We start from the raw sequence: 110,951 nt of genomic DNA on the forward strand, positions 1-110,951 counted from the left end.
ACAAGAGAAAGAAAGAGAAAGTTGAACGAGAAAGAGAGGGAGAATCGAACGAGGAAGAAAGAAGAACAAAGCTTTGGGAATTTGCTTGCTGGATCACTAGTCTTCGGTGGAGGTAGGTTATGGTTTTATGCTTTCATAGTAAACTCTTAATAGAGAATGATATGAATTGGGTAGTATTGTAAACCCTTCTATGTGCTTAATTGTATGCATGCATGAATGTGATTATATGAATGTGATTATATGAATGTGATTATATGATTGTGATGAAATAAGCATGATGAAGCTATTGAATCTTAAATCTTGATAAAAACCTAATCTCTTGTTAATGATGATGCCTTGGTATGAAAGAAGGCTTGATGAACTAAAGTAATGAGATTGATGATGCCTTGGTATAAGAGAAGGCTTGATAAATTGATAGAATGAGATTAGGGGATCGGGTGTCATGAACCGACACGTAGATTTAGGGGATCGGGTGTCACGAACCGACACGTAGATTTAGGGGATCGGGTGTCACAAACCGACACGTAGATTTAGGGGATCGGGTGTCACGAACCGACACGTAGATTTAGGGGATCGGGTGTCACGAACCGACACGTAGATTTAGGGGATCGGGTGTCACGAACTGACACGTAGATTTAGGGATCGGGTGTCACGAACCGACACGTAGATTTAGGGGATCGGGTGTCACGAACCGACACGTAGATTTAGGGGATCGGAGTGTCACGTACCGACACAAGAGGATTAATGAATATGAGGGAGCGGAGTGTCACGTACCGACACAAGAGAAATAAAGATAATGAATCTTGAAAGATGTTAATACACTCAATCTAATGAACATGATTCCCAATATGAGTATGGTATTGAGGCTTGAGTCCTCATGTGTGAACTTGACGGTAATTGTTAATGATATAGTGCTTGTTGTTGCTACATGTTGAGTATTATAGTTGATTTTATGATATTACTTGGTATATATTGTTTTCTATTTTGAGTTGGCCGATGATATCTACTCAGTACCCGTGTTTTGTACTGACCCCTACTTTTTATTGTTTTCTTATTTGTTATTCGTGGAGTGCAGCAAACGTGCCGTCGTCTTCGACTCAACAGTAATTCAAGTCAGTCTTACTACATCGGAAATTCAGGGTGAGCTAATGCTTCTAGCTTGGACTGGATCTTCTTCTTCAAGTCTTGATGCCTTGAACTTCCGGCATGGACTAGCTTCTTATGTATTTTTAGCTTTTAGAATACTCTTAGTTTAGTCATTTGATCGTAGATGTTCTTGTGGTGATGACTTCCAGATTTTGGGGAATAATAGTTATTGATTTGGTTTTTATTAATGAGTTAAGTCTTCCGCATTACTTTCTGTTGATATTATATTGAAATGTTAAGGTTTAGATTGGTTGGTTCGCTCACATAGGAGGGTAAATGTGGGTGCCAATCGCGATCGATTTTGGGTCGTGACAAACTTGGTATCAGAGCATTAGGTTCGTTGGTCTCATCACACAAGAACGAGTCTAGTAGAGTCTTAAGGAACGGTAGGGGGACGCCTTTACTTTTCTTTGAGAGGCTATAAGACTTTAGGAAAATTCCATTCTTTCATTCTTTCTTTCGTGCTACTACTTGAATCCAATTGGTATCTAGGTGATACAAATTGGTATCTGACCATCTTCACTCTCTTTCGCAGATGGTTAGAACTAGAGCAACGACTACGCCAACACCAACACCAGCACCGGCGGAACAGGGTGCGTCTGAGCCAGCCACTGGGGCTGTAGCTCGAGGAAGAACAACGGCAAGAGGCCGTGGTAGAGGTCGTGGGAGGACGTCCTCTAGAGGAAGGGGACGAGCACCTAGCCCATCGGATACTAGGGCAGTGACTCCTCCACCGACTGAGGAAGTAGTAAGAGAGGGTGAGGAAGGGGAGACTGAACAAGTACAGAATGAGGAATTGCCTCCCCAACCTACCCCAGACATGATCAATCAGGTTCTTGCTTATCTTAGTGGGTTATCAGATCAAGGTCAAGCACCTCCAGTGTTTTCTGCACCAGCACCTCAGGGTACGGAGGTACAACGTGCAGCTACTATGGCTCCCCGCATGGATGTTCCATTGGAAATAGGCACATTTCCTCGTCTGACTACAGGGCCTATAATGACAAGTGATCAGCATGAACTTTTCAGTAAGTTCTTGAAATTGAAACCTCCAGTCTTCAAGGGTGCTGAATCTGAGGATGCTTACGATTTTCTGGTTGACTGTCATGAGCTACTACACAAGATGGGTATAGTAAAACGGTTTGGTGTTGAGTTCGTGAGTTATCAGTTTCAAGGGAACGCCAAAATGTGGTGGCGGTCACATGTTGAGTGTCAACCGACAGAGGCAACACCTATGACTTGGGCCTCATTCTCTAACTTGTTTATGGAGAAGTATATCCCCCGGACTTTGAGGGATAGGAAAAGGGATGAGTTCTTGAGCTTAGAGCAAGGTAGGATGTCGGTCAATGCATATGAGGCTAAGTTTCGTGCACTATCCAGATATGCCACCCAACTTTGTTTCAGTCCACAAGAGCGGATTCGTCGTTTTGTGAAGGGGTTGAGGTCAGAGTTGCGGATTTCAGCCTTACAGGTAGCGGCTACGGCAAAATCCTTTCAAGAAGTGGTAGATTTCGTGGTAGAGGTGGAAGGAGTGAAGCCAGATGAATTCACCATGGCATCGACATCAAAGAGGTTTCGAAAAGGAGGTGAGTTTAATGGTTCTTACTCTAGAGGACAGGGTTCCGGAGGTTACTCAGTTCGACCCATTCAGTCTTCACTACAGACTGTAGTTGGGGGTCCACCTCAGACCGGTCAACACTCCTCTGAGAGACCAATGCTTGAATCTAGAGAGTGTTATGGATGTGGAGAGACCGGACATATTAGGAGGAATTGTCCAAAACAGAGCTATAGACCCCTAATAGCTAGAGGTAGAGGTGGTCATGGTAGAGGCCGTTATTCTGGAGGACGCGGTGGTCGAGGTAATGGTGGTCACCAAAATGGTCGGGGTGATGGGCAAACTGGAGCCACTACATCACAACATGGTAGGGGAAACGGACAAACAAACGAAAGGGCCCATTGTTATGCTTTTCCTGGGAGATCTGAAGCGGAGACATCAGATGCTGTCATCACAGGTAATCTTTTGATTTGTGATTGCATGGCTTCTGTATTGTTTGATCCTGGATCCACATTTTCTTATGTATCTTCCTCATTTGCAAATGGTCTAAATTTACATTGTGAATTACTTGATATGCCTATTCGTGTTTCTACTCCGGTGGGTGAGTCGGTGGTAGTTGAAAAAGTATATAGGTCTTGTTTGGTGAACTTTGTGGGGAACAACACTTATGTAGATTTGGTTATCTTAGAAATGGTTGATTTTGATGTAATTCTGGGTATGACTTGGATTTCTCCGCAATTTGCGATCTTGGATTGTAATGCTAAAACGGTGACGTTAGCCAAGCCTGGGACAGATCCGTTAGTGTGGGAGGGTGACTACACTTCCAATCCGGTGCGTATCATCTCCTTTCTTCGTGCTAAGAAAATGGTTAGTAAAGGGTGTTTAGCTTTCTTGGCACATCTCAAGGATGACACTACCCAAGTGCCTTCGATTGAGTCGGTTTCGGTGGTCCGTGAGTTTCTGGATGTGTTCCCTGCAGATCTTCCTGGTATGCCACCAGATAGGGATATTGACTTCTGCATTGATCTTGAACCGGGCACTCGCCCCATCTCTATACCCCCTTATAGAATGGCTCCCGCGGAGTTAAGAGAGTTAAAAGCCCAACTTCAAGAATTGTTGAGCAAAGGCTTCATTAGACCAAGTGCATCTCCTTGGGGTGCTCCGGTTTTGTTTGTGAAGAAGAAGGATGGGAGTTTTCGGATGTGCATAGACTACCGACAGTTGAACAAGGTAACTATAAAGAACAAGTATCCTCTTCCTCGCATTGATGACTTGTTCGATCAGTTACAAGGTGCTTGTGTCTTCTCTAAGATTGACTTGAGATCCGGTTATCATCAATTGAAAATACGGGCAACGGATGTGCCAAAGACTGCTTTTCGAACGAGGTATGGGCATTACGAATTTGTAGTGATGTCTTTTGGTCTTACGAATGCCCCTGCTGCGTTCATGAGCTTGATGAACGGGATTTTTAAGCCATATTTGGACCTCTTCGTGATCGTATTTATTGATGATATATTGATATACTCAAAGAGCAAGAAAGAACATGAGGAGCATTTGAGAATGGTATTGGAAATGTTGAGGGAGAAAAAGCTTTATGCCAAGTTCTCTAAGTGTGAGTTTTGGCTAGATGCAGTGTCCTTCTTGGGGCACGTGGTTTCTAAGGATGGAGTGATGGTGGATCCTTCTAAGATCGAGACAGTAAAGAATTGGGTAAGACCTACTAATGTGTCAGAAATAAAGAGCTTTGTTGGGTTAGCTAGCTATTACCGTCGATTTGTCAAGAGAAGAATGTGATTGCTTATGCTTCAAGACAATTAAAAGTGTATGAACGTAACTACCCAACTCATGATTTGGAATTGGCCGCGGTAGTGTTTGCACTCAAGCAATGGAGACACTATTTATATGGGGTTAAGTGTGAGGTCTACACGGATCATCGTAGCCTTCAGTATGTCTTTACTCAGAAAGATTTGAACTTGAGACAGAGGAGATGGATGGAACTACTGAAGGACTACGACATCACTATTTTGTATCATCCGGGGAAGGCGAATGTTGTAGCGGATGCTTTAAGTAGAAAGGCGGGAAGCATGGGAAGTCTAGCTCACTTGCAAGCTTCTAGACGCCCATTGGCTAGAGAAGTTCAGACTCTGGCTAACGACTTGATGAGGTTAGAAGTAAATGAGAAGGGAGGATTGTTGGCCAGTGTGGAGGCGAGATCTTCTTTTCTTGACAAGATCAAGGGGAAACAGTTTAATGATGAGAAATTGATTCGGATCCGAGATAAAGTGTTGCAAGGAGAGACTAAAGAAGCAACAATCGATGAGGAAGGTGTTCTGAGGATTAAGGGAAGGGTATGTGTACCCCGCGTCGATGATTTGATCAACACTATTCTGACAGAGGCTCATAGTTCAAGATATTCGATACATCCGGGTGCAACCAAGATGTATCGTGACCTAAAGCAACACTTTTGGTGGAGTAGAATGAAGCGGGATATTGTGGATTTTATTGCCAAATGTCCAAACTGTCAGCAAGTAAAGTATGAACACCAGAGGCCGGGAGGAACACTTCAGAGAATGCCCATTCCTGAATGGAAGTGGGAAAGGATTGCAATGGATTTCGTGGTTGGTCTTCCAAAGACATTGGGAAAGTTTGATTCTATTTGGGTAATTGCTGATAGGTTAACAAAGTCTGCTCACTTCATTCCGGTCAAGGTGACTTACAATGCAGAGAAGTTAGCGAAACTTTACATCTCGGAAGTGGTGCGATTGCATGGGGTTCCACTCTCCATTATATCGGATAGAGGTACTCAGTTTACTTCTAAGTTTTGGAAAACATTGCATGCGGAATTGGGTACTAGGTTGGACCTTAGTACTGTGTTCCATCCTCAGACCGATGGTCAGTCTGAGTGGACGATTCAAGTGTTGGAGGATATGCTTCGTGCATGTGTGATAGAATTTGATGGTCATTGGGATAGCTTCTTACCCTTAGCGGAGTTCTCCTACAACAATAGCTATCACTCAAGCATTGATATGGCCCCATTTGAAGCATTGTATGGGAGGAGATGTAGGTCTCCCATTGGTTGGTTTGATGCATTCGAGGTTAGACCTTGGGGTACTGACCTTTTGAGGGATTCGATAGAGAAAGTGAAGTCTATTCAAGAAAAGCTTCTAGCGGCGCAAAGTAGACAAAAGGAATATGCAGATCGAAAGGTTAGAGACTTAGAGTTCATGGAGGGTGAACAAGTCTTGTTGAAAGTTTCACCAATGAAAGGGGTGATGCGGTTTGGTAAAAGAGATAAACTAAGCCCAAGGTATATTGGTCCCTTCGAAGTACTTAAACGAGTAGGGGAGGTGGCTTATGAGTTAGCCTTGCCTCCAGGGCTGTCCGGAGTGCATCCGGTATTCCATGTGTCGGTGTTGAAAAGATACCATGGGGATGGAAACTATATTATTCGTTAGGATTCAGTTTTGCTTGATGAGAATTTGTCTTATGAGGAGGAACCTGTTGCCATTCTAGATAGGGAAATTCGCAAGTTGAGATCAAGGGAGATTGCATCCATCAAGGTGCAATGGAAGAATCGGCCGGTTGAAGAAGCAACTTGGGAGAAGGAGGTCGATATGCGAGAAAGATACCCACACCTGTTTACAGATTCAGGTACTCCTTTTCGCCCTTGTTTTCCTTCTTGTGATCGTTCGGGGACGAACGATGGGTAAATTGGTATCTATTGTAACGACCTGTTTAGTCGTTTTGAGCAGCAGATTTTATTTCTGGAAAAATAGGCTGAGGCGACGGACCCCACGACGGACCGTCATGGGCACGACGGACCGTCGCAGGGTCTCGTTTCAAAACACTTAGAAAATCTGAAATTGGGTACTGAAAATCGACTCTCAGAACTTCGTGACGGAGTGGCAGGACGGACCGTCGCAGGCTCGACGGCCCGTCACAGGCCATTCACTTAAAATCGAGTTTCTGTAGCATGTGACGGACAGCAGGACGGACCGTCGCAGGCACGACGGCCCGTCACGGGCTACGCAATCCCAGGCTGGGTCGAATTTCTTTATACGTTTTAAGGGACGTTTTTGACTATTCCTGCTTTAATTATAAAAAGTCTAATTACTTGGGGGATTAAAAGAGGTAACCTTAAGTTAATTAGTGGGTTATTATTATCATCTTTTATTCTTAATTATATACTAATTAGGGTAAAAGAAAGAGGGTTTGAATAAAGAAAATAGAAAGAACAAGAGAAAGAAAGAGAAAGTTGAATGAGAGAGAGAGGGAGAATCGAACGAGGAAGAAAGAAGAACAAAGCTTTGGGAATTTGCTTGCTGGATCACTAGTCTTCGGTGGAGGTAGTTTATGGTTTTATGCTTTCATAGTAAACTCTTAATAGAGAATGATATGAATTGGGTAGTATTGTAAACCCTTCTATGTGCTTAATTGTATGCATGCATGAATGTGATTATATGAATGTGATTATATGAATGTGATTATATGATTGTGATGAAATAAGCATGATGAAGCTATTGAATCTCAAATCTTGATAAAAACCTAATCTCTTGTTAATGATGATGCCTTGGTATGAAAGAAGGCTTGATGAACTAAAGTAATGAGATTGATGATGCCTTGGTATAAGAGAAGGCTTGATAAATTGATAAAATGAGATTAGGGGATCGGGTGTCATGAACCGACACGTAGATTTAGGGGATCGGGTGTCACGAATCGACACGTAGATTTAGGGGATCGGGTGTCACAAACCGACACGTAGATTTAGGGGATCGGGTGTCACGAACCGACACGTAGATTTAGGGGATCGGGTGTCACGAACCGACACGTAGATTTAGGGGATCGGGTGTCACGAACTGACACGTAGATTTAGGGATCGGGTGTCACGAACCGACACGTAGATTTAGGGGATCGGGTGTCACGAACCGACACGTAGATTTAGGGGATCGGAGTGTCACGTACCGACACAAGAGGATTAATGAATATGAGGGAGCGGAGTGTCACGTACCGACACAAGAGAAATAAAGATAATGAATCTTGAAAGATGTTAATACACTCAATCTAATGAACATGATTCCCAAATGAGTATGGTATTGAGGCTTGAGTCCTCATGTGTGAACTTGACGGTAATTGTTAATGATATAGTGCTTGTTGTTGCTACATGTTGAGTATTATAGTTGATTTTATGATATTACTTGGTATATATTGTTTTCTATTTTGAGTTGGCCGATGATATCTACTCAGTACCCGTGTTTTGTACTGACCCCTACTTTTTATTGTTTTCTTCTTTGTTATTCGTGGAGTGCAGCAAACGTGCTGTCGTCTTCGACTCAACAGTAATTCAAGCCAGTCTTACTACATCGGAAATTCAGGGTGAGCTAATGCTTCTAGCTTGGACTGGATCTTCTTCTTCAAGTCTTGATGCCTTGAACTTCCGGCATGGACTAGCTTCTTATGTATTTTTAGCTTTTAGAATACTCTTAGTTTAGTCATTTGATCGTAGATGTTCTTGTGGTGATGACTTCCAGATTTTGGGGAATAATAGTTATTGATTTGGTTTTTATTAATGAGTTAAGTCTTCCGCATTACTTTCTGTTGATATTATATTGAAATGTTAAGGTTTAGATTGGTTGGTTCGCTCACATAGGAGGGTAAATGTGGGTGCCAGTCGCGATCGGTTTTGGGTCGTGACACTCATGTCCTATATTGTTATTTATAAAAGATTTATACACAAGATATTACATATTTAGGGATTAAATGTTTATATATCAACTTGATTTTCTGAGCCTTAGTCACTCGTCCAGTCTTTCTTTTAGGTTGTTAGACGGAGAAAATGATTTTTTACCTTTAATATATTTTATTTTATTAAAATAATTTTTAATATATAAAAAATGTATTTATTTTAATCCGTTATATATTCATTTAATGGAAATGATATGTTTATATTTAACAAAAAAATATTTATTTCGATCTTTTATCTTAAACTTGACAAATTAATAAGAAAAACGAAAAAGGACCTAAAATACCCTTAAAGTATTGAAAATGGTACAAAATTACCCTTCATCCACTTATTGGCTCCAAAATGCCCTTTTCATCCACCTATTGGCTCCAAAATACCCTTGTCATCCACCTTTGGGTTCAAAATTGACCACTTATTTAACAGTTTTATATTTAAACTATTTAAATATATTTTTTAAATACGTGACGCTCAACTATTTGTTATAATTTAACTTATTAGTATAATTTATAAATCAATCCACTACTCACCCATTACTAACTAAACCCACCCAATTAATTATCTAATTATAACATCAAATCGTCATAAACACTACTAAAACACAATGAAATTATAGATTTTTGAAAATTACATCCAAAATTATTCGAGTCCGAATCGAAGCCCCAGTTAAATTTAGGTTGAGTCGCTTATTTAGGAGGGCACTTTCAATAAGATTCTCTTTCAATATTGAATTATAAATTTATGATTAAAGGTAAAGAAGTAATACATCCCGAATTAATTCATGCATTTTTTTAAAATATAATTATAAATATTTATGATTTGTTTTAAAACCTTTAATATATTATTCTGAAAAAAAGTTACCTATGAAGTAACATGACATAATTGAGACGTAAGAATAATTAAGATGAACATAGTCAGACTTTTAAGTTTATCGGTAATTTTTATTTAGACACTTGAATGTATGATAATTTACTTCTATAGATATTTTCGCCTCAAATTTTTAAAAACACTGAATTGGCAGTAGCTTTTATGTTGTTGCATTAATTATGTGACGGGTTTATTAATTTGGAGGGTTTTATTAGTAAATGGGTGGGTAGTGATTTGATTTATAAATTATACTAATAAGTTAAATTATAACAAATAGTTGGGCGCCACATATTTAAAAAATATTTAAATAGTTTAAATATAAAACCATTAAATAAGTGGTTAATTTTGAACCAAAAGGTGGATGACAAAGGTATTTTGGACCCAATAGGTGGGTGGGAAGGGTATTTTCGAGCCAGTAGGTGGATGGAGGGTAATTTTGTACCATTTCCAATTCTTTGAGGGTATTTTAGACCCTTTTCCGTAAGAAAAATTGTTAAATTTAACTTTGAACCCTACAGGCTAACAAAATTTATCAGGCTAACTATTTTCTCCTACAAAATTAATTATTTCTCTCACTCCTGAAATATTATCCCACCGATCTTATACCTATTTCTATTTATAAGAAAATTATATATATTTTAAAATTTTATTATATCACCCTTATGTCTTTAAACGAACAGTCAGTTTGCCTAACTTAGACCTCATTTGTTTGCACTTAATGAGGTTTGAATCTTAATCATTTTCATTCAGCTTATTAAGTACGTTTGATTTTTAGGTCTGAATTTGAATCATTCAGATTCAGCCCATTAAGTTCATTTGTTTTATTTTTAAAAAGATTCTTAATGCTTCTGAAGAGGTCTGAATGAATCATCTCTGTAGGAAAATCTTAACAACATTCAGACTCATTTAATAAGTTATCAAATAATAAATCATTGCTTTTCTACTTTAAGCGTGCCTTTTTATGTTATAACTAAAAACTTTCTTTCTCACTTTTCAGAATCAAACACCTTTTTTTCGAACTGGTAAGTTTTCATAAATCCTTACAAAAAAATTTTATATTAATAATTTTCTTGTATTTACTGTGTCAAAAACATTGTTGGTGTATTGTCGTTTATCAAGATTTTCGAATGAAAAATATTGTACTTCCAAATCATGATTATTAAAACTTTTAAAACTTTTTTTTATCAAAAGCTATATGTTTTGTTGAATTGAAATTTTTATGATATTTTATTAATTTAATGTTAATTTCACATGCACATTCAGATTTTGAAAAACAAACAATATTAATTATTTAGTGTTCAGATTTAGAGACCACATCTTAATATTTAGATGTGTATTTAGATCAAAACACCTGAATCTTAATATAAATTTTAATATTCAGATGCGTATTCAAATTTAAACATTTTAATCTTAATGAAAACAAATGAGTCCTTAGAGGTCGGTGGGGGCTGTGGGGGGATTCCTGATTTCATATAAAGCTTTAAATGAAACATTAAATTTACAACTAACAGATGATTTTATTGGATGGTAAAATTAGTCATATAATATATGAGATGGTTAATCAATTATGAGTTTTTTCTTATAAAATTATTAAATTTTGATTTTTAATTTAAAAGTTACTTTACATAAGTTTTTTTTCTTGGTAGATCACTCAAGTATGTCTTTTTTTTTTATATAGAAAATTACTAAATTTTGATTTTAACTCAAAAGTCATTCAATTAAAAGTGTTTTACTTATAAAATCAATCAATTAAAAAATGATTTAGGGCCCGTTTGGATGGGCTTAATAAAAACAGCTTTAAAAAAGTACTTTTGAAAGTGCTGAAACTTATTTTTAAAATAAGCAGTTATGCGTTTGGATAAAAGTGCTAAAGTTGCTATGCCAAACGTGAAAAGGGAAAAATGAAAGAAAGAGATGTTAGGGTTATGTGGATAATTTGGAGATTGTACAAAAAATTAAGGGCAAAAAGATAAAAATGTGGTCAACTTAAAACAGCTTATAAGCTAAAAAAGAAAAAACACTCTTACCCCAGCTTTTAACTTTTGGCTTAAAATAACTTTTTTTTTAACTTAAAATAAGTTATTTTAAGTATTGTCAAACAGCTAAATAAGTTAAAAACCAGCTTTTAAGTCAGTTTGACCAGCTTTTAAGCTGAGCCAAACAGGCTCTTATTTACAAAGTCATTCAATCTATTTAATTTATTTTTTCATTAAGATTTACTAACAAAAATTTATTTTAACCAAAATTTTAAGAAATAAATAGATATTCATCTAAATAATTTAGTAAGAGATGATAAAAAATAACTACTCGATTTGTATCTAATAATTTTGTTTTTCGATTAGTAATGCAATGGGTTCTATAGTTGAGTAATTTTTAAATTAATAATTAGTGATTTTCTGAGCAAATAATCTATAGTTGAGCATCTGAAGGATGGAAACCAAATGAGTAAATTATTTTCCACTAAAGAATTGGCTTCAACTAATTTGAATATTGTTGACAAGATTATGGAAAATACTGCCGTTGAAGTTCATATTAATACTTGACTTGTATATTTTTGCATTATATATCTAAGCATTTTTGGCTGTGCAAAAATAAAATTGATTGATATCGAATCGAAAAAGTGTTATTAGGTTATTGGATTACGACCAGGTTTGATAAAAAGAATTACTAAGTTATCGATTCGATATTGATTTTTTTTAATAAAATCATTTCTATACCAAAAGAAAAATATAACAAGGAAAAGATAGAGATTTATTGTATTTCACACCTGTAATCACACAACAAGAAGAGGGGTAAATAGCAAGAAGCAGAACAAAAATTGACATTAAAACAAAATAACAACTTAATCAAATCCATCAATTAAAATTCATCAAGTAAGTTTCCTTCCATGTCAAGCAATTGAATTAGTCGTCTCCTTTGCATCCTCTCTACAAATATTCAACTTTATATATATTAATCTTCGAAATTTTTGAAATGAAATTTATATATATATATATATATATATATAGACTACGTAAAAAGTAATACAAGTTATAATAATTTACAGTTTAAAATATTTAAAAGATATATGAAAAATTATTGATAAAAAAACTTATTTGATTTCAAAATCTGAAATATGTCACATAAATTGAAACAGAGAGAGTATTATTTTCTTTTAAACCAATAATTTTAATTTTGTGTTACCTCTCTCAGTTCTTCTTCTATTTCTTCTCTTAAGGTAAAGGCAAGATCCTGTCAATACAACGGCCAGCAGTGCTATAATACCTATGACGATACAGATAACCTTGGTATTCCAAGTAATTTCCCCTGAAAACACAAAATAGCATGTCAAAGATTAATATTTTTAAAGTTTTTCTTTCTTTATAAAAAATGAGAGAAGTGATAAAAATATATCGTGTTAATTTAGCTTAAATTATTAGTTTCATTCTCGAAGTATTTATAGCCTTAAAAACATCATTTTACTTGACTAACTAAATTTAATACACCAATCTTGCAACATGAATAAAATAATATCTTTAAATTTTCACGAGGAATATTTTCACCACATAAGTGGGTAAAGGAAGAATACCTGAGCTTCAAGCAAAGAAGACGGAGACCTCAGGCCTTCGCAAAATCAAAGGTCTCACCGGAAACTAGACAAACACCTTTTTTTTTACTTTTTATTAAGAATTAAATGTTCTACAAGTGGTTCAAACCACTTGCAAAATCATGTGCCAGATCAGAAATATATGGGGTGTATTTAGTTACCCCAAGTTCATAAATAATTTCAATAATTCTCTCTTTAAAAATTGATCTTTTTGAAGTAATTAGTTTACTGTGGAAGACGCGGGAATATTTAAGGCCTCCATATCTAGAAGTAAAATCACTACAGGCAACTTAACAAGTAACCTTTGTTTCAATTTGTTTGTGCCATTAACTCTAGCATGTGACTGCACTAATAAAAAAAACTGAACCCTAGGTAATATTTATACCAAATTTTAAAAATATTTACATAAAATATTTAATTAACTGAGATCACATATTTACCGAGGTTTTAACCAAACTAAGCCATTATATAAAGTCATTCACCAAAATAATATGTTTTTCTAAAATTTTACAAAAACTAGTATAAACGTATTTCATAGTAACGTTTTAGGATATATTTTATTTTTTAAAAGTTGATTGCGTCAGATTGATATACGTTACTCATAGTAACGTTTTAGGAGTAAAACGTTACTGAAAATAACGTTTTAAAAGTAAAACGTTACTTACAGTGACGTATATCAACCTAATGCTGTTAGTTTTTTAAAAATAAAATACACCTTAAAACGTTACCATGAAATACGTTTATACTAGTTTTGTAAAATTTTAGAAAAATATATTACTTTGATAAATTGTTTTATATAATGACTTAGTTTTAAAAAAAATTCTATATTTACCTAACTTATTTTTAGCACCTGATTTCACCACATATATTATATGTGAAGTATAATATACTAAAATGCCCTTTAATTTTATGTTAAATTTTCCACACGAAGGCTTGAAGCTCAAGCTTCGCCAATGGAACAGTAGAGAATTGGGAAAACATCTTTTCCTTTTTCAATTGAACAGTGGATTATCTCTAATCATTTCATTAAGCGGCTAACTAATCTCGATCTTAACTCAGAACTAATGTCCTACCTTTTTCCAAACGGACTAAAAAAGAAAAGTAATCAAGACAAATAAATTAAAACAGAAGTAGTAAACGAGAAGATGTTGTTATTACCTTGGTCTTTGTCCCACGGTGTTGGTGATGGCGGTGGTGGTGCTCCCGCGCTCCCTTTCTCAGCATTTTTGAATTGATAGCTTAAATGGCAGCTCTCATGTACAACTCTACACTCACGAGGTACAGATTTAGGTATTACAGACCGCGCACCCTTGAGGCAAGCGCGACAATCTTCAGCTGACAAATCTGGTATACACTGCACCATTCCATACAACTTCTGAGACAATAACAACGGTGTGATTTCATCTAAACTCTCCGCATATTTCAAATCATTTGTAACTCTAGGAGTAAGGTTATCAAACATTGCATCTGAAATCCCTTTCACTTGCGTCGTCCATGAAAAGCTCTCCGAGTTGTAATCGATCCAATAATAAGACGAGACATTAAACGTGGATGCGAAGTCAGGTATATCAGAATAGCGAACCAAACACTGATCATACCATATAACTGCCTGTTTTTTGTGCGGACATTCGCGTTGGATCCTCTCAGTAGCCATGTCGATACAGTTTTGGCAGTCTTTGGGCGCAACGTCTCCTCTACAGAGATACAATCCATGAACTTCATCTACGCTAGGATTTGCGTAGATGTAATTGCTAGCATTATTGTACAATAATCTGTACAACAAGCGGTTAAGATTGAACTGAAATTTGCTTCCTTCTGCATAACCACTAGTTGTATTTGGACAATAGCTTGCCATGTAAGTCATCTTTTCAGCTTTGATGCACACAAGGATACTTAAGAGAACAAACAAGTAAATTTGAATCGAATTCATTTTGTGTATTTTGTTGATTTTATGATTTATATTTCTACTAGTAAGTTTATTTAAATAAATTAGCTTACAAATTATTTAGAGAGAGTTGTTGGTTACTAATAAATTCAATACAAAGTTTGAAAAAACGTGAGTTGTATATTTGTATATGAAGTTTGTGATCTAAATTGAATGTGTGTGTGTTTGTTTGTGTATATATATATATATATTTGCTTGGTTTACTAATTATTTGTATTTAATCAATTTTAAAAATTTACATAAATATTAAAACTAAAACTTGCAATTGTACATGTAGATGGTTTATTAAATTTTATCATTGTTGACCATTTTTCAATTTTAAAAATAGATAGTTTATTTTTTTTTAATTGAAAAATGACTTTTTGTGAGTGATCAATTCATTAAAATGACAATTATTCATTCTCAACTCAAATAATTCAAGTGAAAAAAATTACAAACAAGAAACTAAATTGTACTTTCGATAGCTAGTTAGAAGGTTATAAAAAATAATATTATCCGATAATTATGTACCTTGATCCAATTACATAATAATTTAAGAATATAATTGAAAAATAATTTTCTATAGAGCTTTAATCCAAACACAAGATAAGGTGGAAAAAAATAAATCAAACATTTAATAAAAATAAATTTTGCATTACTTATCTCTGCTCTATTTATACCTACTATGCTAATATCTACATCATTAATTAATGAATTATGAATCTTTATACCAAGCGATACTTTATTGTCATCTGACACCGGAAATTGGACGGCAAAAGAAAACATCATACACCCACTTCGATCGATGACTTTTTCTATTGGTCCCAAAAATATTTTTATATGCTGTTTTCTTATTTTAAGTTTATACATTAATATTTTAAATATCATTTTACATATTTTTTTGCAGAATTAAAAAAAGTTAAACATCAATATTTTTGCAAGATTAGGAAAAGGGAAAAAATATTAACAATTAGAGATTTCAGCCCTTTTGAAAAAAAAAAAAGGTGTGATATTGATTGAAAATTTGAACTTATACATTTTGAATCAATAAAAATAACAATTATAGATATTTATAATAGTTTCTCTCTGTAAGATAATTTTAATATTAAAAGTACATTGATATTTTTTTTCTCGTGATTTGATTTCTAAAAATATTTTTTAAAAAAAGATATAGTCAAATATAATTTGTTTATGAAAAACACTTCTCAAATAAATTAGTCAAATATAAATTATTTTTTTACGAAAACACTTTTCTAAAAAGCTATTTTAAGAATGTGTTTTTAAAAGTAAGCAATTTTTAGTATCAATACCAAACTTACTACTTATTCTCCTTTGAATTGCTTTTTCCATTTTACTTCTAATAAATATTCATCTCCTTTCATTAAAGATAAAAATAAAATTAAAGTTAATCTGTGAAAATTAGTCAGGATCGCAAAGAAAGAAGACAAATGTTAGGATTTGTCTAGTTTAAAAAAATCATAATTAGAATTATTTTTCAAGGTGGAAAACGCTTTATTATTGAAAAAAGGGCTAATGCACAAATACCTTCTCAATTTACGTTTGAAATTTTAGAGACATACTTATACTATATAATAAAGGTCTATTACCCTCCTAAACTTATTTTATTAATAATCCTTTTCGACCTACATGACACCATCTTAACTAATCACTTTTTTTTAAAAAATAATAGACAAGTAAAAATTAATAATCTTTTATGACAACAAATTATACGATCCTAAGTCATTTACGTGCAAGGAAGACAAAATCAACCCATAAAAACATAGTTCACTCTATTTGATATATAGAAATTGTATCAAGATATTTTGAATCAAATTTTCTTTTTTGTTTGATATGTTAGCCAAAAGTCCAGAATAAATAAATAAAAATATTTTATTAGATACTTCAAAATTATAAAAGAACAAATAAATTAGAATATAGTAAACATCAATGAATTAAATTCTGACCTACTTTAAACTTTCTTTTAATAGCCAGAATACAAATATAACCTTCTTTCTTTATTAAAGGTCCACATTAGGAGAAATGCCTTTTTATTTTCCGACAGTCTCAGCATAAATAGTCAAAAGTTCAAAATGAAAATGATCCGAAAATAAATAGATTTTTTTTTTGAACTTTTGAGATACTTTCTTCGTTTTTATATATCTGTCAAATTTTAACTTAATACACCTATTAAAAAAATAATTATTAATATAATAAATTTATCATTTCATTTCTATTAATTAATAAAGTCTTAAATATATTTACTTATTATATTTTTCAAAAATATTGACTCAATATTAATAAATAAAGAGTAAAATAGTATATATATTTTTTTGAAAATATCAAAAAAAAAAAAGAGAATTAAATTTAAAAAATACAAGAAAGTGTGGTTGTTAAAGAGTCTATTTTCGTTTGAAATATGGACCAATAAGAAGGAAAAAAACTTTTATTTGCTAATATATAGAAGATTCTAGGAAATAGTTATTCGTCAACATGCTTGCTTCCCTACAAAAAGAAAAATTGGTATAGCTGTTCGTCAACATGCTTGCTTCGTAGAAACAGGAAATTTGGTAAGTTACTATCTAATTATGCTTTATATTTGCTGTCAATGCTTATACTATTTGTTTTTGATATTGTGTGTATCTATCATTTTTTTCCCCCTCTAGTTCCTGTTGTGTCCTTTTGTTGATAATGCACTACTTTTTCAAAGTTCTATTTGCCTCTTCCAGAAATGTTTGTCATGTTACGTTTATCGAACGTTAATTTGACTAATTTTCAAAAATTACATTAATTTGATATTTTAAACAGAAAATATTAGATACTCTAAAACTATATTAAAAGTACTATAAATTACATTTTTTTGCATATTAATATGATAAAAAAATGCATCTTAAAACGTTAGTTAAAATTGTTATAGTTTAACTCTAAAAATAAAAATCATGACAAACAATACCAAACAAAAGAAATATTTTTTTACGATAAATTTACCGATACATATTGGTAAACATATTGAATGGAACTTTTTTTTTTATGTCTTAAAGGCATTAAAGTGCTGACGTTAGCACTTACTCAAATCAACACATTCCATCAATAATATTTATGGTATACTTTTTTTTTTTTAAGTGTTATGAAATCAAGCTATAAGAATATAATCAGAAGAAGACAAGAGAAGTAGACAGAAGAAGAGGAATTTTCTTCTTTTTCAAATGTATATTAGTCTCATCTGTATATCAAATGGAGAGTGATATCTCTATTTATAGTGTTGAGATATCACTTTCAAATGTTATTTAGCTAGTAGATACATAGTTATCTACATTGTATCCAAAAGGGGGGATTCATATCATCTACGAAATACATATACATGAATTTAGTAGTTCATGAATAAACCAAATGATCATCCACTATTCAATGGATTTATAACGATAAGACATATTTAGTACTTATTCATTTTTTTTTAGTTATTTTAGGCTTTCTTTGTTATTGTGTTTGAGATCAAGTAGAATAAAATAAACTAATAAATTTAATATTCCATATTTCATTACTAAGGCTACATTTAAATGATATTATATTGTTCATTACTGATATTTAAAAATAGTATTAAAAAATTATTCACACTCAAAATTCTATTAAAGACACATAAAATTGAGATAGAAGAAATAACATATAATGATTAATTGAAATATTTATTATAATTATTGAATTTAAATATTTAAAAATCATATAAAATATATATATAAGTAAATTCTTATAATTATTGAATTCAAATATTTAAAAATCATATCAAAAAATGATTAACTCTCTAAATTCTATTGTGTCACATAAATTAGGACAAAAGAAGAAACATATGTTTTTTTATAAAAATAATACTAAAAGCACAATAATAATATAAATCACAATAATTAATAACGTAAATTTTTTTAAAATAATATATACAACACATAGCTGCCTCTTCAAAATTCTTCACTTTTTTCTGTTAATTTTGTCTTACATTTTTTTTTTAAGCTTGTTATATATATTTGTAAATTAGATATTTTAAGTTATAATAATTTAATAAATTAAAATACTTAGAAGTAATATAAAAAAGACTATTTGACTTTCAAAATTTTACGAGTGACGGCACATAAAATGAGTTAAAGAAAATGACATATCATTTGATAATGACGTAAACGGTACTGTAAATCACAATAATTGACAACTTAGAAATTTAAAAGACAAACAAAACTGATTGACTCTTAAAATTATATCGATACAACATAAATTGGGACATGAGAAATAACAAAACTTATTTAAAAATTACGTAAAAGGCACTACAAATTACGATAAGTAACAATTTAAAATATTTAAAAGATATAAAAATAATTAATTTTTGAAATTATATATATGTCGCATAAATTGGAAGAACGAAATAATATATTACTTCAAAATCGCATAAAATTATAACTCACAGTAATTAATAACTTAAAATATTTTTAAAAATCATATAAAATTTTGAACTTTTTGAGTTATAGGAAGACTTTTGACATTGATACTATTTTGTTCCAAATAATTAAGACTTTCAAGTATGGTTGTTTGTCATTCGGTTTTGAGGGTATATACATGCTAAACTGTTATAAAATTGTTAAATATGGTTAATTGGTTATCGATTATTGATAGTAAACGGTTCAGTTATCGACAAGGTAGCAGAATAAGGATATAGATCTTGCGTAGGAAGATGTATATTTTTTTACTATATTTATGGACAGGAAGAATTAAGAATGTGGGATTATAACAATCTGTGGAACTAAATTGATATGGAGTACTTGATATCTCAACAATGGTTAGGGATTTACTGTGGTCAATTAAATGGTAACCATTAAATTCAACATATGTCATGTGTCACCAATCGAATATTAATGGTCATCGGGGTGATAGTATAGATAAAGTGACCTCGTTAACGGAACACAACTGATCATTAGATTGAGGCTCAGCTGATTTCATGGCAAGTCTCCCAATAGAAAATGCAGGTTGTGATGGCTGTGGAAGTGTTTTAGTGTTGTTTTCCAGCATAAAAACTACAGAGGACATGGTAGGTCTATCTGCTGGATCTTGTTGAACGCAGAGTAGTCCGATATGGATGCATTTTGTTATCTCAGTTGTCACACAGGACTGCGATAAGCAAGGGTCCATTAGCTCTAATCCATGCTCTTCACGCCACAACTTCCACGCCTGAATTATCAACATAGTTTTAGTATGTTGTATGTATGTTGAAATTGATATAATAACCAGAAATTAAAAAAAATGGAGAAGAAATATGCTTACAAAATTAAGGAGACTCTGACCATATTCGGAAACATAGCTATTGTTCTTCCTTCCACTTACTATCTCAAGCAACAGAACACCAAAGCTGAACACATCTGATTTAGCAGAAAAAAGTCCCTCCATAGCATACTCAGGAGCCATGTATCCACTGCAAAAATGGCAAAAGTAAAAAATGGTTCTTAGCATCAATCTTACTGTACCAATAGATTTTTTGCATTTTTTCATGATCTTACTAGGTTCCAACAACTCTATTTGTATTGGCTTCTCTTTGATTTCAGCTAAACATCTTTGCCATTCCAAAGTCTGATATCTTGGCGTTCATATCTTTGTCCAGTAAAACATTGCTTGCTTTTAGGTCCCTATGAATGATTCTTAGTCGAGAATCCTCGTGTAGATACAGAATGCCCTTTGCTATTCCTTTAATAATGTGGAGACGTTGTCTCCAATCCAGAATCTTGTTTTCTCTTGATTCTATAGAGAAAAAAAAAATTATGTAGTTAGTAAATTAGTTGCTTCTTTGTAGTATACTAATATGCCAAATTAGTCAAGGCCAAACCAAAAATGAAGAAGTCCAGGCTTTTGTTGGGCATGAACTCATAGATAAGCAGTGCTTCGATTCCCTCTAAACAGCAACCCAAGAGCCTCACGAGATTTCTGTGTTGTAATCTGGCAATTAAGACAACTTCATTCTTGAACTCTTTCAGTCCCTGACCGGACGTTCTAGACAGCCTTTTGATTGCTATTGTTATGCCATATGGTAGTGTACCCTGGAATGATATACACAACACTCTAAATAACCCAGAATATCATGGAAAAATTGACCCCCTCTACAGACTAGATTCACTAGTAACTAGACTAAGACTTAAGGACTTCCTAGGTCATGATGAATGATAGGAATTGTTACCTTGTACACAGGACCAAATCCACCTTCTCCAAGCTTGTTTTCTTCAGAAAAATTTTGCGTAGCTGCTCGAATGAGGTCTAGTTTTACAACTGGAAACTCTCTGGATCTCCCCTTCTTTTCTGAGCCAAAATCATCATTCTCATCAAGTGTTTCTCCTATTATGTCAAGCAATTGAAGTTCTTGACTCTTTTCATTCCTCTCTGTAAAGATTCAACTTTTGATTGGTTAGCTGAAACTATAACTATTTTCTTTTCAATCCAAAATGTCAAAGGAAAATTTACCTTTATCTATTCGTCTTGGTCTTTTTAGAAAATAAAACCAAGTTCCTGCCAGTACAACAGCTAAAATTGCTAGTGTAACACTTGTAATGATACTAATAAGCTTTGTCTTTGAAGTATTTTTGCCTGAAAAGAAACAGTTGATCAATTAAAAGCTGAATTCAACTATAACTTCGTGATGTGTTAAAAGTATGTGTGACTATCTTATCTACAAGTTGGAGAAATTATATTTGATACATGCACACTAATCAGCCATAAGATGATTTTCTTTGAGAGTGTGCGCCAAAAACTTAAACGACAAACATTTGATGTGGACCATGTAGTATATGATTATGATTAAAATAATATACATTTGAAGTGATTAGTTTCATGTGAGATACAGTACCTCCATATAGATTTCTGGGAAATTTGGCTTCAGGGTAAAATTAAAGCATGCAATTAACTTATAGAAGATTGCACACCTTGGTCTTCGTTGCCCTGGCTGGTCAATGGCGGTAAACTGGCGATGAGTTGATATATTTCGTACCTTAAATTGCAGCTTGCATGAAGAACTCTGCCTCCTGTTGGTATTTTGGTGTCAAAGAGTGTGATACTCATTTGAGACAAAGCGGCGTTCAGGCAAGTGACACAGTCTGCAGCTGACAAATCAGGTAGACACTGCACCATGCCATACAGTCTTTGAAAATCGTTAATTTCATCAGAATTGTCAGCATATTTCAGATTGAGATTGATGGTAATAGCTTGAGTGATGACATTATCAAACATCGCACTCAAATTCCCCATGAATCGTTCTGGCTGTGAAACATTTTGTGTGTCATACAGGATCTTAGAAATCGAGCTGTCTAATATTGACGCGAAAGATACATTAGAGTAGCGGACCAAACATTCATCAAACCATATAATTGCCTGTTTCTTGAGCGGACATTCACGTTGAATCCGCTCCCTTGCCACATCTATGCAGTTTTTGCAGTCTTTAGTTACAACGTCTCCTCTACAGAGGAATACTCCATAAACTTTATCAAGATCTTCTCCTTCACTTGCTTTTGTATAGATGGAATTGCTACTATTATTGTACAGCAATCGGTTAAGATTTGATTGGAATTTGCTTCCTTCTGTATAATTATTGGGCATTGAACAATCGTAGTATAAGGGATTCAGCTGCATCTGTGCTTTGACACCCACAAGCAGTACTGAATGGAGCAACAAAATCAGAATTAATGTTTGGTTACTGCACGAACACGAAACTAGAACCAACGCCATTCTTGACTAAAACAACTTGCTGTTGAATTACGTCCAAAGTAATCAAAATGATAGGAGAAGAAGATGAATCTGCTAGATACCACAAGTTTGATTTTTCATGAAAATAATTTTCCCATAACAGTTTCCTTTCCATCCTTCCTACCAAAAGTCATTTGACTTTGTCAATGTCAAACTAATTACAAGGAATAATTGGTCTAGACTGAACGTGACAGCTGAAACAAACCCAATTTTTCAACAGAAATATCCAAACGATAAATCAAATTACAACGACAAAACCTGACTTACAAGGAGAAGTACTGAAATATCAAGTAATATCGAGTAACTAGAGATAGAAATAAGAATGAGGATGAGAAGTTTAGACTCGAGAAAGAAGATGAGAGGAGAAGCCATGGAAGAATTCGTTGCCAAAGGTGGGACGATTGGGACTACAATTGGTCCCAAGGGAATCATTGGATCTGATAAAGATTCATACAATTATCAGAAAGCATTGCAGGATAACAAAGTTGACCATTTTGTGCCTTGCAAATTTACTATGCATTATGTATTTTGTAGTTGGATGTTTAAAGTGGGGGATAAGGTTTTAACTAAAAAAATACTAAATAATAACTATTAGAATTTGTACTTTATTTCTTCCTCAAATATATGCTTTCATATAAAATATTTTTTTTACCTTCTAATGTTGAACCTGCTACGGTTGCAAATATGCAATTGAGAAATAGAATGTGGGTACCTCTTTGTTAGGGGCAAACTATACAAAATGGATCTAATCGTAGAACTATTTATCTAAATTGGACTCAATCCAAATTATTTAAGGAAAATTGTATGAAATAGCTAATTATTAATTCAAATTAAATGTTATAGTCATAGTTTTTTTTGTTTATAATTCGTAGCAAACATCTCATATTTTCTATCATGAAATTCCATTTGTATATCAAAATATATAAATAGACCGAAATGGAGGACCTATTTATATAACGAAATATGCAAATACAAAACCGATATTGTATACGAAAATATACAAATCAAAGTTTGCTATGCAGTGCAATTAAAGTTTGTTGAATAATGTGATTAAGGCAATGGTGAAGACTATTTTTTAACCTTTTACGGTAATATTGAAATTCAATTTGATATTTTTGTCTTGATCACCTACTATTTGATTAACGTCTAACTTAACTTTGCAGGTGTAGGAAATATTCTAGAGTAGTTCAGAATTTTCGTAAGTAAATTTGAGGAAGCGGACATCTATTGAATGAAAGATGCTTGTAACTATTGAGTTATAGCGGAAAACTTACAAGTTATTCAATGTGAAAAAGTGTTATTCAAATTACATCTTTTAGATACGCAACTTATGGAAATTAAAGTTCGTTTGTTCCTCAAATGTATATCTAGTGTATGCTTTTACCATTGAGGAAGTTTAACTCGTTCTAAGATCTAAACCGCCCAAGAATTTCAGATTGATTAAGCAAGTTCATTATTTCTAACTTAATGAAATGTTCCTAACTCCAGATTGATAGGAAAAATCAATTTGCATTTATAACTCATGTCGCATGGGCAAGGTAGACATTTCAAGATCAAGGATCGTTCATAAAACCATGTTCGATTTCAATTTCGAAACAATCTTCATTCGTTGGGTATATTATTCCAAATCATATCAAAGTACTTCGAGAAAATGAAAGAGTCTTACTGTGTAGAGTTCATGAATGAGACCCGACTTTATGTATAAAATCCTTCAAACAGACTCTTACAAAGCACTTTTTCAATACTCTCCTCCAACCTAATTTGACGGGACAATATCATTAGATTTGACATAAATTTAAAGAACTTAAAGAAATAGAAATTTGTCGTCTAAAGCAATTTTGAGACCATGTACTGACTCGCGGTTCAGAACTACTGTTTTTTGGCTAGCAAGTAACTAAATGGAGGTTTACAATATTTCCCGTGTAGAAACATGCTAGCCATAGTCTTATACATGGCTTCAGTAAGATGAACACCATCCCAGTTAATATACTGAGATGGATCCGGACAAGAGCTTGCAGAAGGAGAACCACAAGTACTGAATATATCGAAGTTTAAATTTCCGCCACCAGCGCCACAACAACTTTTGAACACCTCTTTAAAGCCATTCTTGTTTGGATTTCTCACAACTGTGCTGTATGCATTCCAGTAGTCTGCATAAACAATGACAGTTTGTGGGAACTGTTTTCTGAATGAATCTAATTGGGCTTGGATGATGCTGTTGTGGAGGATGCTGTGCTTGTTTGCACTTCCCACACATCCCATGTCATCTCTGTCTGTGTCAGGTGCCAGATACATGGACAGTGTTAAGCAACCTGTTGGTGGAAGACCTTGAACAAGTACATATTTTGCTCCCTTGTTCAATAATGCCTGTATATGAACCATTCAAATATGAGATTTTACTCAGAAGTACAGAGGCGTGTTGAGGTGTGTGACTCACCACTTAAAAGAAAGACATTAATTTAAAGTGTCATTTGTCAATATCATCTTTTTGATTCTTCTCAAACTGTTGTTTAAAGCGGAGATAGTCATTATTTGTGTTTTAAAAGTAGTTGAGAACTCCGTATAACTCTAGGGGAAATAATTACTACCTGTCCCAATTTACGTGACACTATGTTTGTTTTGAGAGTCAAATAATTTAAGTTTGATCGATAATTTGAACATGAAATTTTTAATTTTTTTTAAAATGAAATTTATATATTTGTAAACTACATAAAAAGTAATATGAGTCACAATAATTGATAATTCAAAAAGTTCATAAGATCTATAAAAAAAATTACGATCAAAAATAAACTTGTTTGACTCTTGAAATCCGAAAAGTGATATATAAAATGAAATGAAGGTAGTAATACATTCTTGAACTTTGATAAATTCATTAATTTTTGGATCATAAAAAAACTGTATTCATTCAAAAAAAATTTAGAGATGGACATGCTAAAGACAACAACAATAGACGTAATGCATAAAAATGTTCTCTTTTAACTTTGATTTCCGTTAATATTTATGTCCCTTTAATTTTTAATGTGTACAAATAGACACTTAAACTTATATAAAATTGAATAAGTAACACATACATCCTACCTGATAATTTATATGAGATATATTCGAACTGATTTGTATTTGTCTAGTTGTTCATGCCGGATCGATATTATGTCATATAGAATAAGTGTGTCTACTTCTCTAACTTTATACAAATTTTAAGTGTATATTTATTTACAAGGATATAAATGTAGCTCTGTTTACACCAAACTAAAAGGCATAACAATAAGTGTAGTTGCACAACTGTGCGGTGGGATGTGGACATGCTAAGAGTACGTAATAATACAAAATGAATGAATAAACCAACTATGAGTGAGGTACAAAATGAATGAATAAAAACTAAAACAAACTTGAATTTTCTTTTTGTCGGTGCAACATTAAGGTGTGAAAAGTTCATCGATGGATGCATTGTTGCACTACTGAATTGGATGCTTATACGATTAGAAATTTTTTAAGATAGTACTAATTACCTGTAAAAAACCAGTGAAACTTCTGGTAGCAAGCCGTTGAATCGTGTTGGGTGAAACAGTAGATGCAAAGCTATACGCATAGTCATTAGCCCCAATTTCACCCACCCAAAACAGAGCATCACTAAACAACGCCTCGCACTGCTGCGGCGTCGTTGTAGAATTCACACAACCTTTGCTCTCTAAAAACCTGTTAAACCACGTGAGCTGCGTTTGAAGCGATTGTGGAGTCACATTCAAAGTGATATTGTTCTTCACAAAAAATCTGTGCCTTATAGCAGTAGAACCAGCTACAGCAAAATTAACACCATAAGTTTTATCCGCTTTCAGATCTCGATAAGGCGGTAAAAACGGCAACGACAGTGATTCCGCTACGAAATCGATGACTAATCGACCGTCTGAGTATCTGTTTGTTGGATGGTGAAAAAATGTGTTGCCGTAAGGTGGATTTGATACGTAATTGAAAGAGCTAGGGCCAGTGGCTGAGTGTGTGTTGCCTGTGTCTGTGTAGGAATCCCCAAATGCATAGATTTTTTTGAATTTTTTGGGAGTGAAAGCAGAGGAGATTAGTGAAGGGGAAAAGATCAGTGTAATGGTGAATATGATGAGGGTGATTTTCAAAGGGATCACTACTCTAGAGAAAATAGCCATGGCCTCACACCTCAGAGACTACTTTATTAGTTGTGAACTTTGGGGGAAGTCTGAGTGGTTTATATAGATAGGATGCATGTCTTATTTTATTTTCACGTCAGATATATTTGATATTCATATTGAAGCTCGATTAATTTAAATTTATATTATGTAAAATTTTATTTAAATATTTGGAGAAAACTACTATTAGCCAAAAAAAATATACATGTCTTGTTTTATTTTCATGGCAGATGTTCATATTGAAGCTCGATTAATTTGAATTCACACAATGTAAAATTTTATTTAAATATTTGGAGAAAACTACTATTAGCTAAAAAAAATGATAAATGAAACTTGAATAAGAAATCTCTAATTAAAAAAAAAGAAATTATATTATAGTTCTTTATTGTGCTACTTAAAGAGAAAACAATGATTGTATAATACTTTATTATTATGCTAAACGAAAGAATGTAAATAAAGAGAAGAAATGAAGTCCCCTTATATCTATACGTTACTCTCTCTATCTAATTTGATGTGGTATTTATTCGACTAAGCACGAATTTAAAAAAGAACAAAATTCATAAAACTAGTCACTATAAATTATTTTATATCGTTAAACGTAAAAATGGAAATTTTTAGTGTTAAAATATTTTTTAAATATAAAATTATATCATTTGTTTTTGGACTAAATTTTACATTAATCAGATAAACTAGTATAAATGTAGTAGTTAAACATCACTATGTGTACAAAGAGGGAAATGAGAGGGAGAGAGAGAGACGTGGAAGGATGGAGCGGGCAGATGCATGCATAAATGTTTCTATACACGATTCTAAATTGTTGTAACAATAGAATGAGATGAATTTACTTATTTTTTTAATCAATCAAATACTTTTTTTTTTCACTCGGTTCAATTTGTATTATAGTTCGATTAAATTTTGATCTTACACTGATCCATTCTTGAGGTGGTCCCAATAAGATTTTTTTTCATATTCATGACTCAAACTCGAAAACTCTAGTTAAGAGTGAAGCAGTCTCATCATTACAGTATAATATTAACAATAGTATTCAGCAAAAAACTCTTTACGTATCATATTTCATCTACTAAACAAAACAAAAAGTATGACATGTAGTATTTATTACACATGGTTTATGAATATTGTAGTATTTTGTATTTTCTAATCATATGACCCATACTTTCCAAAAACAAGTTAATGAAGGCAAGACCAACTCTAGAAGAAGAGGATGGGAAGTGGTAGAGAACACAATTAAGTTTTGCATAAATAAGAGGTTGGTGGGGATTAGAAAACGCTGAATTTATGAGAAAATATGTATCGAAGTTAGTTAGTAGTTGGATAAAATAGTGGAGATTTCATATAAACCTTTAAATGCAACAATAAATTCAACACCAACCGATGATTTTATTGGATGGTAAAATTAGTAGTACAAATTAGAAAGGAGCAAAAGATTTGGACAAATTAAAGCTTATTCTTAGTAGCAAAAACTGATGAGGCAATTACTCCATGTATTGAGATGCACGTAAAGTACTTATCAGTATTGACTAATGACTACCTTGTTTTCTTGCGCTAAACTTTTTATTTCAGTGCCAAAATATTTTATTTCTCTAAAAATTTGTAACTTTGGATCTTTTATTATAAATTGTGATTTAATTTAGGGATAATTGTATATAATAGCAAACTAATAATATAAAATAAATGGAGTAGCTACGTTTTGATTTAATTGTGCTCCATAGCAAACGTTAGCCAACGTTTGTCAGTCCCATCTCTCCCAAAAATCTCGCTCGCCACTCTCCCATTCTCGCTCGCCATTCTCCCATTCTCGCTCGCCATTCTCCCTCTGCTCGCCTCTCTCGCTTTATACACAGAAGTGTATAAATTGTGTTTCTGTTTTGTATAAAGCGAGAGAAAATTGTATATACACATGCAAAAACATATATCTTCGTGCTATACGCTTAATTATACAATTTACAAACATTTTACTTCAATTCAATTGTAGACAAATGCAAATTTTATATAAATATTGTAGCGAAAAAGGCCAACGAATTATACTATTGCAGTGAAATACGATTTTTCTCTTGCTTTATACAACAAAAGTGTATAAATTGTGTTTCTGTTTTTGTATAAAGCGACAAAAAAACATATATCTTCTTCCTATACACTTATAATTATGCAATATACATACATTTTACTTCGATTCAATTGCATGCAAAGCAAATTTTATACAAATATTGCAGCAAAATAGGCAGCGAATTATACAATTGTGCATTATACAATTGCAGTGAAATAGGATAGCGAAGTATACAAATGCAGCGAAATAGGCCAGCAAATTATATAATTTAGGCCAGCGAATTATACAATTGTATATGTATAGCGAATTATACAGTTTTATGTTTGCTATGGAGCATAATTATGCAATCTTTGCTATAACATACAAATGTGAATTTTTTGTTTGCTATATGTGAAAGTTACCATAAATTTATGGGTAACCAAGCACGTGGCAGTAGCCCATCAACGTACAAACACCGCCTATGAGTGCTGCATGACTTTCTTAAAATTGTGTATATAGTATCTATGTATCCAAAAATAATACGCAATGGTGTATTCAATGATACGTTTTGTGCATATCGTATATCAATTTCCTCTGGTATATTTCAATATCAATTTCACGTATTCGACACAAAATACATTAATATATTCAGTGAATCTGTGCTTAGTATATATCCGGTGTATACGTGCATGAGTGTGCATTGCTTTTGAGAGGACATTGTATTTGTGCATGAATACATCGATCTAGTATTAAATTTGTGATGTATCCATTATATACATACTTAAAAAGCTGAATGTAAAGATATAATTATCCTTTCACATACGTTTGGTGTAATTTTGTCGTAATCAATGGTCATTTAATGACTATAAGGACTGTGGTGGGAGTAAATAGTAGATTCTTATTTATTCTCAATTGGAGATTTTAGGTTTGAATTTTTTTAGATACAAAATCGATTTTATGAGTAAGCATTTTATTTTACAAGGTAAAAGTTTTTGACCCAATTAACAATTGGTGAGAAATGAAAAAATAATAATACAATAACAATTCTTTACCCTATATTTTCTAAAACTTTAGTTACTTGGTCATATCCATAATATATATTTTCTCATCACAGAGTTAGAAGTTTCGTTACACATTATTTGTAATGGTTAAACTCTTAGAATCATTTCTAACGAATTATACATCAAAAGATTTGAAATATCGAAAGAATTTTACACCTAAAAGTTGAGAATAGAAACTAGTTAGATTAGATTTTAAAGTGGTTGGGATTAGACAAAAACAAGTAAAAGTACTTGCAATACAATCATTTTTGTTTTCGAAATCACATGATTTTTCATAATCAATCTACCCTTTGACTCTTTCTTATCTTTTTTCCTTTTTCCTTAATTAGCCTAATAAATGTTCGGAATAAAAAATTAGTTTGATAAATAGGTAATGTATACTTCACGTATAGTTAAGATATATTCAATTTTTTGAGTGTATCATAGTGTATAATCAGTGTATATCCATGTGTAAGTAAGTTATATTTAACCTTTGAGTATATAATGAATAATCGGTATATACTTTTTATGACTTCTGACTGTTTTAATGTGAATAAATATAGAAAAAATTATATAAATACTATTAGTTTAGGAGTTAATTACTTAGATATACTTTAGTTTGCAATATTGCATATATTACTAGATTTTGATGCGTTAAGATACATTTACATACATCCATATATATCATATATGTATCCCAGTATACACGAAGGTAAAATTAGGTGTAATTATTCAAGATACATTATATCCAAGTGAATTCACATGTATTTAAGATACATAACAATTTGATTGCTCGCCTCCCTCGCTTCTCTCCTATCTCGTTCATTATTCTCCTATGTATCTAGTATCCTTAGATACATGCGAGTCACATGATACATATATGTGGGATACATAACGAATATCGCTTGCATCCCTCCTATCTCGCTAGACTCTATCCCTATTATAATGTATCTGGTATAAAAAATAAATATAGCTAAAAATATATGTCGCTTAATATATGATATGAAACTCTTAATTAGTGGTACAAACTACAATACATAATATTTTAAAAGTAATACATCAGTATATCCGACAATGAAGTATGTATGATTACATAATTTTGCCATAAAAATTGACTATATTTATCCTAAACATTTCAATTTAAATCTAGTCTAATCTCAGATACCAATGAAAAAAAAGGTTGATTCAAAAGGGAAAAAGTTGGATCTAAAATTTGTTCAAACATCAAACGAGCCCACAAATGATGGTGGGCCCAAATTCTTATTTTGTAGACAATCATATTTTCTTACCTCACAAATCAACCAATAATAATCATTTATAAGATGACTAAAGTTCAAATTGTTGACAAATGTTGTTTTAAACAAGTCAAAACGAGTGAAATATTTGAATTAAAATGGACCAAAAAACACAGGGCAATACTTTACTTCCTTAATCTACGCGTTTAAGAGAAAAGTGAGAAAAATACTGAAAAGGAAAGTGAGAAGAAAATGAAAAACCAAAACATGGCATTTTCATCGATTCATTTCATTTCCTATTATTAGATCTGAAGGCGTTTGAATTCAATTTGAACTTACTTTAGGGTTCTATCAAAAAAGATAAGTTGATTGGTTCGTAGAGCCCTAGGGTTTTGTTCTTTTTTTTTTTTGGGAAGATGGCGAGGGTTTACGAGAATTGGGATAGGCTTGTACGAGCTACGTTACGGAGGGAGCAGCTCCGGCAGACCGGTCCCGGACACGGAAGGACACCTAGTGGTATAGCAGGTTCTGTTCCCGATTCGCTTCAGCGGACTACCAACATTAATGCGATTCTTCAAGCGGCTGATGAGATACAGGATGAAGATCCCAATGTGGCCAGAATTTGTAAGTTAAACGTGTATTTCAGCGTTGTTTTATGATTATCTTAAGCTTTTTATTTTTTTTGTCTTTTCTATTGATTTGTTGTAGTTACTTATTTGTATTGTGAATGTGGAAGTTCCTATTGTTCATTAAGAGTGTTTGGTTTTCTACTAAATAACAGAAACACAATTTTCTATACACCTGGAACTTCATTGGTGCATAAAAAAGAAACTAGGGAAGTGATATGACCCACATGTGTGCTAGTGGGGCAACATCCGCAAATATCTGTTCTTCTCCTTCACTGAGTACTGTTTTTTACTGTTATGAAGTGCATCTTTCATCCTATCATTGCTTGTTGAGTGAATGTTGGACCTCTATAACACAATATTTTTACAATTTAAATGTCAGAGATATACTAATGCTTAGATGAATGTGTCATTTTAAAGATTGTAGATGATGAAGAATAATCACTTCCAACAAGAAGGTGATACTTGCCCAACAAATGATAAAATAAGAGAAGTCACATGAGATGGTTTAGCAATGTCTTACGCAGACATCTATATACACTGGTTCTTAGGTGTAAATATTATGATGATTGAAAAATGATGGAAGTGAATCGTACACATCGAGTGACATTAGGGGGGATTGTCTCGAAAGACCTACTATCAATCACTAGATTTCGTATCAAACAAACCACAATAGATATAACGACTTAGTTGTTGTTACTACACTTACATTAATTTAAAAGAGTCTTATTCTGGTGAGAGATTTTCCTAGCCGTGTAAGGATAATTGTGAAATTTAGATATCCTCTAGTTTTGAAGATCCCAAATTTGTGGTAGGAGTTAAATTATTTTGTGGGCGTTAGGACTTAACTTGCAAATATTGTTTTGATGTAATGATTCCAGTGAAGTTATTCTTTGAAACTCAATTTTGTGTTTATTTTACAATTTTTGCAAATCATACATGGTATGAAGTTGATGCATGGATGTAACTTATACGCCACAATTTGATAGGAATGAACATTAATTATCAAAACTTTTCTTGCTTCACCACATTCCTACCAAACAACATCTTATCAGAATTTAAGATATTTCTTCTTCTTCTTCTTTTTGAAAAATGACCCGTCACAACTTATAAAAGGACTTCCCAAGCACATAAAGCTTTAAAAATATAAAGAGAATAGAAGGGATTTTCGGTTTTCTAAAGGGGAAGAAGTGTGTAGTTTGAGTGGGTTAGGTAATAAAGTTTTAGTGAAGTTGGGTTTGATCGTGAATTATAAACTAAAAGAATTTTTTTTTCTCCAGAAAAAGGGTCCAATGGTCAAAATTTCACTAAAATGTAGCCTTAAAACATAAACTGTCAAAATTTTATGATGTTTTTGTTAACCAAGTTGTTAGGGCCATCCAACATGGTTTATCATCCTTACGGGATTCCTCCCACCTCCACCAACAATATGTATTAAGTAACTTTTTTTTTTTGAAAAAAGGCAACTTGTATTATGAACCAAAGGAATACTCAAAAAAGTATTCGAGTTATACTTACAACAAAATTATAGTGAAAGAGGTGTGCCTACTAAACTTCATAAATAATCTAAAATACTAGGAATATCCTCTTCTTCTTGAGGATATTGGTGTTACACCCAAAAAAAGAAGAAGAAAGGACTAGACAGTTCATCTTCAGTTTTTGCAGAGAGCAACTCTTGTTTTCGAAACATCTCTGGTTCTTTTCCATCCATATAGTTCACCAAATGCAGGTTGTGACAATCTTCTGTCTCTCCCTGTGTCCCGACTGATTCCTATCTTTATTCCAGCTAGTTAGAGCCTCTTTTGATGCTCCTTGGCATGTCCAGCTTATGCATCTTAAATTGATGAAAATTTGTCATAACTTCATAGTCTCTCTACAATGTAGAAAGAGATGATTTATCGCCTACTAAGGCTAGGATAGATGGGTAGAAGTTACTTAGTGTTTTTGTCTTAACTGGGACCTAATGATTCTCAACCTACTTCATTGAACACTAGGAGACACACTTGGGTGCTACATTAAAAAGTAATATTTCGAGTGTAAGTTGAAGTACCTAGCAAAATTGGTGTCTTAACATTTTTTTTAATGACCGTGGTGTCTGGGTCAACTTTTGCGCACCTTGACTAATCCACGAGATACCTGCCACCTCCTACCAACATGTACTAGTTATTTCTATCTACCAAGGCTAGGATAGATGAGAAGAATCACCTAGTTTTTTTTTTCCACTTAGTTTTGAATTTGAGACCTCAGAGTTCTCAATCACTTCATTGGCCACTAGTCTTCAAACATTGTTTTTTCAAATAAATAATAGACATAACAGGTAAGCATGCCTTTTAACTTGACCTCAACTAACATCTATGCCCTCCAATTTTGGATATGCACAAGTAGGCATTGAAAATTGTATAAAGTTGAACAAGTAGACGTACACTAAGTTGCTCTGACTCTCTAAAAATGAGCCACACCCATGTCATATCCTTTAAAAATACACTATTTTTGGAGGATTCGACAAGCATCCATCGACATTTTGGAAGAGTCCGAGCAACATAGCACAAACATCCCTTGTGGTTCCCATGTGGTGTTCCACGCGAATTGCTACATAAGACGCATGTGTCTACTTCTTCAACTGTGTACAAGTTTAAGTGCCTATTTGTGTATATTTAAAGTTGGAGAGCATATATGCTAGTTGAGGTCAAGTTAAAAGGTATGTTTATGTCTAAATAATATTTGCAAATACTATGCATGTTGAATTGGTACATTAGTTTAAAATGAAATTTGACCTTAATTTAAAAAAATAGTTACAGATGATTTGTGTAGGCAACTCGGGACCTCAGGCATAGTCAATTATTTGATATATGAATGATATGGTGGGCAAATGTTTATCGGATTGAGTGTTATGTGTTTAACTTAGGGTACTATTACAACAAGTTAGCAATGCCTCAGTTCCAAAGAAGTTGGGGTTGGCCACTTGAATCCCCATGTCTTCATTTAAGTGATTTTGATATCCTTATCATATTGAAATAAAATAAAGTGAAAAAACAAATCATCTATATTTTAACTTTAAAAGCATGAAGGTTCTTAGAAATGTTGATTGGACTTTTTCCCCTTTAGTAGAACACTGTTATAGTGACAAAGTTGTCATTTACTATGTCTAGTGATTACTATATTTTTTTTTTGGTTGAGAAAACAGAAATTGCCATATATACAATTGACTTTTATTTAATTAATTAGGTTTAGTGTTCTTTTAGTTTTTCTTTGTTTAGGAGTTTAACTGTCGAGTTGTTTTCTTAGTTGATGTGTTGGTTATTTATTAAAATTTAGGATTCCCTTATTTATCGCTAATACTTATGTTGTCTTTTCTCATTGTTTAGTTTTAGAATTTGCTTTAGGTATCTAGAATATAAATCAAGAAAGCTTAGAATAAAGAGGAGATGCACTATTATAAAAGAAGCCACAATTCTACATTGTTTATCATAAATATCAACACATAGGTGAATTTTATTGTGATCCGAGGTAATATTATGTAATAGTAGATTGATATTTGTGCTTTTTTTTAAAAAAATAATTGCATTGTCTTGTTATACATTAAGAAAGTCACGTTCTAAACTCATTTTAGGTTTAGAAGTCTTTTTTATTTTTTAATAGAACTTAGGAAAAAACATGAAATTATTAGCGAATTATGTGTTGAGTTTTTTTATCCTTTTAAAATAGAGTTCACATTGAAGGAAATTATAATTTAATTATTTTCCTTGTATTTTAAAAAATCAAAATCAATTATAGTGTTGTTATACAATAGGAAAAGCGCAAAATCCATTTGCAAAAAACTGTTCAAACTTCTTTATCTCAAATATAAATCAAAATTAGGGTCCTTCCGTGAATGACGATAATTGGTTTTTAATCACAATTAATAAAAGGGTGTGCTTGAAAAGCTTGGTATAATTATTAGGAGACATAACTAACAATATTTTACTTATATGATTTGTAATAATATTTAAATTGTAGCTTGTAGTGAACTTATAATTCAATATTGCATTATGATATCTACTTTAAATTTTATTAATTAGCAACGGTCTTATGAGACACGAAAGAAGAGGCTATTGAGTGATCTTCTTTGGAGTTAAATGTATTTGTTGTTTGAGTATATGTTACTTATCAGTATTTTATTTTAGAATTTTATTCTATCAATGCACACATTATATATCTTTGTAAGACATGCTTTCTTCTCCTTTGTCTAGATAAATTTGATTAATTAAATGGAGTCACCATCTATTTACTGGTATTTTCTATTTTACATAAGTAATTTTTTGTAGTGTATTCAATTTGTAATTGGCGCAATGCACACGTGCAACACGCACACATATACTATTATATATAAACGTTTATGTGTGTATAAATAACAACAACTACAACAATATTAGTATTAGAAGTTCTCTAATAAGTCTAAGACCTATCCTCAACTATTAGATATCAATTATATCGATCTTTTTCTTTCATTGTACCCTATCTTTACCTAAGTCTTCGTTGATACCAAAGATAATGTTTGAAAATCCCGGGATCCAATTTTAGCTTTATTATCAGTAGTTGTTTGTGTCTCCTTTTTGTAAGATGTTGTAACAGGTTTTATGTGCTTTCAATAAATGATAATCATCTAGAGAGCTACCCCCAATTTCTGGATCTTAACTTTGTTCCTGAATGAACTTTAGAAAATTTCAAATTTTTGATGCATTCCTGGTTGCTGTTACATACTTATGCACTGGATTTATTCTTTGGTTGGGTGAGCATAAATTTTTGTGGTAATTCATCTGGGCTTCTAATGCTTATCTTAATTTTAAAATTTCTTTTGGTTCTAGTTGTGATCTTTTTTCTGAGATTGTTTTTTGCTGAAGTATGTGAGCAGGCATATTCAATGGCACAAAATTTGGATCCAAACAGCGATGGTCGAGGTGTTCTTCAATTTAAAACTGGATTAATGTCCGTCATTAAGGTATTTTTCAAGTTGGAAATGCTAATTATGGACCATTTTAATTTGAGGCACTTAGCTAAAATGCCGCATAGTTGAAGAAAGTTATTCATTTGGGCCACGTGGTAGTGATTGTGTTTATACTCTGCACTACAATTCCACAAAATCTATGAAATGATCAACCATGTATAATTTTCAATTTCTTTATTTTTTGGATAGATTAAAATATCAGTAGTAAATATAGAAAAGAAAGATAAACAATGAACCTTCTACAGCATGACGATTAAAGCTGAACCTTCTGCAGCAAAATATTCTGATTGAAAAAGTGAGATCGAAGAAACTCTTGGATTGATAACTAACTAAAATACCTCTGATATTTGGGAGTTCCCTTATTTATAAAATCTTACTTGATCAAGAAAACGAGATTGAGGAAATTCTCAGATTGATTACTAGCTAGACACCAATAATGATTCTAGTATCACCTCTGAAAACTTGATTTTCACAACTGAGATTCATTCCTTTTAGTAGATCGGTCAAGTAAGATTCACGAACAGTCAATGAAGGAGGCATGCTTCTTCACGTGACTAGAGGGGTGATTTTGATGATACAGAATATTAAAAAGTATAGGAGGCTAGTGAGGACGTGGATCATATATTTTTACATTGTAAATTAGCCACAAGGTTATGGGAGGATATGTTTTCATGACTTGGGGTCACTTGGGTAATGCCAAGATATGTGAGGGAGTTGATGCTCAACTGAAATAGTGGAGCTAGGAGAAGAAGGCATAAGGTATGAAAATTGAAATGTTACTCCTCTTGCTCTAATTTGGGTCATTTGGAAAGAGAGAAATTGGAGAGCTTTTGAAATGGTGGAGATAAGCTTGGCTCAACTGTGAAGTAGTAATCTTCGATCCCTTATCTTCTTTTGATGCACTCGTGTAGTTCTTGTTTGTATAGAAATCACACTTTCAAGAAGGCCATCTGATGCTCGTCCATCAGTTTGCCCATGACAGACTTCAGCCTTTCAGTTAAAAGTTGTGAGATGATCTTTATAGTCTCTCCTGTTAAGCTTATTGGTCTGAAGTCTTTTAATTCTTTGGCATCTGTCTTCTTCCAATACATTAATACTTAGAAAGAAGAAGTAGTTCAGAATCTAAATTTGGAATTACAGACCAGCTTGAAAAAAGTGCGTCAACATCAAAGAATATTTTTTCTTGTAAGGAACAAAGAAAATGATAAGAAGGTTTTGAACTTGGAGAAAAAAAGTGAGAAGAAAAGGTTGAAGGAAAAAAAGATAAAGAGGAAGAAAATAGTGCAGGATAAAGGATAAGTCTCCTACTGATAGTTTCCCAAGTTCTATTTTTGATGAAGAGCTTTCCAAGCTCGTTTTTCCTTTAAAATATGCTTGTCCATCCCATTTTCCTTAAAAAAGACATCCTTTAAGTAGCCTAGTCGTTAGTATAGAAGACGGAGACATCTCATGTTCAAATTTCAGTGGATGCAAAAAAAGCACTAGGTAATTTTTTTCATCTCTCCAAGCCTTGGCAGATAGGTTATCCAGTACCTGTGCTAGTTGGATGTTACAAGTACCCAGTGAAACTAGTGCATGAAAGTAGGTTAGGACTCCACAATTATTTAAAAAAACAACATCTCTCAAGTGTTCTTAGATTCTAATTTAAAGATCCGTCCTAGTGGCAATTCTGAACTTTCACAACAACTGGGCACTAAGGTGTGAGAAGCTCGTTGTAGGGATGGCAAGAGAGTGACAGTTTTGTCGAAAGGATTCTCCACCTGCCACCTTGAGGTTGGGTTTTGGGTCACCAAAAAAGCGATCTTGGAAAAATCACTGATGATCTGGGCAGGGGATATGGGAATGAGTTCTACCATATCAAAAAATAGTGGTTACTCAGAGTCACCTGCCAGTGCCTAGGTACCCAAGACCAGAGCCTAGGTGTTGTAATATTCAGAACCTCAGACACCCAAGTGTGTGGACAAGTGGTCAATGAAGTGGGTTTGAGCCACTTAAAACACTCAATTTGGTATATCCTTTATATTTTATATTTCTATTTCTATTTATTTATACTGTATTAAAAGCAAGAACTCCAACAATAATAAGCAACGAATTATAGGGGATGGAGGAGAAGGTATATTTAAGAAGTCTAATTAAGAGGAAGGGGGGAGCAAGAGTCAAAAGGGATGGTGGAGGATAATTCCACGTGGACAGTATGGAAAGAAAGAAATAGTAGAAATTTTGAAGATAGGTCCAATTCAATTCAGAAGGTTAGATGGGATTGTATTGCATCCTTTTATTTTTGGTGTATAGAGGAAGGTTTAGAGGTTACAGAACAGATTGTAGAATTATTAGGACCCTTGTAAGTATCTTTTCATTTTTTTCTCTCTTCTTTTGCTCCCCTCTGTTTGCAGGTCACCAGCATCTCCTTAATGCTGAAGAATACACCATTACCTTTTTAAAAAGAAGAAAAAAAAAATAAAAAAAATAAAGAGATTTTAAGAGTGACGTTTTTATTTTTATCACAATTGATTTTAAAAGGAGAAAAAACATAAATGCAATTAGTAATTTGAGGCCATAGAGAACTGCCTTATCACCTTATTTATACCTAAGTTTTATATTATAAAATAGATATAAATGTTTTGGGAAATTGATTTCACAACTTTCAGTCTGCACATAGTTGTAATCATAAGAAAATTTATATCCATTATTCATAGAAACTTAGACTTTTAACATTTCATTTAAAATTGTTTACTTAAATTATTGGTTTATTAATATTGACATTATTTTAAAACATAGTGTATAACATTATTTGTATTCACGTGCATCAAAACTAGCATATATATATGTGTGTGTGTGTGTGTATATATATATATATATATATATATATATATATGAAAAAAGTTAATAACCTGCTATAGCAGGTTAATGTTATCTGATATAGCAAAATAGTGTAAAAGTGATACACTGGCAGTGTGTCAACCTTAAACTCACCTCCACTATGCCATTATGAATCGCACATAGTATTTTTTTTCTGCAAAGGTAAGTAAGTTATATATCCAAAAGAGGAAAACTTAGCACTAAGGTGGTGCAGAGGTCGTATATATTTGAAATCCTTGGAACAAAAAGAAGGCTTCCTACTGTGGAAGTCTTACCCTTGTAAAGATTCTATGCAATTTATCATGGTATTTTCATCCTTTACATTCCGCATATTACACCAAAAAGCCAAAAAGTTCCTACCTATTCTTATATGTTTAGCAGTAAGCAGTTAACCCTTCAGCATGTCCTGTATCCTTTGAGTGTCATGAAGTTTGATTGGAATTCAATATGTGCAGCAAAAACTTGCCAAAAAGGAAGGGGCTCGGATAGACCGTAATCGTGACATCGAACGCTTATGGGAATTTTATCAGCAATACAAAAGGCGGCACAAAGTGGATGATATTCAAAGAGAGGAGCAAAAATGGCGTGAATCTGGAGCAGTTAGTGCTAATATAGGAGAGTATGTTTCTGTTACTCTTGTATCTGAGTGTTGCTTTGCATACTTCGTATTCGTTTTTGGTGTATTTTGCAGTAAGGAGTGATTGGTTTGCTGATTCAGTTGCTCAAGATTGTTCTTGTCTGAGTGTTGGAATTGATCTTCTTTTTAAAATTAAAACGAGTTGTAAGAATCTTGTCAAACTTTTCATGATAATGATGTGAATTTAAGGCTTGAATGTCTGATATTGAAACATCTGATTGCAGCATTACGCATCATAAGAGGGATTTTCTATCAGTCATCAGGAATCTGTTTTTAATCGTTGTAGTATGCACTACTAAATATCCAAAGAGAAAATAGTAAATATGTCATTAGATCTTGTCAGCTTAAATTGTCGTTATAGCCTTGAAGATATTCTGTAGTTTCATGTGACATTCTGCAGCATTCAAACTGAGACACTTGTCATTGTTTGCCTTGGTCCTTTCAGTGGGTTGCTTAATGTTTAGGAATCATAGTAAAAAGTGGCTTGGTCTGCTGTGCCATCTTTTCTGTCCATCTTCTATTTGCTGCAGTGCTTTGTGACAGATGTCTCTCATTAAGTGACTGAAGCTTCTTCCAGTTGGCTAGCATATTCATTTTCAGCATATAATCTGTATCATGAACAAAATTGCGACAGTATTGAATTTTTATTGTTGAATAGTCTTTTTATTATCCCAGAAGTTGAGGGTGGAACTTAGATTTTCTGTTGATCCTTGCTTGCTGTTTTTGTAAACAAAAAAGCTTCACCCATTATTTTTCCTTTATTCTTTCTAGGTTGGGACTAAGATTTTTTGAAATGAGAAAGGTATTCGCTACCTTGAGGGCTGTGGTTGAAGTGATGGAGTATCTGAGCAAAGATGCAGCTCCTGATGGTGTGGGAAGGCTTATAAAGGAGGAGGTAATATTTCCTTTCATTTCTTTGTATTTCCGTGTGTGTATAGTCCGGGACTAGTTCCCTACTTATGAATTCTTTCATGGTTTGGTCAGTTGAGAAGGATCAAGAAATCTGATGCTACTTTATCAGGGGAACTTGCACCATACAATATTGTTCCTCTAGAGGCAGCATCATTGACCAATGCTATTGGTTTCTTTCCAGAGGTAAGAATTTTGATTTTTACCTTTTATTGTATGACCACTCTGCAGTAAGATTTCCCATTCTGCTTTTGTCATTGGTACCATATAAACATCTTCTTACTCCTTGCGTTCCAATTTGTTTGATTCTTTACCTTACACAACAATATCCTCCATCATAGCCAAAATGCAAAATATTTTACCTTGATGTGCTATCTACTCCACTTTTGCTCGCTTCAACTATAATTTGTAGCATATATCTAGGTAGCTCGTATACCCATTTGGAACTTTCTTAGTTTCTATGCTGTTCATACCAGAAAAGGGTTGTGTTATGTAGGTACTTGCATACAAATATATTAAGGCAGACTAGGTATTTATTTATTTATGCCTATTTGTTCGTCAAATTTATCGATCTTCTAACCATTTCCCCTTTTATCACTTCATATTTAGCTCTTAAGTTCTGTTCTGACTTCTGAATTGTGGCCTTATTTTTTATTTGGTTGTATGACCTGATTTTATTCCCGTCTCTCTTCATTGAAGGTTCCTTACAACAGGTTTGTGAACACCAGTGCTTTTTTCCATTCTTAATACCTATTTAATGTTAGAAGAATGCTGGCTTGAGTGCCTGACACTACTGAAGCTGATAAGGACAAACTGCATGTTATCTTGTCACCTGTATCTTTGACGTTCTGCTTAATTTAAATTAGTTTCTGAACTTGAGGATTGAGTGTTAGGTTTCCTATTATTTTGGGACTACATTTCTTTGCTGCAGTTGGAGGTTCATCTATTCTTCAATATGTCCATATGCTTGGCTGCATTTGAAGAATAATCTATTCTTCAATATTTCTACAGATCTATTATATACATTCATGTACTGTGTCAGAGAGAAATAATTGTACTGGGAAACATATGCAGGTTCAGGGTGCCATATCAGCAGTTAAGTACACTGAGCAGTTCCCTCAGCTACCCGCTGGTTTTGATATTCCTGGACAGCGGCATATGGATATGTTTGATCTTTTAGAATATGCCTTTGGCTTTCAGGTTGGTGTTTAATATCATTTTGAGATGCCTCAGTTCTAATTTTCTATGTAAGAAACTCAAAATGAAATTGTGAGCTTCACTTTACCAAATTTAGTATTTGCTATTTGATTAGTGATCTTCTGTTATTGGCTATTAAAAAAATGTCTCATGTATTCTGCCTTCCAAAGTACATTGTAGGGCATTTATAAATATGAGGCATTACTTTCGTTCTCTAACTAAACCAAATACTGTCATATTGCATAATTCCCTGTTGTAACGTTGCAAAATTTCTTTCATCAGATAATATTGGCAAGTAGTCCAATTCTAAGATATTTGTACTAGTAGAATGCTTGAGCAGAGCTTTGACTGTCACGAGAACTTCTTTAGCTATAAAAAAGTGTTCTTATGGGAAAAGTTGGTGATTTCTATTCCATGGAGGCCTCGTGGTTTTGAGTTGGCTTGTTGCTCCTTTGGCACAATATTCTTGCTAAACCAGTCTCACTGGAACTGCATAGGATTGTATTTTGTATACCTCGTTATGCAAGTTGCAGATGGAAGTGACCAACTATAGGATAGCCAAAGCCAATTATGTAAATTTGACTTTTAGCTCTAGTGGTTTCATGTCCTATAGCATTAGTTCTAACCTGTTACTATGTTGAATTGTGTCACTATTCTTGCTGATCTGGGTTTTTCTTATATGCAGAAAGACAATGTAAGGAACCAGCGCGAGAATGTCATCCTCATTGTTGCAAATGCCCAGTCACGACTTGGGATACCTGTTGAGGCAGATCCAGTGAGTTATTTATAGTGCTTGAGTTCTCATTTTTTCTTTTGAGTAATATAAGTCTTCAGTTTATTGAAGGGGTAAAAGCCCTCTGTTACAACTTACAATTTTATATACAAGTAAGAGTTACATGCAAATGTTTAGGAGATTTGCTCTCTAGTGGGGTGGACTTAGGGGTCTTTTGGTAGAATATATTAGCAAAAATAATGCATGCATTAACTCTGTGTATTAGTAATACATTGTTTGGTGCATTTTTTCATTTTGTGTATAACTAATGCATTAGTTGTACTCTATTATTTATTAAGGTGTGTATTAGTATTACTAATACCATGGATTTCTAGGTATTACTAATACACTCTATTTAACATTATTCTTATACACTCTACCAGAATTATTCTTTATTTCTCGACTAGATATCCCATAGTTGATTGATAAGCAAGAAGGCGAAGTCAGTCATTTTCAATATATTACTTTTTAACTTTTTCCCTTTTTCATCATGTCTTGCTTATTAAAATTGATAATGCCTTGGATATCTATTATATTTTCAACCATCTAACCACAATAATTAAAGCTGTCTTAGCTTGCTTTTGGACATGGTGATTTAAAATCATGACTTTATATAGCGACTTGGGATCATGTTCCGATGTCTTGTTTATGAATCATGGTTTGCCCATTTGGTAAGATCATGTAAGAATTGGCGATATGTGATAGTTTTCACAACTTGTGGGTTTTTCATGTTTCTGTAAAAAAATATAACTTAAGAAATCCAAATTGCATGTCCAAACAACACCTCAACTTCATATCAATTGATTTCGTATCATGATTTCAAATTATGGTTTCATATGTATGTCCAAACGGACCCTTAAACTATTTTTCTAGTTATGTTTGAACAAGCATATGGGACATCGTTTTTATGATGACTGAGATGATGTCACATGGTAGAATTGTCATATGAACTTCAAGTGGATGCATTTGAGCATATTCCCGTTTCAAATGTATCTAGAAGAATTGCTGTGTCACAGCCTTGTGATGAGTGACCGTCGAGTGACCGTCGTCATTAACTCCCTACTAGTTTCTCTTTTCAGCTTTATACGCGTCAACCTTCTGGATTACGTTCACATCTTGCCTACCTTTTTTTTAATAATTGTTGTGAGCGTGTTGGTTGAAAGAGTTTTGGAGAGGTTCTGATAAAGGTCTACTTACGAGTCAAAGTTCATTCTGATGGTGGGCTGCAATATCTTCTATACAAGCCTTTTTTTTAACCTTGAAGACTCAATAGGAACCTTAAGCTGATACTCTCAAATGGTCAATGTAGTTGAAAGTGGAATTACAGTTTATATACCAAATTGTACGCGTTCCTCATTTACAGGGATAAGGTTAACACTCCAAATTATGTGCTTTTTCTCTGACAGAAAATAGATGAGAAGGTTATCACAGAGGTGTTTCTGAAGGTCTTGGATAATTACATCAAGTGGTGTAGATACTTGCGCATTCGGCTTGTGTGGAATAAGTTAGTTACTGCTACTTTGTTATATACAGTGCTTATGTAATTCACTATCTATTCTCATTTCTATCACCTCAACAGATTAGAAGCCATTAACAGGGACAGAAAGCTTTTTCTTGTTTCACTCTACTTCTGCATATGGGGTGAAGCTGCAAATGTCCGTTTCCTTCCTGAATGCATCTGCTATATATTCCACCATGTAAGTTAGCCTATTTCTTTTGCTATTTGATTAGGGTTTGAACTGGAGCTATTTGCTGTCTGATATGCTGTTTTGTGTGAGAAAGTTGCCCTGCTTGAGAATTCGTGGCCGTCTTTTCTAGTGGTGGTTTACTAAATAGTTTATTGACATACTCAGTCCGAGCATAAATTCGTGAAAGCAAAGATAATATATATATTTTCCAAAATTAAAGTACTCAAGTATTACATTGTACATAGGTTGACTCAAATATCATAATACTTGTTAAGATGTAAATTTCTGATATTCTATTACTATGTGTAGTAGCTGAAAGGTGCGGTTTGAAAATCATGTAAATCATGTTTAGTTGATGAACTATTTGAGTTAGCTGAACCTATGATTTGTAACTTAGACTGTTCCAGTGAACCTGAAGCATGAGAAGCTTATGGTCTCTTCAAAATAATACCATAATGTGAATGCTGCCAGTCATTGTAAGACATAGGCTCTGGTATGACACTTGATAGCTGGAGTGACTATACTATCTATCCTGTTTGGAACTTAAATGTTATGTAGTATTCATTGTTAAGGTCCTAAACTTTTTCCAGCGTTCCTTGGTTGAGCTAGGATTTAATTTCTTTTGGCATTCATGACAGTCAATAAGATGCTGCTGAGATCTGTCCTTTATTTTCCCACTTCTATTCTGCACTGCTCTTGAGACACTTGTTGGATATCCATTTCAACTGTGTCGTGCTGTTGCAATTCTTTTTGTTTGTAGTAAAGTGTCTAAATCACCACCTACTATATATTCAATAATCCTTAAGGCAGTTGACTGGGGGTTTCTCTTCCTTTCTCTGTTTTCTTGTGTTCTTGTTGATAATATCTGGCTAATGGTTTTTCCTCCCAGACTTCTAAACCCTCTTTCTTGGTTCTCTCTCTCCTTTCCTGCGGAAAATAGATTTCTCATTTCTCCAATACTTAAGCAGCTTGTGTTTATTTGGAAGTCAACTGATATCCTCCTATCTTGAAGTGTATTCCTTCAACACCTCTTGGCTCTGTTTGTACTTCTCATAAGTGAGTCTGCTTCTCTTAGTTGGTTGGTCTGCCTCTCTTCGCACTGGGATAGTAGTTCTTCTGAATGCCAAAGATCTTCTATCACATTTTTGAACCAAAATCTGTGCCTCTCAGTGTTCTATTTGATTGTATTTATCACTTCATCAAAATATGCTAAGAAAAGGAATTCCTTAGATTTTTTGATAACAAGTGGTAAATACATTAAGATATTGCTCATATTTATTGCAAGCCTATTCAAGTTGTTTGCACTTATTGATTATGCAAGACACACATCTTCATTTTCTATGTGCCATTTACATGATAACACGCTTCAGATAACCAAAGTGTTTATATGCTCCTTCCACTTCATAGTACTTGCCCTCATACTTTAGTTACCTAATTGTCATAAGTTCATAGCATTTGTACTCTCACTTAGTGAACTGGCTTGGCTGACTGTGGAAAATGTCATGAGTCTAGTTTTCTTGTGTACTAATGGGTGGTCTTCGCGAACACAAGTGGAAATATGTTGTTGAGTGCATTATAATTGGTGCTTAGTTGTCGTAGGATAGTTTATTCTGACTCAAAAATATTATTGACCTTACTGCTTTTGTCATTGTGGTGTCAGTTTGAAATCGTTTAAGATAAATTTTAAGATAAGATTATAATAAGGATGTTATAGTGTTCTTTTCTTTTCGTGAAGAATCGTTCAGCACTAGTTATCTCTCCTTCTACATAACAAGTGAACTGCAAATCGGGGCTACAGGAAATATTTTATATTTGTCTTGATGATTCACATGTTTTCCTTTTTTCTGTTTTTGGTTGAGAAAACCTCTAAGTTTGAATTATGCAGATGGCTAGAGAATTAGATGCAATTTTGGATCATGGAGAAGCCAGGCCAGCCCCCTGTTGTTTGGGCGAGGATCAGTCTGTGTCTTTTTTGGAAAAAATTATTCGTCCGATATATGATACAATAGTATCGGTGAGACCATTTATCACATTTTATCCCGTTACTCCATTTTCTTTAGTTCACTTCTGTACTTACAACTACTGTTTGAGTTATGAATTATACTTGATAAGAACTGTTATTGTGAGCCATGAAGATGCGATGATCTTGGCTTGCTTGCACAATCAAAATTGGAGCGCTTTAAACTGAAAGAATTTGGTGAAGTTTGAATAACTTAGCTATGCCATGAAAGGTAGTATGTAGCCTGTGGTAGGAGAATGCTTGTGTGTTCAATTACTTGCCATATTATGTTTCCATTTCCCTCGTTAAAAAATATAAAAAAGTATTCTGCAATATCATCAAGGATCTTAATGCAAATGGATGATGTTTGCCTTTTAATTTCTGACTTTTGTATGGTACCCTTTGGTCTTTGCTTTTATGGTGCAACCGTGGCAAATAATAACATAATATATATATTTTAGACCGAACTTCAACTCCCCACGAGACTCTTGCTCGTCATATCCAATATCAACCATATTAAGGATTATTATCTGATGCTATGTTACTGTATTGTAACCTCAGTGGTCTATCTTTTCCGTTGTCAAACCTTTTGGTTTGTGGATAGTGGCAATTGTAGCCACATTCCTGTTATGGCTGTAAATCTTGTTCAGAAGGGTGTGGTGAATTCTTGTTAGGCAGTACGTGATGTTTTACTAGTAGTTTTCGTGTATGTGCAGCTTATTGAATTTGCATCTTCTCAAAATATTTGAAGTGTCATTTGATATCCTTTTGGCAAATTGGTAGTGGAATGTGTTAGTTTGTTCTGCAATGGTGTTTCTCTTTGTAAAATGTTTAGAATGCTATCTTGATGTCTTGTAATATTTCGGTAAATTTTATGCCTGTTCTGGGAGTGTTGTGCACTTTTCTTTAACCTATTTACCAATGTTTATTCTTTCTGGCTGTTTTTTAAATCTGCAGGAAGCTGCAAGAAACAATAATGGAAAAGCTGCACACTCAAAGTGGCGGAATTATGATGATTTTAATGAATATTTCTGGTATATGCCTTCTTAATGTGCAAATTTGAATTTAGCCTGTACATTCCTTAATGTGCAAAATGAGTTTATCCCCATGGAATTGGATCTCATTCTTTGTTACTGATGCTTTATCCAGGTCACCTGCTTGCTTTGAGTTGGGTTGGCCTTTTAATAAGGAATCCTCATTCTTGCGGAAGCCTGCTAAGAAAGGCAAAAGGGTTGGTTTTGCTGTGTACTAAATTTGTCTTGACTTATGAGTTGGTTATTAGATGCTATATATACAATATCTAGAGTAGAAATATCTTTTTCCTCCTTCCAATGAAGTGTTACATAGTCTTCTGGTTTGTGTCTCTATGGGTATTTTTCTAGTTTTTCATTTTGTGTCTTGAATTGGCTGCTGTTTGTATCACTAATGACTAGAATATGAAGCGTGACAACATTACTGTGTAATCAGGTAATAAAGACACGATGGACTGTCTCACATCATAAAATGTCTCTTTGGGTGTTTTTTTTTCTTAAATGACAAACTGAAACATTCTATTTGATACTCTAGATTTGTTACATATATAATGATTTCGACTTAGTTTTCTGGGCATGGTGAGGAAAGTTGTTTCCTTAAATCTTCCTACCTATTTCTTGATTATGAATTGTGTTAAGACTGCTTTTGGCTCATCACTGAATTTAATGAAGTCTAGGATGAGTCCTCAAAGGTCTTTCTGGGGGCATGAACATTTGGGTTTGAGGAATCTGGTTTTAGTTCGTCACATTTTCCAAGAGATTAACTAATGTTTCTCGTGCCGTTCCTGTGCTTGTTTTTTACTGTGCCTTTGAATCAGTTTGACCTGCATTATGTTTGTTTAGTTTATTCCACATTATATATCCCCATTTCCTCAATATTAACTGTACTATGCTGTTCTCATTTTTCTTAGTTTTAATTTTGTCCTTCCTCTGAACTGGCAGACTGGAAAAAGCACGTTTGTTGAGCATCGGACTTTCCTTCACCTGTACCGAAGTTTTCATCGTTTGTGGATCTTTTTGGTTGTCATGTTCCAGGTTATCTTCGTTTTTCTCATGTTGCTTATCCACCAAGTCTTTTGTTTTTTTTTGGCTTATCCACTAAGTTTGGTCTACAACATAAAAGGTTTTTATGGTCTTTTTCCTCTGCTATTCAGGCATTAACAATCATAGCCTTTAGCAATGCGAAAATCAATCTGGACACTTTTAAGAAACTGCTTAGTGTTGGCCCTACATTTGCTGTTATGAATTTCATAGAGAGTGAGTTGGCAGTTGTGCTATTGCTCTTATTTATATATTTTTAGTCTTTTCTTTTCTTTTGCTTTCTTTCTTGTTTACTGTGTCATCTCGCTTCTTCGTTAGGTTTCTTGGATGTAATTCTCATGTTTGGGGCCTACAGTACTGCAAGAGGCATGGCTATATCAAGGATTGTTATCAGGTTTATCTGGACCGCTGTGAGCTCAGCATTTGTAATATATGTCTATCTGTAAGTATTTTTCTTCTAGGAGTTACTTTTCTTCTTGTATTTTCTCATCAAAGATTGCTATCTGATGTAATCACAATACAGGAAACTTCTACAAGAAAGGAATACAAACAAAGACCCTTTTTATTTCCGTCTTTATATCCTGGTTCTGGGTGTTTATGCTGGCATACGAGTAGTTTTTGCGCTCCTGACAAAGCTACCTGCCTGTCACAAACTATCAGAAATGTCTGATCAATCTTTTTTTCAATTTTTTAAGTGGATCTATCAGGTATTCTTCTATATTTTATCTGACTTTTTTCCCACTAAGCTTCTCTTAATTTGTTTGACATTTTGATTATATTTCCAGGAGAGATACTTTGTTGGCCGTGGTCTTGTTGAGAAAACAACTGATTATTTACGGTATGTTCTTTGTTCTTTTAACATTTCAGTTTTTTGATTGTGTAACCTTAGTCTTGATTCTCGTTTAATACGAGTGGAGTATTTTTTTAAATGGGTGATTTCATTCATGGTTTATTTACTTCTTTAGCCATTGGTACACAGCAAGAAACCACAAGTATAATAACACACTGGAGATGTGAATTTGTTGCGCTGATTATGGTTATTGTTGTAGTTACAATTCCCAATCCTTTCTGTAATCTGTGTCTCAGGTTCAATTAACTACTTAATAACAATCTTAAGTTACTTGGGACTCGGGTGTGGATGTACGAGACAGGTGCAAATTTGTGTTATGAAAAGGCAAAAGCGCAAAAAAGTTCTAAAGGCTATTGGGACTTTAAGCAGAAAGATACAACAACAATAACATATCAGTGTCCTTCTCAAAAAACATCAATAACATATCAGTGTAATCCCACAAGTGCGGTTTAGGGAGAGGGTATCATGTAAGCAAACCTTACCCATACTTTGAACGAATAGCAAATGCATGGACATTGAAATCGAATTTTTTTTACGATTAGGTGAAATTTCAATTGTTAGAATAGCCTCTTTAGAAAACGCTCATTGGGAAGGAAAAATATGAAAATATGTTAGCCTTGATGACGACAATTAAGTGCACATGAATTGAGTCGAAGTGCTCAAAATGTTTTTAGCCTCGCTTCAGGCTTAAACGCGCCTTTGAAAGAACTATCTATAGGTCATATCCTTCATGATTTAAATTTTAAGATTCGAGCGGTACTGATCTAGGTATGATTATGAGTTTAGGGATTTGACTAAAAATATTTCAAATATCTTAGAGTTAAAAAAATGCTTAAATTATGCGTGAATCAAAAGAAAGAAGAAAGAAACTGCCCCTAGTTAAAGTCATTTGCTATATGCAGATGACACTATTGTTTTTTTTTTAACCTTGGGAGGACCAAATAAGATTCTTTTTTTTTAAAAAAGAGGACCAAATAAGATTGTAAAAAAAATCTTACTGTTTTTTGAAGCTTCCTCGGGTTTGAAAGTGAATTGAGGGAAAGCAATTTATTTCCAATCAAGGAGGTGACAAACATTTTGAATCTGGCAGATATATTGGGGTGCAAAGTGGAGAATATGCCAACAGTTTACTTAGGTATGCCTTTGGGAAATGAACACAAGAGCATACAAATTTGGGATGACATTGTGGAGAAAACAGAAAGGAGATTAGTAAGATGGAAGGCTCAATATTTGTTTATGGGAGGCAGACACACTCTTATCAATTCAGTGCTAGACTCTGTTCCTACTTATGTCATGTCACTATTTCCATTACCCCCCAAAGCTCTGAAGAAGCTGGACAAATTAAGTAGGGACTTCCTTTGGCATGGATGCAAAGAAATGAAGGTTATAACCTAGTCAAATGGGAGATAACCTTGAAAAGCAAAGACAAAGGAGGTATGGGACTATGAGTATTAGAGATCTAAGGAAACAAAACAATAGTCTTTTGATGAAGTGGTTATGGAGGTAAAATGAAGAGGGGCAAGCTTTATGGAAGGATGTCATCAGATCCAAGTATGGTAAGTACAATCCTTGGTGCAGTAATTTTACTGTTGATGCCTATGGGGTGGGGTCTGGAGAACTATCAGAAACTTATGGCAAAAACGTGAATCTAATACGTACATTGAAGTGGGAGATGGCAGATGCGTGGAACAAACAGATTCCTCTAAAAGAATCCTTTCCAGATCTGTTCTTACTATGTAGTAATCCTGATGCAAATATCAATGAATGTTGGACAGCACAAGGGTGGGATCTAATCTTAAGAAGCTTTTTGAATGGCTGGGAAGTGGAGAGAGTGGCCAAATTGCTAGAGCATTAGAAAAATTCCCACGCATCACCAATGCTCCTGATTCTTTGAGATGGAAACATGGTAAAAATGGGGCTTTCACGGTTAGCAGAGCATACAAAATAGGAAGTCCATAGCAAAGCAACTCTAAGCAGAGTTTGTGGAGAAAGTTATGGAGAACCTTAGCACCAACTAATAAAATGCTTTACATGGTTGGTTGCTAGAAGTGCTTGCCTGACACACGAAGTGCTGAGGAGAAAAGGAAAGATTATAGTATGTTGGTGTTCATTATGCGGGAACACAGCAGAGACCAACCAACATCTATTCTTGCATTTCAACTTTACAACACAAATTTGGGCCATCTTCCTTAGTCTTACAAAAACAAACTCGACCATGCCCGAGCATACAACAGATTTGTTGAGTTGTTAGATAAGAAGAGGGGGGAGCAAGAGTCAAAAGGCATGGTGGAGGACGATTCCACATGGACAGTATGGAAAGAAAGAAATAGTTGAAATTTGAAGATAGGTCCAATTCAATTCAGAAGGTTAGATGGGATTGTATTGCATCCTTTTATTTTTGGTGTAAAGAGGAAGGTTTAGAGGTAACAAAACAGACTGTAGAATTATTAGGACCCTTATAAGTATTTTTTTCCCTCTTCTTTTGTTCCCCTCTGTTTGCAGGTTATCAGCATCTCCTTAATGCTGAAGAATACACCATTACCATTTTCAAAAAAAAAAAGAAAAAAGAAACTGCCCCTAGATTCTCCTTCATCTTTATAAGAATCCTAGAATGTCTACAATAGTCACAACATCATCCACGTGTTATATGGTTTTTGTTATGGTCCCCGGTTATGGATCTAGTTATGCGACGGTGGAAGATAAAATCTGAAGTTCTCGTTTTTCTACCTATGGTGTTGGTTCATTAAGAAAGAACCTGCGATCTCATGAGTTTGAATTATCAAAAACATGTCTATTTTTCTGCTTGTCTTTCCATTGAATTAAAATAACTTAAGTACGACATTGGTGGATTAACCACCACCTAATAACAAGGAAATAACTTCCTACTATAACTGAAATGAGAAAGTGGAGGAATAATCTCCTTACTGCAATAACTACTACAAACTACTACAGAGAAAAACAATGCTACAGGAAAACACCTTTAACAGAGGACCTAGAGAGAACTAAAAAAAATAAATTATAGTTGCTGATTAATCAACTTTCTGAGTAAATTTTCGATGCATAAAACTATTGGTAGACTAAAAGGGCGCTAACATTTTCTCATTATTGAATAGTCTTTATTTTTAGCCATTGCTAGTTGCTTATGTATATTCATGTATTGGAGCTAGTGGAATCTGTTTTTATTACTTTTGTAACCCTTCATCTTCTTGATGCCTACTTCGTAAAAAAAGAATGCGTGTCCATTTGATTTTTATTGTAAATTATTTGCATTGTCACTCATTCACTCCTGGAGTGCTAATTATGGCTTGTTCTCATATTTTTGAGGTCTTCATGTATTTAAATGCTGCAGATATTCTCTCTATTGGTTGGTGATATTTGCTTGCAAGTTCACCTTTGCTTACTTTCTTCAGGCAAGTGATGATGGTTTTTAGCTTTTAAATTATCACTTCTTTATCTTTTGTTTTTGAAGTTCTTATGGTGCAACTTAGTTTCACTTTTTTTAGTAGATGATTTGTTGGCTATGTTAACAATTGCAGATCAAACCGCTAGTTGGACCTTCTAAGCTCATATACCAAATGCCTTCCCTGCAGTACTCCTGGCATGATTTTATATCAAAGAGTAAGTTGACTTTTTTTTTTTTGTGTCCGTGTGATCCAATATTAACTCCATTTAGGATTGCTTCAGTTCTGGTGACATTACTTTAAAGGTATATTCTGGTTTTACAGTAAATTAATAACATTTGAACCAATGATTACACTGTCTTCCAGCTTAGTGAGGGAATGAATAACTTGTGTGGAAGTAAACTTGAGATTTTCCAGCTACTCTAAAATGTTCATTATCTTGGGACGAATTCGTCCTCCTCTGTCCTGATCTGTAATTAATCACTGAATGCTTTTAATAGCTTAAGTTTTGTGCATTAATCTGGACATTGAATGAGGAAGCCCAATTTTTTTATTCTGCCCGTCTAACCTCCTTATTTTTGGCTCAAATTTTTACATACTTGTTGGTTTTAACGATAGTTGTTAAATATCTGGTGTTCTCCTTTATCTAAGAGAAAATGCCAACATGTTTTTTGTCAAGATGGGAAATAGGTCTCTGATGTATGTTTGTGTTTATTTTTTGGCAGACAACAATAATATTTTGACAATTGTTAGCCTGTGGGCTCCTGTTGTAGCTGTAAGTGTTTATTATTGATTTTTATAACGTACTATCTCTATTTTGGATATTTCTTTCTGAACATTTTTAAGCTTATTTTAACAATATACCAATATATTCCCACAAGTGAGGTTTGGGGAGGGTGGGGTGTACATGGACCTTACCCCTACTTTTATGGGGTAAAGAGATTGTTTCCAAAAGATCCTTGGGTGAAAATTGTTTTTCCAAAAGAAAGTTTGACATAAACGCATGAGTAAAATGCTATGATGAAAATATTGAAGAAAGAAAAGTATTGACAGTATAAATATTGAAGATAACAAAAATTAAGGAATCACCAGTGCTATAAGATTGAAGCATAAGATAATGCTAGAAAAGTTGTATTAGTATGATACGGGAGCACATAGATGCTCCAGACTAGAAACCTACTCTACTATTGTGAAAAGAGGAAACATAACTGCCTACTAACAGTCTACCCTAATCCTCGACCTCCATGCCCACCTATTTAGGGTTATATCGTCAGTGAGCTGATGATGAATCATGTCTTGTGCAATCACCTCTGTCCAATGTTTCCTCGGTATATCTCTACCTCTCCTCAAACCTATCACCGCAACCCCTGACACCTTTTCATTGGGCATATGTTCTCCTCTTTTACATGCCTGAACCCTCTCAACCTTGCTTCCTGAATCTGGTCACTACTACGACTACTCCTACCCTTTCTCATATATCTTCATTCCTAATCTTATCTCTTGTAGTCTTCCTGAACATTTATTTAAGCATCATCATTTCTTGTACCTTTATCTTTTGTGCATGCAAGTTCTTGATTGATAAACCCTCCATCTCATACAACATAGTCGATCTAACAACCACTCTATAGATTTATCTTTAAGTCTTGGTGACATGTTCTTGTCACATAGGACATTGGATGCTAGCCTCTATTTTATTCAATCAATTCCAATACGATGTGCTACATCCTTGTTGATCTTCTATTTCTTTGGATTATAGACTCAAGGTACTTAAAGCTTTCTCTTTTGGGGACGACTTGTGTATCAATTCTCACTTCACCATCTGTCTCATGTGATGCAACATTGAACTTGCACTCTACGTACTATATTTAGTGCCCGAAGCTTTTAGATTCTAGGGTTCCTCTTCATATCTCCTGTTAACTCCGGTGTGTGTCTTATCAATCAATAGTATGTAGTCTAAGAATAACATACACTATGATATGTCCTCTTAAATATGTTGTGTCAATTTATCCATCACCAAGACAAATAAAATTGGGCTGAAAGTTGATCCCTGGTGCAACCCCATCTTTACCGTGAAGTGTTTCTAGTCTCTTCTCACTATCCTCACTCAAATCTTGGGTATATCATACATGTAACTATAATGTATGCAATAAGTACACCACTAGACTCCAAGCATCTCTATAAAAACCTCCTTTCAAATTTTGAGGTATGCCTTTTCTAGGTCGATGATTACCATATATGAAGTATCTTTTCCTCTCCCTATACCGCACCTAACAATCCCCTTAAAGGTTGATGACTTCCGTTTTCAATTGTTCTGGCATGAACCGAAATTGTTTCTCGGAAATAGACACATTCCTCCTCATACTCATCTCATTCACCCTCTCCCAAACTTTTATGATTTGGCTTAGTAGTTTAATACCCTTATAGTTGTTGCAGTTATTGATATCACCCTTGTTCTTGTAGAAAGGGATCACTATGCTCCACTGACATTTTCAGGCATTCTTGTTGTCCTGAAACCGAAATCTCTTTTGGGTCTAGTTGCTGTGCTCTTCCCCCTCTCATCTTGTGGATTGCCCCTTAACCTCTAACTATGCCATGCTTAGTTATTTTCTCTTATTGCACTTTGTATTTCGTTAAGTATATGTAATTATGTGGTATGAGGAAGATCCTCTGCAGAATCTTGCTCCTCTCCTTAGTATATAAAAACTCAGATCTATTAGTTAAAGAAGTTGACTCCAGTGTTACCAAAGGCGAAAATCGCAAAAAAGCTCTAAGGTTCGTGGAGGCTTTAAGCTCAAAGTGCAAATAAAGCGTGAGCTTTAATGAAAAAGGCGTAAAGGGAGAAAAGAATTCAAATATATTTGTTTAGTCCAAGACTAATAATTATAAACATGAATGACAAATATATAATCAAAGAAATTGAGATTTTTTTAATGATAAAATGAAATATCAATTATTTAGTTTTACTTCTTCATTAGAGGCTCATTGGCAAGGAAACATTCATCTTAGAACCTTGATGACGGCACTAAAGCGCACATAAAGCGAGGTGAAGCGCTCAACACGTTTTGAGCCTCACCTTAGGGCTTAAGCGCCCTTCAAGCAAACCTTTGATAACACTAATTGACTATCACCTGCTCTCAACTCCATTTAAGAAAATGTTACATTCAATAAGCAAGCTCCATAAGAGTCATACTAAGTTTATGCAGTCATTGCTATGATAAAGTGCAAAAAAGTAGTGGAAATAAGAGTCATACCAAGTTTATGTAGTCATTTCTATGATAAAGTGCAATAAATGTAGTGGAACTGGAGTAAACAGACATCAGATTTTCGAATATTAAACTATACATGCACCGATTATTACAGCTAGGGACACACTTGTTCAAATTAAAGTTTTGTACTTCACCAATGCTTCTAGAAGTTGCTAGTAATGCTGATCCGTTCCTGTTTGAGATAGCTGGTAATATTTCCCTTATAGATTTTGGTAGGGCCTTTTAGGTTATGGCTGTAATCCTCATTTACTAAAATTCTTGTTGGACTTTGTATTCCTTTTTATTATATTGGTTTCATGTTGGTTCATCGCTTAAATACCCTTGATTTCCAGATTTATCTCATGGATATTCACATATGGTACACTTTATTATCTGCAATTGTTGGTGGTGTAATGGGAGCGCGGGCTCGCTTAGGGGAGGTATAATATCAAATTTCTATTCTCTAATTTTCATGGAGAAAAATGAAGTTTCTTGTGCGTCTTCTTGCCAATTTAGTTGCATGCTGTTAATCTTTTATAGGCAAGTTTGTCCTGAAGAATGTTTTCTTTTAAAATATTGAATTTCTCAGATACGCTCAATTGAGATGGTGCATAAACGTTTTGAGAGCTTTCCTGAAGCCTTTGTGAAGAACCTTGTGTCACCTCAGACAAAAAGGTGATGGCCTCGGGATAGTCAATTGTTCATCACTTATGATGTTGCTTATAGTATATTTAAGTTTTACAGTTGCTCAGATTTTTTTTTCTTTTACATGGTGGTTGGTCAGCCCTGCTACGTTCTTACCAATTAATGTAAACCGCGTCCTCTTGAAATCTTCTTTTGATACTACATTTGTTTGACATGTCTACTTTTTATGCTTTTACAGGATGCCTATTGACAGACAGTTATCAGAGGTGAGTCTTATCTTGATTCCGTCCTCTTCGGGAATTGAAATTATAATGTCAGGGAACTTTTTTTGTTCATTCCCAAGATGATCAATATTTCATTCTAAAATGTGATTAAATGTAGATTGATACACCTTGGGTTCAGTTTTGTTGCGAAAAGACCCTTTTGCGAAGAAATCCTCATGAGAAAATCCTTAGAATCTCATTTTTACTACTTTTAGCCATGTGAATAAAGTTTATATCTATTTTAACACTACTCACCATTTTCTCTCTCTTTGAGGTGTACCACATTGTTCGAGTATTTTGATACCAAATGTTGAAATTACATGGCTGGATAATTGTTCTTGTGAATTGTGACACTTTGAATTTCCCTCACATGCCAATTAATACAAGTTAAAGAAATCTGACTTCCCTCACATGCCAATTAATACAATTAGCCTTTTCACAATATCGTCATTCAGGCTTCTGTTTAGCAGAGTAATCAATATCTCGTCATTTCTTAGGATGTCTTTTAGGATTACGATACACGACTGGATCTTTGGTTTCATTGTCAACGATCGTGAGTAGTGTCAACGATCGTGAGTAGTAATATAACCCAACCAAGGATTGAGATCGTTCCCACAAAGAGTGGTTTCGAGAGTTAGTAGCCAAGTGCGAATCAGTTCAAGTTAGTCATAGCTGAAAACATTTACGAATAAAAACATAATTTAAATTTGGGGTGACACAAGTGTCAAATAACATGGGGTTTTGTATTCAATTATCAACTAAAACAACAAATAAAACTAAAATACGAGTAAACAAGTATATAGATGGGTTTCTTGGATGTGATAGGATTATGAGCTAAGGTAAGCAACCGGGTAATTGCAATTAGTAGTGAATAGATGTAAATCAGTGAAAGTAGTTTATCTCGAATCAAATTGGATTTCCTCGAACACCAATAAGCAACAATTAAGAATAGCCTTCGCTTTAGTCCTTTCACACACTCAAGAAGAATGTGTGGAAAATGGTCTAGGATTCACTGTCTCGGGCTAAGCCCATGACAACCCAATATCCACAAACCATCAAATCAATAATCATGGTTTTAAAACTTCTCACGAGAAAGACAAAAACACAAAGGTAGAGTTGGATTTGCAATTACAATCCTTTAGATTAAGTCACAATTACGAAATGAATTCACTTTTAAACAATATTTACACTATCAATTAACAATACCAAGCGGTTAAATCAACCCATAATCACATAATCACACCCCAAGAATTGGGGTTTCAGCTAGACATAGTTAAAAACAAGAAATCGTTACTAAATTGTGTTAAATCGTTACTAAATTGTGTTACCATCAACTGGGTAAGATTAATAACGTCTTTACAAAGGTCTAAGATTAAGAATCTTGAATACCACTTTGAATTTCTTAGGGAAATCTTCAAATCTTCAAAGTTAAGGAAATTTTTTTCTCAAAACTGAATGAAAAATATTCAACTCTAGATGAGTTCCAATTAAAATCCGATTAAAAAACTGATGAAAGATCCTATACTAAGCTAAAAGTTTTAACAGTATTTATAGTCGCCAAAAATTGTGCGGCAAAGGACCATTCGGTGCAGTTAGTCGGGATCGCAGATCCGCTCGGCGATCCGCCCTTTGGTCAATTCCATCGCCTTTTTACTTTGGCCTTCAACATCTTCACGTTATGTAACTTTGGGCAATAAGGCATTGCATTGCAGAATCGTTCGACAACTAGCCGACTGCTCCTTTCTATCGCCCACTTGATTTTCTCCTTCAAGGCTTGCCATGCTGGAACATTAGGCGAGATTATGGCCATTCGGCGACTCCCCCAATGGTTTAGGTGATCCTCAGGCCTTCTTCACTTCGTTCTTTCACCTGCCATGTTCCTTTTTGTTCATTGGTGTCCATATTGTGTTCCTCAATCCAAATTCCTGAAAATCAAGGATTTATATCAGTTATTGACACAAAATATGCATTTGAGGACACTAAATCTATTAAAATAAAGCCCTAAATGAGTCCAAATTGTGGACTCATCAATCTTCCGATATTAATAAATAACCTTCAACATTTCTATCCAAAAAAGTGACCTTAAATATTTGTTAGAAGCAAGATAGAAAGTGGCCATACCACTTTAAAACACATAGGATTTCAACATCCATGTCTCCTCTTTGTTACTTCGGGAGCGTCTTTGAACTTGGCCGCCTTTTGTTATTGTAGCTTCACTAGACAAGAAAATCGCGTCCTAAGGGTGATCAAAATTATCTTTTTGTGAGCTAGTTTCTTGATCAATTTGTTTTCATTTTGTTACTCCTGTACTTTTAGGGTTGTTTTATATGTATTGTAAGGATGAGAGTTGGTGAGTTATTTTTATATAGTTCATGTTTGGTATGTCCTTGGATTGGGTAAGTTAGCCAGAGTACCTCACAAGCTTATTATGGATGAGGATGTAAGTTCTATATGGGGTAAAAAATGACTAAATGGTCTTCTAATATAAGAGATTTTTCAGGCTTTTGGGTATTATCGATGGGGATATGTAAGATTGAGCAATTAACTAAGGTTAAATTGGAAAGTAGAAATTAATCTGGATGTTTATCCCGTATGTACTGTTTCATATCAAATATGAGATAAGACAAGGCCTTGGGACCCGATGAATTCACTTATTTTTTTTCAGCAGTGTTGGAGGATAATGAAGGGAGTGTTGATGGAAACCATTGTGGAATCCCAAGAATCGCGGAGTTTGAGAGTAAATTTATGAATCATTTATTACTGTTGTTACACTGAAGTAGGAAGAGTGACAAACATTAAGGACTTTATGCCTATTAGTTTGATGTGACTTATCTATAGGATAATTTCTAAGGTGCTTTCCAATAGACTACAGAAGATTCATGAAGGTGCTGTTGAAGACGGTGACAATTTGTCAAAATGCGTTAGTGGAAGTTAGCGGATGGAAGGCAGATTCTAGGTGCAGTTGTTGAGGCTTATGAAGTGGTGGATTCTATAAAGAAGAAAGGCGAGTCGGTGATATCATGTAAGCTAGATCTTGAGAAAGGTTAGGACCATGCAAATTGGCATTTTCTGGATTTCATTATGCTGAAGGTGGGTTTTGGGGTCAAGTGGAGAACGTGGATCAACAGTTGCATTTCTACCGCTTGATTCTCTATAATAGTGAATGGGAGTTTGTTTTTGATTTTTTGTTATCTCAAGGGGTTGATATAAGGAGCTCCACTAGTTGAAAATTTTCTTTGAGATTTTGAGTAAACTCAATTGAAATATCATTGGCTTCTTCAACACCATCTCATCCATTTGATCATCTTCATCAACACCATTAACCATAGGTGCTACATGGCTCATTTGACAAAAGATACATTGGAATTTGAGTTACTTCCCGTTGAAGTTCCATACGCCCAAACTGGTTCTCTTTATGGCTGGATGTCATTGAAGCAGAATTTACTACAAAGTACAATCACACACACAAAAGAATGTACAGATCAATGAAAAGGACAGTCAACATAGATGAAAAAATATAGCAGAACAGAGAAAAATTGCAGGAGAGAGTCAACATACTGAAATGAACAGGGAAAGAAATTAGAGAACAGAGAAAAAAATTGCAGAACAGAAAAAAAAAAGTGAGCAGAGTATAGAAATAAATGCAGCAAGTTGAACTGAAGAAAATATAAAAGAAGACGACAAAAAAGAGTAACCCAGCCTACACAGTGCAGTCATTTAGCAACAGCGAAAAGAAGAAGAGAAGATGAAGAGAAACAAAAAAAATAGAAGAGGAGAAGAGAAGAGAAGAAGAGGAACAGAAGAAGCGAAGAGAAAACTTACCTTCGCAGCAGCCGAAGAGAAGGCACCATACTTGCAGCAGTCAGACTCTCAGCAATTTTTTAGGAAGAGAAGTCGCGTAATTGTTTTTATAAAACTTATAAATCAAACTCTTTTGCAGAAGTCGACCTTGCTTAAGGGGGACACAAGAGGAAGAACGCTCTTGGATTTGAGGTTTTGGAGGGGTTTCCAGGAATAATTGTGTGTTCTCTATCAAGTCCGTTTATGAGATGCTTTTGGACTTCGGTGAGGGCTGGAGAGACTTTTCCTGGAAAGTTGATTTGGATTTTTAAGATTCCAAGGAAGGTTGCGTTTTCACATGGTTGATTGTTAGAGGGACGATTTTGACTATGTAAAACCTAGGAAAACGAAAGTTGTTTGCCTCAGCTGTTATTACTTATGCAAGGAGGCGGTAGATCATTTTCTTCTACATTGCAGCTTGGCCACAAGCAAAACAATAGGTTATGTTTAGCTGGTTTTGGTATGTCTTGGACAATGCTGAGATATGTGGAAAACCTATTGTTTTGCTGGAGAACTGGAAGAACCAGGAGAAAATACATGTTATGGAATGTTGTGCCTATGACATTGATGTTGATCGTTTGGAGAGAGAGAGAGAAACAAGAGGGATTTTGTAGTGGTAGAGTTGAGTTTTTTGGCAGTTGAGGAGTAGTGTCCGATATTTTATTTATATTTGATGAATCTATGTAGTTTTGGGTTGTAATAGTGGATTGGGTCTCTTTTGTGTAGAACCATTTCTTTTTAAAGGTTCTTTACTTTTTTGTGTACTTCTTGTATACGATCGTATGGCCTTGTGATTAATGAAATATTTACCTGTTAAAAGAAATAGAAAGATGCTTAAAAATGTACCTTAAGTGTCTCTCTATCAAGACCCCATTTCAACGTCCATTCAAACCTAAAATATGTGCTTGAATGTGCATTCTGATCTGTGTGTATTATCAATATACTTGTTCTATTGTGTTTGGCTTGCCTTTCGGTGCTTTTCCTTGATATGGATGTGATATGATTAAGGAATTATTACTATTTCTTAGGCCAACACTCTTGAGGTAGTGTTTTGTATGTATGTCTATAGTTAATATGTTCTTCCATTATGACGTCTATAGTAAAAGTTTCTTCAATTTGGCAGACTTCTCCAGAGAACAACAAAGCATATGCAGCTCTCTTTTCACCATTTTGGAATGAGATTATTAAAAGTTTGCGTGAAGAGGATTACGTCAGTAACAGGTAATTTTCTGACACTTGTGAACCAATTTAGCAGTTGTCCCTTCCTCTATTCAATTCTTTTGCTTTTCATTCACAAATATTTTCTTTATGGTTCCAATGTCATTTCCCTAGGGAGATGGATTTGCTTTCAATGCCTAGCAACACAGGAAGTCTACGACTTGTACAATGGCCTCTGTTTCTTCTCTGCAGTAAGGTGCTCACAGCAAAAAAATTCCTATAATTTTTATGTCGGAGAGCATCCACACTGTTTGTAAATGGAACAAATTTTACAGATATTGCTGGCTATTGATTTGGCTTTGGATTGCAAAGATACACAAGGAGATTTGTGGACCAGAATATGCAAGGATGAGTACATGGCCTATGCTGTTCAGGAGTGCTATTACAGTATCGAGAAAATCTTATACTCTCTGAATGATGGAGAGGGAAGACTTTGGTGTGGCTTCTTATACCTGGCAAACAAGAATTTACCTAGTTTTTCTTGTTGCATATAGTTTGTTTGATGTGTTCTTGCTCTACAGTGGTGATTATTCATGTTCTCCTTGATGGTAGGGTTGAAAGAATATATCGAGAAATCAACAATAGCATAATGGAGGGTTCACTTGTCATGACCTTGTCTCTGAAGAAACTTCCAGTAGTGTTATCAAGATTTACAGCTTTGACTGGACTTTTGGTAACATTCTACCTTATTCTATTGGTTGCTATTGAGATTGTTAAGTAGTCCACTTGGTAACTGACCTCACTTACCTGTGTATATCATATCTGTTTACCTTTTTCTTTTTGATCAAGTAAACGTATTTTCATTCATAAACATGGTCAAAAGTCTGGCCGTATGCAAGGGGTATCCGGAAAAGGTAGAGAATCTGCAAAAAATAAAAAAGAGATGATTCTCTACAAACTCCTCCCAATCTTTTATACAATTGGATCTCCAAGGGTTCACCAAAAGAAAATAAGTGATCAGAGGCTACAACTTAATTGAGAAAAACTCGACTCTTCTCCCTCAAAATCTCTACTATTTCCCTCTCCACTCCGCCCACATTAATGCGAGTGGAACCAAACAACCTAAACATATCCCATTTCTCCATTGGAATTCTTTCATTGTTCTTGGCATTGCCCATGAGGTACCAAACAACCTAAACATATCCCACTAAATCATAGTAAGACCACATTGAAGAAGAACTTGATCCATGTCCTCGTCTACCTCCTTGTACATACAACACCTGCTGATGCAAGCAACCTTCCGCTTTCTAAGGTGTTCCGCCGTCAAGATCAACCTTTTAGCAGCTAGCCAAGTTAAAAACATGCTACAATCATCGTATCTTGCGGTCATCATTACTTGATCATTTATGCAAGCAACCTTCCACTTCCTAAGATTTTCCGCCGTCAAGATCAACCTTTTAGCAGCTAGCCAAGTAAAAAACATGGTGCAATAATTGAATCTTGTGTTCATCTCAGTGGATAGACAATTTGGATCTTCTTGTTGTAGGGATATAGATCACCTAATATTTTCTAGTTCATTCTTTTCTTTATAAAGTTATAGCAGACTTTTGTTCAGTGTTTGGAATTAGCCAATGCTGGTTTAAGTAACTTCATGCAGGTTTTCCTTATAGTGGTTTTGTCATACCAAATATGTTGCAAGTTGCAACTAAAAATGTTAGTGCCTGTGGCTTGGCTCGGGAGTTCTAATGAGCTGAGACTTGGGTAGCTTGGCTTGGCTCGGGAGTTCTAATGAGCTAAGACTTGGCATAGTTAAAGCTTTTCCAGATTAAACAAATACTTTCATAGCTTCAGCTCAACTCAAGTCAATGTGACAAGCAAGAGGCTTGAACTTTTTCTCAAAGTCGGTTATTATAACACACATAAAATTGACAATGCTACCTTTGTGGCTCTAAATCCTAAGAAGGTGGGGGCAAATGATCTAAAAGACTTCAGACCAATCAGTCTCATTACTGGGGTTTATAAAATAATTGCCAAAGTGTTGACAGAAAGGTTGAAGAAGGTGATAGACAAGCTAGTCAACAAAAATCAAATGCCTTTCATTTAAGGGAGACAAATAATGGATGTTGCTTTAATTGCTAGTGTAGGTATTGATACTATGATTAGAGGAGATGTGCCAGGGGTAATGTGCTAACTGGATATTGAAAAAGCCTATGACCATCTCAATTGGGACTTCCTGTTCAACACTCTTAGGCAAATGGATTTTGGCCCTACATGGCTCAAGTGGATTGAGTTTTTTATTAAAACCACCAGGTTCTCCATTTTGGTTAAATGGAGAACCTGTAGGTTTTTTTCCTGCTGAAAAATGTCTTAGAGAAGGAGACCCTTTGTCCCCTTTCCTGTTTATCATTGCTATGGAAGGGTTGGACAGTTTGATGAGGAGAGCTTCTCTAAACAACTGTGGGTTTCAGAATAAAAAACAGGGTTAATGAGGTGATGGATATGACTCATTTACTGTATGCGGATGACAAAATAATTTTTTTTGAAGCAGAGCAGGAACAACTCTGTCACATCAGAATTATTCTGGTAATTTTTGAGGCATGCTCTGGATTTAAGGTGTTGGAGGAAAAGTAGCATTTTTCCTATTAAAGAGGTCCAACAAATTCAAGCTTTGGCTAATATATTGAAGTGCAAGATATAGAGTTTGCCTACCGTTTATCTTGGTATGCCATTGGGTGCTAAACATAAAGCAGTTAGCATTTGGGATGATGTACTAGGAAAATCAGAGAGGAGACTGGCAGTTTGGAAATCCCAATATATATCCTTGGGGGAAGAGTCACTTTGATTAATTATATTTTAGACTTTTTTTACAACATATGTGATGTCACTTTTTCCAATTCCCAGCTAGGTAGTCAAAGCTATAGACTCATTGAGGAGAAACTTACTTTGGCAAGGTAACAAGATTGAGAAGAGCTACAACTTAGTTAAATGGATGGCGGTTCAATAGAGAAAAGGATATGGGGGTTTGGGAGTAAGAAACCTAAAGGTACACAGCAACGACTTACTCACCGAATGATTGTGGAGATACAATTTGGAAGATCAAGCTCTATGGAAGGAACTCATTCAACACAAGTATGGTCAGGAAGATCAATGGTGTCCAGAGGAAGTGACAAAAACATATGGTGTGGGAGTATGGAGGACTATAAGAAACCTATGGCTGGCTTTCTGAGACAATGTAAGGATAAAGATTGGTCGAGCAAATAAGGCTCTGTTCTGGAAGGAAGACTGGACTGGTCAAGGGTCCTTGGAAATTTTTTTCCTTGGGTTGTTATCCATTTGCCTGAATTCTGACAGCAAAATACAAGAGGTTTGGTCCCCACAAGGATGGAATTTGCTCTTTAGGAGATTTCTTAATGATTAGGAAATGGAGTGGGTAATGGATATGCTAGCTTTGATTGGAGATTTTCCTGGCACAAATCTGGAAACAGATAAATTGTTATGGAGGCATCATACTGATGGTCAATTCTTTGTGAACAGAATGTATAAAAGGGATCTAGCCACAATTGCGGGGAAGAAATCAGGGCCGTGGAGTGCTATATGGAAGAGTGTAGCCCCTACTTAGGTGAAGTATTTCACTTGGTTGGTAACTAGGAGAGCTTGCCTGACACATGATAAACTTCAGAAGAGAGGAAACATTATTGCCTCAAGATGTTATCTTTGTAAAGAGGCTCTAGAAACCAACAATCATCTGTTTCTCCACTAGAAAGTAACAACACAAGTATGGGCTCTATTTACCAATATAATGAGTCTAAATTGGATTATGCCAGAATATACAACAGACCATCTAAGTTGCTGGGTCAGAAGGGGAGGTAGTATAAGCCAGAGGAGGTGGTGGAGAACCATACCTGCTTGTATATGGTGGAGCATTTGGAAGGAGAGAAATCAGAGAATTTTTGTAGGGAAAGAATGCCCTACAGAGAAGATTAAGTGGAAAGTAATTACCAGTTTAGGTTTTTGGTGTAAAGAAATGAACATAGAAGAAGAAATTCTACTAGTGGATTCCATAGGAGCTTTGTAAGTAGTCCTTTTTTTGGGTTTGTTTTTCTATGTAACTAACACTTTTGGAGGTGGCCAGCATAGCTCTTAATGCTGTGGAATACAATGTTACCAGTTTCAAAAAAACAAACAAAAAACAATGGCAATTGTCGCTGAAACTGAATGTGGATCTTTATACTCAATTTCCTAAAAACTTGACCATGTATAAATAGTCACAAGTAAAGGATATAACACAAAATTTATAGATTTTTAAATGTGTAATGAGAATTTTATAACAATAAATGGTAAGCAACCAAGACATTCCTGGTTCATAAAGGACGGTGAGGAAAACAAACAATCAAAATTACACCAGTTCATCAAAAAGAGGAGCCAAGAAGGAGTTATTAAAAATTGAGATACCTATTACACTCGTTAACTTTTCCAATATATCATTTTGAAGCAATGCTTGTTCATATAATTTTTCTCACCACTGGCAATTCCACAATAGTTGTCAAAAATGTGGTTTCACATGTATCACAGTGAATAATAAACTGCTCATGTACTTGCTTTATTGCGAATCGTACTGAATTTAAAGGGGGCTACCAAGGTGGGTAAGAGGGAAGAGGGAGTTATTTCAAGGAGGAGGAGACATACCTATTAAACTCGTTGACTTTTCCGATATATCATTCTGGAGCAATATTTGTTCGTATAATTATTTCCACTGGCATTTCTACTACATTAGTCAAAAGCGAATAATAAGTAGTTCATGTTTGTACTCGCTCTCTTGGTAATCTTGCCAAACCAAAAGTCGGCTACCAAATTGTGTCAGTGGGAGAATATTTTAGGCGATGTGGCATTCAATGAAATCCCATGTATGGATCATAAATGAGAGAAGGACAAAATGAATTAAAAATGTTGAAATCAACTAAATCTTATGGCAGCACATCTAGCAGTTTTCCATGTCATAGGCTTCCCTAACAGTTTTTTTGGTGTTTCACTGACTGCATCACACAGGTAATCTATGTTTAACACCTGCTTTGTGTTGTAAATCTGGCTATCTTTTACTTGCTAAGTTTGATTCTTTTCCACATTATGTTGTTCGTCTCTTAGATTGTATTTGATAAAGTATGGGTTAGGCTGCTCACTCTTAGGATTTCACATTTTAAGTCTCGGTTACTATTTTAAGTACATGTTGTACTTTAACGATATTATGTCACTCATGTCTGCTGTTGTATTTCCAAATTCTTGTACCATTGCAGATTCGCAATGAAACTCCCGAACTTTCAAAGGGTGCTGCCAAAGCTATGTATGATCTGTATGATGTTGTTACTCATGATCTGCTGTCATCTGATTTAAGGTGAATCCTTTGCATGGATATTTTGCTCAAACTTCAACTGGTTTTCTGTTTGTGATGTTTTGAGTGTTAAATATGTTTTTTATTTGGGCAGGGAGCAGCTCGATACTTGGAATATATTAGCAAGGGCAAGGAATGAGGGACGACTCTTTTCCAGGGTGGAGTGGCCTAGAGATCCTGAAATTGTATGAGTCGACTACTTTTGGTTGAATTTTTCATTTATGTATCATGCTATTTTACAGTATCTCTTTTACCCCCTTTTCCCCTCTTTGCTAGTCTTCTTTGTTGATATACTAAGCTGTTTAATCTCTTGTGCATCTTACAGAAAGAACAGGTGAAAAGGCTGCATTTACTTCTTACTGTGAAGGATTCGGCTGCTAACATTCCTAAGAATCTCGAAGCAAGAAGAAGACTGGAGTTCTTTACAAATTCTTTGTTTATGGACATGCCACCTGCAAAGCCAGTTAGTGAGATGATGCCTTTCTGGTATTTTGATGCTTTCACCTTTTTTTTGGTTAAATTTTTGACATGAGAACAAAATCCGGATGTTTCCTAATATGGTTATGTTGGAAACAGTGTATTCACCCCATACTATAGTGAGACAGTTCTATATAGTTCCTCTGATCTGCGAGAAGAAAATGAAGATGGCATATCTACCCTGTTCTATCTACAGAAAATATTCCCAGGTATCTTTTTCATTTGGTCAGTTACTATTTATCTCTTGTACATAGCTGTTCAAAGTTTCTTCTTGGTTGATCTGTTACATCTTGGCTTTAACCATCAGTAAGGAAAATGGAAAATTTTCAATTTCATCCTCTTTATGTTCCTATTTTTACATTAGAGAAGTTCAGAAAAGTGATTTTCCTAGTTATCTTCAATTTGTTTAAGCTTTTAATTGACCATGCTTGTTTGAATCAACAATTTAGATGAACTGTGTTGGTGCTTGATATGTCACATGAATCCTTCATATCATTGATGTGCTTGTGTCAGATGGGTGTGGTTATTTTGTGCATATTCATTAAATTACACTAAGAGGTCAATGAAATTGACACGTACCTCATCTGTGTACTTGTACACACCTGTATCCAGTATGCAACCATTATGAGTCCATGTAATACAGGCTCCATACAAGTGGTCAGGTTTTCATGTTTGATTGCTTATTTCTGTAAAACAGAAGAGAAGAATGTAAGATTGAGCTAAATGCCTAATGTATTGGTTATAAGTTTGTTTTCAGCGGAGTTGCACTGCGTAATTTCTAAAATAAGTTTTATTTACAAAAATACCCTCTATAAGTGTAGATGATGGGTAAAGTGATGTATAAAAAGGTTTGTGGGGCTATTTTTGTTATTTGAACCTTTTCTTAAAATCCTGGGATAAGTTATCCAATGATTATTATTCCACCTAGAGGTAGGGATAACTTATCCCTGGTCTAATTATTAATCTTGGAATAAGTTATCCCAAACTTTTTAACCAAACGAGGAAGTATGGAGTACTAAAAATCTATCCCAGGATTTTCTCCCTTAAACCATCATACAAAAGGTATCCGAATCACAAAAGATGTTATACTCTATTTTTTCAAATTGGGATCACTTTTAAAGTATTCTCCAGTATTTTTGAATGCGAAAAGACTAAAAAGCTAGAAGGTCTATGGGGCTCAAGTAATTAGTGACAGGTGAAGCACATACTATTTTGAAGTGAAGCACACTGTTTACCAAATTAAAAAATTATCATACATATATGGATTTAGTACTCGTGAAATCAAATTTCAGTCAAAATTACTAATTCAACATCCAGTATACAATAATGATGCTACTGGTCGTTATTAATGTATATTGGACATTCATGGTATTTTCATTTTATATTTAAAGCTATGCTACTTGGACTCGTGTGCGGATCTATAGGTCGGATCATTCATGATCCAAATTTGAAATTTCGGGGTACAGATCTAGGTTCAGATACAGGTGCGAGGATTTAACTTAAAAAATCAAATATTTAACTACAGAGTTATATGTCTAAATTATGAAACATTATACAAGATATTTTGAGGAGAAAATAAAGGAAAAAGATTGATATAGAAATTTCTGTATACAAGCTATCACATTTTCTTTAATTTCACCTGTTTTTGACTTCTGTTTTTATTACAGAAATCAATGTCCTGAATTTTCTGTATATTTTGGTCGTAGTATTTGAAATCGGTTAACTAAATTCGATACGGATCACATACCCACATCCATATTGTGTATACACGGTGCGACACTGAAAGTGAAGAGTTTGAGTTATTAAGCCAAGTTAGTAATGTTTCTTCACTTGGTTAGCTGCTCAACGGGTGATTTTGGCGTTGGAGAATCTGAGGACACGGAAGATTGTTTGCGTTAGTTGGTGCTTCCTTGGCAAGGAAGCAGGTGAGAGGATGTGCGGCTGATTTTGATGGCGGAGATACCAAGGAAACGAAAGGTTGTCTGCGTTAGTTGGTGCTTTCTCTGAAAGAAGACAATTGAGGATGTGGATCATATTCTGTTACATTGCAACTTAGCTACGAGGTTATGGTGGGAGATTTAGTTGGTTTGGCATTCATGGCCTCATGGGAAATGTCTGGATCCTTGATGCAGTCTGCTCAGTTGGTAGGTTAGTGATCTGGTTTATAAGCAGAGCATGTCACATTTTGCATAATTCCTGTGGATAGGGCTTTAAGGAGAGACAAGATGTTCTTTAGTAAGCTTCTTTTTTTTTTTTAAGTAAAGACTCTTAGGGTGCCTATTAACTGTATTTTTTGGTATGGCTAGTAGCTAGGAAGCCGAGCCGATAACCTGAGGTGGAGGAGGATTACACTTGTTAGTGTATTTATGTGCGAGATGTTCTGGAGAATATGTAAATCACCTCATATTGCATTTTCATGAGCGATGACTTTGTGGTGGAGGTTTTGAGTTGGGTCGAAGTATAGGGGTTGCTTCCAAGTAAGTTAAAGGTAATGTGTTAGAAGTTGGATTATTAGAAAAAGGAAGAGAAGCTCAAGGGCATGGGATGTTGCTCTCTAACCGTTATATCTGATATTTGGAATGGAGGAGTAGAGAGCAGTTGAAGGTGTTAAGAACGCCAATGTAATCTTGAGGTGTACTCTCATGTTTTTAGTGCACCCATGAGGTTCTTACTTGTATAGACGTGGGTGACTGTTGTAGAGAACATATTTTGGTGTAGATTTTCTAGTTTTTAGTATACTACTTGTATACTACTTGTACACATGTGTTTGTTTTCTCATGTCGACAACCGAACTATTTACTTTATAACAAAAAACGAGGTCATTGAAGGATAATACGAAGCACAATTTTTAATTTTCATATCCAATTAACCACAGAGAAGAGTTAAATTGCGGCATTCAGTTTCTTATTTGATTACATAGTAATTGACTTAGACAGTGCAAGGGATGAGTAAAGTGAAAGAGAAGCACCAACTCGAATGTAGTAAAAGAATGAGGTCTGAATACTAGAGGAAAAGAAAAGAGTCATTTGTTTGAGAGGAAAAAAGGAAGAAGTGGAAGAAACCATTAGTAGAAGACACCATCGGTCATGTGGCTTTTTCTTGGAAAGTGGAATTGCAGAGCTTTTGAATAGAGGGAAAAAGACTTCGTATATTTTCATAATAACATCCTGTTCTTATTTAAATATTTGCTATAATGTTTGTTTACCGTTTAGGGGAGTATTGTAAAATTTTATTTTGTTGCTCACCTAATTGGATAAGATAATACCTCTATGATCAATTGCCTCCCTATGTATTTGTCTTCCCTTACCGTTGTATTGTCTTAATCTTTGTCACTGTGTATGACCCATATTAGATGAGTGGGAGAATTTCTTGGAGCGGATTGGTCGAGGTGATAGTGGTGATAATGACATTCAGGAAGGCTCCAGTGATGCCTTGGACCTTCGATTTTGGGCATCTTACCGGGGCCAAACTCTAGCTAGGACAGGTTCGATTGTTCTCATGGTAATTATGTTTCTATATTTGGTGGTCTAGTATCTTCTGTTTATTTAACAATGCTTGTTTTATTTTAATGTGGTTTTGTAAATAGTGCGTGGCATGATGTATTACAGAAGGGCATTAATGCTACAAAGTTACTTGGAAAGGAGATCTCTAGGAGGTTGGTAATGTTTAGTATTTATTGTTATATCAAACGGAAAGCCTGAAGTTACTGATGTAGTTTTTCCTTTTGTGTTTTGTAAGGAGTGGATGGTCATTCTCACACAAACTCTCTCACAAGTCAAGGGTTCGAATTATCACGAGAAGCACGGGCTCAAGCTGATTTGAAGTTTACTTATGTAATTTCATGCCAAATCTATGGCCAGCAAAAACAGCGAAAGGCTCCTGAGGCTACGGATATTGGTCTTTTATTGCGAAGGTCTGAATCAATATTTTTGTTTCTTTTTATGCACCATTACATTGATGACATTTTTATCGGTCACAGTTTTTTGTTCTTATATAATATTGCAAAATATTGTCAACTAACTTGACATTGAGGCGTAGTAATTGTTGTAGACTCTAGATTATTTTCTTTTGGCATATTGCAAGGGAATACCTAATACCTTGCTATGATTTCAAGTTTGAGTCTTCTGGTATTTTCCCATGTTTTCTTTTCCTAAATACAAGAAGTCTTTCTTTCCTTGATTTTGCATGTTTATACGCTTAACCATTAATCATGTGCGTGGTAGTTGAGCAAAACTGTTATGATTCTTTTTCCATGTCTCTTTGCCTCTTATGTGCTTTGTTGCGAGGATGTTATAAATATTAGTTCATTGGATGCTGCAAATCATGATTGTTTTTGTCCACATTTATAATTTTGAGGATACCTTAATTTACGTATCTTATGTTGTATGCAAGGAATGAAGCACTTCGTGTTGCTTTCATACACATTGAGGAGATCACAGGGGATGATGGGAAAGTTTCAAAGGAATTCTATTCGAAGCTTGTTAAAGCTGATGCACATGGGAAAGATCAGGTATGATCTATTGTTGAATAACTTTATTGAAGTGTGTAGCCATTTGCCTTCTCTGATACCATGTTGAAGTGTGTGACCGTTTGCCTTCTCTGATACCATGTTGAAAGTGTGTGACCATCTGCCTTCTCTAATACCATGTTGAAGTGTATGTAATGTGGTCATCTCATCTGAAAGCTTAAGTTGTTAGAGGGAGCATACTTTTATTATTTTATTGTTTCCTCAACAAGTAACGCCAAGCTTTGTTAATGAATCATGGTATGATATGGTGTCTTCGGTCCTTAACAGGATCCTCAAATGCTTCAAGTACTACTCGCCTACATTTCACTGCTGGCATATCTGCTGTTGTTTGGGCCTTGGTGCTATATATGCCTCTATATTAGCTGGGTTTATAAACAGAGTTGATTTTGTATCGACAGTTGAGTGATCCTATTCAGACAGATTACAAAAAAATTTCGTTCTAAATTTGATTTGACTGAAGAGATGTAGAGGATATCAATGATGCAAATTGATGCTTTCAGGAAAATGAATCTTAGACCTACCTCAACCCATAAAAACTTAACTGATGATTGAGCATTTGCCAAGACTATATTAGGACTCAACAATCCGTACCCTCAACTGATATGAGAAACTCCAACACCCTCCAATGCACTCGAGTGGACATCTGAAGTACAGACAATATTCTATTGGGGCATTAGGTAAACTAAGAATTGAGAAGAATCTGGCTCTAATCTGTTTATACTACAACATATCCAGTGTTGACCCACAATCTGAGGTCTGGTTAGGTAAACTAAGAATTGAGATGAATCTGGCTCTAATCTGTTTATACTACAACATATCCAGTGTTGACCCACAATGTGAGGTCTGGCCATGGTAGCGTGTATGCGGACCTTGCTACCTCACAGATGAGGCAAGAAGTTGTTTCCGATAGACCCTTGGCTCAAGAAGACTCTAATATGTTTATACGATAAGAAGAATGGACACTATATCTAACTCTTTGTAAAATTTAACTCATGATATGAGAGATCCCAAGAACATATGATGACACAACTCATTCTCAACTAAAACTATAAGTATATGCAGGATACAAGTTGAAGCAGGCAAAGTGATGTGGAGAGTAATTTGAAACAGAAGAGATAATTTGTGAAGAGCTACAACAGTTGAGGCATCTTGTATGTGCAGGGAATTATGATACAAGTACTTCATGTAGAGCACAGATGACTAACCAGTTGGAAAGTATTTTATGCTGAACATTCATCAATTGTTAGGAACTTAGAATTGGAGTGGAATGACATATTTTGTGCTGAGAGTTTGAAATAATTAATTTTTGGGTATTACACAGTTAGGGTGTATTATTCATTCATCCTGCAAACGCTTTTAGTGATTTTGACAAGTATTGAAGAGGTTATAGAGAAGTAGAACAGGGATGTACCAATTTTGTTTATTTGAGTGCATGTCTCTATAAAAACTCTCCTATTTGGTAATCAATTCTTTATTATCTTACCAATGAGTTTTTTACAAGGTTTTATCTTACCTCTGAATTTCTTTTTAATACATATGAGCTGTGAACTAAACTATGGAGGTTCATGCCTTGGGCCTTAGGGGTGGCAAATGGGTGGATTGGATCGGATTTGATGGATCATGGATTGAGTTAAAATGGATTGGATCACAATTCATCCATATAAAATATGGGTAAATATGCATTTGGTCAAATATGATTGGATAAAATGGTTGTAACCCACTTTAATCTCCTAAAGCCAAAAAAATTATTAAATCAAAGTTAAATTGTTAATACCTCAACCCCTACCACCCCAACCCTATATTGTTATTATTATTAACCTTGCACCTCTCCCCACCCAACGTACCCCAACGTCATCCCCCCCCCCCCCCGGGCCACCCCAATTTTTTATTTTTTATTTTCAAAAACAAATAATGCAATTAGTATTTTTATTATAAGTGGGTGACATATTGGTATATATGGATTCTCATGTTTACCCATTTTGTCCATATTTGTATGAACTTGATTATTTTGAAGTCCATATTTACCCATTTAAGAAAATATGAGCGATCCATTTAATTTAATATGGGCTAAATAGATTCATTTCTCTTATATGGGTTGAAATTCCCATTCCTTCTTTGGACTGATAATGCGATTCTTTCTAAATCCTGGTAAGCCGTGCTGATTTGGGAATTGGGACTGGGCAAACACTTATTCTGGATATAGGGATGTATTTTGGCTATAATTGTATTTGATGAACCACTTGAGTGGAATTGGCTTTCTGTTGTTCTTTTCTAAAAGATTGTCTACATGCAGGAAATATATTCAGTTAAGCTTCCTGGAGATCCAAAACTTGGAGAAGGCAAACCAGAAAACCAGAACCATTCTATAATATTTACCCGTGGGGAAGCAGTTCAAACCATTGATATGAATCAGGCAAGTAATTTTACATCTTAATGCTTGTCTTATTAGGTAAATGTTTTTTTGTCCAGGATGTATATGATTAGCTTGCTCATCCTGAGCGTGCTATCAAGAATTCTTCATGTTTTTTCAATAAAGGTGCATTTCTCTTGAACTATTGCTTTCACGACATCTTTGTCTCGAAGATTTGCGTGTCTGTGGACACATTTGATTTGTGATCAATATAATGCAAGTTATGGTTTTCTTTGTGGTAAATTTGTATATTTTTGTAATTGTGGTCTTGTTTTGCCAGCAGAGACTCATTTTGGATGATATCTTTCATGGTTTATTCAAAGTCTACTTAATTATGTAAATTTTGCTTCCTTATCTCCTGGGATTTGTTGTCGTAACATTTGACTGTGAAGTGTAAATATAAATAAATAGAGCTTCAGTAAAAATACGTAGAGTTTCTTTTTCATTTCCTTTTCTTCTCAGCATAAATTTATTTGTCTCTCTCTATTGCAGGATAACTACCTTGAGGAAGCAATGAAAGTCAGAAATCTTCTGGAGGAATTCCATGGTAAACATGGGCTCCGGCCACCCACTATTCTTGGTGTTAGGGAGCATGTTTTTACTGGAAGGTGAGTTCCTGTTGAATCTGGGATGAACTATCCTTCCTTCGATAATATTGTTAATCTAGTTTATACTCATTTCAACTGTGCAGTGTGTCTTCGCTCGCTTGGTTTATGTCCAACCAGGAAACCAGTTTTGTCACCTTGGGCCAACGTGTTTTAGCAAAGCCTCTCAAGTTAGTATCTTTTCACATAGGTTGATCTTGTTGTCTAAAATGAGATTACTTTAATAGAAATTCTCTCACTAGCATCAAACATGTTTATTGTTGGTTGATTCAGAATAGGTTTTGGTCATTTCTAGTTTTTTCATCTTATCCTCGCATTTCATCATCTAATATTGATTCAGATTGTACTAATTTACTAATATAAATAGAAAGCTTTTGGAAATAGTGGCACCCATTAGTTCTCTACTTTTATGTTTTTCTTTCAGATTTTACATGTATCTATCTTATTAAGAGAACTCTCACATTTCTCAGCCTTTGGGCTAAGATCAAGTATAGTATATGTTCCTATGATGTTAGTATGTTTTGGGTCCTAACAGATTCCTTGAAACTGTTTTTTTGTACCAGTTACCAATGTAGTAAGCTGACGTGGCTAATTTTAGGATCATAAAGTTCTATTTTTGTAGAAGTAGTTTTGCATCTTGGCTGCCTCCCCTGCCCGAACTTTTATTTCTTTTTTCCCCATCAAGGCTAGTAGTCTCTTGTCTGTTGGGGTATGTGGCCCACTGGCACTAGAGAAACTCCATCGTATTTTAAACCATAAAGCATTTCCTATTTTGTTTTTAGAAATCTGGGCATTCCCTTCAGGGAACCCGGCACATTAGATGTTCGAACTATTTTTATCCTTGATTCAATGTTGGCAGCAGGAAACCAGTCTTCCCCACGCTCTTTTCGGACTCTTTGGTTTTCACTCTTTCTTTATCAAAATCTGCAACGAAATAGTGACAGTTCATTTGTTACCTATCTCAATCATATGTGCATGGATGGGGTTGGCAAATGGGAATTCATGGACTAAACCTTGTTTCTGTGAAGTCATTCTTTTATCCCCTCCTTGTATGCACATTTTCTTGATAAACACTCACAAACACATAATATGTATATATCAGTGTGGCCTCTGTGATTTTTTATTTTTTTGGGGGGAGTTTGGTGGCTGTAGGATTGGCACAATTTACCATTAGCTATCCTCTCTCTTCAAATACGAAGAAGTGTTTGGGCATCTTTTCTTTCTCTCTTCATTCTCAATTTTCAAAAACATTATGTATTCTGAACTAAATTTGGAAAAAGACCAGAACTCACGTACCAGTCGTGCAGCTGTTGCAAGATGAAACTCATGCACTGGTTTTACAATTATTTGAACTGCCTAAATACATTAAGAAGCATGTGGCAAGAATCTATGGTCTGTTCCCATTCCTGTGTACGCCAGTCTCTTACTAGTAATAAACTATTTTGAGTAAATAATTATCAAAATATAAATTTATTGTCTATTGGGAACAATCTCTCTACGTCACAAAGGTAGGGGTAAGGTCTGTGTACATCTTACATTCCACACCCCGAAACCCAACTTGTGGGACTACACTGGGTATGTTTTTGTATAGAGTATAAACTTATTGCTAAAAGTCAATCACTCTGCTCTCTATGAGTTACTTTCTCTTAAAATAGTTGCTTAGGTGAAAGAATTGGTCGGAAACGTTTTTCATTTTAAAAGTGGCTTGCAGGGTTCGCATGCACTATGGACATCCCGATATCTTCGATCGGATCTTTCATATCACACGGGGTGGCATTAGTAAAGCATCACGTGTTATCAACATAAGTGAAGACATCTATGCCGGTAAGTTTGAGAGACTTGGTGTACTCATAGTAGCTCCTATTTTCCACCTTTCCTAATTGCTTCCTGGCTAGTTCCCATTGTTTGGTGTATCTATAATGTGGACTAGGCATAGTGATTGACTGATATTCTTCAGATCATGAAAACAAATAGAGCTACTTCACATGATAGTTCCTATTGTTATTTGGATAGAGGATGACTTTCCGTGATGTTCAGCCAATAGTCTCTTCGAAAGGCAGTTTTTTCTTTAAGCTAACAGTTCTACTTCTATGCCTTCAACTGTTATGGTGTTTTTTTTTTCCTGAAGTATATGATTTTCTAGCTTTATATCTGTGGTTTCCACCGTTCTTTGCAGGTTTTAATTCCACTTTAAGGCAGGGTAATATTACCCACCATGAGTATATTCAGGTTGGTTTAGTTGCAGTTGCGTGCATTTGATTAGATTTCTTTTTACTATCCTGAAGGCTGTGTTGATGAATGTAGGTTGGAAAGGGAAGAGATGTTGGTTTAAATCAAATAGCTTTATTTGAAGGCAAGGTAGCTGGTGGAAACGGAGAGCAGGTTCTGAGCAGGGATGTGTACAGAATTGGCCAACTTTTTGATTTCTTTAGGATGCTCTCGTTCTTCTTCACCACAGTTGGTTATTATGTTTGTACAATGGTATCATTTCTTCTTCCTTCTATTATTCCCTGTTTCCGGAATTACTTGATCTGTCCTTTTGATATCTCAGATTCTGTCCTGTTCCCAGAAGTGACAATTTTCAGATTAATAAATATCCCCACCCCTCCTCCCCTGCACCATGACATCTAAATGCATAAAAATAAACTAGGTGATTCACTTCTGTTCATGCTAGTCTAAACTAATTTTTTTGTTTTCTCTATCAACAACATACTTAGCCTTGGTGTAATCCCATAAGTGGGGTCTGAGGAGGTTAGTATGTGCACCTGCCTTACCTCCTACCTTGGTAGGTAGAGAGGCTGCTCAAACCATCCCCGTAGATGAACCTCGTTCCTTTATTAACCATATAACAATTAACTTTATAAGTGCGGAACAAAAGAGCCAAAACCTAAATCAACCCCCAAGACTTGGTACTGATACAAGAGCGTCTATGAATACTACTCAAGCCTGAAAAGTCATAAACAACTGTCTAAAAGGAAATAAGACAAGAAAACATAAAGAGTCTCTATCTAGAATCTAATGCTGCTAAAGAGTAAGCAGTTCACCTTCAGCTATAACAACAACCTTGAACCACAAGTACACTCAACTGTTGCTTGCGAGTACATGGATTAGTCTGAGCATACAAAAAGGTGTAGCAACTAGCAAGTGTTGAGTGAGTACATGAAAGACGTGTATTCAATAAGTTTTTATTGCTAAGCCTTCCTAGAAGCGATAACGAGATACAATCTTAACAATTCCTTTTTCCACAAATATAAATTACCATAAAATAAATTAGTACACAAAAAGTATGTAGAATCTAGGTCAACATAAAAGCAATTAAATCCATATAACCGTCATCTCAACACCAAATCAATATGAAATGCAATGCAATGCATTGACCAAAAATTTGTGTACACCTGCTTTTTCCGTCAAATAATCGGGACCCGTGGGAGACTCATTAGGTCCATATACTCGTTGGAACCATTATCCGTCGGCATGACAACAATATGAATTTCACAATTAATACAATGGGCAGTATCATTCAATAATTATCATGCAACAATAAGAATCTTACGAATATGTATGAACAAATATAAATAACATGAGTTCATCAATTGAACCTATAACCAAGGATAGTCAAGTTTACGTAATTCACAAGTATCAACAATTCAATCAAATCACAAGTCATGGAATACTATTAACCTATATTCTATTTGATATAAATTTTTCTATATCATAGAAGTACCCACATAACTGCTCATTATCTAATTTATGCGGGACCCCGTATTATTTATTACCCTTGAATCAATTTAATACATCAAAACTAACACTTGAAAGTATCAGGAAATCTCTATTTGCCTCAAATTGAAGCCCAAAGTCAAATCACAAACTAGGGTAAATAAACAGGCATATAAGACTGGTGCTATTGTGGCCCATCATAATGGTTTCGAACGGTCAAAATCTGTTCAAATATGTATTTGCCATAAGAATACGAATCCAATGACACTCATGTTGCTATATTTATTTTCGGTTCGAAAATTGAGTCAAAAGTTACATTTGCGGACAAAGGTTTGAGTGAAAAGCAGAGTTCCCTAACCACAAACACCAAAAGAGTATCCTCGATTGGAAGATTTAGAACTCTTATAATCGTGTAATAAACTCAAGTGAAAAGTTTAGGATCATTACCTTGATACTTTGGATCAAATTTCCAATTTTTCTCTCCCCTTTTCTTCTCTTTTGCTCCCTTCCTTTTCTTTATCAGTGTTTCTTCTTTTTTAATTTTTGTTTGCTGCGTTCTGCTTCTATTTAGCAGACCAGCACGTTGATTTCTTTTTCTGTATTATTAAATTGGGCATTTGCCTTTTCTCTTATTTTTTTTAAACTTCTATGTCATGATCAAATGACCCTTACATTATTGGTTACTACATTCTCCCCACATAACATAACATTCTTCTGGAATGTGGCCAAAACTTTTTTAAAGTGTCAAGATATAAACAGTTCAGTATTCAAGTCCCACTTGTACTCCCAAAATGAATTATCTTCTCCGAAACCCAGCTGATCACCTTGGGATTCATGTCACCCATCGCTGCAAATCTATAATCACATATAAATGCTACGGGAGGGTTAAAATGGGGAAAACAAGTAAAATTCATTAAGTGACTTGGAGGGTCATTATAAAAACATTACAGCTTTCTTTTCCGATCAGTAACTTAATTATTATTTTAGATGTCAGTCTAATGAACTATTGTGAGTCGGTTTTTTCCTATAAAAGATGGCACGACGTCAGGTCACAATATGATATTTGAAACAAAATTAGTACTACTAAAGTGCTCTGTTTCACTCTAACATCTTCACACATTCCAGCAATTGCTTTAGGCACATTTCACTTCTGAACTATAAATGATCAGTCTAAACTATATAGTCCTATCTTCCAGGCTAATTTTATATTTATGTATCTTTTTCCTGTTTGTCGACTGACTTCGTCTCATAATATTTTTTGTAAATTGCAGATGACAGTCCTTACTGTGTATATTTTCTTATATGGAAGAGCATATCTGGTAAAATGTTCCCAACATGTCTCTTTCCTATTATTGTAATAGTCTCTATTGTTTGTCACTTTGTATGTGTGTGGAGTGATGTACATGCACTTTCTTGAGATATCAAACTAGATTAATCTTGCCTCTTTTTGCACTGTCCACTGATGCTTCTAACTTAATTTGTTGGGTCTATTAACATAAATAATGGTAAGGCCCATTTAGAGAAAATAGATGAACTTAACAACTTATCACAAAAAAAGTGAGAAAAGTGCAACATTGGTGAGATCTTCGGCTTTTCTTTATTATTTTGAACGATAAAAATCTTCACAAACATAGTTTGGTATGGGATGTTTGAGAACATTTATCTTTCCCTGGCGTCACTGTCTGACACAGTTAAATATATTTCTAGGAGCTCATAAACCTTACAAAGAAATCATTGAGAAAAAAGGATGGATAAACTGCAGTATTAAATTGTATTCCATGAAAGGATGAGGAACTTTATACACATGTTAAGCATTTAAACCATAACTGCAGCATTGTTAAGTTTCACAGTTCATCCAATTCTACAACATGTTTTGATCCTTCAAATGAGATGAGATGGTATTTGTCTACAGTTATTAGACGGTTGCTGACATTTCTTGATGGGTCCTGCCTGCCATTATATAAGTCTCACCAGTTCTCTTATTTCAAGCAGGCTTTCTCTGGACTAGATGAAGGAATATCGAGGAGAGCTAGATTTCTGGGTAACACTGCACTAAATGCCGCTTTGAATGCTCAATTTTTTGTTCAGATAGGAATTTTCACTGCAGTTCCCATGATTATGGGTTTCATTCTTGAACTTGGTTTGCTAAAGGTATGCATTGTATCTCATGTTATCATATTGATAATAATGGATTTTGTGATTTTGTGTTTGCTTACATTGGTTAGTTATGTTGCTTTGCATTCACATGCACTAATTTTGCAGGCCGTCTTCAGCTTTATTACGATGCAGCTTCAGTTTTGTTCTGTCTTCTTTACTTTTTCGCTTGGGACCAGGACTCACTATTTTGGGCGCACTATCCTTCACGGTGGTGCAAAGGTATGTGGGTCAAATAAATTTCACTCTCAAGGAACTTAAATTTCACTCTCAAGGAACTTATAATAGGCACCAGAATAACCTGTCATGATACTTATAAACAGTACCGGGCGACTGGACGAGGTTTTGTTGTTCGTCACATCAAGTTTGCGGAGAACTATAGGCTTTATTCCAGAAGTCATTTTGTTAAAGCGTGAGTCCTAGATCCCATTAATTTGATTTGTGAATTTTCTTTTGATCCTAGAACTGTCATTGATACTTTGTAATCCCCAGGTTGGAAGTGGCTTTACTTCTTATAGTATACTTGGCTTATGGTTACACGAATGGAAGCACTACTTCCTTTATCTTACTAACTCTCAGCAGTTGGTTCCTTGTCATTTCATGGCTATTTGCTCCCTACATCTTCAATCCCTCTGGATTTGAGTGGCAAAAGTATGTTATTTCTCGTATTTACCGTTCTTTATGGAAATTTCTTTTGTATGATTGGCGCTGCTCTCCACTGCATGCATTTTACACAAGCACCAGTTTTACTGTACCATGTATTTCAAACTGCTTTCTGCCAAAGAAGCAGAGTTGTAGAACATTGATGAGATTTGGTACCATTATAGTTATACTCCCTTCCTACCATTTTTGATTGACCCATTTAACTCTTTTCACATTTTGGTGAAGAAATTCAAAAATGATGTATTAAATTTGAGTTTGGTAAAGAGATGGTTAATCAAATAAGATTAGTCACATCATATATTCCAAAAAAGATAAAGTAGTTACATCATGTAGTATTGTAATATAATTTTTTAAGGATTGTTATAAGTCTCACTTAAGGAGAAATAGTTCATTTCTAGGATGGACAATGGTAGCAAGTAATCAAAGAAAATGGGATGAGGCAGTTGTGACCAATATGTAACCAATTATCCTTTTAAATCATAGTTGTCATCATTTTTTCCTTATCCTTGTTCATGTGTCATCCTCCGACTGTGGTTTGTGATGCTGTTAGAGCTGCTGATAGTTCCTTGATTCTCTCAATACTTGTCATGATTTTACAGGACCGTTGAGGACTTTGATGATTGGACCAACTGGCTTATGTACAAGGGTGGAGTAGGTGTCAAGGGAGACGACAGCTGGGAGTCCTGGTGGGATGAAGAACAGGTCGACTTATGTGTCCTTCTAGTTGTAAATTTTGTTACATAAATTATACCTTCATGAGCTCTCTTGTCCTTGTCAATTGCATACTGGCCTGTACTGTATTACCCACTTGTCTCCTCTTTTTGATGCAAACAGTTGAGACATTTTTAAATTGTGATATTCCTTTCCGTCGCTTTTTTCTGTACTCCCTCTGCCTAAAATAAAATATGAGGAAGTTTTAGGCTACTAGAAACTCCCTCTGTCCTCCAAAAGAAACTGAAAGTTAAAACGAAAAATAAAAAAGGAAGTTCTGGAAATTGCTCTTTCTAACACCAAGTTTTTATATTGCAGATTCATATCCAGACTTTGAGAGGACGGATACTAGAGACTATATTGAGTCTCAGATTTTTTCTCTTCCAGTATGGCATTGTCTATAAACTTCAGTTGACGGAAACAGACACTTCCCTTGCGGTATGTTTTTCATTAGTTGCATACTAAGACAAACATTTAGTTCTCTGTGGAATGAACCAAATGGGCGTTAATGGTTGTTTTTTGTGTGCTTACATGGTTGTTTTTCATGTTAATAAATTGAGTGGATAGCGTTGCAATAAAAAGCACATTCATAGTATACAATTTTCTAATGCAAAACTTATGCTACTATGAACTTGTACATTTTCTCAGTGTGACAGATCTAAAGCTTGTGTGTTCTTGGGCATGCATTTATAGCTTCCTGGAGTAGTTATACTGATGCTTCCTCTCCTTTTTTTCATCTTTGGGGCATAGAAAAAAAATATTGGCTTGTATGACTATTAGATTTGTATATAATGGGAGCTACTCTTGTTGGAATTGTTCTTAATTTAATTTTCTCTTCATCTATTACGTACATTTCATGAAAGATAGTTAAGACTAGAACATATACTTCTAATTCTTTATTCAATTTGCAGATAGATAGGAATCATTTAAACAGATTTTGCTTTAACGGATTTAATAAATAAGTAGGAGAGTTTGATATCAGTGAAAGAAGATGTAAGAACTGTCCAGTGAAAGCCATGTCTGCAAAAATGTTTCCAGCAGGGATACTGCTTTTGATTGATATATGATGCGAGAAAACTTTAATACAGAACACTGCAGCATCCCCTCTGGTTCTGCGAATTTTTTAATTTTTAATAATGTTCTCAGATTTAGTGATGTTATGTTGTGTTACTTTATGTTTTGATTTGAGTGCTACTGTATATTTCTGTGTTGTATTGATTATGTTCTCTTCTGAAGACAACACTAACCGAAACTCTTTGTACAACTAGATATATGGCTTTTCTTGGATTGTACTGGTGGGAGTTGTTATGATCTTCAAGGTATTCATCTATCTGTGATGTTATTGGCTTACTTTATTGAGGCTTATGTAACTGCAATGCCCCAAACTTAAATAATCTTTGGAAACTATCAAATTGCAGATCTTTACTTTCAGCCCTAAAAAATCCACCAACTTCCAGCTCATGCTGCGATTTATTCAAGGAGTTACAGCTTTGGGACTTGTTACAGCTCTTTGCCTTGTTGTGGCTTTTACCAAACTGTCTGTTGCTGATTTGTTTGCTAGTGTCCTCGCCTTTATTGCAACTGGTTGGGCTGTCCTTTGCGTAAGTTAGCTAGCTCCTGGGCTGCTTTCTAACATCTTTTTGTTGCTTCTACTTTCTGACAACTGCTCGCACAATTTACTGCATAGGGGATTCCTTGTTATCTTTATTTGCTTCTGTCTGATATTAAAAATCATCTTCTTTAGTAACTGTTGGCATGTTGGAATAAGTTTACGTCCAAATTTGTTATTAGCATGGTTGAACTCATTTCTGCAATTGTGAATTCTTAACTATCATCCTGTTGGAATGTATAACCACGTCTCTCGTGATGTTCTTTTTAAGTGTTTCCCCAGCGTATATATTTGCATATGTAAGGTATTTATTTTCAGTTTGTGGCAGTTGCACCACTTGTGAGTTCATACTGCAGTCTTTGCACGACCTGGATCCCCCCACACTGACTGTTTTATTTAAGTGTTGAGATCTTTCTATTTGCTAAAACATTTATATCCTAGCATAGATATGTTTATGTGACTGTTTTATCTAAGTTTCTATTTGTTCTTAAACACATTGTAATTTTCGTTGCAGCTGGCAATCACATGGAAGAGGGTTGTGTGGAGTTTGGGTCTGTGGGAATCTGTGAAGGAATTTGCTAGAATGTATGATGCTGGGATGGGTATCATTATTTTTGCTCCAGTGGCAATATTATCATGGTTCCCATTTGTCTCTACCTTCCAGTCGCGGATACTCTTTAACCAAGCATTCAGTCGTGGTCTGGAGATCTCTCTCATTCTTGCTGGGAACAAAGCAAATGTTGAACCCTCGACATTTTAGATTTTAGAAGAAGGCCTATATCCATGTAGAATTTGTATAGTTTGCAAATTGGTAGATTGTATCATATGCCTTTTGTCTAATTATTTCATATTTAGGAGGGCACTCTGAGATGGCAAGTACATTAACTATTTTAGACATCATTTTGGCATCTCAAGTTCCATCTGTAAGTTTGATATGACGTATGGACAAATTTAGCCCTATAATGCAGTATACGTGAAGATGGGGTGACCAAATTTATTTTGGTTGTATTTAGGATCATGAGGTTTAATATTGCATTTTTGTCACACTGCCTATTAAGGAAAGGTGAATTAATTTTGTAATCCTTTACTAATTGTACTTTAGCTTTATGGCTTTTTTTTAAAGAAATCTTTGATTTTTGACAAGATTTGGAAAAAAATGTTTTCTATTCAAATTGTAAGTGTGACTTTTGAGAATCAACTCCATTCTTAGTTTGTTTTTTTTTTTTTGAATTTCCTACCTGGTGTTTGGAGCCCTATTAAATTTGGATAGCAGTGCGTCTTGCTTCCAACAAAATTTTCAGCGGTGTTATCGCTACACATTCAATCTTTCTAGTCAAGTTATTACAGAAAAGTTTTACGTAAAGCTAATAAAATACGCAATAATATCGACGCAAATGTTCAGTACGTAAATAAAGGTTCACAATTCGCTTCACTTATCATGTTCGTTAAAATAATTATTTCACTTATCATGTTCGTTAAAATAATTATTAAGGATAACAATTTCGTTCTTAAAATTTTTAACAATACCAAATATAGAAATTGAGAAAAATAAAGAAGAATAATCTATTAAAATTATCCTTTAAACTAAAGTTATTTCAAGGGTAATGCAAAAGAGGTAACACATGGAATAACAACAGTCATTTACTTGTTAATCCGATGAAGTAATTAATTATGCACAAAAGCATTACTCCTCCAATCTCTAATTATGTATTCTTTCAAAAATTCAAATAAAATTACTTTTACTTTAATAGAAATTGTTCATGAAAGTTACACACATAAAAAGAGATTATATAAAATAAATAAGAATAAAATAGTCAAACTCCTCTTAGATTAAAAAAAAATAATTAAGACATGTAAAGTAATAACTGATTAATTCACCTGACAGACAGTTTTTCTAGTAAATTGACGGCAAATAATATTGAAAAGCAAAATATCACTCAAATATACTCCGAAAGATGCTCAAATATTTCTCAGGAAGAGTATAAAGCTGTGAACACCAAAACGATAACTTCCCATGGAAGCTATGAAAAATACAGGAAAAAGATTTCTGAAAATAGTTTTAGTAAAACAGAAAAAAGTCATGACATGAATGAGATAGATAAAGATTTGAAAATGTATTCAAAGGGGAAAACATGCTAAATAGCCCAGATCAACCCACAAGTATCCCAATATCTTCATTTAATCTAAAACAAAATGCTCTATCAACAATTTACAGTATCCTATTTTGCTTGCGCTTTTAACAACATGAAACATAGAGAGATAAATGTACCATCCTCTAAATAGATCTGAGAACTTATACTCACGTCGGTGGAGTTTTAAGACTCAGAAGATCAACCATTGGCTTATGGTTTTAAACTAAACTCTAGATGGAACTGGTCTCATACAGACTGCTGTACTAGTGATCCACTTCCAGGTGCTGTCCTTGCCATCCTAGAGACATTTGTGATTGCTCACGTTGATCAAAGCCAGACTCGGCAGCTGATGCAGATCCAACATAATTTTCTGGATGATCAAACTTACAAGCAGGGCCATACTTGCATATTCCATAGCGGCTGTAGAATGAGCAGACGGTTTGATCCTGCATTTACAAAAAAATGAAAGAAAAAAAAAAGGCGCGTCGGTGGAACAAAAGTCAGCAACTTGAAAAAATGAGTACTGCAAATAGATAACTTAGATACTTTCCAGAAAAGTAATTTATGTTGGTGCAAGTATTTTGGCTCAACTTGGTTTAATCACCTATAACACATTTGACCTATATCATAAAAATTAAAAATTCATGGAAGAAAAATCAAACAAGTTTAAGATCCAGAAAGAATAAAAACTTACAGGTCTTAGCGGCAGGCCCTTGTCATTAAGAGTACTTGAGTTTGCTTTTGATATTCTAGACTTTGGATGATGAAATTTGCAGCTAGATCTGTATTTACAGTCTCCAAATTTAATGAAGTAACTGCATTCAGGTTGACCAGGACGTTCAGGATATTCTTCAACCTGCTGTGACTGTTGAGACCGTGGATAGAAATTGGTCTTTGCCGGGTTGTTCATCGCATATGCTGGAGGAGTAGGTAGTCTTTTCTCTGATGTTGGATAGGCCGGGGCCTCAAACAGCAAAAACGAAGAAACAAGTAAGCTCAGGAAGCAAAGGTGTCTAGCAACTGTTCAGAATAATAAAGACTGCTTTTAAGAAAATAGGCAAAGTAAAACAAGAACCTCCTCAAGAAATTTCACAGCAAATGAGAATGTAACATAAACTTTTTGATTAAGAATAATATTAAACTAATCTATTTTGTTTAGCATTTATCATATTGCCCAATAACTAGTAAGTTCCTTTCTGGCCCAAGAATGAGTGCCTTGACATTTAATGGGACCAAGCATAGTCCTTAAGGTAAATCTATAATATACCAGTAAAGTTACCATCTCCATCTACAGAAATAGACGTTAAAACCATATAATATCACTTGCCTGGATGGAAGTACCTGCTTCAGATAATTCCGGAAAGAGGTCAGAAGGACCAAGTTAAGTACTAGAGATATGATAATGCTATCTTCAGAAAACACATCTTTTTTGATAAGGTGATAAAATAATATTAAAGATGGGAAACAAGCACCAGCATACAAGCAGAAGGTAGAAAACATTACAATACAGAGCACACATCATAAACAACATACAACAGATAATAAGCTATGTTATGGACTACCTGATAGGCTGATACCATTCCAGCATACCAGAAGGTACAACATTCAATACAGAGAACACATCATAAATAACATGCAACAAATAATAAGCCAAGTTATGGACTACCTGATACCCATTCCATTCAGTATTTGGAGAATCAGTGCCTTGGGTTGGTAGGTACATATTTGGTACATAAGGAGCTGTGTCATTCAATGCTCTTGGCGGAGACCAAGAAGATGCAGATGAATGTGAGGCAGCTTGTACAGGAACAGCTCCAGTGTTGTTATGTCCAGAAGATAGATCAGCTCCAGCCACAGTGGTAGGATCAGGATGATGAAACCTACAATTGGACCCATACTTGCAAGAGCCAGTACGCATATAGTAAGGGCACTCCCTTTCCCCCTGAAATGAAGATTAACAAATATGACCCCTTGAGAGAAAATGATCAGAGTTACAAACTTCTGAAACAGCAGAAAGAAGTAAAACCGATCGGATGGGCAGGCCAAGAAAGTTGAACTCCACAATTGGTGAAATGGCACCCTTTTCCCTACTATGATTAAATTTACAAGCTTTTCCATACTTGCAACCCCCTGATGTCAGGTAATACTGCAAAGCAAAAAAATGGAGATCAAGACACAAGTAATTACCAAAATCAAGAAAGTTCTTGGGTATTGTATCCAAATTACTTACTGCATAAAAAAGATATTAAGTTTCGTCAACAAAAGAAATGAACACACATTCTAAAAGCAGTAGGACCAGGGATTAAAAAGCACAAAAGAATTTAAAAAGAGTACACAAAATTCAGAAAATAACAAAGAAAAACAGTTGTACCAACAATTAAATATTCTAATAGCTACTGTTCTCGTCATTATTTTTATCAAGCTTTTTCGTAATTGTCAACCCATGAATCATTTAAAGCAAACAACACATGTCCGCATCATTAACAAAAATCAATTTCAATCATTGCATAAGGCAAAGGATCCTAAGTAGACACATCAAGATAGTCAAGGTTTTACTTATAGCTTCTACATGACATACGATCATGTTTCCTTATCCCAAAAGCACAGTCGGCCATGTTTCAGTCCCATCTCAAAATATATCCAAGAAGATATTTAAGAACGCTGCATAAATGAAATATTGATTTTCTGTATGTAAACAAATTGCACCATAGGAATAACTGAGCAGTGTTGTTTTGAATTTTATGTGTATCAAACTATGGCTCATCTAAAATACTACAATTCGGATGTGGGAATTTACATAGTATGATAAGGAAATTTACATAGTTCCTTGCAAGAGAAGCATTTTCTTCACCATACAAAACCTTTAATTGGAGATCTCTAAAATTTACCTACTTATGCAATCGAAAATCACTACTCTGACAAACTCCAATAAGAAAATTACTAAAACAGAGCAAAAGCAGAGGGAACATCATAATCAACTCACTGCCCTGGCCATAAATCTACTAGCAGTGATAAATAGGTAAGGTTCTAGTACAAGGGATATCAACAACTCCCCCCTAACAGAGAGAAGGGATAACAAACCTCTCCAACCTTAGTAGAAAAGGTGGGAATCTTCTCCTAAGTGTTCCAACTTAAAGGCCCAGATACAGATGGAAAAAAGTAGAATCTATCGTGCTGCTTTTCAAATTTATGATACAGCGAGTATTAGATCTTAAATAGTTCAGGACCTTACTGGAATGCAAATTCTTACTGCTTCTTACCAAATAAGTTTTCCATCCTTTTGTTCCTAGATCCTACTTGTTTTAGGGCCTCTCTTATTTTCCTTTGTATATCAACCAATATCTATTGAATTTGAGACGAATTCTAAAAAACTGGTTTCACAGAGATGCATTTGAAATCTTAAGAGGGACTACGAAATTTATGTCATAGAAATCAGCAGGGTATGAATGTATCGCCTTCGTTCTTCAATCCAGAAAAATTAGTAACCATGTAAAATCTACACACGAGACTTTATATCAGAAAATTCTACACCATAGAAGATAACTTTGATGTATCAAAAGAAATCTTTGTATAAAAAAATTGCATACAAAATCTTCAACAAAATATATTGTTCTATACCTAGAGCATCCAATCATCTACTGGTTGGGATATTATATGTGCTCAAAACATGCACACAAACAAGAACAACAGCATACCAGGCATAGTCCCATAAGTGGGGTCTAGGGAGGGTACAATGTGCACATAACTGATCCCTACATTGTCAGGTATAGAGACTGATTTGTTTCTGATAGACCCTCGGCTCCAAAAAAGCAAATAACACAACATTTATGAAGATAGGAGCAATGATAATAGCGGGATAGTAAGAAAATAACGGCATACAAGAGAACAAGTAGTAGTAGAAAACTGAGTGTGAAAAATATATAGAAATAGTACAATAATGAAAATACAGAAAATAATACTTATACTCTAATCAGAGAGACACGAAACTATTTACTTATAGCCTTCGACCCGAATCCTCAACCTCCATACCCTCCTATCAAGGGTCATGTCCACCAGGCTAGAGATGTTGAACATTCGAAACTGTGAAGTTACTTCTAAATATCAACACCATTTTTAATTCCAAGAACATGTTACAATTTTATGACCTACTTTATACTTCCACTATTCATCAAGTCCTCCATATGGCAACAGGATCTAATTAATCCTCATCTGGGGATAAACTTCATATTTATCAGCAATGACTCCTTCTCTGATGCATTTAAATTCAGGCATAGGAGCTGAGAAGAGGTAATGTTATAGATATAGATAGGTATGGAATATAATAAGTTGGACTGCTTAACAAAGTACTCGTGAGCAAGATTTCTTTCCCTTTTTAGACCAGTACCTCTTCTCAGCTTTTCTGATTGTTGGTTTTGACACTATACAACTTATGCGTCGCACATAATGCTAGGCATAGATACAACTTCAAAGAGAGTAATATTACAGTTGAAGGCATCCGCTAACTTCTTAATGTTGAGTGCCTCACACCCTAAATGATCTCATACTTTTACATATTTATCCTCAACCTTGATATTGTCTGGAACCATAGTATTCCATTATTAGGTAGGTGAAAGAACGCATCTTTCTGTATTCTGTAACAAAAAACCAATAGATTATCTGCAAAAAGCGACTCACATATCAAACTTTCCCACCGTTCTAGATGTAAAACATCTAATATAGTCCCCATCACCAATGTATATGCCATCCTAATAAATGTATCTCATGTCCATTATGAAAAACACCACACCATAAGGTATAAAAGGTCCCCTTGACATATGCCTATTGGTCTTCTGACAAAGTTTGTAGATTCTAAAAAATGACCAAATCAAGAATACAATTGATATTTCTCCAATCTCATTTGAAACCATTCTATTCATCTTTTCTCTAATAATGTTTCTCCATCCCAGTGCGGAAAGAATTGATTGTCATTGTAGAGCGTCTTTTTTACTACAGCTCACAGAGTAGTTCAACCTCCACTTTTATCATGTAATGATTCACTCGCTAGCCATCAGAGTCATGTCAAATGTCTATCTTCCTTCAACAAGCAGTTTTAGATGAGGTTTTGTGACCTCTAGCACTTCCTTAGGTTTAAAGAAGGTACTTCGGAAAAAATTTAAGTCTTCTGTTGGACTTGTAGGCCTAAATTTACTTAACATTCAGCCTGCATTCTTCTTCGACTAATCACAACAATGGATTAAGTGAGACTCCTCCTGAATTCGTAGAGTGAATATAATTTAGCTTAGCCCATTGACAATGCTCTCCTCCATTTTGTTCAACATAAATAAAAGAATGTTGTTGTGGATCCATCCTAACTCGGAGCTTCATCTCCCCACACTACTTATGACTGCCTGTCTGCCTCCTTATGCCCTCCTCCAAAACATCCAATATCAACCACATAACTCCCCTAGGTTCCAATCTTGCTGCCCAACCTACATCATCTGTATGCAATCATGTAAAGAATCCCTTAATAACCCCTCATTCCTCTCCTTTAACCCTTTACCCCCTGATCCATCAACCCTATTGGTCTCCAGTCATTTGTATCTTCTAAAACTCAGATTCCACCCTTGGCTTGACCATATCTCTGCCACAGTCGCCCTTATCTGCTGGTTTAGCCTGAAAATATCCAGGAACAAAGTTTTTAAAGATCCTTGTTCTAGCCATTTATCTTCCCAGAAAGAGGTTCTCCTACCATTACCCAATTTAATATTGCAGTTTCCTCTGAGCTTTGGCCACTGGTTTCTGATGGCTCTCCAAAGAGCTTGCTCACTGGAAGCAAATTTCCACAGCCACTTCATCATATAGCACTGGTTCTGCATATCTAAATTCCTTATCTCCACCCCCCTTACTTAGTGTTTATCATGTTAGCTGGTTCTTCTTTTCCCTCGTTTTTCTCTTTTCTCATCCTACAAACCCTTCCTTTTCTACTGAACTCTAAAATTACATTCATCAACTCCCTCAAATTTATTTCTAACTCTTTCAAACGCCTTCCTAAACCTGATTCTTAAACTGTTCTCAAATAGCTTTAAAACAGAAAGGAATCCCTTGGACATGGAATTTTGGTTTCTCCAATTCTAACTATCTCCCCAAAGTCGCTTGTGACTATATGTTTTTAAACTCATTATTATGCTGGGACTATCAATATAGAATACAGAGGAAAGGAACTGGAACTTGGGTAGCAACAGCTTCCGAGCAATTCACATAAGAAATGTGTTGAGTCTCAACCTTAATCTTCACAGAGTGAACATTCGCACCTAGATTCTTTTGCTCTTATTAATTGAATAAAAGCCAAATGGCAAGTGTTCAACCCTTGTGATTAACGATATTTTTCCCCTTGTTTGTTTTTAAGTAGGATGCTAAGTGGACCTCGACTAATATAGGGGCAACCTGGTAAAACTCACAAGCATCGATAGACTGTAAACTTACCCTCCAAAACTGGAACGAAATGATTCACACTGTGTGTTGTTGCTGAATTCAAGGATCAGACACCAATGTATTGCTCCTACGCCCCAACCATTAAACTATCCATTCCATCAAAAAAATACTGATGGTTTACCTTTTGGCTTTCATGTTCAAAACATCAATGTTTACCAAATTAATCTAGACATTAGCTTTCTCTTGGTTTCCCTCCCATATACTAGGGCTGCAACATGATCTGAAACACTCTCTTTGTACCAGTTTATGTCGCATACTTTCTCTTATAGTTTGTCTCAAGAAAATGTCACATAACTGCTTAGACTTATCATCCCCAGTTTACCTTTAGAAAAAAGTTCACCTTCCACGAGGGAGAAATTTGAAAGATCGTGTAGAACTCGCACTGCCTCTAATTTAATTGTTGATATTTACCATAGGTGTCAAAAACCTCTTATATTTTCTTGAACCACAGGTGCAAGGAAGAATCCCCACATAAAATGGGATAAATGAAGCAAAACCACTTCCTACACATCAATCATTTATAGAACACCCTGTCCCTGATCATAACCTTCACAATCTCAATGATGACTACCCAAATGAATCAGCGAGAGAGAAATAGAGAGAGGAGAGAGACAGCATTTGACAATCCATTTTATTTACTGTTAAAAGTAGGATCTATAATTCTGGACCAGCTATCAGCAAAAGTAATGTGTTAGCACTTAGCATTAGATCTGAACACCAGAGATCAAATTTGCCAATGAATCTAAGTTTCTAATTTCAGATTAGATCTAACAGCACCATGTTATGATATCTTTATCCTCGATCAAAGTAATTACTCATAAAAGAACAAGAACAGTATATCCAAAGATTTGCATTTTCTGCCCTAATAAGCAAATGTTAAATTCCACCAACCTTGCATTCAATCTGCCCTGGCCTCTCCTGGCTGTCTTCCCTTTGCTTCCCCTTCTCCTTTGTCCCCTGCTGAATAATTGACAGAAGAAGCTAACATCAGTTAAGCTTCAAAATAGAACCAATATTAAGACAACAAATGTAATGAATACCACATCAAAGATTAAATGACCTCCCTCTAAAACCAATAAATTGCAATCCTACTCATTGATTAGGAAAAAACGTCAACCAAAAGCATTACTTCAATGAGCATTGCAGCAGATAAAAAAGAAAGTAAATCACACCATTATCCTCTGAAAATAAGATTCATCTAGACCATACCCCTAGCAGTCAATTTTACTAGATCGACCAAAAAATGAACTTTGCTTACAAAGTAGCATCAATTCCGGCTGCAAATCGTACCTGGATTCTTCTTCTGGAAGGGTGATTAAACTTGCAATTCGATCCAAATTTACACATCCCTGTTTTCATATAATAAGGACAATCCTGAGCATCAGGTCTTAAAGGATAATTAATCTTCCTCTTATTAATCCTATTAGCATTAAACCCTGCTTCCTTAGAATCCCCTTCATAACCATTTTCGTTTTCCCCATCAATCTCATCGTCATTCCTACTTCCACTCCTGTTTTCATCACCATCCTCACCATACTGATCATAACCATATTCACCTACATATCCCCATCCATCATCATTCCCTTCAACATTTCCAAGCTCGTCTTCCAATTTTTCCTTGAGTTTTCCACTTTCTTCACGATCAAGGCGGTGAAGATCTTTGCTTCGTCCATCCTCATCCAGAACCTGGCTCAAGACCAGATTTTTAAGCTCTTCGCAAATGGCTTGCATCGCCATCTCATCATCATCGTCATTCTCATCAGCTTTTGGCTGATTTTGGTCAGGGTTTTGGAAATTGAGATCGGACGATAACAACAATGTTTCAGAATTCTGGGATTGAATCCCAAATTCTTCAGTTTGATCTGGTAATTGATTGTGATTTTGGTGTTGTTCAATTGCTTCCATTGTTGTTGCTCTGCATTTCAATCAGTAAAAACCCTAATTGAGGAATTCAGTAAAGTGAGTGAGTTTGAATGAGACAGTGGCTAATGAGTCAAAATTAATACGAGTAGTACTCCACCTAATTGTACTTGTTTTTTCTCTGTCTTTGCTTTATTTAATTTTGGGAGAAGCGTCAAATATGCCCCTAAATTATTTGAAAAGGTTTAGATATATCCTTCGTTTAAAATTTGGTCCATTTCTATCCTCGCCGTCCAACTTTTGGTCTACCTATGCCCTTTTGGACGTTAGTTGACCAACTCGGAATATCCAACTCATTTTATTTTTATTTAAATGTCAAATGAATTTTCCACGTCATTTTTATGTATTATCACTTGATATTTATATTCAAAGGAAAAGGGTCAAATATGCCCCTAAACTATTCGAAAGGTCTAGATATACCCCGGTTTAAAGTTTGGTCAATTTATACCCTCGCGTCCAAACTTTTGGTCTACATAACCCTTATGGGTGTTAGTTGGTCAATTCGAAATATCCAACTCATTTTACTTCTTTAAATGCCAAATGGATTTTTCACATCATTTTTATATATTATTACTTGACATTTATATTAAAAGAGAAAGGAGTCTTTTATGCCCCTAACTATCCGACCTAATTTTAAAACACATATACGACCCGTCTTTTAAATTATCTATACAACCCGACCCTTTTTTTAAAATACCCTATATGGGTCGGATTAGGGCATAATTGAACCATTTAAATGGCGAACACTATCGTGCTCTGATTGGAACCGCCGAGGAATCAATGGCACGACAACTAAAGGAAAAGGAAGTCGAGGTTTGAAAAGCGTTTTGGCGTAACGCAGAGCTGGAGGCGCAAACCTGGCAAGCAAGGGATAGTGCAGAGGAATTCACCGCAACAACGTTACAAACACAACTGCAAGCTGCAGCAGGCGATGATGATGTAAATAACAAAATAATTCACACATATATGAGTCGGATTAGGGACATAATTGAACCATTTAAAAGACGATCGTATATGTGTTTTAAAATTGGATCGGATAGTTAGGGCATAAGTGATCCTTTTCTCTTTTAATATAAATGTCAAGTGTTAATATATTTAAATGATGTGAAATCCATTTGGCATTTGAAGAAAAGTAAAATGAGTTGGATATTTCGAATTGACCAACTAACACCCATATGAGCATATGTAGACCAAAAGTTGGACGCGGGGTATAAATTGACCAAACTTTAAACGGAGTATATCTAGACCTTTCGAATAGTTTAGGGGCATATTTGACCCTTTTCCCTTGAATATAAATGTCAAGTGATAATACATAAAAATGACGTGAAAAATCCATTTGGCATTTAAATAAAAGTAAAATGAGTAAGATATTCCGAGTTGTTCAACTAACGCCCAAAAGGACATATGTAGACCAAAAGTTGGACGGCGAGGGTATAAATGGACCAAACTTTAAACGGAGGGTATATCTAAACCTTTTCAAATAGTTTAGGGGCATATTTGACCCTTTTCCCTTTAATTTTTTATGATTTCCTCTTTTATCCTTCTAATTAATTTAAACATTTTCTTTTTAAATGGTGCTCCAAGGAAAAATAATAATAATATTTCCATTTTACTTGTTTGCTATATTTAATTTTAAAATAGTTATTTATTTTTATTTGTTCATTTTAAAAAATAAGATATTTTTTTATTTTTTAATGTATTTCATCAAATATTAAATTCATTATATTTAAAAATAATATAACAAAAAAAATTATTTATTATTAGGTAATTTCTTCGCGTTTTGCGTGGTCGAAAATTATAATTGCATTAAAACTGAAAATAATTCTTTACTAATATCTATACATTAAAAATAATGGAAAGAATAGGTTCTTAAAAAATATTAGCGATTTTTCAAAATGAATTTGATCATTTGTCATTATAACATAACTCAAGAACCTCTAATGAATGAATTATTTAGGATATAATAAGTCGTGAACTCTTTAATCAATATTAAAAGGAAAATAAAGAAGAAAATAAAAATACATACACAATGGCATTTTGTAAGAAAAAAAAACAATTAAGTTGCATAGATTATATAATTGTGATATATGTCTCGGGGGGGAATTCAAAAAAGAAATTACACTTAAACATGAAAGTAATTATAACTTTTAAACTTGCATAATGAATTTATTCAATTGATAAGTGAAACTTCATATCTACATTGAAATAAATAGATAATGCAACCTTATATATTGTACTTTCAAGGTATAGAACATTATATAGAATATCAAAACATGAATTTCTAGAACCGAGTACAATAATTATTTATAGCTGAATAAATATACTTATTATATGTCTATATATTCAATATAATCGGAGACAATAATTTTGCAGAAACATAAACAATAAAGTTTAAAATATGTATTCAAAAATAACAATTAACATCATAAAACATAAATTAATGACTGTAGAAAAATTTTCAGAATATGTAAAAATAGAAAGAAATAGAAAGGAAAAAATCAAGTTCATTGAATGCACAGTGTCCTTTTAAGAAAATTATTCCCCTCTAATGCTTGAAGTAATGGTGGAGCCACCTTGTTTCGCCAGAAAATTAGTACTATACATGGTTAAAATAATTTTGTAGGTATATATAGTAGATGTTGAATCCCCTCGACTACTTCGTGTGTCTATTTCTTCAGATTTTGAACCCCCTTATTGAAATTATTGGCTTCGTCACTGGCTTGAGGTTCAAAGAATTAAATCCTCTTGGCATGGAATTATGATTTTATTGACCAACGTATAGACACAAAAACAATATATGGCGTCAGTATGCCACTCAATAGGAGTAAAGTACTTGAATATTTAATTGTGCTACTTTAGAATTTTCGTTGCTTCAAAATAAAAGGAAACTCCCTCTATTTATAGACAATAAAGGATAGTGTGAACAAATATTAATTGTGGATAAGAAATGTCACAACTCTTTAGAAAAGTCACAACCCTTCGGAAAAGTCACAACATTTTATAAAAGTCACAACTTTTCATGAAAAGAAAAGACTAGTTTTATAAATAAATAAAATTTTAAAAAATGTTAATCTGTGACGGTGCCACATAGACGAGCTTAAGATTTATATATATATATATATATATATATACAATTTATTTTTTAAAAAAAATCAAATCAAATTATAAATAAATAAAAATAAACTATGAAGATATTTTTAGTGCGAACTTTATCAATCCCGTACGTCAAAAAGTAACATTTATTGCATACAAAAGTTGTGAAAGCAAACTGAGTATTCATTGGACTCGCATGAATTTTGTACAAAATGTTTGTAAGAGATATCTAGTAGACTTATTACACGTTTTTGTTAGGTAAAAATACGAGAATGTTTTATGTTTTGTGAAATTCAATATAACATTTGATGTAATATTCCCTCTGATTTATTTAATTTGTCAATTTTATAAATAAGAAGATTAACTTTACTTACATTTTAACTCATTTTAATATAATTTATTTATGTGTCTTATCCATCAATATCAAGATTAACAATGATGTTTTTTTGGAAACTTTATAACTAATATTTATGCAGGTGATCAGTTCTATTTATATGTTCAAAAAGAATTAATTTTGACTACAAGATAGGAAACTTATTAATTAATTCTATCTTTGGTAAATTAATAATAATGTGAGGTAAATAGTTTAGTAATATGGATAAGTAATATAACATGGAAGAAGTACTTGTTCGGAATACTCATATAAATTTTTTTAAGTCAAAATAATTTTTAAGCACTTCAATAGTTATATAAAATATATTTTGCTGATACATATGAAATTGCTTAAAAATTCAACGGAGCCTTTAATTTTCATTTGATTATATTTATTTATGATACTTCTTTGGTTACAAATTACTAGAATATCGAAAAGCTCATAAACTTGCTTCAGAATCAACAATACATATATATACACACTTCTTTTTCTTTTTTTTTTTAAATTAGTCTTTGAGTACATTGTATCCTTAATAATTATAAAAATATAATCTCAATTGTTTTGTTATTTTATACTTCACGATATGATTTAATATTTTTAATTTACTTTACCAATATTTAATTTTAATTTACTTTGATCAATATTCGTTAAGTTGTATCAATATAGTTGTATTATGAAATACAATAGTACAATATATCAACAGTAAATTATGGTCCTATTGAGTCTGACACCCAAATATATAAGAAAAATGATAAAAGGGCGATAAATAAATGCACTTGATTCAAGAAAAGACAATCAAAATAATAATAACGGAAGCGAAGAAATCGTAGCGAAAATAGTAAAAAAGCTAGACAGAGCATTCTGGAGAAAAAGAAGAAGATATAAATGTAGAAAACAAATGACTGAATTCTTTGATCTAGTCTAAAACTTTAGATGAAGATGAGCATGTTTAGATCTTTTCCTCAGGTAAATATTGTATGATGATGTAGTAAACACATAAAATAAAAGAGCATACCAAGAGTCCAATCCTGCAGCAACTGAACAAGAGAAGAATGGAAAAGAAGAAGAAGAAGAAGAAGAATCCACTTCCACATTTCATTTCAAATGTTAAATTCCTTGATTTTGGAAATAATTCTTACAGGATTGAAGCAATTGAACTACTTCAAATCAATGAATGGGGCCAATGAGGTACCTTGACTGAGGAGAGTTATCTGGTACCAAGAGAGACTTACAAAACGAAACTTGATCCTACACCTACCCCTATGTCTGTTAACTGAACAGTTCCATCAGTCATGTCAAATTACAATTTGCTTTCGTAGTCAACTTCTTCCCTTCTTCGAAATATGACCTGTCTTCCTCTTGTGACGACTGAAATCTGACACAAAACGAAATGTCTGGCCACACCCGATCTCAGAACAAGCATAAGGACGTGCACCTGTATGAACTCTTATGTGTTCAGTTCGAGCCCATGCCCACTTAAAAGTCATCTTGCAGCCCTTCCAGGGGCATTTCAGAGGACGGTCATCCATATGAACCCGTCGATGCTGTACCAAATACTTGTGTGAGAAGAACTTCTTCTTGCACCCTTCGACAGGACAAACATTCTTTTTATGCAATGTAAGCTCCTGCTTTGAGCTAAAACTCATACTGCACCCTTCCAAGTCACAATGATATTCTCCTTCCTCCCTCATCCTTTTACCTATATTACTTCTAGGACCCTTCGTTACTGGTTCTTTCTTTGCAATGCTATTTGCAAAAGGAAGTTTGACCTTGGGACCTTTCTTGCTTTCGTGCTGCTTAGTTGGAGCTGGCTTGGCCTTCACCGACTTGGCGGGCGACTCGTTGCTCGGTTTTGGAATTCTTTTCCTCAGACGGGTGCTAGGCCCACCATCTGGATCATCATCAATGAGTGAGCCAAATATCTTCTTCTTATCAACATCCTTTTGAGGTTCAGGAGTCTCATATTTAATTCTCTTACTCCTAAGATTAGTTTTCCTCCGGTGCTGCTGAAGTATACTACTAAGTAAAGAATCATCATGATCATCTGCTATTATTAATTGAGCATTCGAAGCATTCCTACTTGCTGCTGTACTACTCCTCTTTTTTCCAGTCTTGCAAGTTGTAGCGACAGTTTTACCAGTCGGAGTCCTTTCACGTGGTCTCTCAGACTTCACCTCAATCTTAATCAGGGCTGAGATGCTTTTGTTCTGTTCTTGTTCTTCATCAATAGTCCTCTCAGTAAGCAGAGGATGAACCTGACTAGACATCCAGACTTTACCACACCATTTTCCAGCAACAATTGCTCTCCTCTGCTTCCCTAACCCTCTCCCAGTAAACTCTGATTTTTCTGGGGTATTATCTGGAGAATCACGACCAAATGCATTGTATATAATGAAGTTATAAGGCATCTGTTTACTATAGAGAGGAGAACGGCTTAGATTGGCACTGTAGAAGAGGTTGATGTCTAATTTCACAGTCCAGTCCCCATTGCCATGTATAGCTTCTTCACTTTCCAAAGCTGATTGTATCATTTCCTCATCTTCTTTACTGGCCTCACGGAATGAAATCTCTCTCCAGAAATGATCACTCCCCAACTCTTCAGCCACTTGTTTAGCTTGAGCTTCTAGCTTGGGATAGTCTGCCAATATCTCAAGATGTGTCAAGGATATGCAAAAGAATCATACCAAGTGACTGAACCACAAGATCAGAATAATTGGGTGATAAGACCAACACTATAGCTACATGAGTACATAAAAGAAGAAGCAGTTTTTCTCCCAATCTTACCTTTTATGGTAACCACTTGATGTTTTCAGTCAGATAGTCTTGTATATTCTCAAAACTACCTAATGAAGTCTATCAGTAACCTTTTTTTTCCTAGAGAATAGTAGCAGTTACACATCATCTTTAAAATCATGATTGAAAATATGAAAATAAATCAGTTATCTCATTTAACAGATGATTATTAACACATACTCAGGTGCAACTGGGACCAAAACTCTGTTTTTCTCCCTAGATGAACATTGGATACCCTTGCCTTACGAAAAGCTTGTTGCAGCAAGAGTAAGCTATTTAGTCAGAAACCAAATTAGAGCTCACCTGGATGACAAAGAAGAGAAATATGTGCTCCACCAATTCGACGGAGCTGTTCTTCTACTTGTACAGCATGCTGGAGACAGAATACATGTATTCTGAAAGAGTCTTCATCAGATGTTGAAGTGAATTGCATACGTGCATTATCAAATAGAGCAACAGCATTGTTTTGTGCTATTTCCCTTATATTGGAAATACACTTTGCAGGGACTTGATGGGACCTTGGTTGATGGCTTGACCTACCAAATAAAGTATTTGATTCCCCTGATGGGTAACTTTCATTCTCCAACTGAACGGAATTGTCAAATTTTTGACAGTTTCTACCTTGAGATACAGCTCTTTTTTGTCTGTGGTTTCCGTAAGGATCAATAACTCGGAGAAAAACCTCATCCTCAGACTCTGTATGTCTGCTTTCACAAGCTTCAACAGGAATATCTACTTCAATCTCATCTTCATCAGAATCTGACGAATTGGCATAAGCTAAAGCCAACAGGCCAAGGGAAGAAGTTTCTTTACGTGCGTTGGTCCTTGAAAGCTCTTCTACACTTCCATTATTCAATTTCTGAATTCGATCAGATGACTCTACTGGGTCATCAATCAAGGCAGGAGCCCTTTTAACAAACCGTCCTGCAATCAACACATAAAGCTTAACCATAACTTGTCCTGCCAACCAGATATGTGAGTAAAAAAAAGAGACAGGATTTAAAACATTAGAAATTGCATAATTTGCAACAGATCATTTCATGAAGAAGATACCAGAACTGGAATCTGATTCTGCAGCATTTGGGTCCCTACCAGTAGCAGTTACGCCACTTACACTTCCTGTCCAGCCATTGAAATCACTATAATCAGATGACATCAAATGACGAGCAGCTGCTTCTGTTGGTCGAATTATGGCCACACACGTATAACATAGGATCCCACAAGTTGCACAAGAAAAAAGTCCTTGCTCCGACAGTGTATCGCATTTGTAAGTCATTCCTCTTGCGGTGTCCAGGTTCACTTTTTGGGTTTCTGGAGAGGATTGGGCATCATCCTTTCTGCCAGAGTCTGGCAGTCTGTTACCAGTGTGCCAAGAAGAGTACTTTCCCTTCTCTAAAGAGATGCCTGCATATTGTTTCATCCCCTGTTTCCTGCCTAGTTTGAGATCATCATATGCGGAATCTTTTTTACTCTTCACCTCGTGATCTGAATTGGATGAACTGGGGAACAACCTGGAATTTACCTTTGACTGGGATCCAGCTACTAAATTAGAGCAAATAGAAATCCCTGGAGAGTTTTGAGGGAGAAGTACAACAGGTGATCCTTCTCCAAGAATGTGAAGAAGATAATTGTTAGAGTTTAAATCTTCAACAAATAGTTCTTTGACCAACATATCTCCTTCACTCTTTTTCTTGTCCTTCAGGCGAGAACTCCTTGGTTCTATTCTAATGTTCTTTGGTACTCTGCAGTAGAAGATTAAAGATGCTAAAGAAACCAACACAGAGATCCTTACCTAACATACATGATGTTCTGAAGAGATTGTAAAACGTATTGCCGTATTCAATGGGTTTAAATCACCATAAATCGAGTGAAGCAGTGATTTAATCAAACATATATAATCAGTCCGTGTGACCCTCTAGATGCAGGAATGCAGAACTTACTATTTATCAAGTTCAATTTAACATTCCTTGCAACTGTATGTACAAAGATGAAATCATCAGGAAGGATCCGGTCTTTTGATGGTTTCCTTATACTATATAAGATTAAGCTACAGAAAGAAACAGCAGCAATGGCAAGAAAAAATGTAATGCAGAAAGAGTGGGAGAACATCCTTGAATCCGATAACCTCAGAAAAAAACTAAGAGTAAGACACAGTCAATCTGCACAATACCTGAAACTATCATGAAACATTGTCCATCCACACTCCCAAACCCCTTTATAATATGCTAAAGCAGAAAAAAAGGATTGACATGTGAACAGAACTGCATTGATCAGCTTCCCTAAAAGGGTCTAATTTCCTTGCATAGATTGGTAGGAACATTAAACATGTGGTCTCATAAAATAACCATCGCGATACATCAGTGTTAAAACTAAATAAATAAAACGTTAAAAAAGAAAAATTACTGCAATAAATTCCTAATCTTTTAAGGAGTAAGGTCAACTAATAAACATTAGAAGGTCAAACATTTTTTAGAAAATTGTCGGAGATGGGCATAAGGTAACTACATCAAATATCTAAGTTGCTCGAACTCTTCAATTTCGCTGCCGCACCCCTGTCACCACTGCGTGGGTGTGGGATCTGTACCTGATTCGGTCAATTAATTTTGGGTACAAATCAACAGAGAAATTCAATACAGATACCTATAATTTATGTAATTAAAAAAAATAAGGTGAAATTGAAGAAAATGGAAATAGCTTGTATAAACAAATTTCTATGTCAGTTTTTTTTTTTTTAAACTGGAAAAAAAAAAAAGACTGACATAGAAATTTCTCAATACAAGCTATGTCAGTCATTTTCCTTATATCTCCTTCGAAAAGGCTTGACAAATAGAATGTATTTATACTACATGTCCCTCGTATTTCGCTTCGTAACACTAAATTTTCTTGTGGTTTACAATACTACATGTATCTTTCTTGTTTTTATTTCTTTGCAACAATTTTTTGGACTGAAGCGTAGTAGTTTTTGTTTTAATATGTTTACCATTAATGTGAAAATTCTATTGTTTGCCTAATTTGCCCTTACTAATATACTCTTCTGTTTAATTAATTTTATAAACATCTTTTTTTTATTCAGCAACTTCAAACCACCATCTTTGTTTTAGTCAAAACAACGCAACTACCCGAGACAAGTAACGGTGTTGTTTTTACCGTTGAAAAAAAGTACAAGGAAAATGACTGTCATAATCACCCATCCATTTGCTCTCTATGTCTATCTCTTGAAACATAGGAGAGGAAAAGTGTATTTGTTCCCATGATGATTAAACCAAACCCTCATTTGGCTCAAGAGCAAGGCCGTCGTTGTACTTCTTGTTATGTACGATTCTCTTCTTCAATTTCCAACATCTGTTATTTTTATATACTTCATTTATTAAAATACAAGTTCTGGTCATAGGAATTCGGAAGTTCGAACGCTAATTCTTCGTTCTTCTTCCCTCCTCATCAAGCCTCTTTCCAAAACCTATTATTTTATGTTTGAAATGGAAATGGGGTATTCTGTGGTATGTTTCTTTTCTTATTCCATAGGAAACCTTCTTCATTTTAGGTATATCCTATTATTTCTTTCTTTCCTTGTTTACCTCCTTTTTTTGTGTAATTCTGAAGTTGTTAAAACCTGTTTATTAAAATAATTCCAGCAATTCAAACCACCAATTTTATTTTAAATGATTTCTTTATAAAAAGATGTTAATCGAATTCATTAAATGAAGGAATATATTAATTAGTCAAATTGTTAATCTTTTACATCAATAATAAATGGGTTAAAGAATTGTCACAAACAAAGCAATAAAGCAAAACAAGGAAGGTAAGCATAATATCAAAAACCAAAAGAGAAATTAGTGTTACGAAGCGAAACCTACGGAAAGGTCTATAGGAAGTCTATTATTATTTACCGTAAGGTTCCAATAATTCAGGAAAATAGCATAATCAAATTTACCTATGGCAAGAAAACAAACCTTGAACACAGTGAAAGTGCAAGATCATAAAGCAACTGGAAATGTGACACCATTGGAGGACAATTAATTGATGCTCTACGGATTGCAGCATCTTTTGCGACTCTCAGCCACTCAGGAGTAGCAATATTAGAAGCCTCCCCGCAATTAAATCCTAAATTTTAAAATTGTACAAAGCCCAAAAATTTTCATCATCTTCCTTCACTACAACTACAGAGGAACAAATACATCCAATACATAATTATATTTAACAAAGAAACTGTCTTACCATGACTAAACCCTGAGTGATAGGCTCGTGGAAAGGTAACAACAAACTCTCCAGCATTTTGCACCAGCCTGAATTCAAAAAGGATAGTCAGGAATTAAAATGGTGTCCTGTCGCCAGATTAATATAATAATATATCATGCATCACAAAGATGATGTATCTACGTTCATCTAATAGTGTTTACAGGGAAAACAATTAGAAGGCTTAAAAAAGCAATCCTTAACATGTCGGAAATGACACAGCTATTAGCCACTCTAAAGTTGAAATACTATTGACAGGTTTCCCCCAAAACCAGCAACGAATGGTTCTCATATAAGTGTCTTCTCCAGCAGAAAATACATTATCTGGCTTGCTCTTATTCCACTTGAGTTCTCTGTCATGAAACCTATACCCATTCAGCTTAAAAGCTTACAGAAAATATCCTCTATGTACACAAAACAAGAAGCATAAAACCCAGAGGCCATCACAATGCCAACAATATTAATTTGTAGACCAACAATAACACAAAAAAGGAAATGCAACACCAGTATTTCACCTGCAGCATGGAATACCAGCACTAAGCAGTACTTCAGGTGACATGACTGTGGTCTTCTCCCCAAGTGTAGCAAAGGTAACTGAAAGAAAATACAAAGGTATAGAGTTCAAGCTCACTGTGTATACTAGTTAAAGATGTAATGTGACGAATACATAACTAGAATTAATCTAAACAGTAACTGAGGTCAATCATCAAATAGCAACAAAGTGATCAAACTTGTTGCAGAACAAAGTACTTGTTTAAGAATAACCATGTACAACTTAACAGAGAATTATATCCCTGGACATTGGTAAACAGAGCTTTGTATTCTTTTGCAGTGAACTGCAAAAAGAGACAAAGATGGGGAATCTGTTTGTTCATAGACTGGCCAAGAGTAGAAGAAGCCCCTCATATTCAGTTCAAATTTGCATAATCCACTGCTGGCAAACAACTAAACAAAAGAAGGTAATGACTTATATTGCTTCTCATAATTAAAGGTACAGATGACAGAAAACAGGACAAACACTTGAGCAAATATCAATACTTTCGCATACTAGGAGTGCCAATTAGACTCACCAAGAGGATTAGTTTCTCCTGCATAACCTTGGACCCTGATCACCTCTTCAAATGCCACCGCTGCATCCCTGGGCACACCATACCAAGTCTTCCCAGAACCCATATGCAAGTAATTCAAGCTATGCAAGTCATGATCCTCAACATGCCAAGCAAACCAACTAAACATCATTGCAAGATACACCATAGGGGAAGTTACCCCTGGGATCTCCTCTTTCATGAACTTCAGTAAAGACCCTTTTGACCTTGACACTCCTCTCATATTCCACTCTGTATCTGCCAGAGTACTCACTTCCCCAATACCCCCTGCTGCCAAAGAAGCCTTCTTTGGCGCAAATGCAGAACCTGGCATATCATTTGCATACTCCACCGAAAAGGGTTTATCCACAGTGGCTTTCCAATAAAGGGTTTCAACTTCAAGTGGTGTCAATGCTCTCTTTGAATTCTTTCTCAAGTAATTCTTCTCAAAGGCTTTAGCTTTAGCCTGAAATTGCTGAACCGTATAGGTTTCTCCGCTTTGCCAAACGGGTTTCTTAACGGGTCGGTGCTTCCTCGGACAAAACCCGATCTGCTGCTGCCTAGTAGTAAATGTTGGGCCATTAGAACCGGCCCGAGCTGACAGTGACCGGTTTAGGTTAGCAAGAGCAGTTTTCTTCGGTGGTGCAGGTACTGGAGGTACAATTTTGCAAATTCCATACTTAGAAGCTTCCTTTTCGATCTTGAAAATGTAAGCAATGGGATCTTGAAATTCTTCTAGGGTTGGATGATACTCTGGTGCCACTGGTAGGGTTTTCAACCATGAAAATACCTCAATGTTACCACTTGCCTCTGCCATTAATCAAATAATTAGTACTATTTTATTTTTTTTAGTACACCCAAAAACACATATATCAGTAAGATCTACAAGAGAAAAAACATTGTGGAAGAAGGATAAAGAAACACAGAGAGAGAGAGAGAAAGAAGAGAGAGAAATAGGTGTAGAGATTCTCTATTCTCCCATTTTTCTCTTTGATATTTATAGCAGAAAGAAGTAATTTTTATACTAGCAGTTAGAGCTATTTCTCCTCTGTTCTTTGTGCCAAAAAAGAAAAAAAAAACAGAGGATAGAAAAAAAAGGGGCAGAGCAGGGGAGAGAAGTAAAACAAATAAATTGTGAGTTTTTTTATTTGTGTTTCTACAGCTAAATAACTCTTGAAAATGACACTGTGGTTGCACTATATTCACTCTTTTGCCAATCTAATAACTTTCATCGAAAATCAAAATAATAATCAAACAAATATAATTAGATCGATCAAAATAAATATATAATTTGCCTAAAATTATAAGTTGACTATTTGAAATTGTTTTTTTCTAATTTCATCTTTAAGTTCGAATTCATTTTTGGATTTGTCGGTTCGTTTTTTTCATTACTTGAGCTTCAATGTAAGATGAATAAGTTTTCACATGTCAAATATTTAGTTACCGTTGGAAAGCTTTTTCCATTAAAATCATTAGACTTTCCATTGAGTTCAAATCTACTCTCGCCTCACGCTCCTATTTGACTTGTTAAATGATAGACTTGTCTTTTAATTAAAGAGATTTCAGAATCATAACAAAGGTTTATTTTTCGAGACTGATTAGTAAATTTATTAGTCCCTTTTATTAATTGAGATATTGAGTAGAATGAATAAGTTTCTACATTTCAAAATATTTAGTTGCCGTTAAAAATTACTTTTCATTGAAATGGTTAGACTTTTCATCAAGCTCACATTTACTCACATTTGTGAAATGATAGGCTTGCCTTTTAATCAAAAAGATTTCAAAATCATACGAATGACCTATTTTTCGGCACTGAATAGTAAATTTATTAACCATTTTTATTAATTGAGATTTCCGAGTAAAATGAATAAGTTTCAACATTTCAAAATATTCAGTTACCGTTAAAAATTACTTGTCATTGAAATTGTTAGACTTTTCATCAAGCTCACATCTACTCACACCTCACGCGCACGCGTGTTTGACTTGTGAAGTGATAAATTTGCCTTTTAATCAAAGAGATTTCAAAATAATAAGAAAGATCTATTTTTCGGGACTGAATAGTAAATTTATTAGCCCTTATTATAATTAAGATTTCGAGTAAAATGACACTGTGGTTTCACTATATTCACTCTTTTGCCAATCTAACAACACTCGGCTCCTATAACTATCAGACTTTCATCAAAATAATAGTCAATAAATATAATTAGATCGATCAAATTAAAATATAATTTGCCTAAAAATTATAAGTTGACGGTTCGAAATTACTTTTTTTAATTGTATCTTTTAGTTAGGGTTCGTTTCTAGATTTGTCGGTTTGTTCTTTTCATTACTTGAGCTTCTATGTAAAATGAATAAGTTTTCACATGTCAAAAATTTGGTTACCGTTGGAAACTTTTTTTTCATTAAAATCATTAGACTTTCCGTTGAGTTCACATCTACTCTCAGCTCACACACCTGTTTGACTTGTTAAATGATAGACTTGCTTTTTAATTAAAGAGATTTCAGAATCATAAAAAAGACTTATTTCTCGAGACTGTCTAGTAAATTTATTAGCCTTTTTATTAATTGAGATTTCGAGTTAAATTTATAAGTTTCTACATTTCAAAATATTTAGTTACCGTTAAAAATTACTTTTCATTGAAATCGTTAGACTTTTCATCAAGCTCACATCTACTCACACACGCGTACGCTTGTTTGACTAGTGAAATGATAGGTTTGCCTTTTAATCAAAGAGAGATCTATTTTTCGGGACTGAATAGTAAAATTATTAGCCCTTTTTATTAATTAAGATTTCGAATAAAATGAATAAGTTCCTACTTTTCGAATATCGTTAAAAATTACTTTTCATTGAAATTGTTAGACTTTTCATCAAGCTCACATATACTCTCACCTCACGCGCACGCCTGTTTGACTTGTGAAATAATAGGCTTGCCTTTTAATCAAAGAGATTTCAGAAGCATAAGAAAAATCTATTTTTGGGATTGAGTTGTAAATTTATTAGACCTTTTTATTAATTGAGCTTCCGCGTAAAATGTATAAGTTCCTAACTGTTAAAAATTTATTGTCACTAAAATGTTAGTTTTTTCATCGAGTTCACATCTGCCTGTTGACTTTTGAAATTATCAACCTGCTATTTAATTAAATGGACTTCAGAACCATAAAAAAGACCTCTCTTTCGAGACTAATTAACAGATTTAATTGTCTTTTTAATAAATTAAGCTCTCCCATAAAATAAATAAATTTCACGTGTTATAATACATCTTTACTAAAAATAACTTACTATTATACTTTTAATTTTAGCTCTTTAAAAATTAAAAAAGTGAAATATATTTTCTCAGTTGTGAGTTAAAATTAGACCTAATATATATAACAAACAACATAAATACTCAATTTTTAAGATCAAAATTTAATCGTTTTCAAAATTTTTAATAATTTATTTGATTAAATATCTAAACTTTCTCATTCACCTCTCATCTTTCATTTTTCTTTTCCTGTACCACTAATTAAAAATAAGTAAATAAATTTGACCATCTTCACAATTTAAGGAGACCAATAATTACTGGCTTGTTGCCTCATTGAGTTTAAAGATGTTCTAGTAATTATTAAGTAAATATATTTATATTATTTTTATAACATAAATCATCACTTTGAGTGTGACAATATATAAATATACTTTTTAATTTGATTTTAAATTATATTTATGTCTTTTAATTCTGTGTGTGCACAAGTAAACACTTAAAATTATATAAAGTTGAACAAATAGACACACATGTCCTGCATGTCATCCTACATGTCTTTTTTGTCCAACATAGTATCCTACGTATATTTTGTCTTGTAGAACTCATGTGTTTATTTATTTAAAAGTTTAATAGTTAAAATATTTATTTATGTTTATAAAAATTAGAGATAAAAATTAAAATTTGAATTCAAATTTAAAGTATAATATATTTATTATGTCATACTGGCATACTGCTTTTTACTAGCCGCTGGTTTACTATACATACTTTTTGAGGAAAAAGACAACTGGTTTAATAGAATATTTTTCACTCGAATTAAAAAATATTATTTAAGAACATGATATTTAGTTGAATTATATATTATCTCTATAATATTATTATGTAATCAAACCTTTTTTAATAAAAAATATTGTTTATAATAATATTTCATTAACATGGATTCGATCTTTTATTGTTATATAATATTTTATGTCTTTTTAAAATAATACTAAAGCAAATAACATGATTATTTAAAAATTCGTTTTTGATAGACAAATTGCATAACTAATTTTTCTTTTATGGAACTTAAGAAAGATTACACACGCAATTATAAAAATTGAATACGACCCTTAAATTTTTTACTTCGAATAATAAATATTAATTTTAACCTTAATTTATTTTTTTAATCTT

General features: G+C 34.4%; 7 protein-coding genes and 1 pseudogene across 8 annotated transcripts; 2 read left to right on the forward strand and 6 right to left on the reverse strand.

Moving 5' to 3' along the window:
* Window positions 1-12,032: 12,032 nt before the first annotated feature.
* On the reverse strand, window positions 12,033-14,903 carry LOC101258643 (putative cysteine-rich receptor-like protein kinase 9). The gene is made up of 3 exons (XM_004236269.4): window positions 14,047-14,903; window positions 12,486-12,608; window positions 12,033-12,229 (listed from the first exon to the last, which is right to left on the reverse strand). The coding sequence occupies exons 1-3, from the start codon at window positions 14,816-14,818 to the stop codon at window positions 12,162-12,164; spliced, it is 963 nt and encodes a 320-aa protein (XP_004236317.3). The 5' UTR covers window positions 14,819-14,903; the 3' UTR covers window positions 12,033-12,161.
* A 4,605-nt stretch (window positions 14,904-19,508) lies between these two features.
* Window positions 19,509-22,687, reverse strand: LOC101262201 (cysteine-rich receptor-like protein kinase 25). The gene is made up of 7 exons (XM_004236502.5): window positions 21,751-22,687; window positions 21,293-21,415; window positions 21,012-21,211; window positions 20,664-20,874; window positions 20,341-20,578; window positions 20,108-20,255; window positions 19,509-20,014 (listed from the first exon to the last, which is right to left on the reverse strand). Exons 1-5 carry the CDS (start codon window positions 22,547-22,549, stop codon window positions 20,382-20,384), a joined length of 1,530 nt encoding a protein of 509 aa, XP_004236550.2. The 5' UTR covers window positions 22,550-22,687; the 3' UTR covers window positions 19,509-20,014; window positions 20,108-20,255; window positions 20,341-20,381.
* LOC138347708 (cysteine-rich receptor-like protein kinase 44) lies at window positions 19,706-20,248 on the reverse strand. The gene is made up of 2 exons (XM_069296018.1): window positions 20,108-20,248; window positions 19,706-20,014 (listed from the first exon to the last, which is right to left on the reverse strand). The coding sequence occupies exons 1-2, from the start codon at window positions 20,246-20,248 to the stop codon at window positions 19,706-19,708; spliced, it is 450 nt and encodes a 149-aa protein (XP_069152119.1).
* A 1,550-nt stretch (window positions 22,688-24,237) lies between the features above and the next one.
* LOC101258355 (GDSL esterase/lipase At3g48460) lies at window positions 24,238-27,251 on the reverse strand. The gene is made up of 2 exons (XM_004236268.5): window positions 26,074-27,251; window positions 24,238-24,934 (listed from the first exon to the last, which is right to left on the reverse strand). The coding sequence occupies exons 1-2, from the start codon at window positions 26,719-26,721 to the stop codon at window positions 24,437-24,439; spliced, it is 1,146 nt and encodes a 381-aa protein (XP_004236316.2). The 5' UTR covers window positions 26,722-27,251; the 3' UTR covers window positions 24,238-24,436.
* Window positions 27,252-31,099: 3,848 nt separating this feature from the next.
* Window positions 31,100-85,463, forward strand: LOC101258056 (callose synthase 10). Its single transcript, XM_004236267.5, has 51 exons — window positions 31,100-31,664; window positions 36,547-36,644; window positions 39,965-40,128; window positions 40,918-41,041; window positions 41,131-41,241; window positions 42,130-42,255; window positions 42,938-43,027; window positions 44,431-44,528; window positions 44,604-44,721; window positions 46,598-46,726; window positions 47,669-47,745; window positions 47,861-47,942; window positions 48,685-48,777; window positions 48,897-48,999; window positions 49,102-49,225; window positions 49,307-49,490; window positions 49,569-49,621; window positions 52,983-53,043; window positions 53,170-53,251; window positions 53,760-53,809; window positions 56,633-56,719; window positions 56,869-56,954; window positions 57,163-57,190; window positions 62,151-62,248; window positions 62,360-62,441; window positions 62,521-62,681; window positions 62,798-62,918; window positions 67,477-67,574; window positions 67,666-67,756; window positions 67,897-68,057; window positions 68,148-68,257; window positions 71,401-71,532; window positions 71,635-71,703; window positions 71,787-71,961; window positions 72,441-72,558; window positions 74,870-74,989; window positions 75,479-75,594; window positions 75,678-75,761; window positions 77,303-77,415; window positions 77,768-77,820; window positions 77,896-78,072; window positions 80,580-80,627; window positions 81,301-81,459; window positions 81,571-81,684; window positions 81,786-81,874; window positions 81,955-82,113; window positions 82,725-82,827; window positions 83,155-83,274; window positions 84,105-84,155; window positions 84,255-84,437; window positions 84,960-85,463. Exons 1-51 carry the CDS (start codon window positions 31,457-31,459, stop codon window positions 85,203-85,205), a joined length of 5,727 nt encoding a protein of 1,908 aa, XP_004236315.2. The 5' UTR covers window positions 31,100-31,456; the 3' UTR covers window positions 85,206-85,463.
* On the forward strand, window positions 76,050-76,230 carry LOC138347818 (U2 spliceosomal RNA; annotated as a pseudogene).
* Window positions 85,464-86,489: 1,026 nt separating the features above from the next.
* LOC101257757 (zinc finger CCCH domain-containing protein 67) lies at window positions 86,490-95,112 on the reverse strand. 2 transcript variants are annotated; one of them, XM_004236266.5, is made up of 6 exons: window positions 94,339-95,112; window positions 93,940-94,005; window positions 88,604-88,723; window positions 88,244-88,519; window positions 87,272-87,541; window positions 86,490-87,023 (listed from the first exon to the last, which is right to left on the reverse strand). In XM_004236266.5, exons 1-6 carry the CDS (start codon window positions 94,951-94,953, stop codon window positions 86,841-86,843), a joined length of 1,530 nt encoding a protein of 509 aa, XP_004236314.2. In that variant the 5' UTR covers window positions 94,954-95,112; the 3' UTR covers window positions 86,490-86,840. The 2 variants fall into 2 exon arrangements, with proteins under 2 accessions (XP_004236314.2, XP_010319044.2); XM_010320742.4 differs by having other exon boundaries at window positions 93,940-94,008.
* A 4,382-nt stretch (window positions 95,113-99,494) lies between these two features.
* Window positions 99,495-107,682, reverse strand: LOC101257458 (lysine-specific demethylase REF6). Its single transcript, XM_004236265.4, has 7 exons — window positions 106,531-107,682; window positions 105,976-106,054; window positions 105,443-105,510; window positions 105,178-105,328; window positions 102,281-102,969; window positions 101,531-102,151; window positions 99,495-101,072 (listed from the first exon to the last, which is right to left on the reverse strand). The coding sequence occupies exons 1-7, from the start codon at window positions 107,360-107,362 to the stop codon at window positions 99,754-99,756; spliced, it is 3,759 nt and encodes a 1,252-aa protein (XP_004236313.2). The 5' UTR covers window positions 107,363-107,682; the 3' UTR covers window positions 99,495-99,753.
* Window positions 107,683-110,951: the final 3,269 nt, after the last annotated feature.

Source organism: Solanum lycopersicum, chromosome 3, assembly GCF_036512215.1.
Source record: "Solanum lycopersicum chromosome 3, SLM_r2.1".
Lineage (NCBI taxonomy): Eukaryota > Viridiplantae > Streptophyta > Magnoliopsida > Solanales > Solanaceae > Solanum > Solanum lycopersicum.

Excerpts from the sequence above, each read along its gene's own strand:
- LOC101258643 (XM_004236269.4), bottom strand. The coding sequence starts at position 14,818 with ATGAATTCGATTCAAATTTACTTGTTTGTTCTCTTAAGTATCCTTGTG. Across the intron at positions 12,609-14,046 it reads ACCGTGGGACAAAGACCAAG|GGGAAATTACTTGGAATACC; the intron begins GTAATAACAACA and ends TTGTGTTTTCAG. Across the intron at positions 12,230-12,485 it reads TAGAAGAAGAACTGAGAGAG|AGAGGATGCAAAGGAGACGA; the intron begins GTAACACAAAAT and ends GAATATTTGTAG.
- LOC138347708 (XM_069296018.1), bottom strand. The coding sequence starts at position 20,248 with ATGGCTCCTGAGTATGCTATGGAGGGACTTTTTTCTGCTAAATCAGAT. Across the intron at positions 20,015-20,107 it reads GTCAGAGTCTCCTTAATTTT|GCGTGGAAGTTGTGGCGTGA; the intron begins GTAAGCATATTT and ends TTGATAATTCAG.
- LOC101262201 (XM_004236502.5), bottom strand. The coding sequence starts at position 22,549 with ATGGCGTTGGTTCTAGTTTCGTGTTCGTGCAGTAACCAAACATTAATT. Across the intron at positions 21,416-21,750 it reads CCAGGGCAACGAAGACCAAG|GCAAAAATACTTCAAAGACA; the intron begins GTGTGCAATCTT and ends GTTTCTTTTCAG. Across the intron at positions 20,875-21,011 it reads GATTTGGTCCTGTGTACAAG|GGTACACTACCATATGGCAT; the intron begins GTAACAATTCCT and ends ATATCATTCCAG.
- LOC101258355 (XM_004236268.5), bottom strand. The coding sequence starts at position 26,721 with ATGGCTATTTTCTCTAGAGTAGTGATCCCTTTGAAAATCACCCTCATC. Across the intron at positions 24,935-26,073 it reads GTTTCACTGGTTTTTTACAG|GCATTATTGAACAAGGGAGC; the intron begins GTAATTAGTACT and ends GTTCATATACAG.
- LOC101258056 (XM_004236267.5), top strand. The coding sequence starts at position 31,457 with ATGGCGAGGGTTTACGAGAATTGGGATAGGCTTGTACGAGCTACGTTA. Across the intron at positions 49,491-49,568 it reads TTTTTAAGTGGATCTATCAG|GAGAGATACTTTGTTGGCCG; the intron begins GTATTCTTCTAT and ends TTATATTTCCAG. Across the intron at positions 53,044-53,169 it reads CCTTTGCTTACTTTCTTCAG|ATCAAACCGCTAGTTGGACC; the intron begins GCAAGTGATGAT and ends TAACAATTGCAG.
- LOC101257757 (XM_010320742.4), bottom strand. The coding sequence starts at position 94,953 with ATGGAAGCAATTGAACAACACCAAAATCACAATCAATTACCAGATCAA. Across the intron at positions 88,724-93,939 it reads CAGGGCAGATTGAATGCAAG|TATTACCTGACATCAGGGGG; the intron begins GTTGGTGGAATT and ends TTTGCTTTGCAG. Across the intron at positions 87,024-87,271 it reads AGGGCCTGCCGCTAAGACCT|GATCAAACCGTCTGCTCATT; the intron begins GTAAGTTTTTAT and ends TTGTAAATGCAG.
- LOC101257458 (XM_004236265.4), bottom strand. The coding sequence starts at position 107,362 with ATGGCAGAGGCAAGTGGTAACATTGAGGTATTTTCATGGTTGAAAACC. Across the intron at positions 102,970-105,177 it reads GCACTTTCACTGTGTTCAAG|AGTACCAAAGAACATTAGAA; the intron begins GTTTGTTTTCTT and ends CTTCTACTGCAG. Across the intron at positions 102,152-102,280 it reads AGAATCAGATTCCAGTTCTG|GACGGTTTGTTAAAAGGGCT; the intron begins GTATCTTCTTCA and ends TGTTGATTGCAG.